This window comes from Chlorocebus sabaeus, chromosome 5 (genome assembly GCF_047675955.1).
Source record: "Chlorocebus sabaeus isolate Y175 chromosome 5, mChlSab1.0.hap1, whole genome shotgun sequence".
Taxonomy (NCBI): domain Eukaryota; kingdom Metazoa; phylum Chordata; class Mammalia; order Primates; family Cercopithecidae; genus Chlorocebus; species Chlorocebus sabaeus.
In genome coordinates, this window is record NC_132908.1 from 77598217 (window position 1) to 77727710 (window position 129494).

Below are 129494 nucleotides of genomic sequence, written 5' to 3' on the forward strand. Positions count from 1 at the left end.
ATTTGCCCTCTGTTCCTGTTTTACAGATCAAAAAACTAAACAGGGAAGAGGTCAAGTGGCATGAAAAATCCATACACACAGTGGGAGACAGAGCAAAGGCCTGGACTCGGGACACTTCTGGGTCTCACAGCCCTTTCTTAGGAAGAGAAGTCAAGCCTCTGGCCAGCTTAGGCGCCCTTCTAACCTTCTCAGGAAGTTTCTAGCACTGACCAATGCTGTCCAATATAATGGCCACTAGCCACATGTGACCTTTACATTAATTAAGTTAAATTAGACATTTAGTCCCTCATTTGCACAAACCACATTTTAAGAGCCCAACTCTCATGCACGGCATAGGTAGGACCACAACATTGCACAGTTATAGATCTATAGCACAGATCTATAAACATTACCATCACTGTAGGAAGTGCTACCAGACAGTGCTTGACAGGACACCTGGAAAACCCAGCAGACTTCTCCCCAGACTTATAAACTCCATGTCTCTTTCTTCATAATATATACCAACATCTAGTACACTGACCAGGATGCCTAGGGAATCCAGTAAAAGATATATGAAGGCACCAGGGACTGTATACGGCTTTCCTGCATGCCCCGAAGGTCACTGCAATATGGGCCAAGGACCATAGCCAGTGAAGTTTCCTTGGCTGAGCCCAGGAGCAGCAGAGGGAGGCTGAGAACAAGATAAAGGAGACTAACACTCTTCTTAGACCCTCACTAGACCCAACTCATGACTCAGGAGAGTCCAAGGAGCTCCCAAAGCCACCTACCATTCACAACACCCATCAGAGGCCACTCCTGGGCTGTTCTGATGGGACGTCCTCTTGGGATCCCAAAAGAAGTCTGACACACTCTATTACACACTCTAGAAAATATCAGTTAATATTTGTATGGCCTTTTATACTTCAAAAGCAATACTATGGTCTCCTTTGATGCATATAACAACTTGGTGAGGCAAAGATCTTCACTTTACAGATGACAAAATGGAGGTTTAAAGAGGTGAGGTGAGGTGAGTTACCAAAGGTATGTGAGGAAGCCAAGATCCAATGAAAAATTCCAACTCTAAAATTTACTTTTATATACATTTTTCTCAAGTGCATACGGAACATTATCCAGATAGATCACATGTTAGGCCACAAAACAAGTCTTAATCAAAGAAGACTGAAATTATATCAAGTATCTTCTCTGATCACAATGAGATGAAACTAAAAATCAGTAACAGGAAAAATCATAGAAAATTAACAAATATATGAAAGCTAAATAATATGTTCCTGCATGACTACTGGGTCCAATTAAAGAAGAAAATATAAAAATATACTGAGACAAAGGAAAATGTAAACACAACATATTCAAACTTATGAGATGCAGCAAAAGCAGTACTAAGATTTTATACCTATAAATACCTATATCAAAAAAAAGGAAAGATCTGAAATAAACAACCTAATGTTATACCTTATGGCACTAGAAAAATAAGAACTAAGCTCAATGTTACCAAAAAAAAAAAAAAAAAAGGAAATAATAAAGATCAGAGCAGAAATAAATAAAATAGAAACCAGAAAAACAATCGAAAAGATCAACAAAACTGAGTCGGTTTTTTGAAAGACAAACACAACTGAGAAAGCCTTAGCTAGACTAAAAAAAAAAGAGAGAAGATGCCGACTAGACAGAGTCAGGTAGAACAGCTGTCACTAAGGGACCAAGATGACTGGTGCACTCCTAACAGACCTTTAAGGGGAAGGCACCAAGAGTGGACAGAGGAAGGCTGGGCTGAGGGGGAAGGAAACTGGAAACTCTGCACAGGACTACTGTGCACCAGGACTGGTTCCTGGCCCCCAGTGACCACACACCAACAGCCAATAAAATTTTGACAAAGGCAGGCCAGGCGCGGTGGCTCAAACCTGTAATCCCAGCACTTTGGGAGGCCGAGACAGGCGAATCACAAGGTCAGGAGATCGAGACCATCCGAGCTAACCCGGTGAAACCCCATCTCTACTAAAAAATAAAAAATAAAAAATAAAAAATAGCCAGGCGAAGGTGGCGGGCGCCTGTAGTCCCAGCTACTCGAGAGGCTGAGGCAGGAGAATGGCGTAAACCAGGAAGGCGGAGCTTGCAGTGAGCTGAGATCTGGCCACTGCACTCCAGCCTGGGCGACAGAGCGAGACTCCGTCTCAAAAAAAAAAAAAAAAAAAAAAAAAAAAAAAAAAAAATTTGACAAAGGCATCAGGAATACACAATGAGGAAAAGACAGTCTTGTCAATAAATAGTGTTGGGAAAATTGCATATCCACATACAGAAGAATGAAAATGAATCCATATCTCACCCCTTACACAAGAATCAACTGAAAATGGATTAAATACTTGAACATAAGACCTGAAACTGTAAAACTACCAGGAGAAAACAAGGAGAGAGTTCCATGACATCGATCTAGGCAGAGATTTCTTGGATACGACCTTAAAAACACAAGCAATAAAACCAAACATAGACAAATGAGACTGCATCAAACTAAAAAACTTCTGCACAGCAAAGAGAACAATAGAATGAAGAGGCAACCTATAGACTGGGAGAAAACACTTGCAAATCCTACACTGAATCAGAAACTAGTATCCAAAATGTATAAGGAATCCAAACTACTCAATAACAACAAAACAAATAACTCTCTTAAAAAATAGGCAGACTGGGCACAGTGGTGCACATCTGTAGTTCCAGCTACTCAGGAGACTGAGGCAAGAGGATCACTTGAGGCTGGAAGTTCAAGGCTGTAGTGTGCTATAATCATGCCTGTGAATAGCCATTGTGCTCAATCCTGGGCAACATAGCAAGACCCATCTCTAAAAAAAAAAAAGTAAAATGAAAAATTTTAAATGGGCTAAGGACTTGAACAGACATTTCTCAAAAGAAGACATACAAATGTTCAACAGATACATTTTTAAAATGCTAAACATTTCTGATCATCAGAGAAATGTGAATTAAAACCACAATGAGAAATCACCTTACAACTGTTAGAATGCCTGCTATCAAAAAGATGAACAATACCAAGCGTTGGTGAGAATGTGGAGAAAGGGGAATCCTTATACACTCTTGGTGGTATTGGAAATTTGTACAACCATTTTGGAAAACAGTATGGAGGTTCCTCAAAAATTAAAAATAGAATTACCATACCATACAGCAATCCCACTATTGGTACATATCCAAGAAATCAAAATCAGTATGTCAAAGAGATGTCTGAACTCTCATGTTCACTGCAGCATCATTCACAACAGCCAAGATACGGAAACAATCTAAATGCCTACCAATGGATATATTAAGTGTGGTAAATACAAACAACGGAATACTACTCAGCCTTAAAAAAAAAAACAGATAATTCTGTCTTTTGTGAAATATCAGTGATCCTACAGGGCATTATGTTAAGTGAAATAAGTCAGGCCCAGAGAGACAAATACCATATTATCTCACTTACACGTAAAATCTAAAAAAGTTGAACTCACAGAAGTAGAGAGTAGAACAGTGGTTACCAGAGGCTGAGGATGGGAGTAAGTAGAAAGTGAAAAGGACAATGTTGGGCAAATGGATACAAAGTTAGTTACATAGATGGAATACCTTTTGATGTTCTACTGCACAGCAAAGGGAACTACAGTTAATAATGGATATTTCAAAATAGCTAAAAAAGAGGATTTTAAATGTTCTCACCCAGGGCCAGGTGCAGTGGCTCATGTCTGTAATCCCAGCACTTTGGGAGGCAAAGGCAGGCAGATCACTTGAGTTCAGGAGTTCAAAACCAGCCTGGGCAAGATAGTGAAACCCTGTCTCTACAAAAAAAACACAAAAACTAACCAAGTGTGGTGGCATGTGCCCGTAATCCCAGCTACTTGGGAGGCTGAGGCAGACGATTGCTTGAGCCTGGTAGGCAGAAGTTGCAATGAGCCAAGATCGTGCCACTGTACTCTAACCTGCGCAATAGAGCCAAACTCTGTCTCCAAAAAAGTAAAATAAAATAAAAAAATAAAAAATAAATGTTATCGTCACAAAGATATGGTAAATATTTCAGGTGACATAGGCTAATTACCTTGATGTGATCATTCCATAATTTATACATGTGTCAAAACATTATATACCCCATATATATAACTGTCAATTAAAAATAAAATTTAAAGAAATTAAAAAGTAAAATTTGCCTTTTACACCACCACTGGTTCTTCCGTCTTCCCTTAAGATATACAGACATGCCCCAAGTCTTCTTGCAGGTATAGCTGGGGCTTGCTCATCTTTGTAGTCAGGTGGCATCTAGTGATGCCTGTCTCAACCAGTCCATAGCCAGGTTTTCAAATCTCACACTCATTTCTTGGGAGAGGCGAAGAAGATCAATAGAGTCCAAAGAGAAATGAGACAAATATTTGGAATTGCCCTTCTGGGTTCTTAACTCCAGAAGTATAGGAATTTTGTGCAAATTTACTTCACTGATTCCTTATATTGAAACACAAGGCTGTGTTCTCTCTATTGAGAAAGGGCTGTAAAGGCAGACGAAAGGCATTTGTGTCCACATACCCACGTGCTTTAGTTTCTAGTTTTCTCATACACACACACCAGCTAGGACTCCATAGATACTCATGGTATTCCAAACACATAACTTAAACCACACCGTATGTCAAAAGGGATAATTTAATCCTCATTTCAACTCTATGAAGTAAATACCATCACGATTCCCATTTCACAGTTGAAGAAACTGAGGTTTGAGGAGTTTAAGTAAATTTGCCCTCCATCACAACTCATAGGTGACAAGAGTTGGAATTTGAATATAGGTCTGATTTCAAACGTCTAACCGTGGCAGTATTCTGCTTCTCAAGAAAGATTAAAATAGTTTAGATTCACAGAAATTTGTCATAGAAAATGCAGCCCTGGGGAGAAGCAGCCTTCAAAATAGTCGTAAGTTTCTATGTAGGCCTATATATTTCTTGTTTTGACCAAATTCCTATTCCACTCTTGGCATCTCCATTGCCAACATTTGTCTCTCTTTTGAAAGGCTGCCCTTTATTTAACAGAAAATCCCAGAACTCTTCAAAATCAAAAAGACCAAAATAAATGTTAAGCATTTAAGAAAAAAACAGAAGTTCTGAGTCTTTTTCTCAGAAAAGCACATATTCTGACAAGTTATATTCTAGATGAAATTGCTTCTTGACTCTAAGCATCTAGGACTCTTTTAAAAAAATTATTATAAAAATTTTCAAGCATTCATTAGAGAAATGTAAAAGAAAAAATTATGAATCTATCATCCAGTTTCAACAGTTACTGACACATAGCCAATCTTGTTTCATTAATCCTGCTACACCCACTCTGTTTGCTGGTAATTTAAAGTAAATCCCACACATCCATCATTTTCCCTGTAAATACTTCAACTGGTAAGGACGTTTTTTAAAACATAATCACAACGCCGTTACTATGCTTAACAAAATGACAGCAATTTCTTAACATTGTCTGAAACCCAATCATCCTCAAATTTCTCCAACTGTAACAAAGATGTCTTTTTTCAGTTGGTTTGTTCCCATCAGAATCCAAACAAGATTCACACATTGCATTTGGTTATGTTCTTAAATCTCTTAATCTAAAGCATAAATTGAATCCCTCTCCCTCTTCTTTTTTATGCTACTTATTTGCTAAAGACAATTGAGTCATTTGACCTATAGAATGTCACACACACATTTTGGATTTGTGTGGTAATACGCTTCTCTAGCCTTCAGAAACTGAAAGTTAACTCTAGAAGTTTCATTAGTTTCAAAAATAATACGGTAGTCATTTCATTTAAAAAAATAGGAGGCATGTAATATGTGACAGTCTTTGAATGATTTAATAATTTTAAGATTTACCACTGAGTTCAGGGTTCACTGGTGTGATTCATCCAGTTTTATACCTTTCCATCCACTTTTCTCTTTCACTTAATGGTTTCAAACACCCACTGATCATTTTAAACATCACTTGCCCATTATTATATTAGGAGCTGCAAAATGATGCTTTGTAATTTTTTTTTTTTTTTTTTTTTTTTAGACAGGGTCTCACTCTGTCACCCAGGTTGGAGTGCAGTTGTGCGATCTTGGCTCACTGCAACCTTTGCCTCCCAGGTTCAAGTGATTCTCACACCTCAGCCTACCTAGTAGCTAGGACTACATGTGCTCACCACCATGCTTGGCTAATTTTTGTATTTTTAGTACAGACGGGTTTTCACCATGTTGGCCAGGCTGAGAACTTTATTATTATTCAGCAATAAAAGGGTATAAAGTACTGATCATGTTGCAGTGTGGATGAACCTTGAAAACATTTTGCTTGGTGAAAGAAGCCAATCACAAAAGAGCACATATTTAACTACAGTTTCCATTTATCTAAAGGGTCTGGAAGACAGGCAAATCCACAGAGACAGAAAACATATCAGTATTTGCCTAGGGCTGTGAAGGTGAAAGAGAATGGGGTGTGACTGCTAAGGAGTACAGGGCTTCTTTTGGAGTTAATGAAAATATTTTAAACTTGGGTTGTGGTGATGTTTGGACAATTTTGTGAATATAATAAAAACCATTTATTAAATGATTGAGTTTTATGGTATATGAATTCTATCTCAAGAAATATGTTAAAAAGAACTTTATGGGCTGGGTGTGGTGGCTCATGCCTGTAATCCCAGTGCTTTGGGAGGCCGAGGTGGGTGGATCATTTGAGGTCAGGAGTTCGAGACCAGCTTGGCCAACATGGTGAAAATGGTGTCTCTACTAAAAATACAAAAAAATTACCCAGACAGTAGTGGCACACACCTGTAATCTCAGCTACTTAGGGGGCTGAAGCAGGAGAATCGCTTGAGCTTGGGAAGCAGAGGTTGTGGTGAGCCAAGATCATGCCATGGCACTCTAGTCTGGGCGACAGAGTGAGATCCCATCTTAAAAAAACAAAACAAAACAAACTTTCTCTTAGTCATCCACTTGGTTATGGTTATTTTCAACACAGTTTATACCAGAAAGTTTGGATAAATATGCTGCTTTCCTTTCACAGTAACGACTTGGATACCCTAACAACCTTCAATGATGTTAATGCCTTTCAAAGTGTTTTTATGAACTCATGGATATTTACGCATTCAATGTGTATAAATCTATTGCATTCACTATTCTTTTTGATGTGAGCAGTTTCATCTGTGGCCACTGGGCACTCCTTCAAGGTAGCTCCTGAGTCTTACTAACAGGACCCCAGCAGTCTTTGACGGTTCCCCTGCTTTCTGGGTTCAACATGACATTTACTGCCCAAGAGCTGGAATCAGCCACTTCTCCAAAGAGACCTGGTTTTCTTTTAGTGGGCAACGCTATTAGAAAGTATAATTTGAGTGCTAAGCAAGCTAATTGCTACTGAGATGTCACTGCTTCAAAGACCTTTTCAGTGGACAGAATTAGGAAATACTTTTTAGAAAAAAATAATGAATTCAAAGTACTGTTTCCAATTCAAATTTAATACTGCAGTGTTTTGAGTTGAATTAAATTTACTCTTGTATCTTGTTTTGGTCTTAGGTTGAAAATCTTGGTTTCTACTGACACTAACATTATATATATGATATTTTATAATACCAATCACAAAACAGTATTATTTTTATTATGAACAAATAGTTTTACATTTTTTTTGCAGTTCTCTTTATCTTCAGGATGTATCACCTTCTGGAAATGTAAAGTCAAAATACTGTATTTGAACAACACTTATAATCATTTCCTTTCTGTGGTTATACAACCAACTTGACATGTACTTGAGTTACTTGTTTCAGTTTGTTTTCAAGTTTTAGGAATTTCTCTTTTTTTCTTTATACAGATAATCACCATATAGTCATACATACACACACATACACACATAAAATCTTCATTCCTTTGTATAGATTCATGGTATACCTTTCTGTAAATGCATCATTGTTTATTTAACTAGTGTCCTATTGGTAGGCATATAGAGCCCTTCTCATTTTAATTATATCCAACAACATACCTATCAAGTGATCTACAGAACAAGAAAATGTAAATGTTAATGTCCTTCGGACTACTTCAACACTTTATTCTTTATTCACTAAAAATTCATTCATTCAGTCAAAAAGTATTTATTGAATACCAATTATGTGTTAGCCACTGTCCTAAGAGCTGCAGATACAGGAATAATGTGGGGTCTGCCCAGAGAGCTTTCAGTCTACACATAACCTGAATTCCATGTATCATGAACTTGCTGATAAATTATCTGCTAGCTGAACTAAAATTTTAGCAGATAAAGCCATCACAACAACTTGAACTATCTCTAGAGAATTTTCCTTTATTTTAATTGTATCTGCTTTGAAAAGATATTCTCGTATTTTTTAATATTTGTAGTAAGTCCAATCAGTAGCTCAACAATCCAATCACAGGATTTTAGGAAATATGGATGCTCTGTAAGCAAATACTCCAGTGAAGAATAGCCAGGTCTAAATTTCTCTATACAAACTACAGAATGCTTTACTTTCTTAGCCCTCTACTCGCCAGAGTTGAAAAAACAGTAAATGCCCTGAGAATTTCCTAACAGCTTTGCCCTTAAGATTTTGCTGTCATATTCAATGACAACATACCATATTAATGCTTCCTAAATTTTTTTTTTCAAATCGCATCCTCAACATAATATAGCATCAATAAGAACTTTTCTCAAAAACTTCAGTACAAAAGTTATTTGAGGAAAGTGTTTAAAAATTAACTGGAGAAAAAAGAGTAAGCTAGAAGTGATGACAAGAGTGGATGAAGGTCATTAACCCCAAAGAAGTAGGCATTTTAAGGAAGGTAGTTACATCAGAGTCTAAGTCAGTGCTTCTCAAATTTTTATATGCATGCAAATCATCTGGGGATTTTGTTAAAATGCAGATTCTCAGTTAGTAGGTCAGGGTGGGGCCTAAGACTCTCTCTTTTTTTTTCTTTTTGTACAGACAGGGTCTTACTATGTTGCCCAAGCTGGTCTTGAACTCCCTGGCCTCAAGCAATTCTCCCACCTCGGCCTTCCAAAGTACTGGGATTACAGGTGCAAGCCACCATACACGGCTAAGATTCTGCACTGCTAACAAGCTTTCTCAGGTTATGCTAAAGCTGCTGGCCCATGGACCACAGTCTAATGGCCCAAATGCAGATGAAGGTCTCTGAACAGAAGATGCTCTTACAACTCTCTCTTTGCCATGCTCTCCCCTCCTTCCATCCTCCCCTCATCTTCTAGGAATGAGTTAGTTCTCTAACTGTTGAAAATACAATCATTCCTACTGGGCAGTCTTTCCAAGGTAAAATTTTATGTACAGGGTATCTGTTTCTGGTAAAATGGCTCATTAGGTAATCTCAAAACCCTCCAGCTAAAAAGCTATCTACAAGTACTACATAGCATATATCAAATATGGTTTTTAGAGGTGTAGTTGAGCTCACAAGAAAGGAAAGAAAATCCTTGGGGGTTGAAATCAGAGAGAACTGTAAACCAGAAAGTAAGTGCATCAGCACATGCTACGCAGCCTAGACCAGTTCCAGGGACCAGGAAGTGAGGTTTTCATACACACAATGGAAAAAGATGGAAGATACTGAGTCTCTACAAGGAATGATGTGAGAAATAATATCACATAAAGCCAGAAGGTAATCCTCTAAGAAAACGTTAACTAGAAAACATCCACTTGCCAGCATAGGGAGGTAAGAGTAAGGCCTGTGTGACTCACCTTGGGCTCTGAGCAGAAAAAATATGTTTCCCATTGGTAAGTTAAGTGTGCATGTCAGAAAGTTACTGGTGGGAAACTCCGGAAAGATATTTGTGACTGTGGAAGCAAAGGTTTTAGATCTTTCCAAATCCCCACATAAAAAAGGGCAGGAGACACAGTATTTACAACAAAATTAGGTTAAAATGTAACCCCCATATCCCAAAATACAAATGAGTGAGGTGAGGACAGAGCATCAACAGCCAGAGTCCTGGGAGGTCTCAGCATCAATGTGGAAAGTAGCACAGGGAGGCACGAGGTACCTGAACCAACTAAGGACTGAAGAACACAAAACAATCAACAGATATTCACTGCAAAGCCCAGAGGGCCAATTTGAGAACAGCAATTGATACTGGCAACGTTCTTGCCCACTTCAATACTGGGTAAGTAAATGGGGCCCACAGGAAGGTCTGAAGGGGCTGGAGCAATTTATTAATGAACTCTCAAAACTGACCCCCTAGGGTTCCCTTCCAGGACAAGACTCCACAGTGAGGAAAAACTGCAGGGAGCAGAATCAAAATTGAACAGGACAGGGACAACAGAAGTGAAGAAAAGGGTCAGGCGCAGTGGCTCAGGCCTGTAATCCCAGCACTTCGGGAGGCTGCGGCAGGTGGATCACTCGAGGTCAGGAGTTCAAGACGAGCCTGATCAATATAGTGAAACCCCATCTCTACTAAAAGTACAAAAAAAGTAGCCGGGCGTGGTGGTGCACGCCTGTAGTCCCAGCTACTTGGAAGGCTGAGGCACAAGAATCACTTGAACCCAGGCGGCAGAAGTTGCAGTGAGCCAAGATCACACCACTGCACTCCGGCCTGGGTGGCACAGCGAGACTCCGTCTCAATAAGAAAAGAAAAAAACCACAGAATATTGTTCCCATGAGAACTTCCTTAGGAATCTGCTGGAAAATGAGGCTCAGACAACCAAAATGACTAGGGCGATATTAACACAAGACTAACAGTGAGCATTAAATATGTCCTTATTGTTTATATAATGAAGATTAAAAGGACAGTGTAGTAAGCAATGACAGACAGGTATTTAAATAACTTACCTGATCATTGGGAGGGATGAAGAAATTTCAGAGCCACATTGCAATTAAGAAGCTGCCTAGCAAAAAAGAGAAAACTGTAGCTACAGTTGCAGGCTCTAAAACCCCACCATTTCTGCTCTGATCCATACCAGAAAATGGATGCTTCATAGACCGTCTCTCTCTCTCAATGTAAGTCAATTCCAAATCCAGATCTCACTGATTAATGGACATTGATTCCTATCTGGAATCCTAACAGTAAAGGAATTGGAGAAAATGCAGTATTTAACTTTTGAGTTTCACAAGTATGGGAAGGCACACTAGAAGGAGGTGGAGTCGAGGTTGAGCAAGTCTATCTACAATTACCAAAAGGAACTTCCTTAAGGAGGCACAGACATCTTCCAAAAACCTACTGCAAATTTGCTACTTATCAGTGAAATATAAGGATTTAACATCAGTAACAAGAGAAGTCCGATGTATCTATTAAACATTATACTGAATGTTCTAAGTACAATAAAAGGAAGTATAAACATTGGAAAAAAACAAATGATTTAATATGGTTACTATTCAAAAGTGATGTGAGTGTCTACATAGAAAAATCTAAAATAATCTATAGGTCCCAGAATTATTAAGTGCGGCAAGCATTCTGAATGTAAGATAAATATACAGAAATCAATTATACTCCAATATATCAGTAATAGGAAATTAGAATAAATTGGATGAGGGACTCATGCCTATAATCCCAGCTTTATAAAAAATTTTTAAAGAGATATTAGAATAAGTAATTTTAAAAATACCCCTTAGAAACGAAACTAGCAAAAGATGTATAGGATCACAATTTTAAAAATCATAAAATCTTCCAGCCTGGACATGGTGAAACCCTGTCTCTACTAAAAAATACAAAAATTAGCAGGGATGGTGGCACACACCTGTAGTCCCAGCTACTCAGAAGGCTGAGGAACGAGAATTGCTTGAAGCCAGGAGGTAGAAGTTGCAGTGAGCCGAGATCACACCACTGCACTCCAGCCTGGGTGACGGGGTGAGACACTGTCTCAAAAAAAAAAAAAAAAGAAAACAAAATCATAAAATCTTAAAATCATTTGGGGTGTAATTTAGCAACTTCTAGTAAGTCTGAAAATGCATACCTTACAGTCCAATAATTAAAATCCTAGGTTTATACCTTAAAATACTCTCCGAGATTGCACAAGAAGGTATGTAAGAACTTTCATCGAAGTTTATAATAGCAAAGACTGGATATCTAAGTGACCATCTACGGGGAAACACATAAACCTTGGTATAGTCCTACAATGAAATGCTATATAGCAGGCAAAACAAATAAACAAGAGCCTCATTTATCAATATAATATATTTTTTTTAAAAAAAGGTAAGCTACCAAAGACTACACACATCATGACGTCTCCTAAGTAACATGTCTAAACATGCAAAATAAAATATGGCTATGGATACTGACATATATATGTGTATATACATATATGAACTCATACATGGGAATGAAATATATTAAAGTATAGTAGGGTAGCAGTAGTAGTTACCACCAATAAATAAGTGGAACAGGCTTGGGGTGACAAACACAGGAGGCTTTACCCAGTTTTGTATTATTATTTTTTTAAACCTGTATTTTTTAAAAATACGATGAAATATCAATAGACTTAGCACCTATGTGCGTGTTCATATTACTCTGCATAGTTTTCTGTAAACTTGAAACATTTTGTCACAAAAAAGAATGGCATTAATAGCACAAAAAAGCTCCTTTACGAGATTTGGGCAATCTTCCCTTTCCCTCATTTCAGACGTGGTATCCACTCAGCCAGTTTCTTTTCTCCAAGTGAGAGAAACTCAGCCACCTGTCTCTGCTCTCCCCTCCCTACTGTCAACCTTGTCCTCCATCTCCTGTCCTCCCATGTGACCAGCTGCTGGTGAGATCAGACTAGAGCTTAGAGGACAGAAATGGCCCCACAGGCCTCTAGCTCAGGCCACCTGCTTCATCTGACATCAGAGGCAGGAGACCGGTAACAATAAAGCATACCTTTGCTTTCCCTCTACCACTTTCTGCTATGTACTTATCTCCTTCAGTGACCTCTCTAGGGGAGGCAGGAATGTCTTGACCTCTCTAGGGGAGGCAGGAATGTCTATGGATTAAGGTAGATTCCAGCATAGCTGATTCCCTGAATATGGTATCATTTAAGGGGTACCAATTTCAATATCAGGGTGTAGTAACAGGAGCAACTCCCTTGGGACAGTGAGGTTTTTGTTTTTTGTTTTTTTTTTCCTAAGAAGAGAATGATTTGTATGTCCACCAGGCAGGTCAATGGCATAATTTGGTTCAGCCTAAGCCCTTTCTATAGAAAACTAATTGTGCCTGGAGCTAAATACTCCATGGAGATTAATCTGATTTTAAACCTCATTTATAAAAGGTCAGAAACAGCTCAACTTTCTATCCTCACTCTTAAGTAAAATTGTGTAGTGCTTCCTAAAATAAACCATTAATTCACTGTCACCAGAGCATCAAGGTTCACAGCATTCTGCAAAACTAGATTTCTCAGGAAAACCTTGGCCTAAGCTCTTCAGCTCCCAAGAGATGGTCTCTTGTGACCCAAAGGTGTACTTATTGTCTGCAAGTCAACAGTAAGTAAATATCTTGCTTCACTTGGCATCCTGCACAGACCCGACAATGCCTTCCTGTTGCCCTTAGTGGGAAAGCCAGACTCCCTAAGAGGACACAGATGGTCCTTCGTGATGTGAACCATCACTAGAACCACATCCATCTTATTCCATGGTATCACCTGCACCCAGCACAATGCCTCATGCTTCATAAAGGCAAGAAGACATGGAACCTCTGCACCTCCCAACCCCATTCTCCCTCCAGCTTCTTGGGTTTCTACTGCATGTGGGAATTTAAAGTATTTGGAAATCCTCAGGAAGAAGTGTTCTTGCTCTAGACAGGAGAAACAGATTTCACTCTGATCTACAGTAGGCTGGGGAAAGTCAACAAGGCTGACGAGATGTAAAGCATGGAATAAGATGCAGCCACCCCTGGGACTGGCTTCCTCTATGGAAAGGCAGGATCTACAGGGAGCCAGAGAATGGGGCCGGCTTGGGATGAGTTCTAGAGGCCTGGCCCTTCCTTCTGCCTCATATTAAGCCCCTCACCCCTCCACCCCCTACCCCATCAGCTGGAGCCCCACTCAAATGGTATCACCCCTAGTGATTTGGTGCATTCGACCAAAGTACAGGGGAAGTGTTTCCAATACTCCCATTTGGGTGCACCTGAGAGAATAACAATATTGAGGGGGCCCTTACTTTGTGCCAGATAATTTATTACATACGTCTCAACCAATCCTCACAAAAACTCTATGTGACAGGTACTGTCACTGGGTTGAACTGGTTTAACCATAACTATTCACTGAATAACCAGAAAGATCTTTATAAAATATAAATAAATGAAATCACAACCAATCCCTAAAACCTTCTAATGGTTTTCCATTACCCTCCAAATAACATGCCAAGTTCCCTGAGGTGGTGTCCAAGGCCCGTGTGTTCTGGCCCTGCCTACCTGTGTCCTCAGCTCATGCTACCCTCTCCCTTGCTCACTGTGCTCCAGCTCACTAGCATTTTATTTCTCAAACTCCCTTCCTAGAGGGAGCTGGAAAGGTAGATCATTGCCATAGCCTTGAGTGTGTACTTTATTCTACAGGGATCAGCAACAGCTGGAATACAGAGTGTAAGATGTAAAAACATTAGGTGGTTTGAATATCCCCAAAAAATGCATTCATATCTTACTAATAAAATTTTTAAAAATTCATTTCCAAAGTTTCATCCGGCTCTTATGGTCAACTACTGACACTGGCCTACAGGGCCTTAGCTGGCATCTGTATGCTGACATCTCCCAATTCTGTTCTAATCCAGGCGACTCTAACGAGCTGCAGACCTAAATACCCAGCAGCAACCCGGAAGCCACCTCCCCCTGGATCTTTCACACACACTTCACCTCCCCAGTACTCCCTCCCACACAGGCACAAATCCAATGCCTGAGACATCCTAGATGCTTCCTTAAACCCTACACCTAGTCAGCCATGCTGACTCCATGCTTGACTCGTCATTCCTCTTGATCCCCAAAGCCACATCTTTCATTCAGGCCCTCATTTCTAACTTAAGTTAGGACAAAAATCTAATTGGTCTCCCTGGGCATAATCTTCCTTCCCCTCCAATTTATCCCCCAAATCATAACCAAAAAAATCTTACTAAAATACAAATTGAAATATATCAGTCTTCTAACTAACTCCTCTCCCCAAATCCCTAATCACCATATTAAAATCTGCAACTGGTCATCAAAGCACTGGAAATAAAATTCCAACAGATTTCAAAGCTGTCTGTGATCTTCCTCCACTCTAAGCTCCCATATTCTAGTCATGCTAAATGACTTAAAGAGCGCCTCAGAATGTATCCCATGTTCACTCATTTGTCAAAGGTCATCTTTGCTAAATAGCCTTCTTGGAATAGCTCCTTCTTCATGAAGATTGAACATGAATGTCCTCTATCTTCTATGACGCCTACCTAATCATGGCACTTTGATGATTATAGGTGACTAAACGTCAACTTATCAGTTTACTACAAGATTCTGAAGGCAAAAACGTCTCATTTCTGTATTTCTACTGCCTGACACTAGGGGGACTGAATAAATATTCATACGCTTTGTCTTGGAAGGTACTTCAGAATTAATTCTGGTTCTTTCCCCATCCTTCCACTGAATGTCTGTTATGCTCTGTAATCAACGTACTGAGTGAAAGTCCAGCCTCTTGAACGCCTCCTGTGATGGGGAAATCACTTATTAAACACCGACACCAACAAGGCCTCATGCTGGACATTATACACAGAACTCCACTAGAAGGAGCCCACAGCTGAGTCTGTTCCCTGACACCTGACAAGAATATCAAGCCCCTGCTGTGGCTGCAGCTGGAAGCTGCTGACTTCCAGGTTGTCACAGGTCTCAGAAACACTTGGCAGAAGGAACACTGGTGAGATGACTGCTAGAATTGGGCACGGGAAGAACAGTCCTATACTCAACAGAGAGGAGACACACTGGCCTAAGGTTAACTGGCACCTCGAGGGGGCACATTCAACCAAATGGGAAAGGAAAGTCTGCTAAGACTCAATTCCTGACCAGATGCAATTTTTCAATGTTACGTGTAAATATTTAATCTTTTAGTCTGGGTACAGTGGCTCACACCTGTAATCCCAACACTCTGGGAGGCTGAAGTGGGTGGATCACCTGAGCTCAGGAATTTGAGATCAGCCTGGTCAACATGGAGAAACTCTGTCTCTACCAAAAATACAAAAATCAGCTAGGCATGGTAGCCTGTGCCTGTAGCCCCAGCTACTAGGGAGGCTGAGGCAGGAGAATCACTTGAACCCGGGAGGTGGAGGTTACAGTGAACTGAGATCGCACCACCGTACTCCAGCCTGGGCGGCAAAGCAAGACTATGTCTCAAAAAAAAAAAATCTTTTTTAATCATTTAGAAAATCACTCTTTAAAAACAATAAAGTTGGAACATTTTCAAATAGTTAACACTGATGGTATTTCCCCAGAACTCTTCAGTGTCATATTGTCAGAAAGAAAAAGCCTAATGGCATCATTTGCCCTAATGCCAGGAGACTCTAAGAGAAAGGAGAAAAAAATTATTTAAATAAATTATTTTATTGAGGGAGATAAGTTACTCAGATATTAACTGGCTGTAGGCAAAGGGAAGAAACATGGTGAAGTCAGGTTTGCTGGTAAAGGGGAGACGGTACTAAACGCCCTGCCCAACAAACACTCAGAATCCAGGGTTTTCATATTTCTCCACAGTTCAATCTCTCACAGGTCACCTTCCATTCAAAGGATTATGGAGACCAAATAAGATAGGATTCCTTCAGGTATCAACCCAGAGTCTTTAGGTCTTCTCTCAGCCAAGGCATCCAGTGAAAATGCAATTTATTTTTCGGATTCCTCTGGAGTATTAAAAAGTTTCTTTCGCATTGCAATGCCATCCTCCCTGCTCTTGATCCTGTTTTGTATGTACTGAAAAATAAAAGGAAGAAGGGGGGAGAAAAGAGACAGCAGATTATGTCACTATTTATAGCAGTATATTATTTAGAAATATTTGCAAAATATAAATGTTCTTTGAGGTTAACAGGGGTTAAATTTTTTAAAACTGTTCTGACAAAATTCTTCTTTTATTGAACTAAATCTGAGATTGGAAATAGTGACCTTAGAGAATATCTCATATCCAGCACAACTTAATTCAATACAGGACGGCATCTACATCCTAATAGGTGCACAATTGTTTGCTCAATTTCCTCCCAAAATATGAATTCAATAAGTACTGAAGACGGGCAAATTCTATCCGTGTTCTCCAGGGGCTCACAGTCTAACAAGTCCTCCAACTTCTGCTGAGTACCTCTAGTGGAGGGGCTCACCTCCTTGAAAGGTAGCCTAACTGCTGGTCAATTCTACTCATTCCAGAGTTTTTCATTTTAAACCAAAAGTGCTTCCCTGTAAACTCCATGAGAGGTAGCTTGTCTAACTGTTGGACAATTCTACTCGTTCCAAAGTTTTTCATTTTAAACCAAAAGTGCTTCCCTGTAAACTACCACCTTTTATTTCTTCTTGTCTGCTGTAATGTTCAAATATTTGATTACAGATAACCCACTTACTACCTTTTGGGCTGAACATTGCTGGTTGCTACAACTGCTGCACAGAACATAGCCTCTGTCTTTTAATATCGAACCTATAAAATGACTTTTATTGACTTTTTATAAAGCACTTTAATATCAATGCCCCTTACCAAAAAAAAAAGAAAAAAAAAAAATCACAACCAAAATCGAATACAGTGCTCCAGTCACAATGACAGACTTGGACTATAGTGGGCCTAGATCTTATGACCAACTCACAGTATATTTCTTTAGACATTTTCAAAAGAGTAACTGGCTCTTAGCAACCTATCCTACTGACTCATATAGAAACACATAGCTCAGCTTCCCAAGGTTTCTTCATCACGAACAGTTAACAAACCTGATACTCCTCAAATCCTATGTTTCGTAATCAGCTACATATAAATGCAGTTTTCACCTCAAGAGGTTTTTGGCCTAGTATTCTGATCTGGCCGGCAGGTTATAAATAACAGCAGACATGAAGCCTGGCACTTAGATTTTCTTAAATAGTTAACCTACGTTTAAAGCAGAGAAACTTAAAAGTGTTTTTATATGTATATATGTACAAGCTTATAATATATATACCAAACCAACACACTTTAAAGGTGAATGACTGTGTTTTCCCCTGGGCAGAAGGGGAAAAGGGTAAAAGTAAATTCCAATAGAAAAAACTGAAAACATGTGAACAGTTACACATCAAAATCTTCTAGGAGCCACAGATCTGGAGAGCAAGGCCACAGAAATTAAAGATTAGTGATACCGAGCTCATCACGGACGAACCCCGCCATCCGAGATAGTGTAATGTGGGGATTCATGACTTTGAGTTACTTCACTCTTCTGGGCCAGTAACTTCAAATATAAGCAGGTGGGCTAGACAATCTTTAAGAAGTTTTCTAGATCAAAAGTTTTGACTGAAGGATTCTAACATATCTTCTGGAATGGTAGTTTTCAAACTTTTTATTCTTTCCTCGTCAAAAGGCTACCTCAGGCCAGGTGTGGTGGCTCACGCCTATAATCCCAACACTTTGGGAGGCCAAAATGGGCAGATGGCCTGAGGTCAGGGGTTCATGACCAGCCTGGCCAACATGATCAAACCCTGTCTCTACTAAAAATATAAAAATTAGCCGGGCGTGGTGGCACGCACCTGTAATCCCAGCTACCCAGGAGGCTGAGGCAGGAAAATCACTTGAACCCAGGAGGAGGAGGTTGCAGTGAGCCGAGATCACACCATTGCACTCTAGCCTGGGCAACAAGACCGAGACTTCGTCTCAAAAAAAAAAAGGCTACTTCAAATTACACATGAAGCACGAGGTCCCTTCAAAGCCATTCATTTTATCTATCATGCATTCAATCCACTCACAAAATTGTTTGGGAAAACATCAAAAAACACTATTCTAAAACAAGGAGGGATACCTGCTGAGAAAAAGCTTTCACATCTACCTTTAATCACATCTACTGGATTGCCCCCAGCAATCAGGTTGAGGAGGGTCTTAAGTGAAAGTCTTCAGAATACTTTGTAGCAGGCCAATAAATAACTTACACAGCAAAGTAAAATACAGTGTACATTAAAATATGTTAAGACATCTCCAAAGGAAGTCAAGATCGTCCCTGAACAAAAGGGGGGGAAAGAATGAATATGAAGTTACTCACAAAACTCCATGAAACAATAGACAGAACAAAAGGCCAATTAACCCCAAACCAAACAATTAAGATGGACAAAAGAGGATGCCACAAAAGTATTATTAGTGTTTTTGTTGTTGTTGTTGTTGTTGTTGTTTTCCAAGAAGAAGAAAAGGCCAGGTGCAGCGGCTCACACCTGTAATCCAAAACTTTGGGAGGCCAAGGTGGAAGAACTGCTTGAGCCCAGGAGTCTGAGACCATCCTGAGCAACACAGCAAAACTCCATCTCCCTAAAAAAAAAAAGAAAAAAAAAAAAAAAGAATAAAAGCAGTGACATAGCAGAGTCCCAACAAGAAATGGTCATATACTTTTTCTACTTAAAAGCTTCATGGAGGCCAGGCGCAGTGGCTCACGCCTGTAATCCCAGCACTTTGGGAAGCTGAGGTGGGCACATCACAAGCTCAGGAGATCGAGACCATTCTAGCTAACACGGTAAAACCCCGTCTCTACTAAAAATACAAAAAATTAGCCGGGCGTGGTGGTGGGCACCTGTAGTCCCAGCTATTCGGGAGGCTGAGGCAGGAGAATGGCGTGAACCTGGGAGGCAGAGCTTGCAGTGGGCCAAGATCCTGTCACTGCACTCCAGCCTGGGCGACAGAGCAAGATTCTGTCTCAAAAAAAAAAACAACAAAAAAATGCTTCATGGAATGAAGTAATCAGATGACACATGAAGCAAAGAGTAGCAGGAAAGCATCTGAAGCAAGCATTAAGAGTAGAGAAGAAATACATGAGTGTAGACTCAGAAATTAGTGATGGGCAAGCAGACAGAAAAACATCTACAAATTAGAGAATAAAATAACATACAACTACACAGAGGACTTAGAAAAGAAATCAAGGAGAAAACATAAAACATATAGGAAAACAAACTCAGACAAAGTAAGAAAAATATCTCCAACAGTCTACTAAAAAGTCACTAACAGATCTCAGGCCAGCTGAGAAGACAGTTTCATATGAAGATCTAATTGACAAAGCAGTGGCAAAATTTCTTAACCACGGGGGAAAACATCTAAAAACACAAAAAAAGCTACGTTATACAGCTGGAAGAATGTAAAAAACAAATAGCCACACCGAATAAAATAATATGAGCTACATTTTTCCATAAGCTATCTATCTATCTACCTATTTATTTATTTAGAGACAGTCTCATTCTGTCACCCAGGCTAGCTAGAATGCATTCATTTATTTATCTGTCTATCTATCTAGAGACAGAGTCTCACTCTGTCACCCAGGCTAGAATGCAGTAACTTGATCTGGGCTCACCGCAACCTCCGCCTCCCGAGCTCAAGTTATTCTCCTGCCTCAGCCTCAGCCTCAGCCTCCTGAGTAACTGGGACTACAGGTGCCCACCACCATGCCTGGTTAATTTTTTTGTATTTTTAGTAGAGTCGGGTTTCACCATGTTTCCTAGGCTGGTCTCGAACTCCTGACCTCAGGTGATCTGCCTGTCTTGGCCCCCTAGAATGCTGGGATTATAGGCATGGGCCACCACTCCTGGGCAATACTATTTTTTAGAGATAGGGTCTCACTCTGTCACCCAGGCTGAAGCACAGTGGTGACCTAGATAGCTCACTGCAGCCATGAACTCCTGGGCTCAGGTGATCCTCCTGCCTCAGCCTTCCAAGTAGCTAGGACCACAGGTATGTGTAACCACACTTGGCTAAATTTTAAGAGATTTCTTACAGACAGGGTCTCACTACGTTGCCCAAGTTAGCCTCAAACTTTTCACCTCAAGGAATCCTCCTGCCTCAGCCTCTCGAATAGCTGGGATTACAGATGCCAGCTCATAAGCTTACTATTAAAACAGAAACATTGCCCTAGGTGTAGTTTTCATGTAAACTGGTTTTTTCATATAAAGGACAAATATTTATAATAAATCATTTAAAAACACTAAAAAGGCTGGGTATGGTGACTCATGCCTATTGTCCCAGCACTTTGGGAGGCCAAGGTAGGAGGACTGCTTGAGGTTAGGAGTTTGAGACCAGCCTGGGCAACACAGCAAGACTCTCATCTCTACAAAAAAATGTGTAAAACCTTAACCAGGCACGGTGATACGCACCTGTAGTCCTAGCTACTCAGGAGGTTGAGGTGGGAGGATCACGTGAGCTTGAGGCTTCAGTGAGCTATGATCACCCTACAGGGTGGCATGTACCTGTGGTCCTAGCTACTCCGAAAGCTGAGGTGGGAGGATCACTTGAGTTTGAGGCTTCCGTGAGTTATGATCACCCTACTGCACTCCAGCTTAGGCGACAGAGAGAGATCCGGTCTCAAAAGAAAAAAAGAAACAAACTATCACTCTTCAGTCAGAACTCCAAACAGTTCTTCAAACAGTAAAGGTGAGTGTCACACTGAAAAGGGAATCCAGGAAGGGAAAATCAGCCTGAGCAGAAAACAAAATCAAAAGAAAGATGCTGGACAACTTCAAATATTATACTTAAACTTTTCAATCTGAGGCAAAAAAAAAAAAAAAAAAAGTTCAAAAATGACAAAAATGATATCTGAGATGCAAAATTTTAGCCATCGTATATTTTAAAAAGTTCTGGACACAAAAAATCTGATGTACAAAACAAATTGAATCAAATTTCTTTTCAAAGGTTTAAAATGCACTCTGCTTATCTGGCAGCGCCTGGAAAAAGACAATGAACTGTGTACGGTGGCTATTTGCCCAAGTCCAAGTCGTGCCCTAAGTTCAGGAGATGAGTGTTCCCAAACAAGTCAAATCAGATCCCTATGGCTTACACAAAGCATAACTACAAAGAAATTCAAAATGTTAAAGCTGAAAAGAGCCTAATTCTAGCCTCCTCAATTTATATACAGAAATTGAGGCCCAGAGAGTTTTAATTACCTGCCTATCAGCTAATAGGTGACTGATATAAGTCTTTCTGCCGGCCAGAGATACAACTTCCTAAACCATTAAATTCATTCAAATGACCTACAGTAATCATTACAAGGAAGCTGTTTTCCTCATTTGTGCTCATGGCCAAAAAGCTATGTTCTAAAACTGTCCCCAGAAAAGCTTTCATTTCTTCCCTTAAACAGACGAAGGTCACATACATGTAAAGTCAATTTTCTCCATTACACAAAAATTTGGGAAAAATTCAATAATGGCAGTAACATACAATATTCAAATATGTTCTATCGTTCAACTATATCCATCCTTTGACACTTTTCTTACCTCATTTCTCAGGCATTTTCTCACGTCCCGATCAAAATCGTTACAATAACCAAAAAATTTCAGAATGTTGTGCTAAAAGGAAGAAAAGGAGTAAAATATTTCATCCCATAATATGCCAAGGTTTAGGGCACATACAATTTAAATACTCCTACAGAAATTAGTTTATAGTGTCACTTTGTTAATAAACAAGTAATAGTTAAATCACAAGTATGAAGCACAGTTGGCCCTTGAACAACATGGATTTGAACTGCGTGAGTCCACTTACACGTGGATTTTTTTCAATAAATATATTGAAAACATTCTTGAACATTTGTAACAATTTAAAAAAACTCGCAGATGAACCACCATAGCCTAGAAATACCAAAAAAAGAAATAACAAAAAGTACAGCATAAATGCGTAAAACATGTAAATACCGGCGGGGCACGGTGGCTCATGACTGTAATCCCAGCACGTTGGGAGGCCAAGACAGGTGGGTAGATCACGAGATCAGGCGTCAAGATCAGCCTGGCCAAGATGGTGAAACCCTGTCTCTACTAAAAGTACACAAAAAATTAGCTGGGCGTGTTGGTGGGCGCCTGTGATCCCAGCTATTCGGGGAAGCTGAGGCAGAGAACTGCTTAAACCCGGGAGGCGGAGGATGCAGTGAGCCGAGATTGCGCCACTGCACTCCACCCTGAGCGACAGAGTGAAACTCCGTCTTAGGAAAAAAAAAAAAACAAAACGTAAATACTATTTTGTCATTTACTACCATAAAACATATATAAATTTTAAAACGTTAAAATTTATCAAAACTAACACACACACAGAACATATATAGCGCCATTCAAAGTTGAGAGAAATGTAAGCAAATGTAAAGATGTATCAAATCACAACTACATAAAATTAACTGCAATATATATACTGTACTACCGTAATAATTTTGAAGTCACCTCCTATTGCTATTACAGTGGGCTCAAGCAATACAATTATGCACTTAAAACACCCTGTGATACCAATAACATACACAGGAAGCAAGTCATGTTTACTGCAATAACCATAAACCTTGAATAACACCGTGGGACCCATATGAAGCGCCACTAGTAATGCTGGAAGTGCTCCTAAGAAGCAGAGAAAAGTAATGACATTACAGGAAAAAGCTGAACTACTTGAAATGTACTGTAGATTGAGGTCTGCAGCTGGGGTTGCCTACCATTTCAGACTGACATACATCATCTTGTAAACAGATGATGTAAACTTACATATTAATAAATACAATACCATACTATAAATGTATTTTCTCTTCCTTATGATTTTCTTTTCTCTAACTTACTTTATTGTATGAACACAATAAATTATACATATAACATACAAAACATGTGTTAATCAACTATTTATGCTGTCAGTAAGGCTTCCAGACAACAGGAAACTCTCGGTCAAGTTTTTGGGTAGTCAAAAAGTTATATGTGAACTTTCAACTGCATGGTGGTTAGTGCCCCGAACTTCCAAGCTGTTCAAGGATCAACTGTACACAAATGAACAAATTATCCTGGTTTTTCTTACAAAGAAGGAATAAACATTCTGCAAGTAGAAACAAAGATTTAAAGACTTTTTCTTGATGAAAGGGAAGCCTACTTACTAACTCACCAAAAACCTCACAAAGACAGTGTAAATGTTTTATCATAACCTAACACCCTTTTCTTAAGGGAAATGTTAAAATCAGCACAATCCATTCTCTATTACAGGGAGTGGTGTCAAGCTGCAGTGTGGCCACACTGCCATGGGCAGAGTAACTTCACTACTGAACACTGTCCTGTAAGAGTTATCTTATTATTAAATGCTTAGTGCCAGAGCCCTTTTCTCATTAGCCCCCATTCAAAATGTCACCAAAATACATCAAATACATAACACAGCCATAAACGGTGGCTCACACCTATAATCTCAGCACTTTGGGAGGCCAAGGCAGGCAGATCACCTCAGGTCGGGAGTTTGAGACCAGCCTGACCAACATGGAGAAACCCCATCTCTACTAAAAATACAAAATTAGCCAGGCATGGTGGCACATGCCTGTAATCCCAACTACTCCGGAGCTGAGGCAGGAGAATTGCTTGAAACTGGGAGGTGGAGGTTGTGGTGAGCAGAGATCGTGCCATTGCATTCCAGCCTGGGCAACAAGAGTGAAACTCCGTATTGGGGAAAAAAAAAAAAAAATACATAACACTATCATTAGATGCCCTACAAAGGTCATATAGACAAGCCACTAATTTACAATACAAGGAAATCTGCCTGAAGTTCAGTTTGATTTAAAAAATAAAATCTCCTAGCTGTTTCTAGTCCTGTGAGTATCATCGTGGCAGAAAGTATGAGTGCTCTCTGAAGCAGGTTAAGCTGAAGCCTGAAGTTAAGAACCTGAATTTCAGTAGGAACATAATTAGTGTGTTTGCACTTCACGATTTTCAAGGGTGGGTCAGATAGCACGGTGATCTGTTTTATAATGACAGGTCATATATGCTGAACTTGGTAGTTGTAATAATAAGCACATCTTTTCCTTTTCGTTCTAATTAAGACTTTCATGGAAACCAGATAACACATAATTAATAAGCTATGCCTCATGCTATTTCTTTTTTTCCTGCTTCACCACCATTTTAAATGTACGTTTCAAGTCCACACTGAATAAGTGGTCAGTTTTTCCAAGAAGCATTTAAGATAGACTAAAGTCTCCTGTTTGTTACCTAATGACCTTTCCAGAATAAATTTTTTCATTTAAAAAACTTTCTGTACTTAATTTTTATTTTACTTTTTTCTTTCCTCTATCATTCCCAAAGAATAAGTATTTCCTGTGTATTTTTCCTATACTACTTCCTTGACAATAAACATGACAATGCATTTTCACCCCTTCTAGTCAAGCACAGTTTTCTAATGTAAGACAATATTTCATAGTTGACATTTATTCATATCATTCCATACATGTACATCTTAATTCAAAAATCCATGGCAAAAACTAATTTATATGCTTCCTTTTACCTAAGGTAAAATGAGAATTATACTCTTGTGATGTTAACATGAAAAATATCAGACCCAAATGCCTCAGAGAAATTGGTAGAAGAAATTCCCGCAGGCTACAAGTTTCTCAAACTTATATAGAGTAAGTCTCTAGTGCCTGGTGTCAATTTCTTGAGAACCAAACCAACCGAGCAATTGATTGAATAAGTGAATCAATAGATATCTGCAAACCTTTTACATAAAGAACAATGTCCCAGGCACCAGGGATGCAGATGTGAGCAAGGTGGATCTGGGCCCTACTCTCACAGTACATAGTCAGAGGGAAAAAGACAAATAAGAAGTGATTGCCATAAAGCAGTGGTTCTCAAAGTGTAGTCCAGAGACACCCAGGGGTTCCTGAGACCTTTGCAGGGAATGTACAAGGTCAAAACTACCTTCTCAATAACACAAAAACATTTGTTGTCTTCATTTTCATCCTCTCACAAGGGTATAGTGGAGTTTTCCCGAGGCTACATGAAGTCTAACATTACAACAGATTGAATGTAGAGGCAGACATGAGAATTCAGGTATATTTTATTAATTCAGACATTTAAAAAATGAAAAGCGATGGCATTCTTTTTGCTTTGTTCTGGTTTGAAAAATAAGATTTTTGTGAAAAATAACTATGCTAATATGTCATCTGACCATGTAAAATTATAATTTATCATTGTAACTTTAAAATATTTTTTTTAATTTCTCAGTTTTCATTTCTAATCCAATAAATAATGTACGTATCACCCACATAAACAATAGCTCCCAAGAGTCCTCAATAATGTTAAAAAAGTGTAAAGGAATCCTGAGACCAAAAAGTGTGAGAACTGCCACGAAGCAGAAAGGCATTGTGTATGATGCTACTCAAACAGAGTGACTGCACCAGGAGAATCTAGGCCAGGAAAGGGAAAAGGAAATGACCAACTAAGCTGAAGAAAACCTGATGGATGATAAAACCTGGTTTAGAAAACAGTAAGTGGAGCCAGAAGGAATGCACTAAGTTCAGCAAAGGAAAAAGCAAGTACAAAAATCAAGGCTTGGAAGACAGAAATACCATTCTCCCATGTACCTGCAAAAAAAAAAAAACTACCACAGCAATGAGAGGGAAGGAGCTGTGGGAGAGTGGTGAAGACTAACAGCTACTTAAGGATGAGTTTCATTAAGAACTTGAAACACAAGGCAAGACATTTATAATGCATTCTATAGTCAAAAGGATCTATTTAAAAGGTGACAATGAGCCAGGCACAGTGGCTCATGCCTGTAATCCCAGCACTTTGGGCGGATCACCTGAGGTTAGGAGTTTGAGGCCAGCTTAGGCCAACATGGTGAAACCCCGTCTCTACTAAAAATACAAAAATTAGCTGGGCGTAATGGCGGGCACCTGTAATCCCAGCTACTTGGGAGGCTGAGGCAGGAGAATCGCTTGAACCTGGAAGACAGAGGTTGTACGTGAGCCGAGATCGCGCCACTACACTCCAGCCTGGGTGACAGAGTGAAACCCTGCATCGAAAATAAAATAAATAAATAAAATGCAGATTCCTAACAGCTGCAGTGAGCTGAGATCCCACCACTGTACTCCAGCCTGGGCGACAGAGTAAGACTCCACCGCGGGGAAAAAAAAAAAAAAAAGGTAACAATGATTAAACTTATTTTTGAAACATCACTCTACATCCAGGGTGGAAAACTGATTTAGACAAAAAAGAAAACAAAACCACCAGAAGACCAGATAGAAGTCCTTTACAGGTGGCCCCAATAAAAGTGTTGGCACAGACTATGGCAGTGGCCCTGGCAAAGAAGAACAATGGTTCAAGAGAGATTCGGCAGAGAACAGCACCTGGTAAAGACTCACAGGAAGAGGTGAGGCAGATGGAGGAATTAAAGATGACACTGGCTTTCAGCTAAGAATGACAGTAGAGGTTTTAAAAAGAGATAAGATAAATTTGTATCTGGACATGTTGAGTTTACTGGTGGAACACTTAAGTCCACTGTCTAGCTGAGATAAACAGACCTGGAACTCAGAGGAAATCTGAGCCAGAGATACAGATTTGAGAGTTACTGAAACCAGGAAAATGAATGATTTTTTGCAGGAAGGTGTGGCCTGGAGTAGCCTGAAGAGTGGCCAAAGAAACTTAAGGAAAACCAGGGAAGAGAAAGTTATGGTAGAAGCCTGTGGAAGAGTGTTTTGAGAGGGAATCAAATGCTGTTGGGAGAAGAATGAGTAACTACTGAAAACATTCACCAAATTTGGCAGCAGGGCAGTCATTAGTGATCTTGGTAGTTCTGTGACCCTAGTGAGGGTAGAACCCAAACTGAAAGAAGAAAGCAGTATTCTTTCAAGAGTCAGCTCTGAAACAGACGCTACCACAAGATACCAGAAGGCTGGGATTATGGGAAGGAATCTTATGTATTTTCTCATGATGGAAAAAACGTGGGCATTTCAAAATGCTAAGAAGAAGAAGAGAAAAAGGCAAAATACAAAAATTTTAAAATGGTGAAAAAATCCAGTTCTTAATGAGTTTATCTCTGGATGGTTGAACAAAAGGTTAATTTTTGTTTGCTTTACACTTTCTTACCTCTTTTATACTATCTAAAATGATATGTATTATTGACATATTACTTTTATAAATCAGAAAAAATACATAAGGAATTCCAAGTAGCTTTGAGGAAATCAGCTGTTCTAAATTCTGTATTTTACCTTCAGATGGAAATAATATCTAAGTCTTGCTGACAAATGTAGGCAAAATAGGCCAGTAGATCAGAAGTCACCCACAGACACCTGAGAGCTGTGGAAATAACATTTGTCTGCAAAGATCACAGCAGAACTAAAAAAGCATGGAAAGAATGATAAAAGCACAGCAAGGTAGGCTATTTGGAGATAAAACACTCAGGCACTTCAAGCAGACTGGAGAGCACTGCAGCATTCCAGCACAGACAGGGACATTCAGAAAGACGGACTAATCAACAAAAAAAGACTAAAACAGAATTACACAAACTCAGGACTAAAAGACATCTTAGGTAATATAATTCACTCAATTTATTAATTAAATAACTGGGATCAGGGCAGGCACAGTGGCTCATGCCTGTAATCCCAGCACTTTGGGAGGCCAAAGTAGGAGGACAACTTGAGGCCAGGAGTTTGAGACCAGCCTGGGCAACACAGGAGAGCCTGTCTCTAAGAGGGAAAAAAAAAAAAAATTGAATTATTCAAGCATAATGGCACACACCTATAGTCCCATCTACTCAGGAGGATGAGGCAGAAGGATCACTTGAGCCCAGGAGTTCAACGCTGCTGTGAATTTTGATAGTGCCACTGCACTCCAGCCTGGGTGACAGAGCGAGACATCCTCCCCATAAACTTTTTTGAGACGGAGTCTTGCTTTGTCGCCCATCCTCCCCATAAACTTTTAATTAACTTTTTTCCCCCCAGATCTGGACCTGCAGAATTATAGTTGTTTTAAGTCACTAGGTGGTGGTGTTGCTGTTGAGAGACACGGTCTGGCTCCATTGCCCAGGCTGAAGTGTCGGAGTGACATCATTGCTCACTATACCCTCAAACTCGTGGGCTCAATTTAACACTTAAAAAGTGCAAGTCTTCAGAAAGATCACTTAGGTAAAACTTGATGACCGGAGATGTCTTTAAAAACAACTGTCAATTTCAAACTTGAAGAAAAGTTGCAAGAACAGTGCAAAGCATTTCCAAATAGTAACATTTCACATTTGCTTTATTCTTCTAGCTCTTACATACACACAGGAGCTTTTCTTCTGAAACCATTAAGTTGCAGATACAATGCACATTTCCTAAAAAAACAAGGACTTAAATTTAAGTCCCCATAGGATTACCAAAATTAGAAAATTAACATTAATACTAGTATCTAATTTATAGACCTTATTCAAATTTCACCAATTGGCCTAATAATATCATTCATGCAAAAGGCAAAAAAAAGTTGGGGTTTTTTTTTTCCCTGGTCCAGGATTGCTATTGCATTTAGTTGTCATGTCTCTTTTGTCTTTTTTTTTTTCCAGCTCTTACAGTATTTTTCTTATCTTTAATCTTTTACTTGAAACAGCTTGTCTCTTTTTTCTTTCATTACCTTGACATTTTAAAGAGTACAGGTCAATTATTTTGCAAAATGCTCCCCCATTTGGGTTGGTCTGGTGTTTCTTCACAACTTGATTCAGGTCATGACTTTTTGGCAGGAATATCCTAGAAGTGATGTTATGTCTTCAGTGTATCACATCAAGAGGTACATGGCAATTTGTCACATTATTGATGTTAACTTCTATTACCTAGGTAAGGAGCTACCTGCCAAGTTTCTACACTGTAAAGTTATTCCTTTTTCCTCTGTAATTATTATGGGTACACACTTTGAGACCATTTAACTATCCAATTATTTCCTCAAACTTTTCACCCACTAGTATGAGGATCTATTAATGATTACTGACTAAATCAATTACTATTACAACGGTTAACAAACAGTGATTTTCTAATTCTAGCACTCCTCTTATATTTTAGTTGGCATTCTACTGTAATGGAAACTTTCCCTTTTCATCCATTTATATATTTGTATGAGTTTGGACTCATGGATCCTTATTCAATTGATTATACTATTTTCATAACTTTGATGTTCTGTCCCATTTTTGGCCAGTGGGAATCCCTTCAAGCTGGCCCCTGTCCTTTTAACCGCCCCCATCATTCTTTGATAAATGTCTTACTTTCTGGTACAAGATGTTGCAGGTTCTTCTTGTTCTTTCCCAGCCCTAGCCCTACAATCAGTAATTTCTCCAAGGATCCCTGTTACTGAAGAGTGATATTCAAAAACAAAATCTGGGCGTTACGTATGCTCATTGCTACAGGGAAACATATATTGAATACATGTATGAAACAAACATAGACACACATATCTATCTATTCTACATCTTACATATACTGAAAACCATGAGTTCACACTGATACCTCTAATTCCAATCCAACATTACAGCATACATCCTAGCCTTTCCTCTTCCATATTTATGACAGTAAGAAACCTGTCTCTTATTATCTACAGTATGTTTACTTATTTGCTCAGTCTTGGAATACACAGAATACACAGAAGCCAGTTTCAGAACTGCCAATCCATGCCACTGCAAAATCCAAACTACTAACAACAGCTCTACTTTGTCTTTAGCCTGTGTTCAAATTACTTGGGTTAGTTCATTTTATCCTTTAGTGTAATTAGATGACTCATTTGAAGTAAGTTTGTCTGGTTTTGCCTGTATTCCATTTTTGAGTTTTCTTCCCAACCCTGCTCATCCCTTTTTTATCCTTTTGAGTAGATGAAACGTTAACAAAGTTCAAACAACACGAATTATATAAAATATGTAATTTTTTTTGTTTTTTGAGACACAGTCTCACTCTGCCACCCAGGCTAGAGGGCAGTGACAATCTCGGCTCACTGCAACCTCCCTCTCCCAGGTTCAAGTGATTCTTCTGCCTCAGCCTCCTGAGTAGCTGGGATTACAGAGGCCCACCACCACGCCCAGCTAATTTTTTATTTTTGGTAGAGATGAGGTTTTGTGATGTTGGCCAAGCTGGTCTCAAACTCCAGGACTCAAGTGATCCACCCACCTTGGCCTCCCAAAGTGCTGGGATTACAGGCACGAACCACTGCCCCCAGCCAAAAGATTTTGTAAAAGTGTCACTCCTCCACTCTGCTCCTACCCACCACTCAGAAGGTAATAAGTCTCATTAGCTTCCAGTTATCTTGTTTCTTTTTCCACAAATGAGGAGATACAAATATGTTTTGCTTATCTTCTTCTTTATACAAATGCTAGGATACTATAAATACTGTTTTGTCCTTTGATTTCTTCAAGAAATGTATCCTGGAAGTCATTACACCTCAGTTCAAACAAATTTTTTTTCTTCTTCTTTTCAGAGGCAGGGTCTTACTCTGTTACCCAGGCTGGAGTGTAGTGCACAATCACGACTTACTGCAACCTCGACCTCCCAGGCTCAAGTGATCCTCCCACTGTGTCCGGAATTGGTGGGTTCTTGGTCTTGCTGACTTCAAGAATGAAGCCGCGGACCCTCGGTGAGTTTCACAGCTTTTAAAGGCGGCGCAGCTGGAGTTGTTCGTTCTTCCCGCTTTGTTCCTTCAGATGTGTCCACACTTTCTTCCTTCTGGTGGGTTCGTGATCTCGCTGGCTTCAGAAGTGAAGTTGCAGACCTTTGCGGTGAGTGTTACAGCTCATAAAGGCGGCCTGGACCCAAAGAGTGGGCAGCAGCAAGATTTATTGGAAAGAGTAAAACAACAAAACTGCCACACTACTGTAGGGGACCCTACCGCGTTGTGGCTAGCTGGCTCAGGCAGTCTGCTTTTATTCCCTTTTCTGGCCCCACTCACATCCTGCTGATTGGCCCATTTTACAGAGAACTGATTGGTCCATTTTACAGAGCGCTGATTGGTCTGTTTTACAGAGCGCTGATTCGAACGTTTTGACAGGGTGCTGACTAACACATTTGTAATCCCTGAGCTAGACACAGAGTGCTGACTGGTACATTTACAATACTCTAGCTAGACATAAAAGTTCTCCAAGTTCCCACTAGACTCAGGAACCCAGCTGGCTTTACCTCGTGGATCCCGCGCAGGGCTGCAGACGCAGCTGCCCACCAGTCCCAGGCCGCGCCTGCACTCCTCAGCCATTGGGAGGTCAATGGGACCAGGTACCATGGAGCAGGGGGTGGTGCCCGTCAGGAAGACTCATGGAGCAGGGGGCGGTGCCCATCAGGGAGGCTCCGGCTGCGCGGGAGCCCACCGCGGGGGGGGTGGCGGGGGGCGTGGACATGGCAGGCTGCAGGTCAAGAGCCCTGCCCAGCGGGGAGGCAGCCGAGGCCCTGTGCGGGGCCGCTGAGCCCGCCCACCCAGAACTTGCGCTGGCCCGCGAGAGACCCGCGCAGCCTCGGTTCCCACCCGCGCCTCTCCCTCCACACCTCCCCACAAGCAGAAGGAGCCGGCTCCAGCCTCAGGCAGCCCAGAGAGGGGCTCCCACAGTGCAGTGGTGGGCTGAAGGGCTCCTCAAGCGCCATCAGAGTGGACGCCGAGGCCAAGGAGGCGCCGAGAGCGAGGGCTGGTAGCAGGCTGTCACCTCTCACCACATCAACCTCAGCCTCCTAAGGAGCTGGGACTACAGGCATGTCTCATCTAGTGACACAATTTTTTAAAATTTTTTGTAGAAACAGGGGGTCTCACTATGTTGCCCATGTAGGTCCTGAACTCCTGGGCTCAAGCAGTTCTCCCACCTCAGACTCCCAAAGTGCTGGGATTACAGAACTGAGCCAGCAAGCCTGGCCTTTTTTTTTTTTTTCTTTAACAGCTGCACTGTTTTTTTAAAAAGCCAACTGAAAGACTCTCAGGGGCCAAAGCTGGAACAATTTGAAAAACAAAACAAAGTATACTGGATTATAACCTAATGTATAAAGTAAATATACATGAGTCCATACTGACATAAATAAATAAATGGGGGAGAACAAATAATTCTCTAGAGCAGAATTCCAGAAGATTACTATGTAGACACTCTACCACCTTGGAGGAACAGGGTAACTTCCCAGTCCTTACCTGTAGGTTGCACACAGTGGCTTCCTTCCAAAGAGTTATGAAAAGGGAAGAAAAGAGTAACTTCAAAGTGGAAAAACCTAGCCACGCGCAGTGGCTCACGTCTGTAATACCAGCACTTTGGGAGGCTAAGACAGACAGATTGCTTGAGCTCAGGAGTTCAAGACCAGCCTGGGCAACATGGCAAAAACCTGTCTCTACAAATATACAAATACAAAAAATTATTCGAGCATGGTGACATGCCCTGTAGTCCCAGCTACTCGGGAGGTTGAGATGAGAGGATCACCTAGGCCCAGGAGTCTGAAGCTGCAGTGAGCCAAAATGACACCACTGCACTACAGCATGGAAGACACAATGGATCCTGTCTCCTAAAAAAAAAAATCGTAGAGAAACCTAACAACCTAACACATACCTCAGCCAGGTGATGAAAGTCAACATCAACAGTGATAAAGTATGTTGTAGTATGTAGCCTTGATGAAAATATACTTTACCTATGTGGTCTTCTTCCAAAAACACATGATCCCAGTCCAACCATGAGGAAAACAAGACAAATTCAAACAGAGGAGCATTCTACCAAATACCTGACCATTATGCCTCAAACCGTTTCGGGTCATCAAAAACAAAGAAAATGTCACAGATAACAGGAGCCTAAAGAGTCACAAGAACTAAGTGTAATATGCATCCTGGATGGAATCCTGTAACAGAGAAAAGACATTAGGTAAACACTAACCTGTAGCAATCTGAGTAAGCACGGACTTTAAATAACGATTGTATCGATTGTATCGATATTGGTTATTAACTGTAACAAACACCTTATCACCGGGCTCGGTGGCTCACACCTGTAATCCCAGCACTTTGGGAGGCCGAGGCAGGCGGATCACAAGGTCAGGAGATCGAGACCATGGTGAAACCCCGTCTCTACTAAACATACAAAAAATTAGCCAGGCGCTGTGGCGGGCGCCTGTAGTCCCAGCGAGTCCGGACGCTGAGGCAGGAGAATGGTGTGAACCCGGGAGGCGAAACTTGCAGTGAGCCCAGATGGCGCCACTGCACTCCAGCCTGGGGGACAGAGCGAGACTCCATCTCAAAAAAAACAAAACAAAACAAAACAAAAAAACACCTTATCAATGTAACATGTGTTAATAATCAGGGACACTAGATGTGAGGTATATGGGAACTCCCTGTACTGCATTCTCAGTTTGTCTGTAAATCTAAAACTGTTCTAAAAAAATGAAGTCTATTTAAAAATAAAAATTACAAAACAGCTGTATAGTGTTCCATTGTGTGGATGTACCATGGGTCATTCAACTACTTTGTTGGGAAAGGGTGTTCCGAACATTTTGCAACTGCAAACAACATTGCAGTAAGTAACTTTGTGCATACATTTTTTCATACTGTTAGAGTTATACTTTTAAGATAAATTCCTAGAAGTGGGACTGATGGATTAAAAATCAAATATACTACAGTTCTGCTACACGGCAGCAAATTCCTCTCTCTAAAGATTATAACAATTTGCAGTCCCAACAGAAATGTATGCGGGTATACAGCCTTGTCAACAGAATTCCCTGTCACATTGTTTAATTTTGCCTCCCTGCAGATAAGGAATAGTATGTTCAGTATATTTAATTTGCATTTCTCTAATTATTGAGGTTGAACATCTTTTCATGTTTAAAGGCCATCTTTTCTCTTTTTGTAAATTATCTCTCATGCTTTTGCTCATTTTTCTGATTTTTGGCCTCTTACTCTTTTTTTTTTTTTGTAAAGACAGGGTCTCACTCTGTCATACAGGCTAATGTATTGTACTGCAGCCTCAAACAACTGAGTAAGTGATCCTACTGCCTCAACCTTCCAAGTAGCTAGGACTACAGGCATGTGCCATGCCCAGGCAATTTTATTTTTATTTTTTGTAGAGGCAGGGTCTTGCTATGTTGCCCAAGCTGGTCTGGAACTCCAGGCCTCAAATGATCCTTTATCAATATTTGATTTTATTGCCTCTGGAATTCAGGGTCCTTACTTTCCCCACACCTAGGTTACGTAAGAATTTATCCAGGTTTTCTTAGTATTTGTATGGTTTCATTTTTGACATTTAGATGTCTGCCCTATTAGAAGATGATGAAGTTGATTCATATGTATGGTATTTTAACTTTTTCCAAACAGCTATATAATTGTCCCCATGCTATTTACTTAAAAATCTATCTTCCAGACTTCTGCTTCTAGCCATGAAAGAATAAACTGAATATACAAAACAACTACTTTCAGATATCGGGACAACAGACTACAGGAGTGTGACACCTGAAAGAAAGAAACAAAACCAAGTGAACCCTACGTTCACCTAGTTTTCTACCTACAGACAACTTCCAAACCATGTAGCAGAGAAGAGAACTCAAGACGACAATGGTGGTTTCACCGAGCGGAGGAGCAAACATCAGAGTACGGGCAGGTTGGGGCAGCTGGAATTTGTGAGGTAGAGATAAGCAGCAAAAGAACTCCAGATATCTACATGGAGCTGCCTTGACTCACTGACTGAGCATTCACTACATATGTGTTGGGTGAACTTTCACAATGCCACAACCACTACGAAGAACAATTACAGCAGCTACAAGCTGAAAAACGCAGAGCTCACACAGGGCTGGGAGTCAATGGAGTCCTTATAAGCCAAAGTAGAGATCTCATTGAACACTCAAGTCAATCAGCAAAGAATCCTACTTTAGTAATTAGGCTAAACTAACTCTAGAGTAAAGGCTATGCCAGCCATGCCCTAAAAATACGTAAAAACACGAACTGCCTGCTGATACAAAAGATAAAATCCAAGTCATTAACAATGTTCAGCCTCAAACAAAAACTAGTAAATATGTTGTTTGTAGACATTGACAAGCTGATTCTAAAATTAATATGGAAATGAAAGTACTTAGAATAGCCAAAACAACTTTGAAAAAGCACAAAATTGGAGGATTTATACTATATGACTGAGACTTACTACAAGGCAACAGTAATTAAGACAGCATGGTACTGGTGTTAAGAATAGACATATAAATCAGTGAAACAGACTAGAGAGCCCAGAAATAGACCCACTCACATATGGTCAATTGATTTTTGACAAAGGGACCATGGTAAAACAGCAGGGATAGAACAGTCTCTTCAACATACGGTGTTGAGACAACTGGCTACCCACAGGCAAAGAAAATCAACTTCAACTCACACCTCATACTATACGCAAAAATTAACTTGAAATATCAGATAAGAATACACAAATATCAAAGAAAAAAATGAAATTAACTTTAAATGAATCATAGACGTAAATGTAAAGCTAATACTATAGAACTAAAAGAAAACACAAGAGTATCTTTGTGACCACAGAATACACAAAGACACAAAAAGCACAAACCATGAAAGAAAAAAAAAAGACTTCATCAAATGTACAAGATACTCTTTGAAACACATCCTAAAGGAAATTAAAAAAAAAAGCCACAGAGAAAATATTCACAATATACTTATCAAAGTACTTGTATGCCAAATGATAAAGAGAATGCTTATAACTCAGTCATATTTTAAAATATAGGCAAAAAATTTTATATGAATGGCCAAACAAGCACACGAAAAGCACATTAAAATCATTAGTATTCAGGGAAATACAATTTAAAACCAAAAGGAGATACTACTACATATCCACACAATGGCTAAAGTTAAAAAGTTTATAATATTAAGTGCTGGTGATGGACAGTGGCAGGAATGTAAAGTAGCATAAAATGGAAAACAGTTTGGTGGCCTTTTATGAAGGTAAATATACACTTACCACATGATCTAGTCATTCCATTCCTAGGTATTTACCCAAGAGAAATAAAAAGATGTCCACACAAAGCCTTGCACATGATGGCTGGGCATGGTGGCTCATGCCTATAATCCCAGCACTTTGGGGGGCCATGGCAGGTGGATCACCTGAGATCAGGAGTTTGAGACTAGCATGACCACCATAATGAAACTCCATCTCTACTAAATACACAAAAATGAGCCAGGCATGGTGACACACGCCTGTAATCCCAGCTCCTCAGGAGGCTGAGGCAGGAGAACTGCTTGAACCCAGGAGGCAGAGGTTGTAGTGAGCCAAGATTGTGCCCCTGCATTCCAGCCTGGGCGACAGAGCAAGGCTCTGTCTCAAAAATAAACAACTTGTGCATGAATGTTCATAGCAGCTTTATCCAAAACAGCACAGCTGCAAACTGTTTATTTGCCTAAATGTCCATCAATAGGTAAATAAACTGTGGCATATCCATACAATGAAATACTACTCAGAAATAAAAATAAATGAACTAATGACATGTGCAACAGCATGTATGAACCTCAAAAACATATCATGGTTCAAAATGTAGGAATATACAATATAGGCCAGGTGCAGTGGCTCAAGCCTATAATCCCAGCACTTTGGGAGGCCAAGGCGGGAGGATCATCTGAGGTCAGAAGTTCGAGACCAGACTGCCCAACATGGTGAAACCTGTCTCTACGAAAGATGTAAAAAAAATTAGCCAGGTGTGGTGGCGCACACCTGTAATTCCAGCTACTAGGCAAGTTGCGGCAGGAGAAACACTTGGACCCGAGAGGCGGAGGTTGCAGTGACCCAAGATTGTACCACTACACTCCAGCTTGGGTGACAGAGTGAAGTTCCATCTCAAAAAATAAAAAAGAATATACAATGCAGTGTACATTTCTAACAAATTCTAGAACTGCAAAATTCATCTGTATCAACAAAAAGTAGATCAGTGGTTACCTGGGCAAGAGGTAAGGGTTGGGGACTCACTGCAAAGGGGCACAGGAAACTCTGATAGAAATGTTTTAGATCTTGACTGTGATGGTGGTTGCATGGGTGTCTATATTTGACAAAACTCATCAAACTGTACACTTAAAATAGATGCATTTCCTTACATGTAAATTACACCTCAATAAAGTTAATTTTTTTAAATCCATCTTTAGTTCCAGTGATTCGAGAAGAAATCCATTTGAAAGAAAAAAAAAAACAATGTTTAAATAGATTTCAATTTAAAATAGTCATGGATCAAAAAGCAACATACAAACATAAACATAAAACAAAGATTACTTAAAAGCAAGGATTGAAAAACTCTGGCCCTTAACTTGATTAACCTAGGAAATAAATATGAAGAGATAATATCCTTATTTATGTCTACTATTACAAAAAGCACAACATACATCTAAAGGGCTATACTGGCAAAATTCTCAATAACAAGACTGAAATGTTATTCCACAGAGTCGCTTTCTCTCCACTATGCCTCTCTGTTGCCAGATCCCCTCTCCTTTTCTGTCTCTGACTGTAACTGACCATAAACAAATTGAAACATTCTACTTTAACACAAATGATTAGTTCTTATTCTTTTTTTTTTTTTTTTTTTTTTTTTGAGACAGTCTCGCTCTGTCACCCAGGCTGGAGTGCAGTGGCCGGATCTCAGCTCACTGCAAGCTCCGCCTCCCGGGTTCACACCATTCTCCTGCCTCAGCCTCCCGAGTAGCTGGGACTACAGGCGCCCACCACCTCGCCCGGCTAGTTTTTTGTATTTTTTAGTAGAGACGGAGTTTCACCGTGTTAGCCAGGATGGTCTCGATCTCCTGACCTCATGATCCGTCCGTCTCGGCCTCCCAAAGTGCTGGGATTACAGGCTTGAGCCACCGCGCCCGGCCTTAGTTCTTATTCTTTAAACAGTGAACATTTTATATAGTTTTTACTTTAAAAATTGAAACTTTATGTTTTACTTATGTAGTCTGGCTCATTTTGATCTATATGTATAGTGAAAATAGCCCAAAAAATATTGTCATCGACAACATTCTTTGAACCAGTAAAATATCTGACTTCACATTTTATAAGTACTACTTACCACCTTACTTTTGGTCTATAAATTTTACTCATTTAAGTGATACTTACTATTATTATAATTTGATATATCTACAGTTTATGGATATCATGAGAAAAACTATGCATCATGCAAGGCTAACGAAAAAACAAATGCTTCTTGTAATAACGGTGTCATATATCAAACATATAAGGAAAAGCTAAATATTCAACAGCTATAAAAATATCAGCTTGATTTAATACATTCCAAATATGGATGGGCTCCTTTTCTATTTTGGTTTTAACCATGTAATTTTACTTCCACTCCACTAACAACTAAACACATCAGATTAAGCCAATCATAAATCTAGTTAATGTCTAATTATGTAACACATTTCTATTACCATTAAACAGAATGGTAGCCATCAAAGAGCAGATACTCTTAGAACAATTCCATTATAATCAGAAGAGTCAGCACTGAATACAATTGCTCTAGTGCCCTATAATTAGGAAAGAGAAAGCATTTTATTGTAAGAACATGGATTCCAACTGTTACATACCAGTTCAGACGTTACCTAACAAACTACCATGTTTGATTTTTACTAATCATAAAAGGAGGTAGTTTGTGTAACAAAAAAAAAAAAAAAATTCACACATATCAACTGCTTATCTTGACTAAACTCAGACTCCTTACTGAGACATTATCATTTCCTTCTATTAACAGAGATAACATTTTACATCAGTGTGTTATACCTAAGTTTCATTTTGGCTGTACAGTCGTTTTTCTGAACTCTTACATTTTTGTGACATTCCTTAAGCAAGTTAATCAAGACGTTGCATTCTTCAGTATGCAAGTGTGGAGATAAGTCAGCATGCATCTTTAGGAGATGATGATGGATCACAGCAGTGCAACCTGTGGATACAAGAGTGTGTTGAATATGCATAAATACATTTGTTATGCCACCTAAAAGTATCTTCAGTAAGAACCTTCAGTGACCTTTATCAGAAAAGTATGTTAACCATGAACCAGCTGTGTGACCTCAGGCAAATTATTAAACTTCAGCCAAAGCTTTCTAAATTCAATGATTTAACATATTCAGCAAGTTATCAGTAGTGTTTAGAGAACCTGCAGGTTCAGAAGAAAACCAGGAAGCCTCAAGAGACGCAATCCCAGAAATAAGTGCTAAAGCAGAAATAGCTTGCTTATATTAATAAGCGTGACTTCAAATATTTTTGCCCATTCCCGAAATTAACAATTCATTTTGTTCAGATTTGTTAAGAGAATTGGCTTATTATTTTAAAATGTATATTATTCTGAGGGTTAAGGGGTCATTAGTCTCATATTAGTGTGAATATAGATTGCTTTTTTCTTAATAGCTGGCTGAAAAAAAACTAAACAATGAAATGACACCAGAAGTTGTAAAAAAAACATTTCAAATTTAACAGATACAGCCATAAAACTAATTATTACACTGAAAACATGAAGCTGAAATCTCTGAACTTAAGCTTAACTGGTTCATTCACAAAGTGGAAAATTAGCAGCCAAGGTCAAAGGAAAAACATTATGGGCAGCTGTTCTTTTTTTTTTTTTTTGGTAGTCAGAGGTCTTGCTGTGTTGCCCAGGCTGCTTCCAAACTCCTGTCCTCAAGTGATCCTCAGCCTCCCAAAGTGTTGGGATAGACATGAGCTACCGTGCCCCACCTGGGCTTAACCTATTCTTTCTAACTCAGAAATGATTACCAAAAGAAAGAACCTACAAGTTGCTTTCATTTTTTAAAAGCTCCAAATAGAAAACAGGAACCAACTCACATCCATTAGGATGGCTAATGCTGAAAAAACCCAGAAAGTAACAAATGCTAAAGAAGATGTGGAGAAACTGATGTGGAGAAACTGAAATTCTTGTGCACTGTTGGCGGGCATGTAAACTGGGATAATCACTGTGGAAACCAGTATAGCAGTTCCTCAAAAAATTAAAAATGAAGTTACCATATGATCCAACAATTCCACTTCTGGCTATATGCTCAAAAGAATTAAATGCAGGATTTTGAAGAGATATGTGAACACCCATGTTCACAGCATATTACTCATAATAATTAAAACATGGAAGCAACCCAAGAGCCCAACAGACGAAGGGATCAGCACAATGTGGTATATACATACAATGGAATACTATTCAGCCTTAAAACGGAAGGAAATTCTGACATATGCTACAACATGGATGAACCGTGAGGACATTCTGAGTGAAATAAGCCAGTCAAAAAACATATATATAGGGTTCAACATACGCAAAATAAATGTGATTCACCACACAAACAGAATTAAACACAAAAATCACGCGATTATCTCAATAGAGAAAAGCCTTTGATAAAATCCAACATCCCTTCATGATAAAAACCCTCAACAAACTAGGCACTGAAGAGTAAACCTCAAAATAATAAGAGCCATCTATGATAAACTCACAGCCAAAATCATATGGAACAGGCAAAAGATGAAAACATTTTCCTTGAGGACCGGAACAAGGGAACAGGATGCCCACTCTCACCACTCCTATTCAACACAGTACTGAAGTCCTAGCCAAGGCAATCAGCCAAGAGAAATAAAAGGCATCCAAATAAGAAAAGAAGTCAAACTGTCTCTCTTCACTGATGATATGAGTCTATACCCAGAAAACCCTAAAGACTCTGCCAAATGACTTTAGTAGTTTCAGGATACAAGATCAACACAGAAAAATCAGTAGCATGTCTATACACTAAAAACTTTCAACCTTAGAGCCAAATCAAGAAAGCAATCCCATTTTCAACTGCCACCAAAAAAATAAAATACCTAGGAATACATCTAACCAAGGAGGTTAAAGATTTCTACAGGAAGAACTACAAAACACTGCTGAAAGAAATCACAGATGACACAAACAAATGGAAAAACATTCCGTGCTCATGGATTGTCAGTATCATTAAAATGGCCATATTGCCCAAAGCAATCTACAGATTCAACACTATTCCTATCAAACTACCAATGGCATTTTTTCACAGAATCAGAAAAAGCTATCCTAAAATTCATATGGAACCAAAAAGGGGCTCAAATAGCCAAAAGAATCCTAGGCAAAAAGAACAAAAACCAAAGGTATCACATTACCCTACTTCAGACTATAAGGCTACAATAACCAAATCAGCATGCTTCTCCTACAAAAACACACACATGGACCAATGGAACAGAACAGCCCAGAAATAAAGCCATACACCTTCTGATCTTTGACAAAGTCAACAAAAAGAAGCAATGGCAAAAGGACTTCTCATTCAATAAATGGTGCTGGGATAGTTGGCAAGCTATATGCAGAAGAATAAAAGTGCACCCCTACCTTTCATCGTATATAAAAATTAACTCTAGATAGATTAAAGATTTACATAGAATGCCTCAAACTACAAGAATCCTAGAAGAAAACCCAGGAAACACCATTCTGGACATTCGCCTTAGGAAAGAAGTAGGACTAAGTACTCAAAAGCAGTTACAAGAAAAACTGAAACTTAATTAAAGATCTCAAAACAGCAAAAGAAACTATGAATAGAATAAACAGATAACCTACAGAATGGGAGAAAATATTCACAAACTATGCATCCAACAAAGGTCTAATATCCAGAATCTATAAGGAAATTAATTCAACAAGCAAAAAATAAATAATCCCATTAAAAAGAGGGCAAAAGGCTGGGCGCGGTGGCTCACATCTGTAATCCCAGCACTTTGGGAGGCCGAGGCAGGCAGATCACAAGGTCAGGAGTTCGAGACCAGCCTGGCCAATATGGTGAAACCCCATCTCTACTAAAGATACAAAAATTAGCGGGGCATGGTGGCAGGCACCTGTAGTCCCAGCTACTTGGGAGGCTGAGGCAGGAGAATGGCTTGAACCCGGGAGGCAGAGGTTGCAGTGAGCCAAGATGGTACCACTGCACTCCAGCCTAGGGGACAGAGTGAGACTCCATCTCAAAAAACAGAACAAATATTAAAAAAAAGTGGGCAAAAGACACGAACAGCCTCTTCTCAAAAAGACATACAAGTGGCCAAAAAACATGAAAAAATGCTCAACATCACTAATCATCAGAGAAATGCAAATCAAAACCATAATGAGATACCACCTCACATCAGTCAGAATGGCTATTACTAAAAGTCAAAAAAAACACAGATGCTAGGGGAGGTTGTGAGAAAAGAGAATGCTTATACACTGTTGTGGGAATGTCATTTAGTTCACCCACTGTGGAAAGCAGTCTGGAGATTTCTCAAAGAATTTAAAACAGCTACCACTTGATCCAGCAATCCCATTACTGGGTATATAGCCAAAAGAAAATAACCATTCTACAAAAAGAGAAACATGCACTCATGTGTTCTTTATAGCTCTATTCACAATAGCAAAGACATGGAACTAACCTAAGTGTCTATCAGCAGTGGACTGGATAAAGAAAATGTGATACATATACACCGTGGAATACTAAACAGCCACAAAAAAGAATGAAATCATGTCCTTTGCAGCAACATGGATGCAGTTGGAGGCCATTATCATAAGTGAATTAATGCAGCAACGGAAAGCCAAATATGGCATATTCTCACTTATAAGTGGGAGCTAAACACCGGATACTCACAAACATAAAGATGGCAACAAAAGACACTGGCAACTAATAGAGGGTGGAAGGAGGGTAAGGGCTGAAAAACTGTTAGGTACTATGCTCACTTACCTGCATGACGGGATCAACTGTACCCCAAACCTCAGCATCACCCAATGCACCCATGTAATAAACCTGCACATTACTTACCCCCAAAATCTGAAATAAAAGTTTGAAGCTATACATTTTTTAAAAGGCAAGTATTTTAACCTTCCACTTATATGAGGCACCTAAAGTAGTCAAAATCAAAGAGACAGAAAGTGGAATGGTGGTTACCAGAGGGAGGTGGAAGGGCAGGAGGAGAAGAATGGGGAGTTAATGTTTAATGGGCAGAAAGTTTTACAAGATAAAAAATATTATGGAGATGGACAGTGGTGATGGTTGCACAACATTATTAGTGTATTTGATACCATTGAACTGTGCATTTAAATGGTTAAGATGGTAAATTTTATGTTATGTGTATTTCACCATACAAATTTTATGGTAGGTAAATTACACCTCAAGCTGTTAAAAAAAAAATTGTGAGAAATTCAAACTGTCCATCCACCTCTCACTCAACAAAAACAAAAAATTGGCAGAACAAATAATTCCAAAGGATTACAGCATAGCTACTATTTCAATTGCAACTTATAAAAATGCAGTAGGTCCCTGTTCTATTCAGTAACTACTAAACACACACACACAGCTGAAGACCACAAATAAAGCCATTGCACCCAGCTAAGTATTTATTTGCAACGAAAAAAAATGCAGCCAAGTTCAAATTGTTTGCCTGCCACTGACCCCAAGATCCTTCCAATGACATCTATTTTTTGCCTTAGAAAAATTAAGTTTCATACAGTTCAGCAATTTAAGTCATCTAATATCATACCAATGTTATGCACCTACATTTATGTGATGTGCTAGTTATCTGGTTTCTGCCTTATTTTTTCCTAAAGAAAACATACACTGGTATAGGCCAGGGGCGGTGGCTCACACCTGTCATCTCAGCACTTTGGGAGGCTGAGGCAGGTGGATCACCTGAGGTCAGGACTTCAAGACCAACCGGGTCAACATGCCAAAACCCCATCTCTACTAAAAATTAAAAAAATTAGCCCGGCATGGTGGCGGGCGCCTGTCATCCCAGCTACTTGGGAGACTGAGGCAGGAGAATCGCTTGAACCTGGGAGGCAAGGTTGCCGTGAGCCAAGATGGCACCACTGAACTCCAGCCTGGGTAACAGAGCAAGACTCCATCTCAAAAACAACGACGACAGAAAACAAACACTGGTTTAATCACTAGAAAATGTCTCTAACATTTTCTAAATGTATTTGACAAAATATTTTTGCACTTTTCTATCAACTGGCACTCAAATGTGTGCCTTTACAATTCAGAAACAAGCTTATGATGTACCAAAATGACTTCTTTAATTGACAAATACTTGAGAAGACACTGACTAATATTAATAGATGCAAAGATGTATATAAGCCTAAGTACCTAAAATGGTATATATTTTCCTCCCTCTATAACAAGTTTACCTCAAATATGTATGCTATTGTTGATCTCGGTGGTGTACCAGTAAAACGTCTTCCCTTCTAATTCTCATTATTTAGTTTTACTTTTAATTGACAAATAATAATTGTATATATTTACGAGGCTCTTCTGCTTTCTTAGCTTAGATGACTATGTCAAAGAATAAAATGATTTAATTTCATTTCCTTTTCCTATTCTTGGTAAGAAAGTACTACTTAACCTAAAGCTCTAAACACTCACCTTGTCCCTTATCCAACAGATTCCTTGCTTTCCCCGTCACTCCTTTCTTTCTTCTACCATATATTTTTAGCTGGATAGGCTCTTCCTCCCCCTGCCTTCTATATACCCGTCACCTATGCTCCCTTCCATCCACTTTGTGTCACTTGGCTTTACCTAAATGTTGGTGCATACACAGATGTACTGCTGTATTCTGGGGTGTAATACACAAGGTACAACTGTAAAACAATGGCAATGTTCTCTCAGAACACAAGGAATTAAGTGCTGATGTCTTCCAGCACTCACCTTTAAAAAACTATTCTAGTAACACAATTTAACTCAAAATACATTTTACAAACTAAAGAAAAGCTAAATATGTATTCCATACTCTTATTCTTAAAATTTCTTCAAACTCATAAGGTATCATTATTAGTTTAGAAAATAATTTGTTGAACACTTGCCACGTGCTAAGCACAAGTCTTATAATGCAACAACCCTATGAAATAGGTAGCCTTTTAAATTCAGATGAACCATGAGAAACTGTCTTTTTACAGGTCAAAATATGCACTGCCCACATTTTCATAGAGAAACTAAGCCCCAGGTCACATAGCAGTTAGCTACAAAGTTACATACAACCCAACATAATCTCTAACCATGACAGATTTTTTAATCCATGTTCAAAACAGGAAAGACATGCCTTCACAGCAGTTTGTGAATGAAATAAATTCAAATGGAAAAAACTATTCCCAAAGAGCTTCTAACTGACTACAACTTCAACAGGTAGTCATTCTAGGCCCAAGTTCCACAGCAGTCAACATAATATTATTCTGTAAGTGTGGAAATAGTGAGTCTGTCAAGACACACACAAAAAGAGAAGAGTATTCTATTTGTCATTAGTCAGCTACTCACAAGTTATGTCATTTTGGTTACTAATCTGAGACCTGAGTCTCTCTTCCATAAAATGGAATTTGCTCTTGACCTATATCTCAGTGATGGCATGGGTTTAAAATAACTTATGTGAAGCTGGAAGCAGTGGCTCACGCCTGTAATCTCAGAACTTTGGGAGGCCACATCACTTGAGGTCAGGAGTTCGAGACCAGCCTGGCCAACATGGTGAAATCCAGTCTCCACTAAAAATACAAAAATTTGCTGGGTGTGGTGGTGGGGGCCTGTAATCCCAGCTACTTGAGAGGCTGAGGCAGGTGAATCGCTTGAGCCCTGACGCCAGAGGTTGCAGTGAGCTGAGATGGCACCACCTTCACTCCAGCCTGGGTGACAGAGTGAGACTCCATCTCAAAAAATAATTACGAACATCGGCATGATGGAAACGAGAGTGAAAGGAACCTAAGACCTCGTTCTTGGATGTTTCCAGTGAAATAGAGAGGGAGGGATAAATTCCATTCAAACTGTTATTATTTGAATAGAGTAATAATATTTAATTCCAGTGCAGACCCCATGCCAGGCTGCTCCTGGGAGCGACCCCAGGGGCTGCCTGGGGAGAAAGGCTTAACTACTCTGACTTCCACCAAAGAGTTTGTTAGTCTCATCTTTACACTGGCATTTGAGAAAACATCAAAAGGGTAAATTTGTCACGATTTCACCACCTCCCTCCTCAATCCAGCCCCATCCACTGTGTGTATGCACACAATACCAAACAGTCCACTGAAATCCCTTAAAATTTTCAGCTGTCAAATGTAGTTTGATAGCTAGCTAAGGGGCCCGTAAGGGCAATTTTAACTTTTCCTGGGAAGTAAGCTGAGAGGATAGAAGCGGTAGGGTACTCTTAGTGAAGATATAAAGAACTATAGCTTTATTTCACTCCTTCAACCTTAGTCTACAGACTCTGAGGTCCAATTTTCCTCAAGAGCTGTCTAAGACAGATTTCAACCACCAGGTGGCACAATTTTAGAAAATAAATCAAGAGCGCTGTATTAACTCTAAAGAAAACGGGTAAGCATTCTAGTAACTCACTGCAGCAAATCAATAATCACAAGGAAGAGCCCTGTATTTTAATGCCAGTTGGCTTTTCTTTAGAAAGATTTTCCTACTGTGCGGCTGCACAGGAAATTTACACTACAGTTGTAATTTCTAATGTTACTGCAAAACATGCAAAAAACAAGGCCAGAAAAGTCTGTTGTTCAGGGTCTGAAGAATCTGTTCTCCAGAAAAAAACTGTAAACACTCCGCTTTCTAAAAATACATTTTTTTAAGGCTGGGCGCGGTGGCTCACGCCTGTAATCCCAGCACTTTGGGAGGCCGAGGTGGGCAGATCACTTGAGGTCAGGACCAGCCTGGCCAACATGGTGAATCCCTGTCTCCACTAAAAATACAAAAATTAGCCGGGCGTGGCCTGTAACCCTTGCTACTCGGGAGGCTGAGGCACGAGAATCACTTGAACCTGGGAGGTGGGGGTTGCAGTGAGCCGAGATCGCGCCATTGCACTCCAGCCTGGGCGACAGAGCAAGACGCCGTCTCAAAATAAAATTAAAACAATAAAAATATATAAAAATAAATAACGTTAAACATTTTTAAAGCCTACATTTCGGCCCTGGTATTAGTTAAATAATTATTTTTCAACTTTTCAAACTATGAGCCATACTGCAGGAGAGGTAGCAGACACAGTCAGGGACTGCCTCCCCTGCCCGCTTCCACTTATCACAGCGACTTCTCACAGGACCAGTTCTGAACCGATACCACCAAGAACGTAACTGGTGCTAGTACTGTAGACCCCATGCCAGGCTGCTTCTGAGACGGACCCCTGGGGCTGCCTGGGGGAGAAGGGCTTAACTACTCTGACTTCCACCAAAGAGTTTCTCAGTGAATGCGACCTCGCAGCTTTCCCTGAATAAACATTACCAGGACTTACAAGGTGCCGAGCACTCTGCCAAAATCATGTGAATTTCAGAGGAAAATACTCGTTCATACATCTCAAGGAACGCACAGGCTCGTGGAGGAGCATTCTTGCAAATGCACGTGGTAAATGCCCAATCCATGTTCGCTAAATGTCAGAAATTGACAACTAGTTCAGGCCTCAACGCAGCAGGAAAAGGATGAAAAAGAAACTCATTTTAAATCAACTAAACAAGTGCAAAAGGCACGCATATACAGGAGGAGATACGAATGGCATCACAACACAATTCCTTTGCCATCGAAAACTTACATGCCTTTAAGGTTTTCAGTGAAGACTTCCAAAACTGATTTATTTAAGACTCTACACAAAACGCCTGATCTTTAAACCCAGGAAAAGAAAGGTGAGTGTACCACTTTCCTGGGGGGGAAAAAAAAAGGTACTAAAGGGGAAAAAAAGAGTAAAGTGTACTGACCGGCACAGGGCACTGCAGCTGAGACGTGCTTGAACGGCGCCCGTTTTCTACCTGCAAATTCTCAATTGCTAGATAAACAACAACAACACTTTATTGGGCGCTCATCGTGTCAAACCCAGTGTTGAGGGCTCCATTCCTCAAGGCCCATTTTACAGGCGAGGAAGCCCCGGCTCCGGGAGGGAAGGAGCGCGCCCAAGGTCACCAGCCAGTGAGTGGCGGGCGGATTCTAACCCTGAGCGACGCCCAAGGCCGCTCCTAGCCACCAGCATGTTCCAGCTAGCGCCCAGCCATCTCACTCGCGGCCTCCCCAGCGCAGCAGCCCGGCTACGGGCCTGCGGCAGTCGGGTCTTCCGGGTCCCCATCTCCTGGGGCCGACCGGCGGCAGGAAGGGGCTCAGCGGGACGCGTTGTCAGGGGACCTAAGGAGGGACAACGGACAGCGCTCGGAACGGCCCGGACTCCCAAGACTCACTGGACTCGCGGCCACACCGGGAGAACTGAAGCGGCAGTCACCGACGGAGACGCCCGACCCGAAGGCCGGCTGCAGGGGAACCGAGAACTGAACCGCCTGCCAGACACCGAAGGCTAGTGACGCCCTCCACCGCTCCACGGCGGTCCGGGCTCCCCGCCCCCGCTGCCCGCGGGCCCCGAGGCGCATGCACCGCCTGGCCTGGACGGGCCCATTTCAGTCCGTCGTGGGGGGAGGCACAGTGAGTCCACTGAGGCACGACAGCGTCTAAGTCACAAGCCGAGCACACAAGCCAGACGCTAACGGAGCCTATGTGTAAATCCACTAGTGGTGCAAGGCTGTACACTTGTAAGAACAGCGGCGCAGGGGTTCGGCGACCTTCGCTTCAGTCGCTCCCCCGTGCAATCCCCTGTACCCAAGACTGTTGCTTGCGCTCCGCTGGGCGGGGCTTGGAAGCGGCGGGAACTGCAATTGGTGGCTTTGAAGGCGCGGCGGGCGGGAACAGCTGCCGAAGAGGGAGACTGAAGGAGATGTGGGCCGGTAAGAGAGCCCCGGGCGGCATTGGATCGGGCCCGGGAGGGTGTGGGGCCTTGAGGAAGCCAGATCCCAGGCCTCGGGGAGCGGCTTTTTCCTAATTGTCGCACGTTATGAGGCTTAAGATTGGCGCTGGGTCTCGGGCTCGGGGCGGGGAACTACGGTTCGGGCCGAGGTGAGGGGGCGGTGACGCTGTGCCGGACGTGACGTCACCTCGCTCGCGGTGGGGCGGGTCGAACCGTACGTAGGCACGCGACTGCGTCAAAGGCGGGCCGTGTGGTCATGTGACCAGGGGCTCCGCTCTCCGATCCTGGGTTGCTTCCTGGCCCAGAATTGGGGTTTTGCTTTTCTGTCACCTCGGCTTCCGTCGTTTTTCGGCCGTGTAGCCTCTTGCGTTCCTCCTCGCGCTGCCTGTTGGAGCTCTGCAGAGGTGTGTGGCTACGGGAACGTTACTTAAAATGGATCTTTTTGATCATGCGTTCCGCAGACCTTGAGTATCTACTGTATGCCAGGCACTAAAGCGCTAGGAAGTACAAAGAAAGTTTAAAAATGGGACCGGGCGCGGTAGTTTACGCCTGTAATCCCAGTACTTTGGGAGGCGGAGGCGGGTGGATCACGAGGTCAGGAGTTCGAGACCAACCTGGCCAACATGGTGAAACCCCGTCTCTACTAGAAATAGAAAAATTAGCCGGACGTGGTATCAGGTGCCTGCAATCCCAGCTATTTGGGAGGCTGAGGCAGGAGAAGCGCGTGAACCCGGGAGGCGGAGGTTGCAGTGAGCTGAGATAGCGCCACTGCACTCCAGCCTGGGCGACAAAGCGAGACTCTGTCTCAAAAACAACAAAAAAAGGAAAGTTTAAAAATGGTCACAGGGGCAAACTTTTACTAAAGGGATTTCCATCTTAATTGGTGAGATTGAGTGCGCTCTACCAAATTTCTTTAGACTGGCGTTCTGCAAACTTTACCCGGAATTAATCATCTGATCTACTCTTTAAAAGATGCTAAATCTCAAGCCTTCCGTGCGCCCTCCCCACAGTTTAATTTGATAGGGCCCAGGAATCAATTTTAACAGCCTCGCCTCGCCTGTGTGTGTGTGTGTGTGTGTGTGTGTGTGTGTGTGTTTTGTTTTTTTTTGAGTCTTACTCTGTCGCCCATGCTGGAGGGCAGTGGCACATTCTTGGTTCACTGCAACCTCCTCCCGGATTCAAGCGGTTCTCCTGCCTCAGCCTCCCAAGTAGCTGGCACTACAGGTGTGCGTCATGACATCCAGCTACTTTTTGTACTTCTAGTAGAGACGGAGTTTCACCATGTTGGCCTGGGTGGTCTCGAACGCCTGACCTTGTCAAGTGATGCACGGTGCTGGGCTCGCTCCTGGCCCCTCGCCCCTGTTCTTAATGGGAGAGGTGTTGATTTGATGTTTCACTGACTGTTGAATCCCAGTTCGCCCAGGTTGTCTCCTCAGGCATTCATTCCACAAGTATTTATCAAGGACGCAGTAGACTGTTCTTGGCTATAGTGACGCCTTTCCGGTCGAGGAGTATAACTGTGAATAAAAACATCGTCCTGCCCTGGAGCTCAATTTTAGAAACAAGAAAATTTAAAAAGATAATTTCAGACAGTTCCATAAAGACAATTAGCAGTGCATGGCCTGGCACAGTGGCTCACACCTGTACTCCCAGCACCTTGGGAGGCCGAGGCGGGAGGATCACTTGAGATTGGGAGTTCAAGACCAGCCTGACCAACATGGTGAAACCCCCATCTTTACTAAAATAGAAAAATTAGTTCGGTGTCATGGTGCACACCTGTAATCCCAGATACTCAGGAGGCTGAGGCAGGAGAATCATTTGAACCTGTGAGGCAGAGGCTGCAGTGAGCAGAAATCACGCCACTGCACTCCAGTGTGGGCGACCAAGCAAGACTGCATCTAAAAAAAAGGAAAAAAAAAAAAAATTAGCAGTGGAGAGTGGGGGAAGTAACTTTTGGTTGGGTGGTCAGGATAAGTCTGAGGAGAAACCATCTAAGCTAACACCTGAATGACAAGAAGTCACTGGAGAGAACATGTGCAGGAAGACCCTTCTAGGCAGTCGTAACTGCAGGCACAATGGTCCTTCTCCAAAGAGATTATTTAACTAAGAGACTAGTGTAGCTGGAGCTCAGAAAATCAAGGAGAGGGAAGCGGGGGCCACGCAACACAGGGCCTTGTAGACCATGGTGAAGGCTTTAGATGGTCCAGTAACTACACAAAGAAACAAATCCGACTCCTGTTTCATGATCCTGATTCTGTTCCTACAGCCTTAATTCAGTTATTTTTCTCTTTCTAAACGACTCCTAATCCTTCCTCTTTATCTTTGTTTTACTATCATTTTCAGTATATTTTTAAATACAGTTAACTATTTCTTTTCAGAAGTAGACAAGGATAATTTTTCAGTTTTCAACAAATAAGTCATAGCCAGGACTCTTGTAGGAAGATACTTCTTTGTCCCTGGAATTCCCAAAGTTGTAAAGGAAACAGGTAAGACTACAGGCTTGTGTCTTAAACACAGACACCCAAGGTCTGTGTGTGCCTTCCTAGAAGATACACTGTTAAGGGACATTAAAGTATGCAGGTTGTACCCTGCATTGTTTAAAAATCATGTTTGCAGACCGCACGTTGGCTCACACCTGTAATCCTAGCACTTTGGGAGGCCGAGGCGGGCAGATCACTTGAGGTCAGGAGTTTGAGACCAGCCTGGGCAACATGGTGAAACCCTGTCTCTACTAAAGACACAAAAATTAGCCAGGTGTGGTGGTGCATGCCTGTAGTCCCAGCTACTTGGGAGGCTGAAGCAGGAGAATCACTTGAACCAGGCTGGGGAGGTTGCAGTGAGCTGAGGTCGCACCACTGCACTCCAGCCTGGGTGACACAGTGAGACTCTATCTCGAATGAAAAAAATAAATAAATATCAATGTTTGTTTGCTTTTTTGTTCTGTATTTGAAGAGAGAGAGAGATGCTCACTGGTGTCCCCAAATAAAGTAGCAGAGGAGAGATCAGCTGTCAACATTGGCTCACAACTTCTGCCCAGAGGAAAATAATAAAAGAGCTCAGAATCTTCCTTCCTTATTCCTTCAGCCGCTAGGTCATTCCTCTGGAGATTATATCCCTTGCCTATTGATGAGGGAGCCACACTGGATTTGGGGCTCGGGACCTTTTAGACAGTTGAGGAATCTCACCTTCAGGCATGGGCAGGAGAAGTGAGGGAGGAAAGAGCTCTTTGTTCACAGGCAGTGCATAAAAGGACCGAGAGACAGCAATCCACTGCACCGCTAGCTCTTAGCATGTCCTGTGGACTCACAGATCCAACTGCTTATTCAGTATCTCCTTTGGACTCTCACCTTTATCTTAATATTAACAGATTGAGAATAGATTTCCAGAATTCCTGAGCTTTCTTCTTTCCCTGTCGCAGTCTTGACCATCTCAGCTAATAGTAACTTTGTCTTTTAGTTCCCTGGTAAAAACCTTGGTTTCATCTTTGGTTCTTTTCTTGATCTAACACCCCACAAGTAATCCATCTAGAAACCCCATGAGTTCCCTCTTAAAAGTGTATCCAGAATCTGACCTCTTCCCCTGCCTCACTAACCTCCAATCTCTGTCCTCGCCTCCTTACACTGTGTTCTCAGTACAGTAGCCAGATTGATCCTGGCAGAAAAGCTAAACAAGAGCATGTCCTGCCTGTGCTCAGCACCTTGCAGAATGAAAAAAGCAGTGATCCCTGCAGTGGCTTTCAGGGCCCTCCATGATCACTGACCTCACCTCCTTCTCTATGCCTCCTTCCTGTCTCTGCTGTGCCCTCACTGGAGACCACCCTTCCCTGTTCCTTGAAGGCCCCAAGCAGGCTCTTGCCTCGGGACTTTTGCACATGCTGTTCCTTCTGCCTGGAAAGCTCTTCCACCACATGACTCCTTCTCCTGCAAGGATTGCCCCAAAGTCATAGTCTCTATGAGGCCTACTCTCTCCAGCACTCCCACCCTCAACTCAGCCTGCCAAAATTATTCCATTTTCTCCAGCACTCCTCACTTTTAACATAGTTTGTGATTCCTCTGTTGTTTCTCTCTCCCCACTAGAATGGATGCACCATACTGGAACAGATGTTTGACTTTTTGGCTAAAGACATATCTATCCCCAGTGCCTAGAAAAGTGCCTGGCATGCACAGGTCCTCAGTAAGGGGTTACATGAATCAGTGAATGAATGAATGATTTATGTATCATCGCCATCAAAACATCAAAATAGCCAGAAAAGGAGGGAGCGCACTAATTTTTAAACTCTAAAACATTTAAATATACATTAAGGAGAAAATAATTAAATGCTTATGCTAAAACACTGCAGAATAGCTGAAAAAGTGTAAACATTTAGGTGTTTGACCTACAAATCAAAATCCCAGCTAAATATGCTGATGGCCAGGCGCGGTGGCTCATGCCTATAATCTCAGCACTTTGGCAGGTTGAGGCGGGTGGATTGCCTAAGCCTAAGAGTTCAAGACCAACCTGGGCAATGTAGTGAGACCCTGTCTCTATTTTTCATACGTGTGTGTGTATGTGTAAATAAAAACAGACAAGTATTGTATTTGGTTAATACTTTGTTGTGCTGTTTTTGTTTTGTAAAAGCGCCAAAGAGATGGATGAGACTGTTGCTGAGTTCATCAAGAGGACCATCTTGAAAATCCCCATGAATGAACTGACAACAATCCTGAAGGCCTGGGATTTTTTGTCTGAAAATCAACTGCAGACTGTAAATTTCCGGCAGAGAAAGGAATCTGTAGTTCAGCACTTGATCCATCTGTGTGAGGTAACAGTGTTAAAAATGATGAGTCTTGAACAGAGTGATACCCCTTTGGGTTTTTCTTTCTTCTATTCCTTACCCCAAAAGAGATGTAAGGTAGCTGCTAAACTATTAGTGAAGTGATGAGGTCTATATACAGCTGCAGTGGAAAAAAACCTAATTTTTAATTGACCTTTTCATCTTAAAAGAATGCTTACAAATCAATAAGATGGAAAAAGTAAATATCATAGGAGAAGAAAAAACGGTACAAATTAAAATAACAAGCAGTGTTTTTTGCAGTATTTTTTTAAACCTATCAAATTATCAAGGATGAAAAGACAACAACACCCAAATGTATTGGCAGAGTTGTAAGGAAAGAGACTCTGTCTTTCATGTGTGTTTATCGACTTAATTGCTTATTGTTTTAAAATGTTTTAGTTGCAAATATAGTTCAAATAATTTTCTTATTCCAATATACCCATCCCTCCTTCACTTCTATTTATTTATTTGTTTGTTTATTTTTGAGACAGTCTTACTCTATCATCCAGGCCAGAGTGCAATGGCACAATCTCAGCTTACTGGAACCTCTGCCTCCCAGGTTCTAGCGATTCTAGTGCCTCAGCCTCCTGAGTAGCTGGGACTACAGGCACGCACCACCACACTGGCTAATTTTTGTATTTTCAGTAGAGACGAAGTTTTACCATCTTGGTCAGGTTGGTGTCGAACTCCTGACCTCAGGTGATCCGCTCACCTTGGCCTTCCAAAGTGCTGGGATTACAGGTGTGAGCCACCATGCCTTGCCTCCTTCGCTTTTAAATAAATATACTTTTTGACCTAGCAATTCTATTTACAGAAATTTATGATGAGAAAATAATAAAAAATGAGGTATGTATAAATATTATAATTGATAAATATTTAGTTATATAAATCAAGATGCATTGTAGCATTGTTTTAAAAAGAAAACACATTCACATAAAGATGTGTGTACTAATGTTCACAGCAACATTATTCATAAAAGCTACAAACTGGAAACAACCCAAATGTCCATCAGCAGGTAAACAGATGAACAGATTGTGATGTATCCATATAGTGGATATACTCAGCAATAAAAAGGAATGAAGTATTCATAGATGCTAACATATGGATGGATATGAAAATAATTGTGCTGAGTAAAAGCCAGACCAAAAAATGAGTACATACTTATGTTAACATTCATATAAAGCTCTAGAAAATGTAAACAAATCTGTAATGACAGAAAGCAGATCAGCGTTTGCCTCAGGACTAAGGCTTGGGAGGTACAGACATGGGAACCAAGAAGAGTGGAAGGAAGTGGGCGGTGATAAGAAAGGGACACAAGATTGGACTCAGTGGCTCCTGCCTGGAATCCCGGCACTTTGGAAGGCCAAGGCAGGCAGATCATTTGGGGTTAGGAGACCAGCTGGCCAACATGGAGAAACCCCTTCTCTACTAAAGATACAAAAATTAGCTGGGCATGGTGGCACACGCCTGTAATCCCAACTCCTCAGGAGGCTGAGGCAGGAGCATCACTTGAACCTGGGAGACAAAGGTTGCAGTGAGCTAAGAGTGCACCTTTGTACTCCTGCCTGGGCAGTAGAGCAAGACTCTGTCTCAAAAAAAAAAAAAAAGAGACACGAGAAAATTTGGGAGGCAGTGCTGGTGGATATTGTCACTGTCTTGATTGTGGTAATGGTTTTGTGTGTATATTCCTTAGTCAAAATGTATCAAATTGTATTCTTTAAATATATTTAAAATATATATTTAAACAGTTTAATGGATGATAATTATACTTCAATAAAGTTAATTTTGTAAAAATCAAGAAGTTAACAGTGATGAATGAGGAATAAATTGTGAGAGAAGGTTGTGAATGCCTGGACTAAGACATGAATCAGTCAGAATGTCCATTGGTTAACAGGAGAACAGATTGGAGACAGTTTGTCAGTAAAGTACTGAGAACGTACAAATAGTCTGTTCTAACCAATCCTAAAATGTGTTTTAAATGGGATAGAACCAAATCTATCACCACGGTTACTAAATAATTTGTTTTCTCTTTTAGGAAAAGCGTGCAAGTCTCAATGACGCTGCCCTGTTAGACATCATTTGTAAGTTTTAGTGATTGGTGTTTACACTTAACTGATCAGTTTCATCAGAGGCAATTTTGTCGCCCAGGCTGGAGTGCTTTAACGTCATCTCAGCTCACCGCGACCTCTGCCTCCTGGATTCAAGTAATCCTCCAACCTCAGCCTCCCAAGTAGCTGGGGCTATAGGAGTGCACCACTATGTATGGCTAATTTTTTGTACTTTTTGCCACGAGGTTTTGCCATGTTGCCCAGGCTGGTCTCCAGCTCCTGGGCTCAAGTGTTCCTCCTTCCTCAGCCTCCCAAAGTGCTGGGATTATAGGGGTGAACCGCTGTACTTGTCCCAGAAGCAATTTTGTATATAAGGCCTCAGATTCTAGAGTCGAGGAGACCTTGTTTCAAATCCCAGTATGTCACTCAGCCATATGTTGTTTGACAAGTTGCATCACCTTTCTGAGCCTCAGACTTCAAGCAGAGATAATAGTACAGTATCTACTTCACAAGATTCTTGTTAGGATTAAATGAGGTAGAGCCTGAGAAGCTGTTAGCATGGTAACTAGCATAAAGTAAATGTTAGGCTTTGTATTACTCAGGTTGCCAACCTACAACAGCTCAACTTAAAATTTTTCAACTAGTATGAAAGCAGCAGACATTCAACAGAAACCATACTTTGAGTTCCCATATGACCATTCTTTTCTCACTTTCATACAGTATTTAGTAAATTACATGAAGTATGCAACAGTTTATGATAGAAGACTCTTGGATGATTTTGCTCAACTGTAGGCTATAAGTGCTCTGAGCACACATAAAGTAGGCTAGGCTAAGCTAAGCTATATGAAGGTTAGGTGAATTATTTTCACCTCAAGGTGGATTTATCAGGCATAGCCCCATCATAAGTCAAGAAGCATCTGTACTATTACTATAGGATTTGAAAATAACTTTCTGAAAATTTGTTCCTATTACAGTGTAGCTTCTCACCTCTCCTCCCTTCCATTTCATTGATTTTTGTCTAGCTTGCCTGTCTGTACTTTTTCAAGATGTCTGTTTTTTTAATCAGAAGGCAGCATAATGTAGGGGCTGAGAACACAGGCCCTGGGGCCAGATTTCTTGGGTTCATTTCATGGCTCCATTACTGCCTCCCTGTGAGCCCTGTAGGAAGGTCGTTAACATCTCTGTGGCATACCAGCATCTCTGGTATTATCATTTGACCCATCTGTATAATAGTGATAGTATCACATAAGGTTATGGTGAGAATTAAATAAGAGTACAAGTTAAATACTTAGAGCCTGGTATTAACTAACTGCAATCATTATGTATTAGCTGTTTTCTGTAAGTGTAATTATCTTTAGTAATACTTTGCTCCAACTCATGGCATGCTCCAATTCATGCTATTGCTGAATTTAGAGCATCTGCCTCTGATTTAGTTTATCTCATTTTCAGTGGTTGGATTCTCTCAGGCATAAAAGGTGGATCCACACCATTCCCATTTCTCATACATTCATTCAAAAATTCATTAAAGCACCTGGCTGGACACAGTGGCTCACACCAGCACGTTAGGAGACCAAGGCAGGTGGATCACCTGAGGTCAGAAGTTGGAGACCAGCCTGGCCACTATGGTGAAACCACATCTCTACTAAAAATAAAAAATTAGCCAGGTGTGGTGGCAGGTACCTGTAATCTGCTACTCGGGAGGCTGAGGCAGGAGAATCGCTTGAACCCAGGAGACAAGAGGTTGCAGTGAGCCAAGATCGCACCACTGCACTCCAGCCTGGCGACACCAGGAGACTCTGTCTCAAAAAAAAAAAAAAAGAAGAGAAAAGAAAACCTGGTCTGAGGTCCAGAGACATAGACAGATCAGTGCAGAGAGAGTTTTAAGCCAGAAGGATGAAGGGATATGGTTGAACTTGCTAACTTCCTAGATCCATTTCTACTCCAAGATACTCCAAGTTTGTAACTCCTGAAAGGTGTTTTCTGTCATATACTTAGTCATTCATTCGTTCATCAAACATATACTGAAGCCTGTTGTGGTGGTATGGGACACCTGGGAGGCTGAGGCAGGAGGATCACTTGAGCCACGAATTCAAGTCTAGCCCAGTTAACATAGTGAGACCCTGTCTCTTAGAAAAACAAAACAAATACTGAGTGCTTGCTTTATGCCACACAATTTAGACCCGGGACTACAACAGTGAACAGGTCCCTCATTTCCATCAGAGTCTAATTGGCAAGACAGGCAGTGTACAAATGAACATCTAAATAAATAATGTGGCCGGGCGCAGTGGCTCATGCCTGTAATCCCAGCACTTTGGGAGGCCGAGGCGGGTGGATCACCTGAGGTCAGGAGTTTGAGACCAGCCTGGCCAACATGGTGAAACCCCATCTGTACTAAAAATACAAAAAATTAGCCGGGTGTTGTGGCAGGCGTGTGTCATCCCAGCTACTCGGGAAGCTGAAGCAGGAGAATCACTTGAAGCTGGGAGGCGGAGATTGCAGTGAGCTGAGATGGCACCATTGCACTCCAGCCTGGGCAACAAAGAGTGAAACTCTGTCTCAAAAAATAATAATAATAATACATACATACATAATGTGACGTCAGGTAGTGATGAGTCCTCCAACAGGAACTGGGAGCTAACGCAGAGCATTTGGGGTAGGGTGATCACGGTGGGGACTACCCTGAGTAGAGAACAGAATGAGGTAGGGAGTGGGCTGTGTAAGGAGCTAGGAAAAGAGGCTCCAGGCAGAGGAACAGCTGGCTCAAATGTGGGTCCTGTGGGGCACAGCATTCCCTGTCATGCCAGATTAATGTGATATTCTGTGGGGCAGGCTTATGTGGAAATAGAATAAATGGGCTAACAGAATAAAAACCAAAACTCAACTGTAGTTATCATCTAAGTCGGTTGAATTGAGTAATTATGATTTGCTTTATTTATATGAAGTAAATTTAATCCATATAAAGTTTATATTTTGAACACAAATCTGTATAATCCAATTTATGAATTATTGTTTTCCCCAGTTTTATAGTATAGAAATATCTATAAGCATATTAGTTCAAAGTTCTATGATATGCTAATAGTAAACCTTTCTTCCCTCTCTCAGATACGCAATTTCATCAGCACCAGAAAGTTTGGGATGTTTTTCAGATGAGTAAAGGACCAGGTAATATTTTCTGTTTCCAATTGCACTTTTGTATTTGATAGTTTGGCTTGGACTCAGGAGGCAGAGGTTACAGCGAGCTGAGACTCCACTCGCACCACTGCACTCCAGCCTGGGTGACAGAGCGAGACTCCATATCAGAAAAAAAAAAGAATAGCAGTATGTTCCTCATTTCTTTAAAAATGAGGCGATTATTTATTACTTACTTATGGAAAATGAGAAACATATTTCTTGGTGCCATGTCAGAAGTACTAGCAGCATTTGTTTGATTTGATCATGATTACTCTGGAATTACACAAAATGCTTAGTTTCATGGTACTTTGCAAATGTATTTACTGAAAACATTGTAGCTCTCTTGATTTTTCTTTATTTTTTTTCACTTTGGCAGGTGAAGATGTTGACCTTTTTGATATGAAACAATTCAAAAATTCATTTAAGAAAATTCTTCAGAGAGCATTAAAAAATGTAAGAATAAAATTCATTTTTTACATAAAATTCAATGTCATAACATCTGTGCACTTCAAATTTGCTACTATCCTAGGTTTTTTTTTTTATTTGTAAGAAATTCAGTTAGTAATAGTTCATACTGTTCTACTCCATATCAAAAACACACTGTAAATATTATAAAAACTTCCCTTTCCTCTCTCCTGTCCATTCAGGGCCTGAGGCTGCTTTTTCTGGAGGAGCTCAGTCCAGCAGAGCTCTCTGCAGTGATGGAAATGCTCTGTATTGGCATTGTTCAGTTCAGCCACATGTAGCTGCTGAGCACTTGAGGCTAATGTGACTGAGCAGCTGAAATTTTAATCTTTTTGTTGTTGTTGTTGTTGTTGAGACAGAGACTCTGTTGCCCAGGCTGAAGTACAGTGGCGAGATCTTGGCTCACTGCAACTGCCTCCTGGGTTCAAGCAATTATTCTGCCTCAGCCTCTCCAGTAGCTGGGACTACAGGTGTGCACCACTATACCCAGCTAATTTTTGTATTTTTAGTAGTCATTGGAGTTTCTCCATGTTGGCCAGGCTGGTCTTGAACTCCTAACCTCAGGTGATCTCCCTGCCTCGGCCTCCCAAAGTGCTGGAATTACAGGCGTGAGCCACCGCACCCAGCCTGAATTTTTAATCTTATTTAACTTTAATGATTTTACATTAAATAGCCACATGTAACTAGTAGTTCCAGTAATGGTCAGTGCAGACCTGAAGCACCCTTGATTTTACAGATGTTTTTGCTTTTGTAATGTGAAACGAAGAAGCTGTTCAGAATAAGACGATCTTCCATTCAAGCCAGTAGAGGCCCACTGAGCACGTGATTGGGGCCAAGCTCTGTGCTGCTCACTCAGGAAAGTCAGACAGCTCTACGCCACCATACCCTGGACTGGGGAAACTTTCTTGTCTCCTGCACTGAGGGAATTTGGAAAAGCTGGTAAAGAATGGGCAGAATTTGCTAGTGCCACCGTAACCACCCACTTTTCCTAGAACAAGATCTCAGAGGGAGGAAACAGAGACTTTGGCAAGCCAAGTGCATCTCACTCAAGTCCCTACTTTCTAGGCTCAAAGCTTTAAAGGGAAGCTGAACCAGAGGGGAGCTGATAATCCAGGAGCAGGCTATTAAATTCCAGACCAATTGGCAACCATATTTAAAAGTTTGGAAAGGCCTGTATGTTATTCATGAAATGGATACAAGGTAGTACTTCCTTTGGTCTTGCCATATAACATTCCTTTAGAGGAGTTTTTAGCTTCTGAGCTAAATGCATAAGAGCATTAGGAACAGTATATTTTCAAGCCCATTATGACACAGAAATCTCCTTTTTTCTTCTTCTTTTTTTTTTTTTTTTTTTTTTTAAAGACATGGTCTCACTCTGTTGCCCAGGCTAGAATGCACTGACATGATCTCGGCTCACTATAGCCTAGACCTCCCAGGCTCAAGCCATCCTCCCACCTCAGCCTCTTGAGTAGCTGGGACTATAGGCACATGCCACTGTGCCTGCCTTTTCTTTTTTTTGGTAGATATTGAGTTTCACTGTGTTGCCCAGGTTGGTCTCAAACTCCTGGGCTCAAGCGATCCTCGTACCTCAGCCTCCCAAAGTGCTATGATTATGGCTTGAGCCACAACACCCAGCCTACTTACATAGAAATCTTACTGTTAAACTTTATAGTGTGTGCTAGGTCTGGGTTAGATGCTAAGAAGGCTTCATTATAAAACAAGTATCTCATTTGTAAGGCTGCCTTACCTTATAAACTCTTAGAGATGGAAGAACAGTTTTCAGGACAAGTCCAAGAAATTACTGAAAAAACAATCACCTCTACAAAAAAACTTAAAAAAAATTAGCCAGGCATGATGGCACATGCCTGTGGTCTCAGCTACTAGGGAGGCAAGATGGGATCGCTTGAGCCCAGGAAGTCGAGGCTGCAGTGAGCAAGCTATGATCATGCCACAGCACTCCAGCCTGAGCAACAGAGCAAGACCTAGTCTCAGAAGAAAAAAGAAGAAATGAAAAGGATGTTTTTAAAAAATCACAAAATGTTTTCCCAAAGATTCCCAAAATACTTATGAAAAGCAGAAAAGACTGCCAGGCCTCAGCCTGCATACACGAGTATAGGGACATCATTGTTCACCCCTAAGAAGACTGCCAGGCCTCAGCCTGCATACACGAGCATAGGGACATCATTGTTCACCCCTAAAAAGACTGCCACATCTCAGCCTGCATACACGAGTGTACGGACATCATTGTTCACGCCTAAAAAGACTGCCAGGTCTCAACCCACATACACAAGCATAGGGACATCATTGTTCACCCCTAAAAAGCACCTGGAGTTGATGCCACAATGAAATTTTAATTAGGAAATTATGCCTTTTTTTTTTTTTTTTTAAATAAGGTGACAGTCAGCTTCAGAGAAACTGAGGAGAATGCAGTCTGGATTCGAATCGCCTGGGGAACTCAGTACACAAAGCCAAACCAGTACAAACCTACCTATGTGGTGTACTACTCCCAGACTCCGTATGCCTTCAAGTCCTCCTCCACGCTGAGGCGCAATACACCGCTTCTGGGTCAGGTATGGAACAAATTATTACAAGCTATAATATTTTATTATCCTATCTCAAAGATCTATATAGATTTTAACTGCTCAATAAGTATTTGATAGAGAATGCCAGGCCAGGTGCAGTGGCATGTACCTGTGGTCCCAGCTACTTGGGAGGCTGAAGTGGGAGGATTGCTCGTGCCCACGAGTCCGAGGCTGCCATGAGCTGTGATCACAAGACGAAGCAACACCCCACCTCTAAAAAAAAAAAAAAAGATACAGAAAACCACATGTAATTCTTGTTCTCGTAAAATAAGAAACAGAGGGTGTTATTATCTGCAGATGGGAACATGGCATAAGATTAGATTGGAACTGTACTTTATTGTTTTTTGATCTAGAAATAATGCATACTTAATATAAAAAATGCAACCGATACAGAAGTCTCTAAAGATAAGACATCTTCAAAGCTTCATACCCCTTTTCCCTATTCCATTCGTTCAAAATAACTACTGTCAAAGTTTGCTATTGCCTTTGACAAGATAGTTCTTATAAAAGCCAGGGTAGGCCAGGCATGGTGCTCACGTCTGTAATCCCAGCACTTTGGGAAGCCAAGGCCGGTGGATCACCTGAGGTCAGGAGTTTGAGACCAGCCTGGCCAACATGGCGAAACCCCGTCTCTACTAAAAATACAAAAAAAGTAGCCAGGCGTGGTGGCAGGCGTCTGTAATCCCAGTTACTTGGGAGGCTGAGGCAAGAGAATTGCTTGAACCTGGGAGGCGGAGGTTACAGTGAGCCCAGATCGCGCCATTGCACTCCAGCCTGGGCAACGAGAAAGAAACTCCATCTCAAAAAAAAAAAAAAGTAACATAACATTTCCACATGGTTACAAATGAATATACTACATTACTTTTTCATAATTATATAATTTGCTTATTAATAAACATTATTTTCCTTTGTAACCATTTCTCCCACATTCCATACACAAGGAGACTGCTTCCACATAAGATGTAGCCTCTGTTCAGAGCCTGCTTCTCTTTATGATTCTGCCTTTACTATCACAGGCTTCCTAGCATCTTTCCCCAAATTAATTCTCCCTAAATTGGCCTGGCACTTGCTGCTGCCACTATTAGCATTCACAACCACAGTGGCACCTTCAATTGGTTCCAGAGCTGCCACGTCAGCTGGTTGTAGGGGGGCAGTTCTGCCATCCTGGCTGCATCATGTCCTGTCACTCCACAGCAGAGTTGGGTGGAGGTGCGGTGTGGAGTACCAAGGACTCCACTGTTGTGACCAGGCGAGCCCTAGGGTCCCTGTGACTACTTGCTTGTCATTTAAGTTTTTTGGTGGTTTACTGAAATGGCAAAGACTGCTACTCACTTCTATTTCCTTAAAATACTTATTTACATTTGGGGTCTCCTCCTCCATGATACAGAGTGGTCTTTCATCCACTTACAGCCAGGTGAGTACACCTTGCCACAGGTAGCTTAAACCTGACCCCAAACACTAATGTTCTTTTTTTTTTTTTTTTGTCTGAGATGGAGTCTCACTCTGTCCCCCAGGCTTGGGTGTAGTGGGGCAATCTTGGCTCACTGCACCTTCCTCCCCCCAGATTCAAGCGATTCTCCTGCCTCAGCCTCCCAAGTAGCTGGGACTACAGGCACTCACCACTATGCCTGGCTAATTTACTTTTCTATTTTTAGTGGAGACTGGGTTTCACCATGTTGCCCAGGCTGGTCTCAAACTTCTGACCTCAAGTGATCCATCTGCCTCGGCCTGCCAAAGTGCTGGGATTACAGGCATGAGCCACCAGGTGGACTAATATTCATTTCTATTATGTATCTTAAGGCATACTTGTCTCTATTCTCTAGATCTGGGTAAACATCTTATCCTATCATAGTAATTCTGTTTCAGTCGTCTTTTCCCCTAATGACAGGAAACTCTTACAAGCTGTATTCAGTATACACTTTTTTCTTCAGTATTTGTCCTAAAGCATACATATCTGCATTTTTGTATGGCAATATCATTACAGTATTAGATGACTGGTATTCAAAAACAGTAACATTTTGAGTATTTATTGTTTATTCCTAAATCTGAACTTGATTTATTAGTAACTTCTAACTTTCAACAGGATCACTTTTCTAAAAAAATGACACAAAAGACTGCATTTATCAGAATCTTAATGCTATTAACCACTTTGTTTTTGAAGCTCAGTAACAGGCTATCAGATCTTTTTCTAGACTTCTTTTTACATTTACGGGGAAACTATTCACTAATTGCTGCTCTTACATTTTACTTCAACAAATATTACAAACACAGAGACAGTAATCCTAATAATGGTCTTACAAATTTTCATTTCAAGGCACTGACAATTGCTAGCAAACACCATCAGATTGTGAAAATGGACCTGAGAAGTCGGTATCTGGACTCTCTTAAGGCTATTGTTTTTAAACAGTATAATCAGGTGAGCCAATCAGTGACTCTCTTTAAAGGTAAATCTTTATTTTCTCTTTCACACAGGAGTTAGAAGCTACTGGGAAAAGTAGCTACTGGGAAAATCCACCTCCGACAAGAGGAGATCACTTTAGATATTACTGAAATGAAGAAAGCTTACAATTAGTGAACATGAAAGGAAAATAAAAATTCCTCACAGCCATCTTTTTATAATTGTATTGTGTTTTACACCAGTCATTAGTCATAGGAGTCTATGTTGTAGATCTCAGCTTCCAAATCAGCTAATCACACTAGAATTTGTTTTCTCTTTAGAGTAACTTCACATTGTCTTTTGAAGCTAAATATATAATTCTGTCAAACAACAGAAAAGAAGAATTAACTTTTTGTCCCATCAGTCAAGTAGGTTATACAGGCACTGGAATTAAAGGGAAAAGCAGTGGTTTTTTAAGTCCCAAAGTTCATGTGTTAAAATTATTTGAATGTTAATGTTCCCCTCTAATGACAAATACAGATCTGTCCTTACAGATGCAGGGGTGTTTTTTCAAATTATGCATGGCAAATGTCTGCATATGTGTTGACACTCCTGTGAGTGGATTGTTAATGCTCTGTGTATATCTTTGAGCCACTAGAGATGTTCTACTTCTGTATGTTCATCTGTTCTAAGCAGAAAGAAGTGATGGCTCTGTGCAAGCAGTCCCTCCTTAAGGAAGAACTAGCATTAAGAACTTACATCATGAGGCCAGCCACAGTGGTTCACGCCTATAATCCCAGCACTTTAGGAGGCCAAGGTGGGAGGAATGCTTGAGCCCAGGAGTTCGAGACGAGCCTGGGCAACATAGGGAGACCCCATCTCTACAGAATAAAAGATAAATAATATATATATTTTTTCAAGTTAGATCATGATTTTCTTCTCTAGCCGTCCTCTCCTACCTACTACCCTCTCACCAAATTGATATAAACTGTTTTGCTATAATATGACAGTAGTGGCCAGGCACAGTGGCTCATGCCTGTAACCCTAGTTCTTTGGGAGGCTAAGAAGGGCAAATCCCTTGAGCCCAGGAGTTCAAGACCAACTTGGGCAATATGGCGAAACCCGTCTCTACAAAAAATACAATAGCCAGGCATGCCAGGCACAGTGGCTCACGCCTGTAATCCCAGCACTCTGGGAGGCCGAGGTGGGCAGATCACGAGGTCAGGAGATTAAGACCATCCTCGATAATACGGCGAAACCCCGTCTCTACTAAAAATACAAAAAAATTAGCCGGGTGTGGTGGTAGGCGCCTGTAGTCCCACCTACTTGGGAGGCTGAGGCAGGAGTATAACGTGAACCCGGGAGGCAGAGCTTGCAGTGAGCGGAGATCGCGCCACTGCCCTCCAGCCTGGGCGACAGAGCGAGACTCCATCTCAAAAAAAAAAAAAAAATAGCCAGGCGTGGTGCCACGTGCCTTTAGTCCCAGCTACCTGGGAGGCTGAGTTAGGAGGATCTCCAAAGCCCAGGGAGATTGAGGCTGCAGCGAACCATGATCATGCCACTTACTCCAGCCTGAGCAACAGGCTGAGATATTGTTTCCAAAAAAAAAAGAAGGACAGTGGCATTCTTAGGAAAATCCACGTTGTCAAGCACTAAACTATAAAAACAATGGATTCAGTGGGTGAAGGTAGGAAAAGGGGTTCAAGAGATTCAGACTTAGAGAAGGAAAGTTATTTTTCCAAAAGCAATCTCAGTAAGTTTTTTAGGGTTATGAAGATTCAGCACTGACGACGCTGAAATACCACAGTACAAATGCTTCCATAGATTCCCTGGGCTTTGCACTCACCAGATCCATTTCTATGATAAAGCACAGAGCTCATCAAACAGAACGGTCTAGTTGCAGGCTCAGCAGCCTCCTTGTCAGTGTACTGCTCAATTCAGCCAGGATATGGCCTTGGACCTTTCTGGTGGAAAAAAATATGCTAAAAAAAATAAATGTGTGTACTTCAAGATGTCAAAATTAGTAAAATATTCACTTTTTTTTTCCCTAGACCTTTGAAACTCACAACTCTACAACACCTCTACAGGAAAGAAGCCTTGGACTGGATATAAATAGTATGTGTGTGTGAATATAAAACTGAATTTTGGAAATGCATCATTCCCTTACAGATTTCTTTCACTTGGTAAAATGTGTATACTAGGATCCTAATTCACAACTTTCATTGTTTTCAGAAAAATTGAAAATGAAATATCTGTTGAAGGAGGAAAGCTAATCTACCATAGGTCTCCTTTAGGATTTACTAGGATAACAATAAACAACAAAACAATAATGACAAAAACAAAAATTAGCTAATAGTTGAGCATTTCTTGTGTGCCAGGCACACTAAGATGTTTATATGTAGTCTTTCCTTAATCCTCACAAGAAGTCCCATGAATAAGCACTATTCATCAGGAAACTGGGTTTCAGGGAGGTATGGCAACTCTCTAGGCAAAGTCACACAGCTAAGGAGTGGCAAAACCAGGAGTGAAATCCGGGTATGTCTGGATCTTGAGCCCATGCTCTTAATGCACTGGATAAACTTCTAGAACAATCAGAATCATGACTATTGCTACTCACAGATGTCTGAAGTCTCTCACTAGAAAACCCAAGAGAACAGAGTACACAACTACTAAATTTACAAAAGTGGTGGGGTAAAATATAAATTCATAAAAAAATGAAAACTTTCCTATCTCTTAGTGGAGATTTGGCAATGAAATGTGCCACTGTTATAAACTAAACACTTCTATGATTTTCCAGTGTCATAGGAACTGCTGTTGATCTCATTTTAGGTAAAAAAAAAAAGCAGGATATAAAATTGTGTGCCTCTTACAATTCCAGTTTTAAAAATACATAGGTGAGGCTAGGAACAATGGTATGCATCTGTGGTCCTGGCTACTTGGGAGGCTAAGGTGGGAAGATCGCTGGAGCCCAAGAGATCCAGTCCAGATGGGGCAACATAGTGAGACCCTGTCTCTTTTTGATTGTTTTTTGTTTGTTTGTTTGTTTGTTTGTTTTTAAGATAGTCTCACTCTGTTGCCTAAGCTGAAATGCAGTGGCGTGATCTTGGCTCACTGCAACCTCTGCTTCCCAGGTTCAAGTGAGTCTCCTGCCTCAGCCTCCCAACTAGCTAGGATTATAGGTGCCTGCCACCACACCCGGCTAATTTTTGTATTTTTAGTAAAGATGAGATTTCACCATGTTGGCCAGGCTGGTCTCGAACTCCTGACCTCAAGTGATCCTCCCGCCTTGGCCTCCCAAAGTGTTGGGATTACAGGCATAAGCCACCGTGCCCGGCAGAGACCCCATCTCTTAAAAAAAAATACATATACAGGCTGGGTGCCGTGGATATATAGGTAGATATATGTATATCTACTAGATATGTATATATATATACACACACACACAAATTATTACAGCCAAGAGAAGAAACAGTAAATATTATTTTTAAATTATACAAACAATTTGAAGGGTTAGGAATGAAAGAATAATTTAAGGATGAAATATATTCCTAATGACTGTTTTATTTGAAATCTTCCACCTATAGTGGATTCAAGGATCACACATGAAAACATAGTAGAAAAACAGAGAGTCCAACGAATAACTCAAGAAACATTTGGAGATTATCCTCAACCACAACTAGAATTTGCACAATATAAGGTAAGACATCGTAATAAATATTAACTACAAGATATCAACATTTTTTAAAAAGAACAAAAACCTTAAGTGGAAGACAAATCTAAGAAACTGTTCCTTTTTCATTTGTCACTTAAATTTCATGTAATAAATTTATGAATTAAATAAACCTCTTTATTTTATTTATAAGTTCCTGTGTTAGCAAAGGAGACTTTTAGAAATTATGAATTTGGGCCAGGCGCAGTGGCTCACACTTGTAATCCCAGCACTTTGGGAGGCCAAGGCAGGCAGATCACCTGAAGTCAGGAGTTTGAGACCAGCCTGGCCAATATGGTAAAACCCTGTCTCTACTAAAAATACACAAAATATCTGGATGTGGTGGCACACACCTGTAATCCCAGGTACTCAGGAGGCTGAGGCAGGAGAATCACTTGAACCCAGGAGGCGGAGGTTGCAGTGAGCCAAGATCACGCCATTGCACTCCAGCCTGGGCGACAGAGCGAGACTCCATCTCAAAAAAGAAAAAAAGAAAGAAATTATGAATTTGCCTTTTCGTTTCATCTTACATATTAATGCAGTTATAACTGGGAGTAATCTGTATATTTGAGGGGGAAAAAATGTAGATTATACCATTCTAGCCCATCCACAACCTAGGACAGTATTTGGCACATAATAGGCACTCAAATACTTGCTGAATAAAGGAAAGAATAGGTAAGTCATTACATATTCCAGCCGGCATCACATGGAGAAAAGCCAGTAACCTAGGCAGTACCACAAATGTGGCTTGTTCCAGAAGTGTGCCTTCCAGACATGTGCTGCTGCCCACCGGGAAGGCCAGGGCAGGGGCTACAGGTATTTAATGCAAACCCACTGCCACCACTAGGAGAACTTGAGGCTTATATTGTGATCACTCTAATTTCAGTCCATGCTCATACTCAAAACACCTTACTGCCTGCAAGCCTTCCAATAAGTTTTTTTCTCTTTAGCCTTTCTGTAGCTACAGGCCACACTTTAAATCTGCCATTGATCTGCTCACTGAGGCCTAAAGCCTGTTTGATACGATTTAGTTTTAGTGGGAAAAATGGATTGACACCTTTCAAGTTGGGTCCCTTAATGGCAGGCTTTACACCAGTTCCTTTAAATAGGCGATAAACTACAACAGTGGTTCTCGAAGCGTAGTCCCTGGATTAGTAGTATCAGCATCACTTGGGAAGGGGGAGGAAATGCCAATTCTTGACCCCACCCTAGTCCTACTGGACTAGGGGAGGTGGGAGCCTGCATTCTGTTTTCACGAGCCCTCCAGCTGAGTCTGCACACGCAAGCATGAGAGCCACGGGTCTAGCATGCAGAAAATGTGCTTTCTAAACTTCCCTTTATATACATCTCAGAATGGCACTATTCTGTATGTCAAGGTACACATTTATTCGTAGCTTCTACTAATTTTTTCCTACCTTTTCTATTTTGAAAAATGTCAGCTGGGCGCGGTGGCTCAAGCCTGTAATCCCAGCACTTTGGGAGGCCGAGACGGGCGGATCACAGGTCAGCAGATCGAGACCATCCTGGCTAACACGGTGAAACCCCGTCTCTACTAAAAAATACAAAAAACTAGCCCGGCGAGGTGGCGGGTGACTGTAATCCCAGCTACTGGGGAGGCTGAGGCAGGAGAATGGCGTAAACCCGGGAGGCGGAGCTTGCAGTGAGCTGAGATCCGGCCACTGCACTCCAGCCTGGGCGACAGAGCAAGACTCCGTCTCGAAAAAAGAAAAAAGAAAAATGTCAAATCTGGCCAGGCACGATGGCTCATGCCTGTAATATCAGCACTTTGGGAGGCTGAGGCGGGCAGATCACCTGAGGCCAGGAGTTCAAGACCAGTCTGGCCAATATGGTGAAACCCCATCTCTACTAAAAATACAAAAATTAGCCAGGCATGGTGGCACACACCTGTAGTCCCAGCTACTCAGGAGGCAGAGGCAAGAGAATAGCTTGAACCCAGGAGGCGGAGGTTGCAGTAAGCCGAGATAATACCACTGTACTCCAGCCTGGACAACAGAGCAAGACTCCATCTCAACAAAAAGGGTCAAATCTTCAGAAAACTTGCAATAATATTCCAATGAACATCCATTTTTCTTCGCTTCAGTTCACCAGTTGTTAACAGTTTGGTGCATTTACTTGAACCATTTGAGTTATTCGCAGACATTACTCATCCACCACATAGTTTACTATATTGCCTCTGAAATGTAATGATCACTTTAAAAAAAAACTGAAATTTAGAATTTCATGGATATTTGATGATATCAGATGGTATGGTAATGGTATTGGGGTTCACTTCTTTTTTTTTTTTTTGGAGACGGAGTCTCGCTCTGTCACCCAGGCTGGAGTGCGGTGGCACGATCTTGGCTCACTGCAACCTCTTCCTCCCAGGTTCAAGCAATTCTCCTGCCTCAGCCTCCCGAGTAGCTGGGATTACAGGTGCCTGCCACCACACCTGGCTAATTTTTTGTGTGTATTTTTAGTAGAGACGGGGTTTCACCATGTTGGCCAGGCTGGTCTCGAACTCCTAGCCTCAGGTGATCTGCCTGCCTCGGCCTCCCAGGGTGCTGGGATTACAGGATTGAGCCACCACGCTCAGCCACAAGTTGATAATTATTTTACCTGGGTGATGTGCACATGGGGCTCATACCATGCTCCTTACTTTTGTATGTGTTTAAAATATCCCATAATTAGAAGTTAAAAAGAAATCTCAGCTGGGCACAGTGGCTCACACCTATAATCCCAGTACTTTGGGAGGCGGAGGCAGGCGGATCCCTTGAACCCAGGAGATCAAAACCAGCCTGGGCAACATAGCGAAACCCTGTCTCTACAAAAATTCAAAAATACAAGGCGTGGTGGCATGTGGATATACTCCCAGCTACTTATGCTGAGGCGGGAGAATGGCTTGATCCAGGTAGGTCGAGGCTGCAGTAAGACATGTTCATACCGCTCCAACTTGGGCAACAAAATGAGACTCTCAAAAAAGAAAGAAAGAAAGAAATCTCAGTGTGTCTCAAAAAAAATGTGGTATTTTTACATTGAAGTTACAGATTGCAAAAGAGAGCATTAATTTTCCATTAAGAATGCAAACTGTAAACGGCACCTGAGGGTGGAACTGACAGTCAACATCTCCCATGTGGCAGGCACTGTGCATGCTGGCATTTTGCCTTGAATGTTGTTTGATATACCAGTTGCCCTCTATGTTTTGTTTTGTTTTGTTTTTTCTGAGATGGAGTTTCACTCTGTCACCCAGGCTGGAGTGCAGTGGCACCATCTATGGCTCACTGCAGCCTCCGACTCCTAGGTTCAAGCAATTCTCATGCCTCAGCCTCCGAGTAGCTGGAATTACAGTCGCCCACCACCAGGCCTGGCTAATTTTTGTATTTTTAGTAGAGACGGGGTTTCACCATGTTGGCCAGGTTGGTATCAAACTCCTGACCTCAGGTGATCCACCCGCCTCGGCCTCCCAAAGTGCTGAGATTACAAGCATGAGCCACCATGCCTGACCTGCCCTCTGTGTTTGCAGTTAGCAGATTAAATGGTTCCTACCCCTGTTAAATCCTTTATTTCTTCATGACAAGAATTAATGGAATGTTATCATTCTCATTTCATTATATTTTAGCATTCGTATTTGTACAATACATTTAATAGTCATTTATAAATATATTCGTTGACAGCTTGAAACAAAATTCAAAAGTGATTTAAATGGGAGCATCTTGGCTGAGAGGGAAGAACCCCTCCGATGCCTAATAAAGTTCTCTAGCCCACATCTTCTGGAAGCATTGAAATCCTTAGCACCAGCTGGTGAGTGGTCAGCTTACTCTATAAGCTAGAAAAATTAACAACATGCCTCCATTCCGTCCTTATAATCTGCTAATTACTTCAGAGCTCTCCCATCATCCCAGTCTGCTAGCCCCTCATGCTCTCTCTTATATTCTGCTTCTGTACTTAATGGGGAGGAGGGGCATCTATGATCCACCCTCTAATCTCAGCCATTTTCAAACTGACTCAAATCTATCCTCCTATGATGACTTTTAATTTTATTTTTTCCTTTTTTGTTGTTAATTTCAGGTATTGCAGATGCACCACTTTCTCCACTGCTCACTTGCATACCCAATAAGAGAAAGAATTATTTTAAAATTAGAGATAAATAAGATGTGCGTGGTTTCATAAGCACAGCTCCTCCTCCTTGATACTGCACATGCACTTCAGTTCATGGCTAGCTGTATAGCTTCTATCTGTAAACTTGTATTTTCAAGAATCCTTGGTATTGAATTTTTAGAAATGCTCACATAATTGTTGGGAGTGATTCATTCCTCCACGATATGCCTCCTCTCTCCGATATCCTGCTAACTGTAGCCGCTGTAGCATTTGAGATGACAGGACATATATATATATGGCCCCACACTTGACCTTGAGTGTCTGAATGCTCTGAAATCAAGCATATGGCACAGCGCTTGAGACTTTTGGGTTTGTGTCCTTTCTTCTATGGCTGTCTCTTCTTAATTCTGGAGAGGTCTGGTTCCACTGGCTGGTTTGCAGGGATTGATTCTTAAGCACCGGATCACAGAAAGAAGCAACAAGAAACTATACTGAACTCAAAAGTTTTTAGGAGAATCATGAAATTGGTCCATTCAAAGGATAGAGTTGAGTCCATTGTGTTACTGTTGCAAGAGGTTGCATATTTGGTGAGTCTGTTATATAAAATAATGTTCTTATTATAAATATGATACTTTTCATAATCTATTTTACCATGTATGTAACATTCAAACTGACAAATATTATACTGACTTATGAATAAAGGTGTCAAAAAACTGGCACATCAGTTACTTTTGATGAAAGTCCTTCAGTGATCGTCACTAAATACCCTATCTTTTTAAAAATTTTTTCCTATTTATTTATTTAGACAGGGTCTCACTCTGTCACCCAAGCTGGAGTGCATTGGCATGATCACAGCTCACTGCAGCCTTGACCTTCCAGGCTCAAGTGATCCTCCCACCTCAGCCTCCCGAATAGCTGGGATTACAGACATGCTCCATCATGCCCAGCTAATTTTTTTGTTGTTGTTTTTTGTTTTTTGAGACAGAGTCCCCTTCTATTGCCCAGGCTGGAGTGCAATGGCACAATCTTGGCTTTCTGCAACCTCTGCCTCCTGGGTTCAAGCGATTCTCCTGCCTCAGCCTCCGAGTAGCTGAGACCACAGGCATGTACCACCATGCCCAGATAATTTTTGTATTTTTAGTAGAGATGGTTTCTCCATGTTGCCCAGGCTGGTCTTGAACTCCTGGGCCCAAGCAGTCTGCCCATTTTCGCCTCCCAAAATGCTGGGATTATAGGAGTGTATTAGTCTGTTCTCATGCTGCTAATAAAGATACCTAAGACTGGGTAATTGACAAAGGAAAGAGACTTAACTGATTCACATTCCCACAAGGCCGGGGAGTCCTCACAATCATGGTAGAAGGCAAATGAGAAGCAAAGCCATGTCTTACATGACGGCAGGCAAGAGAGCTTGTGCAGGGAAACTCCCATTTATAAAACCATCAGAGCTCATGAAACTTATTCACTACCATGAGAATAGTACGGGGGAAATCGCTCCATGACTCCAGTATCCCCACCTGGCCCTGCCCTTAACACATGGCAGTTATTACAATTCAAAGTGAGACTTGCGTGGAGACACAGCCAAACCATGTCACAGGCATGAGCCACCATGCCCGTAAACATTTTAAAATCTATTCTTTATCTTGTCTCAGAGAGGATTTGGAGTTACAAAAACACATTAGACTGGGCATGGTGGCTCACATTTGTAATCCCAGCACTTCCCAAGGTTTCTCCTAGTGTACTCTCACACTTCTGATACCAGATATGGCAGTGGGGGGGCAGTTCCCCCACACATTAAGCTAGTGTGAAACATGATATACAAAATGACATCACTCTGGGTCAGGTGTAGTTGCTCATGCCTATAATCCTAGCACTTTGGGAAGCCGAGGTGGGCAGATCACCCAAGGTCAGGAGTTCAAGACCAGCCTGACCAACATGGTGAAGGTGAACCCCGACTCTACTAAAAGTACAAAAATTAGCCGGGCGTGTTGGTGTGCGCCTGAATTCCAGCTACTCAGGAGGCTGAGGCAGGCCAATTGCTTGAACCCGGGAGGCAGAGGTTGCAGTGAGCCAAGATTGCACCACTGCACTCCAGCCTAGGCGACAGTGAGACTCCATCTCAAAAAAAAATAATTAATTAAATAAAATAAAATAAATGACATCACTCTGGTTCAGAGCTCTAAAATGTAGGGAGGAAGCCATTCTAAGAAGGACTCCCTACATGACCTGCAACTTGAAAAAAATAAGCTGGGCGTGGTGGCTCAAGCCTGTAATCCCAGCACTTTGGGAGGCCGAGACGGGTGGATCACGAGGTCAGGAGATCGAGACCATCCTGGCTAACATGGTGAAACCCCGTCTCTACTAAAAAATACAAAAAAACTAGCCAGGTGAGGTGGCGGGCGCCTGTAGTCCCAGCTACTCGGGAGGCTGAGGCAGGAGAGTGGCGTAAACCCGGGAGGCAGAGCTTGCAGTGAGCCGAGATCCAGCCACTGCACTCCAGCCTGGGTGATAGAGCGAGACTCCGTCTCAAAAAAAAAAGAAAAAAATAAAAGCTCAAAAAAAACAATACAGGAACTTACCTTGAACCTTTGAACTGGTCCAAATTGCAATGACCACTGCATCCTGGAAAGTTGAATTTCACCAGCACTACAACTCAACAGCACCAACGAATAAACTATGGATTTTTATACTAAGCCAATCACCTCTTTCAAAAGAACTTGTCAACTTCTCTAATCACCCTGAGCTTTTTTTAAAAACCCCCTCCTCTACCCTCTCTCTTCAGAACACAAGTGGCTTCTAGCTGAATCTGTCTCCCAAATTGCAATTTCTAAGACCTCAATAAAAACACCTTGTCTTGCAGCTTTGCATTGTGGTCTTTTGCCCCTTGGATGACATTAAATGGTGTCAGAATTGAGTGGGACAAAGAAGCGACTCTCTTCTTTGTTCTGGGGCGGCCACAGATTCAAACACGGTTCCTGCAGGAGGAACCCCTTGTGTTCTACACGCCTCCCATGGCCACGGACCTGTTGATGAGTTGTCTCATTCCCTAACCCCCTACCTTGGTTGAGGTTCTTTTTTCAATGTCCTTGTTGCCAGCTGTCCGAAAAGGAATTTTCCCTTTTTAGTGAGAACCTACGGGGACTTTTACTTCTAAGTGTATAGGTGCCGAGTCCCCCTTCCAGAACCCCTGCTGGTTTTATGTACAAAAGTGACAGTCTTTCGTCTTACAAATTTCTTTCTTAGTGAACCAATATCAGTAAAAGTAATCTGGAATTACGGTAGCCAACCCAGAGATGCTTTTATCTCACAAAACATGTTTTTCTTCATGTGCAATTAAAAGGGCTAGGCTGGGTGCGATGACTGGCGCCTATAATCCCAGCACTTTGGGAGGCTGAGGCGGGAATATCCCTTGAGCCCAGGAGTTCGAAACCAGCCTGGGCAACATGGTGAAATCCCCATCTCTATTTTTATTTATTTATTCGTTTGTTTGTTTTTGAGATAGACTTTCACTCTTGTTACCCAGGCCGGAGTGCAATAACGCGATCTCGGCTCATTGCAACCTCCACCTGCCAGGTTCAAGCGATTCTCCTGCCTCATCCTCCCAAGTAGCTGGGATTACAGGTATGCACCATCATGCCTGGCTAATTTTTTGTATTTTTAGTAGAGGTGGGGTTTCCCCATGTTGGCCAGGCTGGTCTTGAACTCCTGACCTCAGGTGATTTACCCGACTTGGCCTCCCAAAGTGCTGGGTTACAGGCGTGAACCGCCGTGCCCAGCCCCCCATCTCTAATAAAAAATACAAAAATTAGCCAGGTGTAGTGGCAAGTGCCTATAGTCCCGTCTACTGGGGAGGCTAAGGTGGGAGGATCACTTGAGCCCAGGAGGTCAAGGCTGCAGTGAGCCATGATCGCACCACTGTACTCCAGCCTGAGCAACAGAGTAAGACCCTGTCTCAAAAAAACAATAAAAGGGATAAAAGGAAAGATTAAACAGCTCGACGGGGATGTCTACTGTAATTTGGTATCTTGAGGTATCAAAAAGACTCCAGGAATCTAAATTAGCATCCCTAAGAACAATGCCAACTCAAAAACTCTAATGAAAAACTCAGAACAAATCAAACCTGGCACCAAGCAGATGTCTATCTGATTGTGCTTGTCCTGTGTCACCTTTCCTTTGTAGTCCTACTCCTATCCCAGTGCCACCTCTGCACCCTATTTTTTTGTTTTGTTTTGTTTTTTAAGAAACAGGGTCTTACCATGTTGCCCAGGCTGGATGCAAACTCCTGGGCTCAAGCAATCCTCTAACCTCAGCCTCCCAAGTAGCTGGGACCACAAGTACAAGCCACTGTGCTCAGCATTTTGATTAAATATTTAATTTTAAACCTTTGCTATTTGACAGGCTTACCAAAATCAAAATTCTTTTTTTTTTTTTTTTTTTTTTTTTTGAGATGCAGTCTTGCTCTGTCACCCAGGCTGGAGTGCAGTGGCACGATCTTGGCTCACTGCAACCTCTGCCTCCCAGGTTCAAGCGATTCTCCTGCCTCAGCCTCCCAAGTAGCCAGGACTGCTGGTGCATGCCACTACACTTGGCTAATTATGTTTTTAAGATGGAGTCTTGCTCTCTTGCCCAGGCTGGAGTACAATGGCACGATCTTGGCTCACTGCTCAGCCTGCCTCAGCCTCCTGAGTAGCTGGCATTACAGGCACGTGCCACCATGCCCAGCTAATTTTTGTATTTTTAGTAGAGATGGGGTTTCATCATGTTGGTCAGGCTGGTCTCGAACTCCTGACCTCAAGGGATCCTCCTGCCTCGGCCTCCCAAAGTGCTGGGATTACAGGTGTGAGCCTCCATGCCCAGCCAAAATTCTTTTCTATTTAACTTGATTTTTCTCTTCATGGCCAACTCACTATTTTGTTTGTGAAACTTCTAGGGAAATTTCAGACTAGAGAATACTGAAGCACAGAAAATGATGGTACTTGGGCATGCTGGGTGCTTTTGAATATGGAAAGGCCTGAGAAACAAGCCTGAGAGTCAAGGTCCCTCTAACCTTGTCTTATTCTTGTCTCAACCAAGGGCAGAGAGGAACTCCTTCTGGAATTTCCTTGTCTGACTAAGAAAGCTTCTTACTAAAAGAAACACAGTTGCCTTCTATTCTGTCCTTCAAACCTCGTTATCTATCAAAGAAATGAAGACTGAGAAATACAGCCACACATGGGTAGACCTTTTCATAAGGCCTGCCCCTCAGGCTCATTCAGATTCCAAAAAGAATCATTTACAAGTTAATTTCTGTCTCCCTAGTCCTTTTATTCTCCCTGATAATAATTTACTGCTCCTCAAAAGAATTATACACGTTCCCCATCTCCTTATTCCCCTATGAAAAAGGGTATATAAACATCCATACCCCATTGGGGGTTGGGGGATAATCACTCTGTGATTTCTCCCCTTCCCCCCACCAAGCACATTAATAAAACTTGTATGCCTTTTCTCCTATTAATCCATCTTTCATCAGTTGATTTTCAGTATATTTTTTAGCACTTTTTAGCAGGATCCAAAAGCTGCTCTGCTATTCTGCAAGCCACAGTCAAGGGACCCAGGACCTGAGCAGCTGTATGTCCCATTGTATACAAGATGTTAAAATCATGATGTCACAACATTTAGACATGGTTAATCAAATGTATGCCTCTCCTGATATACAGCTAACTGCTATAGACTAATGCAGGCCTCCTTGTTAAAATAGACCCCTTGTTACTCAAATTTGACCAATCTTGGAAGCTTGGATGTGCACCGACTTGACAACCGCTCTTTGTGGGACATGACACTCTAGACACAGGTGTTTCTAGCTCTAAGGGAAACATAACTAGTCTACGGCCAACCAACCAACAAGCTATGCTGCCTCGGATCTTGATCAAAAGAGGGAAATGTGAAAAGTGATACACAAAATGGCGTAACTTTGGTCCAGAGCTCTAAAATGGACTTGCGAAGGCCATTCTAAGAAGGACTGCCTGCACAACCTGCAACTTGCAAAACACAAAAACGAAAAATATGAACTTGCCTTGAAGCTTTGAACTGGGCCAAAACTGCAGTAACCACTACTTCCTGGAAAACTGAATTTCACCATTGCTACAACTCCTGAACAGCGGCAACCAATCAACTATGGACTCGTGTACTAAGCCAGCCACCTCCACCAATGATAATTCTTTCAAAACAACTTGTTTATTAACCCTCTGCTTTCTTTTAAAAACCTCTACTTCTCTCCTTCTTTTCAGAACCCCATTTGGCTTCTAGGTGAATCTGTGTCTCCCAAATTGTAATTTCTTTTTTTTTTTTTTTTTTTTTTTTTGAGATGGAGCCTCGCTCTGTCACCCAGGCTGGAGTGCAGTGGTGTGATCTTGGCTCACTGCGAGCTCCACTTCCTGGGTTCACGCCATTCTCCTGCCTCAGCCTCCTGAGTAGTTGGGTCTACAGGCGCCCGCCACCAGGCCTGGCTAATTTTTTGTATTTTTAGTAGAGACGGGGTTTCACCATGCTAGCCCGGATGGTCTTGATCTCCTGACCTCGTGATCCGCCCGCCTCGGCCTCCCAAAGTGCTGGGATTACAGGCGTGAGCCACCGTGCCTGGCCCCAAATTGTAATTTCTAAGACCCCAATACAAATGTCTTGTTTGGCCAAATGTGGTAGCTTGTGCCTGTAATCCCAGCACTTTCAGAGGCCGAGGCAGGTGGATCACTTGACCCCGAGCTGGCCAACATGGCGAGACCCTGTCTCTTTTTTTTTTTTTTAAATACCTTGTCTTACTGCTTTGCAGTGTGGTCTTTCACCTCCTTTTTTTTTTTTTTTTTTTTGAGACGGAGTCTTGCTCTGTCACCAGGCTGGAGTACCGTGGCACGATCTTGGCTCACTACAACCTCCATCTCTCGGGTTCAAGCAATTCTCCTACCTCAGCCTCCTGAGTAGCTGGGATTGCAGGTATGCGCACCACACTTGGCTAATTTTTGTATTTTTAGTACAGACAGGGTTTCACCACGTTGGCCAGGATGGTCTCGATCTCTTGACCTTGTGATCCGCCTGCCTCGGCCTCCCAAAGTGCTAGGATTACAGGTGTGAGCCACCGTGCCTGGCCCTTTCACCTCTTCTTGGTTGACATAAGGAATCAGTTCTACAGCAGATACCAGATGGGTATACTCCACTTCAATTCCAACACTAACTACCTGGAGATATCATCAGGCCCCATAGGTTAAGGGCTCAGTCCCACAAAACTACCACCCACTTCTGAGGCCAGTTGCCAGCCCCAGGTTGTTTCACCTGCACTTCTGACTAACCAGCTATAAATTGCATTTCCCACAACCCTTTCTTCATGTTCAATTAATTTGCTAGAGCAGCTCACAGAACTCAGGAAAACACATAGTCTGACTTCGCAAAGGGATGTTACAAAGGATTCAGATGAAAAGATGCATAGGGCAAGGCTTGTGGGAAGGGACATGGAGCTTCCATGCATGCCCTCTTTGAGTGTGCCTCCCTCCAGGAAACTCCATGCGTTCAGCTATCTGGAAGCTCTCTAAACCCAGTTCTTTTGGGATTTTATGGAGCCTTCATTACCTAGAAATGATTGATCAGCTTAAGCTTCAGCCCCTGTCTCCTCCCCAAAGGATGAGGGGGAGGGCTGAAAGTCTCAAGTCTCTAATCCTACCTTGGTCTTTCCAGTGACCAGTCCCATCCTAAAGCTACCTAGGGACTGCAAGTCATCAGTCAACTAATTAGCATAAAAAAGACACTTATCAGTTTGCTGATTCCAAGGATTTTAGGAGTTGCATGCCAGGACAAAGACCAAATATATACTTCACATTATCACAGTTATCTTGCAAGGCAAAGGCACTTGGCAGTTGGAGAAATTATCCTGGATTATTTGAATGGGCCCAATGTCATCACAAGGGGCCTCAAGAATAGAAGAGTAGAGGGATCACTACTGAAGAAATCAGAGTGATGTGATGTGACAAAGACTCAACTCACAGTTACTGATTCTGGAGATGGAGGAAGAGGCCATAAGCCAAGGAATGTAGGCAACCTCTAGAAGCTGGGAAAGGCAAGTGAACAGATTCTCCCCTGGAGCCTCTAGAAGAAATACAGCCCTGTTGACACCTTGATCTTAGGCCAGCAGACTCATTTCTTCTGACCTCCAGAGCTGGAAGATAATAAATTTGTGTTAAGGCAATAAGCATATGGTAATTTGTTAATAGCAAGAGAAAACGAATATAGCTGCTAGTATGTAAAAGCTGGAAGTTTTCACATAAAACTCTAGCCATGCCAAAGATGAGTAGCAGCTGCCCCCTTTTAATAAAGGATGTGTTTCCAATTTCACTGCAGTCCTCACCCCTCCCTTTTGTCTACCCCAGCCTCCTATGTCCATTTACGTGACCTACCCAGTCTAAGTATTTAAGTTTTGGAATCATATACTGAACTACAGTGTCTCCCAAACAGCAATCCTAATTTCAGCAACTAAAATAGAAGGAAGCAAATCCTGCTTCTCTAAAATGATTAACCCCATCAATTAAAACAATCCTTTCATCTGTATAGTGTGGTCTAGGTCAAGTTACTTAATTTATAGAAGCCTAAATGTCATTCTCTGCACACGGTGGGGCAAGTTACAGTACATACCCGCTACAGTCGTTTTGAAGACAAAATGAGACACAGCATGAGAAGTGTATCCACCAGACCTCCCTGGTACCCGGCAAGGCCTAGATAAAAACGGCGGAAATTACTGTACTTCTGCCTCACCTGCCACTAGACATTTGGGTTGTTTCTAATCTTTGGGAAGTAAACGCATTGCTCAACGTATTGATTTTTCTTTTATCTGACTACTGCCTGAAGTCACGTTCCTAGGAAGAATGGATCGATTAGAGGGGCGGGGCAATACCTTTTACCTGCTGGCGGGTGAAATTTCGCCCCCTGGCGGCCTCACCTAAAGTCCTCTCCATCCAAGGCGCGCCCTCCGCAGCCGGCAGGGGGCGCCGCGGCCTCCTGGGCCCGCCGGATGCTAATGAGCCTGGCGGCCCCGCCCCCTGCCGGAAGTGGCTGCGGCGGGGGCGGGGCCTGCGAGCTGGGCCCCGCGGCCGTGCGGGAACCATGGCGGCCTCGGAGGCGGCGGCGGCGGGGTCAGCGGCTCTGGCGGCGGGTGCCCGGGCCGTCCCGGTGGCCACGAGAGGAGCCGCCGCCGCCGCCGCCTCGGGCCCGTGGGTGCCTCCGGGACCCCGACTGAGGGGCAGCCGGCCGCGGCCCGCGGGGGCGACGCAGCAGCCCGCGGCCCCCGCGCCGCCGGCTGGGGAGCTGATCCAGCCGTCGGTGAGTGAGCTGTCCCGGGCCGTGCGGACCAACATCCTGTGCACCGTGCGCGGCTGCGGCAAGATCCTACCCAACAGCCCCGCGCTCAACATGCACCTGGTCAAGAGCCACCGCCTGCAGGTGAGCCCGACGCGGCCGGCGGCCCGGGCGGCTGGGCCTGGCTCCAACAAAGCGCCCGGCGCCGGAGCGCGAACCCGGCCTCGGGGGGACGAGCGCCCTGCGCGCCGCCGCTGCTGCCCCGCCGGCCTCTGGCCGCCCCGACCGGAGGCGGCTGTCGAACCCTCCCAACTGGCCCCGCAGGTGCGGCCTCTGGCGGGGAGGAGGAGCCGGGACCCCCGGGTCTGCCACACGCGCCGGTTCCCTGGTTCCGTGGCCCCGAGTGTTGTGCCGGGCGCCGGCCCAGGCATTTTACACGTTTTTGCCCGTGACTTCTCACGGCAGTTTGGCGACGGACGCGTCGTCTCCATTATATTAATGAGAAACAGATTATGCAACAACCTAGGTGATGCGGGGCTTTAAACCGGGGCCTCTGGTTCTGAAGCCCTGTGCTTGCCACCACACCCACAATTCCGTCCTTAGGTCCTGCCTAGTGGACTGTATGTGCCAAAATAACTAGAAGAGAGGGTTTTAAATGTTCTTACCACCAAGAGACAGTACGTTTGAGGTCAAGGACACGTTAAATACTCAGACTTGATCACTATGCAATGTATATGTGCATCCATGCTGCACACTGCGCCCCATCAGTAGGAATGATTACTGTGTTAATTACTGTGTTTATTAAGAATAAAAAAATGTTTTAAAGGGGCGGTAGGTTTGCCTCTAAACACCATCAGTCAGTTTCACGGTGTTGGTAAGATCAGCTCAGGATTGAGACCTAAGGGAAATTGCCCCTGTGGCTCTTCTCTAAGAGGGGTACACAGTAAATACACCATGACAATAGTCTGAACAACCCTCCATGTTATGCAAAACAGGGCAGTCATTTTCAACCCCGGGACACATCTGTGACAAGCTTATTAAAAATCCAGATGTCCAACCCCACCCCAGACCTATTAAGTCATAATCTCTCAGTCATTACAATGGCAAGTTTCCTTCCACCACTCCAGGCCAGCAGTGACGTAATTCAAAAGCGCAAGTCATTGAAAGCAGTTCTGCGAATATGTAGCTTTTGATGATCAGGAGTAAATTTAGAGTACCCAGAGTATCGCATGTTCTGTCTGCCCATAGTCAGGCTTCTGATAAGAATTTCACAGCAGAAAACTCTGAGGTTGTAGTCTCTAGTAGGACAGATGTGTCGCCAATGAAGGGTGATCTGCTCTTACCACCATCTAAACTGAGGTACAACGACGTTCTCAAATGAAGATCAGGGAGCCAGCCGGTCAGGAAATGTACTTGAGGTATGCTGAGGAAGACCCTGCAGGTAGGGCAGAATTGTTGGACTGAAAAGCTCTAGGTTTCTTTCAGCACACAAGTGTAACTCTGGGAATGGCTTTCAACCTATTGTTTTGTTTTCATACTAAATTTTAACTGAATCCTTTTTTTCCCTATTGTTTTTGTGTTTTTTTTGTTTCTTTTTGAGACAGCGTCTCCATCACCCAAGCTGGAGTGCAGTGGCGCCATCTCAGCTCACTGTAACCTCCACCTCCTGGGTACAAGCAGTTCTCCTGCCTCAGCCTCCCTAGTAGCTGGGATTACAGGCACCTGCCACCACACCCTGCTAATTTTGTTTTGTATTTTTAGTAGAGACGGGTTTTACCACGATGGCCAGCCTGGTATCGAACTCCTGACCCTCGGGTGATCTACCCATTTCGGCCTCTCAAAGTGCTGGGATTCCGGGTGTGAGCCACTGTGCCCAACCTAAATCCTTTATTTAATCACAACTTAGAATGAACTATTTCTTAATAGTTTCTGTTGTTCCTTTCTGTGGACTTGCTGTTAGGAGCTCTAGCTGTTTAAAAACCCTGGTAAACATCTGTTGAACATAAAGATACCATTTACTTTTCAGGACTGGTTAGTATACCGTAGGTTTGTTTCTAATTATGTTGGGTTTTTTGTTTTGTTTTGTTTGAGACAGTCTCACTCTGTCACCCAGGCTGGAGTGCAGTGGCGTGATCTTGGATCACTGCAACCTCCGCCTCCCAGGTTCAAGCGAGTCTCCTGTCTCAGCCGGCCTAGTAGCTGAGATTACAGGTGCATACCACGATGCCCAGCTAATTTTTGTATTTTCAGTAGAGATGGGGTTTCACTATGTTGGCCAGGCTGGTCTTGAACTCCTGACCGCAAATGATCCACCCACGTCAGCCTCCCAAGGGCTGGGATTACAGGTGTGAGCTACTGCACCCAGCCAGGGAAAACTTTTTTTTTTTAGCAGGAATTATACCTCACCAGATCCATCACTTTTTTTCTTGACAAACAAACTGACTTTCCTGTCTTGTCCTGGCTGTCTAACCACAGTGCCCAGTGGCCCCTGAGCAGCTGCTGTCTTGGTGTCTTCCTTTAATGAAGGTGGTCTGTGTGACACAATAGCCATCTATATGATGGTGCCCAGTATGGTGATCCATACCCTCAGTCTGGTTACTACATAGAAGGCTCTTGAGGGTCTTGCTTTGTTACCCAGGTTGCTGTCAGACTCTTGAGCTCAAGTGATCTTCCTGCTTTAGCCTCCCCAGTAGCTGAGACTATAGGCTCTGCCACCATACCCTGCCTCAGACATTGTTCTTTTTTTGTTTGAGACAGCCTCACTCTATCACCCAGACTGGAGTGCAGTGGTATGATCTTGGCTCACTGCAACTTATGCCTCTCGGGTTCAAGCAATTCTCTTGCCTCAGTCTCCTGAGTAGTTGGGATGCTACTCATGGTGGAGGCATGCTCCACCATGCCCGACTAATTTTTGTTTTATTAGTAGAGACAGGGTTTCGCCATGTTGCTCAGGCTGGTCTTGAACTTCTGACCTCAAGTGACCCGCCTGCTTCAGCCTCCCAAAGTACTGGGATTACAGGAGTGAGCCGCTGCGCCACGCCTCAAATATTATTGTTGATACCTGTTTTCAAAGTACTGGAAGGAGGGAGAGGTAAGGACAAAGAACCGGGAGGAAGGCTGGCTCGGAAACTATCTTAGGTTTTAAGAGCTGTGTTGACCAGAGACTCCACCTACATTCTGCCCTGAGTATCTCATTGGCAGGTTTTCTTATAGGCAGTGGAAATTTTCAGTCTTGGTTACAGCTGCTTGCATAATTTCTTTCATTGTTTATATATTTTCTAGATTATATTTTCTTCCTCTCCCCACTAGTTGCTGTATGGTTCTTATTTTATTCTAATCTTTCTTCCCAAAACACCCCACCCGCAACCAAATCTTCCCTTCTTAACATAAATGATGAGCAAGCCCTTCAGAACGAGGATGGGTGAGAATGAGGAATTGGATTGCAAGCTGTAGAGTATGTGCTGCCTTCTGGTTTGATGTGGGTGCCTAAGGTATATGGCCATATTCCATGTCTGTAAGGAAATCCAGAAATCTAGCCCAGCCTTGTGTACGGTGGGATTCATGGAGAAATGAAAGCTATGAGGATTCAGAGGCAGGAAGAATAGAAGTAAATGCACATTTTTTTATTGCTAGAGATTCTTTTGTTCCTTGTGTATGAAAGCAGTGGAGGGGACAGGCGGCCACTTAACCTCTTATCAAGCAACATTTATATTTGTAAAACATGGCTTAGAGGATTTTGTGTTATTTTTAGTCCAGAGGTTTGCTTTTAATGATTTGCCAGAAATTTTTTAAGGAAAGGAAAGGTTCCAAGTTGCTCTATAGAGTATATTGTGCAAAGATTTCTAATTTTAAATTTAAAATAAGATGACAAAGCAAACCGTTTCCTTCTTGGATGCTTTCTCGGAAGGCAGTCAGGTGGTGCTAGAGTAGCTAGAAAGACAGTTTTTCCTCGTTTTTGCTATAGTTCTTACAATCCTTTCTTTTCACCCTCTGCTCTTCAACTGTGTGTTCCTTTTCCTCTTGTGTATTTCCTTTCTGTCTTGTTACTGGATTGTTTCCTCTCATAGGTTCTTTATTCAGTTATGCGCACAAAAGATACAGTACAAAAAGTCTAGTGCATTTTAGTCTTGAAAGTATATAGAACTTCAGAATAAAAACACCACTTTCTCACTGAACTTCCATTTTATCGTGCCGTTGCCATTTCTCATCTCAGCCATCCTACCCTTGAGCTTATTCTCTGAGGACAGAAATGGGAAGAAGGCCCCAAAAGCAGCGGGTGGGGGTGGGAGGAGGCTGCTGTGCTGGTGAGTGGTGGGGTGTTGGCTCTCGGAAAGCAGGAGCATGGACAGTGTCAGCTTGTTGCCATGACAGTGAGGTTATTAACATCCACTTTGACTGTCTTTAGTGGTCTCTTCCCCACGCATGATAGTTTTGGCTTAGACGGCCACCTGAAGAGATTCAGTATAATGCTACCAGTTTTTATTGAACATTTATTCTGTTCAAAACATTCCCAAAGGCAACAGAAGATACAGATAAATCCCTGCCCATGAAAAGGTGTGGGGCATTAGAATGCATTCTCTTAGGTGTCATGAAGTAATGAGAGAAGACAAAGTAGTTTGAAGCTATGGAGTAAGGGACTTCGAGTATCCCAGGCTCAAGAAGTTGGGACTTGAACAGTACAGGGGTGCTGCTGAAAACGTTTGAGGGAGGTAATGACATGATCGAAGCTATACTTGAGAAAGGTGAATCTGATAAAGTATGAGTGAAAAAGAGACTGAAGGTCTAGAAATTAGATTAAGAGGCTAATGACAAAATCCACATAAATAGGAGGACTTGAATGAAGGGGCACTGACAAAGAAGAGGACAGGAGATAGTAAAAGGCATTCAACGATGAGAGCACACGCTACGGGGGAGCATGAGGGAGGTTGGAAGGGATAATGAAAGGATTACCGAGCATCACTGACAATGTCTTCAAAATGAGCAGGAATCTTGTAGTGATCCTAATCCGTGGTTTTATGGAGCATTTCACAGCCTAGGAACATACAAGGGGGATATCTCCCTGGAATGTAAATTGACTAAGAGGAGTTCAGTAACGGTCAAATGAATGCAGGATTTTAGAGTCTTGCTTAGTATTCTTACCACATTTCATTTAATCTACTCATAGTCTTTTTCTCTTACCGCTAACACTAGATGGAAAAACTATAAGTTAATTAAAAGTATTTCACAAAATGTGCTCGTTTTCAGTCATTCTGTTTCCACTCCAGCCTGTTGTATTGGTTTTTTGAAATAATTATTTAAAGTAATTTTCGTTTTGCAGGATGGCATAGTCAATCCAACAATAAGAAAAGATTTGAAAACTGTACCGAAATTCTACTGTTGTCCAATTGAAGGCTGCCCCAGAGGCCCTGACAGACCATTTTCTCAGTTTTCTCTCGTAAAACAGGTACTGTATACTTCTCTGAGGATGAGATGCTATAAACCTATTGTGCATTCTGATTACTTAGCAGACATAACTACAGAATCGAGTAGACAGCTGCTTGTGAGAGGAGGCCTGTGTGTCTCCCAGTTGGTATAAACCTGAGTATGCTGTCACACAAGTGGAAGGAAAAGCGGCTTGGTCTGGAGGGAATATGTCCAGAAGTGAGTTAAAATAGAGAGAGAGAGTAAACCAGTTCAGCAAAGAATGAGAACAGGTTTGCCTGCAGATTTCCTCTGTGAGTCTGCATACCTCCGAGGGCTGAGAGCAAAGGCACAAAGGAACTGTTCTTCCCAGGGGAATAAGAACCTGCAGAATCCAGGAAAAGAATCGTTTTGGAAGCCGCCATCTTAAGAGGAGGGAGGGCCCCAGTGACTGGGACAAGAGGTGATTCAGAACCGGAAGAGACTGGCATCTGAAATGTTCCCCCGAGGGTCTGCTGGTGGGTGTCCGAGAAGAGCATTGGAAAGACATGTTTTTCCTGCCCACAGCACTTACAGATCAGAGTGTAAATTTGGGGGACCATAGTTGTTTCCAGAACAATCTCCTCACTTTTCACAAAGCAAAGCAACAGGAAGAGGCATATATATAATTTTAACTGCAATGTGCCTGCTTTTACATTCTTTTGACTTGGACTGCTGTATTTTATATGTTATTTATATTAACAGTGTAAAATCATTATTAATTTGGGTGGATGATGGTTTCTGAAATGTTTTGACCAATTGCTGTTTTTCATCTTAATCCCTTCTGTGTTCTTCCTAGCACTTTATGAAAATACATGCTGAGAAGAAGCACAAATGTAGTAAGTGCAGCAATTCATATGGTACAGAATGGGACCTGAAAAGACACACAGAGGACTGTGGCAAGACCTTTCGGTGCACATGCGGCTGTCCCTACGCCAGTAGAACGGCATTGCAGTCTCACATCTACCGAACGGGCCACGAGATCCCTGCAGAACACAGGTGAAGGGAAAGGAATGGTGGCACAAAAGTTAGTAGCTATGCGAAGCATTTCAGATGAAACATCCTGGAGAGCCAGTGGTGTGGGAAGAAAAAAGGAATCTTAGAAAATGTGTGACGTTGAAGAAGGAAGCTTTTGAAAATGGAAGCAGGTCTTGCAAATGACCTGTGTCTGGGCCTGAAATCTTGACTCAGTTGTTTCCCCTATTTTTTCTGCTAACCCTCTTTGAGAGTCCATTTGAAAATCTCAGCTTCTAGAATTTTCTATTAGAGGGAACCAAACTGCCAACGAATAAATTTTATCATGAAACTACTTCATTTAAAGGTCAAATTTTCATTTAGTGTGATAGCTTCCTGCCGTAGAAATGAGAAAACTTGCATTATGTAAATCTTTTAGCTTCTTTTGGCTTAAAGATCTGAGTTGAGTTCTAGTACTTAGATCTTAACAACAAAAAAAAAAGGTATGCTTCCTCCTTTTCTGTTTGCATGTTTCTGAAAGTTCACCTGCCATAATAGGACCAACTCCCAGAGTTGCGAAAGAAGGGATTTATCTTGTCTGGGTTGAATATGACCTCTGCTGTAGAGGGAGGAAATGACATTTGTCAGTGAGGATAGAGTGTCATGGTCAAAGAAAGTTGTATTTTAAGGTTTTCTTTTTGCTCTGTCATTGTTTTCAGGGACCCACCTAGTAAGAAAAGGAAAATGGAAAACTGTGTGCAAAACCAGAAGTTATCCAACAAGACGATTGAAACATTGAACAACCAACCAATCCCTAGACCAGACACTCAAGAACTAGAAGCTTCAGAAATAAAACTAGAACCATCTTTTGAAGACTCTTGTGGCTCTAACACTGACAAGCAGACTCTTACAACACCACCGAGATATCCTCAGAAGTTGCTTTTACCAAAGCCCAAAGTGGCTTTGGTTAAACTACCCGTGATGCAGTTTTCTCTCATGCCTGTCTTTGTGCCTACAGCCGACTCCTCAGCCCAGCCTGCGGTGTTAGGTGTTGATCAGGGCTCTGCCACAGGAGCTGTGCACTTACTACCCTTGTCAGTAGGAACCCTGATCCTCGGCCTAGATTCAGAGGCTTGCTCTCTTAAAGAGAGCCTACCTCTTTTCAAAATTGCTAATCCTGTTGCTGTTGAGCCAATAAGTACTGGTGTTCAAGTGAACTTGGGTAAAAGTCCATCTAATCCTTTACAAGAACTGGGGAACACATGTCAAAAGAACAGCATTTCTTCAATCAACGTGCAGACAGATCTGTCTTACGCCTCACAAAACTTTATACCTTCTGCACAGTGGGCCACCGCTGATTCCTCTGTGTCATCTTGTTCTCAAACTGATTTGTCGTTTGATTCTCAAGTGTCTCTTCCCATTAGTGTTCACACTCAGACATTTTTGCCCAGCTCTAAGGTAACTTCATCTATAGCTGCTCAGACTGATGCATTTATGGACACCTGTTTCCAGTCAGGTGGGGTCTCCAGAGAAACTCAAACCAGTGGGATACAAAGTCCAACAGATGACCATGTACAGATGGACCAAGCTAGAATGTGCCAAGACATTTTTGAGAGTGTTCATTCATCATATAATGTTGCTACAGGTAACATTATAAGTAACAGTTTAGTAGCAGAGACAGTAACTCATAGTTTGTTACCTCAGAATGAGCCTAAGACTTTAAATCAAGATATTGAGAAATCTGCACCAATTATAAACTTCAGTGCACAGAATAGTATGCTTCCTTCACAGAACATGACAGATAATCAGACCCAAACCATAGATTTATTAAGTGATTTGGAAAACATCTTGTCAAGTAATCTACCTGCTCAGACATTGGATCATCGTAGTCTTTTGTCTGACACAAATCCTGGACCTGACACCCAGCTCCCATCTGGCCCAGCCCAGAACCCTGGAATCGATTTTGATATTGAAGAGTTCTTTTCGGCCTCAAATATCCAGACTCAAACTGAAGAGAGTGAACTTAGCACCATGAACACGGAGCCAGTTTTGGAGTCACTGGACATAGAGACTCAAACGGACTTCTTACTCGCAGATACCTCTGCTCAGTCCTACGGGTGTAGGGGAAATTCTAACTTCTTAGGCCTTGAGATGTTTGACACACAGACACAGACAGACTTAAACTTTTTCTTAGACAGTAGCCCTCATCTGCCTCTAGGAAGTATTCTGAAACACTCCAGCTTTTCCATGAGTACCGATTCATCTGACACAGAGACCCAAACTGAAGGAATCTCTACTGCTAAAAATATACCTGCTCTAGAAAGCAAAGTTCAGTTGAATAGTACAGAAACACAGACCATGAGTTCTGGGTTTGAAACCCTGGGGAGCTTGTTCTTCACCAGCAATGAAACGCAAACAGCAATGGACGACTTTCTTCTGGCCGATCTGGCCTGGAACACGATGGAGTCTCAGTTCAGCTCTGTAGAAACCCAGACTTCTGCGGAACCACACACAGTCTCCGACTTCTAAAACTAACAGTGGAGTCCGTGTGTGAAACAGCATCTACCATTTCCTCTGGAGTAAAACTATGGACTGGGGACAACAGTATTAATTCGATTGAATGTAGTTGATGATGCAGTTGCTTAGCTTCTTTGCGATTCTTTGCCTTTTGAACTTGTAAACAGAAATTTGTGTATAAATGTGAGTATATTATAAAGTTTGAGATGTTGATCTAAATTGTTTTTGTGTTGCCTACATTTGCCTTTTCACAGCTAGTCTTTTCATGTTAAAAAAAAAAATGTATTTCATACCTTTAAAACCTATAGCCATTTAGCTGAAGCCCAGCTTACCAGGTTCAAGGGTACAAACTTCTCAAATCTTCAAAACATTTTAGTCAAAGTGCAATATACTTAAATTGCACCTAAAATATCTTTGGCGTGCTTGTTAGAAATTCCTGATTCCTGTTACTAATCACTAAAGAAATGGGATGCTGCCACCGTAGGATTTAAGCAGTGGTGCTTCTGTACTCTTAGACTTCTGCTGCCTGCACCTTCGTCAGCTTTGACGCCTCTTTTCTGATTTAAAGACACCAAGAAAAACTACAACTCTCTTTAGCTTTGAAGCAGTTTTCATGTAATCAATGCCACCTCTTCCCTACATGAACTATTGATACCAGCATACAAGTGTATAGCACTTTACACACAAGAGGTTTATTGATGTAAAATTATCAGCTAGGGAAACAGCAGCGGACCAGGCGTGGTGGCTTACCCTTGTAATCCCAGCACTTTGGGAGGCCAAAGCAGAAGGATCATTTGAGCCCAGGAGTTCAACACCAGCTTGGGCAACATAGGGAGACTGTGTCTCTGGAAATTTTTTTTTTTTTTAATTCGCCAGGCATAATGGCATGCGCCTGTGATCCCAGCTACTTGGGAGGCTGAGGTGAGAGGATCACTTGAGGAGGCTGGGGCTGCCATGAGCCATGATCATGGCACTGTACTCCAACCTGGGTAACAGGGCAAGACCCTGTCTCAAAATTTAACAAACAAAACCCAGCAGCAAGCACCTAGTGTAGTGTTCCTGCTAAATAAGGGTAGGTTATCCAAACCATGAGAACAGGGAGTTACGGAAACAGGCCTATGACCTTATCTTGGGGTGTGCCCTGTGAAGATCCTTTCTGCTCTCCACAGTAGGCCAGAGTTGGGGGCTCTGGAGCTGTTTCCCAAAGTGCACCCACAGGCTGGATCTGAGTTTTGTCACTCAAAAGCAAGAAGAAAAGTGGGAAAGGGGCATCCCCCATTAGGTTTCAATACTTTGCACCTCTACTAAGCTTGATAGGACAGGAGTGCAATCTACAATTATTTTAAAGTGAATTTCCTTCCATCCACCATTCTTTATCTTTTTCTTGAATAAGAAAAGATATCTAGCAAGGATATTACTTGTGCCTTGAGGCTAGCAATTACAGGATAGCTTCATCTAAAATACGGCATTCTGCATTTTTTTTTAAGAGAATAATACCAAACAGTCTTCAAAGAAAACAAAGAAGGTGAAGACCTGTTGCTTCAATAATCAAGAATGCTTTCTGTGTTTTGAGGTGGGAGCATGATCATGTATACTTTGGGGATTTTCTGTATTTAGGAGATCTTGGATTCTTAATTGTTGGCTAAGTTCCAGTCAAATAGGAATCAGTGCAGCCTGTAAGTTCACCACATTCACTCACACACACACACATACACACACACAAATGCTCCTTTCTGTGGTACATGCTTGTGTTACTGAAAGCTAAATCCTCAAAACCTAGTAAGGGGACTAATGATTCATTAAAGTAAATTGATGGTTTTGCTACTAATTCCTATCCCATACATTTGATACAAAAGAAGTGTTGGTAATGGATAAATAACATACCCTGGGCAGATGAACTCAACCTAGTAGGTGAGAGTTTGCTTTGGTCACAGTTGCCTATGAGTGTGGGTTTCAAAACAAACATAAAGCCTTAACTTAGAATTTCATTATGTTTTCGAATCATCACTGCCTTAATATTCAAGCTTCTATTTAAGTCCTCCTAATAAAGGAGAAATGCATGTTTATGGCTGTTTTGTAAATATAAATGGAGTGATCTATGGCTTAAAAAATTTTTTGTTTCTGTGACAATGTTTGTAAATCTAGCCAATAGAGTTATTTACAGAAAAAATTGAGCATGTAATAATACAAGAACTGTTTCCCCTCAAAACCTGAACTTGAATTATTTGTAAAAACTGAAATTTAGTGATTAAAGAGAAGCCAGAATTGTACCTTTTTTGTGAATTCTTGAACCTACTCATAAATATGACTTATTTTATTGCCTTAAGTTTTCACAATCATTGTCTTCTGAAAGCCATATGATAAAATGATTTTATTTCATCATACCCAGTTATTTTCATTATTGTTTTTCTTTTGTTCATGAAAATATGCTAACAATTTTCCTAGGAAAGACACTCCAGGTAATACCAGCCAGATGGCTGACTATAGGTCCCTAATGCTTGTTGCATCCACAGAAAAGGACCAAAAGAATGAATAAAATACATTTTGACTACAGTATCTAAAAGAAAATGAGGCCTGGCACGATGGCTCATGCCTGTAATCCCAGCACTTTAGGAGGCTGAGGTGGATGGATCACCTGAGAACAGGAGTTCGAGACCGGCCTGGCCAACATGGTGAAACCCCATCTCTACTAAAAATACAGTAATTAGCCAGGCGTGGTGGTATGCACCTGTAATCCCAGCTACTCGGGAGGCTGAGGGAGGAGAATCACTTGAACCTGGGAGGCAGAGGTTGCAGTGAGCCAAGACTGCACCACTGTACTCCATCCTGGGTGGCAAAGTAAGACTGTCTCACACACACAAAAAAAAAAATGCTGGAGAAGTCCAGGCACGGTGGCTCATGCCCGTAATCCCAACACTTTGGGAGGCCGAGATGGGCCGATCACGAGGTCAGGAGATCGAGACCATCCTGGCTAACACAGTGAAACCCCGTCTCTAGTAAAAATAAAAAAAAATTAGCCAGGCGTGGTGGCGGGCACCTGTAGTCCCAGCTACTCAGGAGGCTGAGGCAGGAGAATGATGTGAACCTGGGAGGTGGAGCTTGCAGTGAGCCGAGATCATGCCACTGGACTCCAGTCTGGGCAACAGAGCGAGACTCCATCAAGAAAAAAAGAAAAGAAAATGCTGGAGTATGTCAGGGGAGTGGTGGAGAATCTGTGGCACACAGAGACTCAGGGTGGCCCCAGAGAGAAGGAAGTGAAACACCCTGCTCTGCCACCCCATCTCCCCAGTCAGGATCAGCTCAGAACCAAGACGGATTTCTGTCTGGGGAAAAGAAAGGCAGGTCGCCAACAGGTCCCATTACCACCACAGACACCTGTAGTCTTTTCTGCTGGGGAATCCTGCAGTTCTCTCAGGCCCTGAGCCCAGTTTAGAAAGCTGCCTCAAATTTCCATGGCCGTGTTACTGCAGAGAAGAAGGCCACATTGTGACCCAAGCTGCTACAGCATGGCATCATTTTCAAACTGTACCCACTGCTCTAGGGGACAGTAACCACTGCATCTCTCCATCCCTGAGGCTCTGCTGTCACTGTACCATCTCACACACAGTAGTGCAGCATACCCCAGCTGAGGTGCTACAGCTCCCTACTCCTTGGGAACAAGCTGCCCAAGAGGTGCTCCATCTTACCCATCCTAGAGGCAGCACAGTCCTGAACTCAACTACTCAGAACCTAGGCCTAGTAGAACAGCCATGACCCTAGCACCCAAGCCCATGCAGTGCCCTGCCTCCAAAGGAACAGGAAGTCTTGCTCAGCGGGGAAGCCAAGCTCAAGCCAGTGGACCAGCCCGGCATCCTTCGGCATGCAAAAAGCCTGATACTCCATCCACAAAGGAGCCATACTCAACCCGGTATGCCAGCCACACAGTCTCCTGCAGCCACTGAAGCACTTGCAGGCATTGCTGACATTGATTACAGCTGAAGAACCTGCATGAAGACCACACTACTACTGTACCCATGCAGAACCAAAGCCAATGTGCCTTACTCAACTGATACTTAGGCCCCATCTGCATGTTAAAGCCTTTCCCTATGAAAGCTACTCTATAGAACTGGAAAAGGCAGCTGATCCATCAGCTGCAAAGGAATCAACATAGGAACACAAGAAGCATGAAAAAGCAAACAAATATGACACCAACAAAGAAACACAATAATTCTCCAATAACCCCAAAGTTAGAGAGAAATGTATGAATTTCTTGAAAAGCAATTCAAAATAATGATCTTGAGGAAGCTCAGCAAGACATAAGAGAATACAGATAAGCAAAATAATTCTTGATCTGAGTGAGAAATTCAAGAGAGATAGATATATTTTAAAAAGAACTAAACAGAAATCTTTGATCTGAAGAATTTAACAAATGAAATAAAAAATACAATTGAGAGCTTCAAGAGCAGCCTAGATCAAGCAGAAAAAAAAGGAATTTCTTTCTTTCTTCTTCTTTTTTTTTTTTTTTTTCTTTTTTTTTGAGACGGAGTCTCCCTCTGTCACCGAGGCTGCAGTGCAGTGGTGCCATCTCAGTGCACTGCAACTTCCACCTCCTAGGTTCAAGCGGTTCTCATGCCTCAGCCTCCTTAATATCTTGGATTATAGGTGTTTACCACCACACCTGGCTAACTTTTGTATTTTTAGTAGAGAGGAGGTTTCATCATGTTGGCTAGTCTGGTCCTGAACTCCTGACCTCTGGTGATCTGCCTGCCTCAACCTCCCAAAGTGCTGGGATTACAGGTGTGAGCCACCGCACCCAGTCAAAAAATAAAAAGAATTTGTTAACTTGAAGACAGCACTTTTGAAATAATGCATTCAAAGGAAATAAAGAGAGAATGAAAAATAGTGAAGAAAGTTGACAGGACTTATGGGGACATCATTAAAAGATACTCACACTATGAGATTTTCAGAGGGAGATAGAGAAAGGCACAGAAAGCTTATTTAATGAAATAATAGCTGAAAACTTCCCAAGTCCTGGAAGAGATATATGGACATCCAGATCCATGGCACTCAAAGAACCCCAAATAGATTCAACCCAAAGAGGTCCTCTCAGAGGCACATTGTAATCAAACTGTAAAAATTCAAAGACACCGAGTTTTAAAAGCAGTAAGAGAAAAGTATCAAATCATATATAAGGGAATCTCCATTACACTATCAACAGATTTCTCAGCAGAAACCTTGAAGCCCAGGAAAGAATGGGATGATATAGTCAATGTTCTGAAAGAAAAAAAAAAAACTGCCACCCAAGAATGCTATACCCTGTCATTTAGAAATGAAAGTGAAATAAAGTATATTGCAGACAAGCGAAAGCTGAAGGAATTCATCACCACTAGACTGGCCTTACAAGAAATGGTATGGAAGTACTTCAACCAAAAGCAAAAGGATGATAATTACTTTCATCATTTTGTGTGTCATAAGAAAACATATGACAGTATAAAACTCACTGGTAGAGGTAAATTCATAATCAAATTCAGAATACACCATTACTCTAATGGTGGCATATGTCTTTTAGATCTCTAGTATGAATAACTACAGCTATAATACACTGTTAAGGAAAACACAATATAAAAAGATGTAAATTAAGAAAAAAATTTAAATTGTGGAGGAAGGGCAAAAATTTTTTGTGTGAGTATCTGTACAGGACCAAAGTTGTTAATCAGCTTTAAAAAGTCTATTATATGTATAAGATTTTTCATGTGAGCACCTTAGTAACCACAGAAAGAAAAATTACCTCAAATACACAAATGAGAAAGAGAAAGGAATCAAAAGTTTAGCACTGCAGAAAACCACCAAAACAACAAAAGAGGAAGAAAAGAACAAAGGATATATAAATCAGAAAATAATTTTTAAAATAGCAGGAGTAAGTCTTTGCCTATCAATAATAACCTTGGGCTAGGTGTGGTGGCTCATACCTGTAATCCCAGCACTTTGGGAGGCCAAGGGGGCATGGATCACAAGGTCAAGAGATCGAGACCATCCTGGCCAACATGGTGAAACCCCGTCTCTACTAAAAATACAAAAATTAGTTGGGCGTGGTAGCACGTGCCTGTAATCCCAGCTACTCAGGAGGCTGAGGCAGGAGACTCGCTAGAGCCCGGAAAGTGGAGGTTGCAGTGGGCTGGGATTGCGCCACTGCACTCCAGCCTGGCAACAGAGCAAGACTCCTTCTCTAATAATAATAATAATAATAATAATAACCTTGAATGTAAATAGATTAAATTCTCCAGTTAAAGATATAGAGAGGCTGAATGGATTTAGAAAATAAAACCTGCAACACCATCCAACTACATGGCGCCTGCAAGAGACTCACTTAACATGCAAGGTCACACAAAAACTAATGTGGAGGGATGGAAAAAGTTATCCCATGCAAATGGAAACCAAAGGAGAACACGAGTAGCTATACTTAGATAACACAGACTTTAAGTCAAAACTGCAAAAAGAAAGTCATTATATAACAATTAATATAACAATTTTAAATATATATGCAACCAACACCAGAACACCCAAATATATAAAGCAAATATTATTAGATCTATAGGGAGAAATAGACTGCAATACAACAATAATAGGGGATTTCAGCACTCCACTTTTGGCAATGGACCAATCATCCAGAAAATCCACAACATTAAACTGCAAAATAGACCAAATGGACCTAACAGACATTGACAGAATCTTCCTCCAAAACACAGCAGAATACACATTTTTCCTCAATAACACATGAAACACACTCCCAATCAGGCTAAAGCCTTGCTATTGTTTCCACACAGCTAAGTGCCCAAGTTCATCCTAATCGAGCTGAACACTAGTCACTGGGTTCCACGGTTCTCTTCCGTGACCCACGGCTTCTAATAGAGCTATAACACTCACCGCATGGCCCAAGATTCCATTCCTTGGAATCCATGAGGCGGAGAACCCCAGGTGAGAGAACTGGAGGTTTGCCACCATGTTGGAAATGGCCCACCACCATTTTGGAAGCTACCGGCCACCATCTTGGGAGCTCTGGAATTAAGGACCCCCAGTATAACAATATCACTTGGCGGGGTTTAGGGAGGCAGCCTTTGAAGTACTATGAAGTTTTATTTTCCTTGTCTCTCACAATATATCCATGTGTGTTGTCCTCTGAAGCGTGTTTAAGTGGCATTAATTAGATTCGACAACTAGGAGGGGACAACATATATGCCTTCATACTCTCAACTTCTAAATGATTTGTTAAATGACATGAATTTTATGTATGTACGTATGTATGCATGCATGTATGTATTTATTTATTTTTGAGATGGAGTCTTGCTCTGTTGCCTGGGCTGGAGTGCAGTGGCACAATCTCAGCTTACTGCAACCTCCACCTCCTGGGTTCAAGCAATTCTCCTGCCTCAGCCTCCCGAGTAGCTGGGACTACAGGCATGTGCCACTATGCCAGCTAAATTTTTGTATTTTTAGTAGAGACAGGGTTTTACCATGTTGGCCAAGCTGGTCTTGAACTCCTGGCCTCAGGTAATCCACCCACATTGGCCTCCCAAAGTGCTGGGATTACAGGTGTAAGCCATCGCGCCTAGCCATGAATTTTAATCTAGTTTCTTCAGCAAAGTGTTAGCCAGTAAAATGTTCTTAAGGCCAAGAAGATAACTACATTGTTTTCAATGTTTAAATCCAAAGGATTCTCTCCGTTGTTGGAACAGTATTTATTAGTAGATACATTGATATTTTAGTTTACATATTCAGAGAAGCAGGCTAAAAAAACAAACAGAGATGGCTCTCAGGTTGTCAGTGTTCTTGACGTTTACAGGGGCACTGCGTTTAAAAATCAGCTTGCTTGAAAGGAGCAAGGCCCAAACTATGTGAATAAGTAAAAGCCGCACTGTCTATGCCATACTTGAGCTGGAACACTATCAATATTCAGGATCTTCAACAAACTCCAGAAAAAACTCTAAATGTTTTATTGCCTTACTAATAAATAACAAAACAAAAACTAATGAATATTAGTAAGATAATGTTATTTATTGCTTTACTAATAAATAACAAAATAAAAACTTTGTTCCAACTCCACGCATTCCAAAATAGTGAAGTTTGATCCATGAGAGACCACAGCCATGGCCCCTCCATTAGCTTTTGATACTTTACTTGGAAGCAAGTTACTATTACAGAACATGAGGCTGCAAAAAAGAAACCACAAAAAATTTAAACAAGTGATACTCTTTTTAGCATCAGTGAAATAGTCCAATATATCTGAAAATGAAAAAAAAATTGTTTTGAAATTATCTCCACGGTGACTTTGTTATTCTCAAAAGTACATATATTATATTACCTCTGCATATAACCTTTTTTTGAGGGGCGGGCTGGGGAGACCTAACAGAGCGAGCTGATGACTATGGCAGGTTTAAATGAGACCTTGCTCCAAGTTTGGCGTCTTCTTACTGCTTCTGCTTGCGGCGTTTGACTCTTTGCTTTCTGGTGATCCACTGCTTTTCCATGTCCTGGGTGAAACATTTGCTTTTGTGATTACATCTCAACCATGTTGCTGCTTAGGACTGAATATGAAACTGACCCCTCTCCTACTTTATCTTCTTTTTCCTGTGCTGTAACGAGAAATTTAGTGACTTCAGAAAATGTAGAGCCCATGATGCAATAAAAATGTGGCAGAAGTCAATGAATCTGAATTACGACAAAACAATAATCAACCATTAAGACTCCCCTCAGTAACTTTTTCCTTGGTAGATGAAACTAGTCTCTAAAAACCAACAAGCAAACAAAAACAAAAACAAAAATAAAAAACTTTTTTCTTTTTAAAAAGTGAGCCCACCAAAATTAAGATTTTAATTTTGGGAAGTCATCACTTTGGCAAACTATGCTTTAGGAATTTTTTACTCTATATTGCCTTATTTCAGCTCATGGAAATTTTAGTTTTGTTATATTTTAGAGTCAATACTATTAAAGAACTGCAAGCTGGTATCAATTTTTTTGCACCTTCTTTTTTGGTAACATGAGATATATAGATCTATATACACGTTGGCCAGGCTGCACTCGAACTCCTGACCTCAAGCAATCCACCCACCTTGGCATCCCAAAGTGCTGGGATTACAGGTGTGAGCCACCGCACCTGGCCACATGTGATATATTTTGTTTTTTTATTTTTTGAGACGGAGTCTCGCTCTGCCACCCAGGCTGAAGTACAGTGGCGTGATCTCAGCTCACAGCGAATTCCACCTCCTGGGTTCAAGCCATTCTTGTGCCTCAGTCACTTGAGTAGCTGGAATTACAAGTATGCACCACCATGCCCAGCTAATTTTTCTATTTTTAGTACAGACGGGGTTTCGCCATGTTGGCCAGGCTGGTCTTGAACTCCTGACCTCAAGTGATCCACCCACCTCAGCCTCCCAAAGTGCTGGGACTATAGGCCTGAGCCATCATGCCCGGCCAACTGTTTCATTTTAAAAGAAACACAGGGGAGGAAGATTTGTAGTTTAAGCTAAACAAGAGAGAAAAGCCACTTTGATATATACATATGAAGCACAGATTGCCAGTGCTTGCTAAGTTGTATCCCACATAGTATTGGCTGCCTCTTCATATTTACACCCGTTCAGCCCAAGCAGTGAGTGTGGAAAAGTGAATTGTTAAACATTAGAGAACTCTGAATAATTGGCATTAAATGTAAATACATTAATTTAACATCTTCGACTTATCTTGAAAACCTTGCCAAACCGATAATGCACATTCTCCTGAAGACAGGAAAAGAGAACGCCCACAACTCTTCCTGTCACTCAGGGTCCTGGCTGAATGGACCCTCCTGTTACTCTGACTCTTCTCAGAGAAAAGCAGAATTGGCAGAGTGTGGTGGCTCACACCTGTAATCCCAGCACTTTGGGAGGCCGAGGTGGGTGGATCGCTAAAGGTCAGGAGTTCAAGACCAGACTAGCCAACCTGGTGAAACCCCGTCTCTACTAAAAATACAAAAATTAGCTGGGCATGGTGGCGGGCACCTGTAATCCCAGCTACTCAGGAGGCTGAGGCAGGAGAATCACTTGATATCACTTGAACCCGGGAAGGGGAGGTTGCAGTGAGTTGAGATCGCGCCACAGCACTCCAGCCTGGGTGACAGAGGGAGACTCTGTCTCAAAAAAAAAAAAAAAAAAAAAAGCAGACTTATGGTTGCTTCTTAGCTTCTTTCTAGAAGGGACCTAGGCATGTACCACCAGGAGACCCTAGAGGACCAGCACAAAATGGAAAGCACATGTGCCTTCTGGGACGCGGCAAGCTGGGCATTCTCCCAGCTCCCTTCACACTTGTACCAAGGCACCTGCTTGATCTGTAAAGTAAAGCTGTCAGAGAAGCTGCAGCAAAGGCGGTGGGTTCCAGATTCCTAATTCCCTAAAGCAGTGGGTCTCAGCTAGGGTATTTTGCCCTGAAGGGGCATGTGGGAAAGTCTGGATACGTTTTTAGTTGTCGTGACTAGGGGTGGTATTGGCATCTAATATGTCAAGGCCAGGGATGCTGCTACACATCCCGCAGTGCACATACAGGCCCCACCACAATGATTCAGCCCCAAATAGGGCCAACGTTGAAAAGCCCTGTCCTAAAGATAGGCCAGGTGATGGGGTGGCTTTCAGCATTGCTGTAAATACAGCACGCACCTTGGCCATTCAGTCCTCCCATTCAGTCCTCTAAGAAGTTACATATATTGTTTAGAATGTATTGGGGCTGGGCGCGGTGGCTCATGCTTGTAATCCCAGCACTTTGGGAGGCCAAGGTGGGTGGATCATTTGAGGTCAGGAGTTCAAGACCAGCCTGGCCTACATGGTGAAACCCTGTCTCTACTAAAAATACGAAAATTAGCCGGGCATGGTGGTGCACACCTGTAATCCCAGCTACTTGGGAGGCTGAGGCAGGAGAATTGCTTGAACGTGGGAGGCAGAGGTTGCAGTGAGTTGAGATCATGCCAGCCTGGGCCACAGAGCAAGACCCTGTCTCAAACAAACAAACACAAACAAACAAAGTATATGTTGGTAGAGAAGGTAAGTCTCCATAGTCTTAGGTTTAAAACAACTAAAATTTCTTTAGGGTTTTTACTATCATCATCTTTTGAAATGTATAAACTGAAATTCATTTATTATTATTTTTTTAATTTTCATATTAGAAAATCCAGGATCCAGAGCAAGACCGATCAAAACCTAAAACAGAAACAACTGTTCACCATGTTGAGTCTCTCTAATAACAACGTTTGCAGGCAACTTAAATGCATTAAAATGACAGAACTATTAAAAATTTCAGACATCACTCCCTCATTTTATAGGCAAAGGCAGAAATGCTCAGTGGCAAAGTTGGGGTATTAAAAAATATACATCCTAATGGTTCTCAGCTCCTAGGAAAAAGGAAGATGGTTCTTATTTTTACTTATTGCAGTGAATACTGGATTTATCCTGAGACTGTGTCCAAGAAAATATACAGATGCTTTTTGATCTAGGAGATTGAACTTGAAAAGTTTTTTTCCTGGAACACCTCCGTATGCACAAATTTAGTACAAGAGTCAAGCCTTAATCTGCACAGTAATGGTGTTTAGACTGGTATAGTGGAAATACAGGCAAAACCGGATGAGGAAAAAGGCAAGGGAATTAAGATGGACTGGACCCAAGCAAGGAGCACCTTAGTTGACAAGTTGCAAAGGTAAGTTCTGAGAACCCATTCAAGAGTAAAGACCCATCATCAAATATCCACATGCCAGCTCGCAGGCCAAAGGACTTTCATACAATTTTGAACATTCATTCATTCATTAGAGGGAAATTATCCAGCTTGTTATATTTGATCCGCTCAGTACATTCAGGGAAAACACAGATCTCTGTTGGAGTTCAACATACATTACCTGGTCATCCGTACCACATCCTGTGTCTGAAAATTGTTCCCATCTTACAGGAAGAAATGACATTCTTGACCCTCCTTCCTGCAAATATCACATGATATTTGCCACCTAGTATTTCAAACGTCCCCCACCTGTGAAATATAGTTTGCGCCTTCAGAAACCCAGGCTACAAACCTTAATGCTGTCCTGAACAAAACCAACCCTCTGTTGAACAATTTCTCCTTGGGTTAGAGGAGGAAAATGATCCCTGATTCCCATGCATACATGCAGGATTTAAAAAGAATGTCTGGGAAGAGGCCTTGGATTCTTATTTATTTTTTTTAGACAGAGTCTTGTTCTGTTGTCCAGGCTGGAGTGCAATGGCATGATTTCGGCTCACTGCAACCTCCGGAAACCTGGTCTCTACTAATAATACAAAAATGAGCTAGGTGTGGTGGTGGGCATCTGTAATACCAGCTACTTGGGAGGCAGGGGCATGAGAATCACTTGAATCCAGGAGGCGGAGGTTACAGTGAGCGAAGATCATGCCACTGCACCCCAGCCTGGGTGACAGAGCAAGACTCTGTCTCAAAAAAACGAAAAAAAAAAAAAAAACCCCTAGGCAAACAGGCAAGACATTACAAAGACCACTACGGAAGTAGATATTTACAAATACAGTCATATATTCTGTCTACTCCATCGTTTAGGAGACGGGAAATCCAGAGCTCAAGTCCAACCTACCTTAAGCAAATTCAAACTATGTCATTACAAAGCAGCTTAATGATTACTCATATCACAGAACGGTTCATCAGGACATGTTGTCTACATAGCAACATCAGTTGGCATTTAAAATATAACTCATTTACGAATGTTATTTAATTTAGATACAACTGTGGGAATATGAGTCGGGGTAAAATGAGGGTAGAGGAAGGACAGAGGGAGAAAGTAACAGCCCCTTTCCAAAAGTGTCTGGGGTTGAGGGTTTCCAAATATTAGATGCAAAGGCCAGAGGAAGCATCTGAGGTGATAATCACAGTGATCTTTTTATTTTTTTCCCAAAAAGTAATTTTTTTTTTTTTCTGAGATGGAGTCTCGCTCTGTCGCCCAGGCTGGAGTGCAGTGGTGCAATTTCGGCTCACTGTAAGCTCTGCCTCCCGGGTTCACACCATTCTCCTGCCTCAGCCTCCCAAGTAACTGGGACTACAGGCGCCCGCCACCACGCCCAGCTAATTTTTTGTATTTTTAGTAGAGATGGGGTTTCACCATGTTAGCCAGGATGGTCTCAATCTCCTGACCTCGTGATCCGCCCACCTCGGCCTCCCAAAGGGCTGGGATTACAGGCATGAGCCACCCCTCCCGGCCCCAAAAAGTAATTATTCTTAACCTGCTTCCCAGGCTGGACTGTGTAGCACTGTGGCTAAAACTTCCAGACACAGAGATTAATATGAGGGTGCAATCTGAGGATATAGCAATCTGAACATGCAGGAAACGACAGACAGTGTATATGCATGGAAACAATCTGAGGGCGTGACACACTGGACACACAGGGTCTCTGATGCCTTGGACATCCTGGACACAAGCTGGAGTTTCCTTTTCCTTTTTTTGAGGCAGAGTTTCGCTCTTATTGCCCAGGCTGGAGTACAATGACACAATCTCGACTCACTGCAACCTCTGCCTCCCGGGTTCAAGCGATTCTCCTGCTTCAGCCTCCTGAGTAGCTGGGATTACAGGCATGCACCACCACGCCCGGCTAATTTTGTATTATTTTAGTAGAGACGGGGTTTCTCCACATTGGTTAGACTGGTCTCGAACTCCCAACCTCAGGTGATCCACCCGCCTTGGCCTCCCAAAGTGCTGGGATTACAGGCGTGAGCCACCGTGCCTGGCCTGGAGCTTTCTATTAAAGCAATTCTTTAGATCTTTGTTGCAAGAGCAAATGAGGCAGCAGATAGCTACCTGCTTCGTTCAAAAGATCAGGAGGCAGTTTGGTCTAAACCAGTCCAGTATACTTAGTTTGAGGCACGGGGGTGGGGCAGAAAGGGCACCTGCCAGACAGCTCTGGGCTGGCCTGGGGCCAGCATGGAGGGAAGGAGGCCCTTTGGATTCCCCACCTTCTGTGTGGCTTCTGCTGGGTGTGGACATGAGGCAGGCAGAGGCCAGGGCTGGCATGATCAATTGGCATTTTGTGAATGGCTAAGTAGCAGAAGCAGGTAACACATGAATATGGTGTTTTAGAGAACAAATCCCAACCCATTCACAGAGGTTCAGTTTTCTTCGGTTGTACTACAAAAAAAAAAAAGGAAGAAAAGAAGAGGAAAAACAGACTGACGGAGAGGAGAGAAAGAAAGAGTCGGGGGTGGGTGAGAAGTGAGAGAGAAGAAAGAGAAAGGATGGCTGCATCTCACGCAGCGCTTATTCCCAGGGGTTCTCCCGTGACCGCTCAGAGGATCCTGTGGGTAGAGACCGGAATGACAACTCTGCTCACTGTGAGGGATGGCAAGAGAGGTCTTGTGAACACTTTGGTCTCCAGCATCTGGGGCCTGTTTTCCTGCTTGGCCTTTTGGGTGATCACAGGAGGTCTTGGGTCCTTGGCTTGCAATTTGGATTTGTAGTTTTGCACTCCCCGTTTCTGCAGAAGCTGCAAGGCAGCAAGATAGCGAACGTTACTGGAGTCTGAAGGGCACGCCAGGTTTTTCTCAGACAGGAGGGGCCAGTGCAGGCAGCACTGCTCCAGATCGGCCAGCAGGGATGTCCGGGCCGCTGGGGAAGGGGAGGATGGCGTGTCGTTGACCACAGTGTGTTTGGCCAGCTCAATGGGTCTCGTTTCACCTTTCCCATCTGCTGTTTTCAAGCCATATGCACAAGCCAGACACCCGTCCTTTTCCACACTCAGCACCTTCTCTTCTGACTGCAAGAAAGAGTTCTTACTCTTCTTACCCAGAACATCCAAGGCATTTGAAAGTGAAGCCTTCAGGGGTGGCAGAACTAGGAGGGCCCTGGAAGTCAGGGGGCCTGAGATGGACAGCCCTCTGTGGGCCCCTCCACTGGGGTTCCGAAGGGCCTTGCCCCTGCTACTGTCCGGGATGGCCCAGTCTTCGGTGCACCAAATAAACTCCTTGATTTGCAGACTTTTTTTCTCTGTTCGAAAGCAGGTGGGAAAGCAGATGTTGCTAATCGCCCTGGAAGCAGTGCTGGGGCCCTGGGGGGCTGCCTGAGTCTGGGAGGGGCTGCTCTGATCCTTCTCTGGGCCCCCCTCCGTAGGAGGCTTGGTCTCGAGGCTCCTGTGGGCCAGGTTAACACACACCAAGCAGTCGCTGCAGGCACCTTCCCCTACCCTTGCCTTTTTTGGTAACTTCCTCGGCCAGATGCAGGCAGCTGGAGAAGTCCTTCCCCACCCTTGGACCTGCAAATAAAGCAGCATGTTACTCCCCCAGCCGAGGGGCCCAAACTGTCCCTGCTCCAGTTTTGGCCACATTCCTATTTTGGCAGTCTTACGTGAAACAATATTCCTATTTTTATTTATTTTTTTACTACCCCTTCCCCCACCAATACCTTTCTTAAAATTCATTCACTTAAAAAAAAAATTCTTCAAAGTTTCAAAGCATGAAAAAAAAGTGTAATATCTACTTTCACCCCTACAAAGTAATAACAGTATTTGTAATAGGATTTGTTAATCCTAAATACTAGCAATGGCATTTGTTAATACGAAAACACTAAGCAATAGTGTTTATAAATGGCCACTTTGAGGTGCTGACTATATTTCTTTTCAAATGTACATTTAAATTCGAAGCTATTAAAATAAAAAGAAAACCGTTCATACTCGGCCCACCAACAAGGATTTCGAGCACCGCCGGTCTCTGCTTCCCATACCTGGGGAACACTGTTGCTTGGAGAGGCTGGAGGGAGACCCGGGAGCAGAGGCAAGTCCTGGAAAGCAGAGGAGCCCTGCATACCCAGGGACACCTACTCCCCATCCACGCCCAGAGTCCTCTGGCTGATCTTGCCACAGAGATCACGGTTAAAATAGGGTTGCGGCCGGGCGCGGTGGCTCAAGCCTGTAATCCCAGCACTTTGGGAGGCCGAGACGGGCGGATCACGAGGTCAGGAGATCAAGACCATCCTGGCTAACAAGGTGAAACCCCGTCTCTACTAAAAATACAAAAAACTAGCCGGGCAAGATGGCGGGCGCCTGTAGTCCCAGCTACTCGGGAGGCTGAGGCAGGAGAATGGCGAACCCGGGAGGCGGAGCTTGCAGTGAGCTGAGATCCGGCCACTGCACTCCCGCCTGGGCGACAGAGCGAGACTCCGTCTCAAAAAAAAAAAAAAAAAAAATAGGGTTGCCAGATAAAAACACAGGATCACATTTTGGACATACTTATACTGATAAATGAGGTGTTATCTGGTAATCCTATGTTTAATCAGTGGATTAGACCAAGTTTTCTTATAGTTTTATGCCTTTTTTTTTTTTTTTTTTTTTAGTTTTCTTAGTTTTAAACATAGGATTCTATTATTGATTCTAAGAATTGTTTAAGAGCCAGCCTGCAGACCAGGTGCAGTGGCTCAGGCCTGTAATCCCTGCACTTTGGGAGGCTCAGGTGGGCAGATCACTTAAGGTCAAGAGTTCAACACTAGCCTGGCCGATATGGTGAAATCCCGTCTCTACTAAAAGTACAAAAATTAGCTGGGCATGGTGGGCACCTAAAATCCCAGCTACTCGGGGGCTGAGGCAGGAGAATCACTTGAACTCAGGAGGCGGAGCTTGCAGTGAGCCAAGATCCCGCCACTGCACTCTACCACAGTGAAACTCCATCTCATTGGGGGGGAAAAAAAGCCTGCTGAGTAGAACCATTAGGATAGAAGCCTCAGTTCTCTCAGGGAGTTCAGCATAGCTGAGGGTTCTAGAGTTCAGGAGAACTAGATTCAAGCCCTGCCTTGGCCACTTACTGGCCGGGTGATCTCAAGCATGTTACTTTGTCTTCCAGGTGACTCAGTATACTTATCCACAAAGCGAGGCTGGGAATAATATTTGCCTCATATGGCTATTGAGAGGTTAGATGAATTAATGTCTCCAAAGCACTTACTACTGTCCTGTCCACATACTAAGTGGTCATAAATATACACAGTAGGTGCTGCTATTATCATCAGTAATATTCTACCTAGATTCCAGGGTTTCTACATGTCATTGATTCTACATTTTTTGGTAATATTAACTGTTTTTGGAAAAAAGAGGCTTGCACCAAAACACTGATGTGCAAGAGATAGAAAAGCTGTGACTCAGAAAGATACTCACTGCCTCTTCCCATCCCGTTCCAATAATAAACCCTTCGGCTTTTTCATCTTGTTCAAGCGTAATGTCACTGATATCGAGAAGACAATAAACATGATTCTTTTCACTTCTTCCATCTGGACAAGTACAGGTTGGTTCTGTTTCTTCTGTGCTTTGAATTTCATTATTTTCACCATTTTCTAAGTCAGTCTCATTTTTCTGACAGAGATCCATTACTGTGATGGTTGCTTAAAGTTTTTAACATCTTCTTGCTGTTTGAAAACATGAATGGAACTTCATTTTTAATATTAATTTTTTTTAAAAAAAGCAATTCAATACTCAGGTGAAATATCTTCAAGACACATTCAGGAATATGGCCAGCCGCGGTGGCTCACACCTGTAATTCCAGGAATTACTTTGGGAAGCCAAAGCAGGCAGATCACTTGAGGTCAGGAGTTTGTGACCAGTCTGGCCAACATGGTGAAACCCCATTTCTACTAAAAATATGGCGGGCGCCTGTAATCCCAGCTACTAGGGAGGCTGAGGCAGGAGAATCACTTAAACCCAGGAGGCAGAGATTGCAGCGAGCTGAGATCGGGCCACCGCACTCCAGCCTGGGTTAGAGAGTGAGATTCTGTTAAAAAAAAAAAAAAAAAAAAAAAAGGAAGGGAGGGAGGGAGGAAAGAAAAGAAAAGAAAAGAAAGGAAAGGAAAGGAAAGGAAAGGAAAGGAAAAGAAAAGGAAGAGGAAGGAAGGAAGGAAGGAAGGAAGGAAGGAAGGAAGGAAGGAAGGAAGGAAGGAAGGAAGGAAAGAAAGAAAGAAAGAAAGAAAGAAAGAAAGAAAGAAAGAAAGAAAGAAAGAAAGAAAGAAAGAAAGAAAGAAAGAAAGAAAGAAAGAAAGAAAGAAAGAAAGTAAGTTGGTTGGTTCAGGAAGAGACTGAGAACAAATATTACGAAACCATCCACTGCCAACCACTGGCACTATGAAAGATAAGGCAGCCAGGAGCAATGGCTCACACTTGTATTCTCAGCACTTTGGAAGGCTGAGGCTGGTGGATCACCTGAGGTCAGGAGTTTGAGGACAGGCTGGCCAACATGGCAAAACCCCATCTCTACTAAAAATACAAAATTAGCTGGGTGTGGTGGTGTGAACCTGTAATCCCAGCTACTCAGGGGGCTGAGGCAGGAGAATCACTTGAATCTGGGAGGCGGAGGTTGCAGTGAGCCGAGATCGTGCTATTGCACTCCAGCCTGGGCAACAGAGCAAGACTCTGTCTCAAAAAGAAGAAGATATGAAGAGACATAGGGAGAAGATGGCCATCTATAAGCCAAAGACAGCAGCCTGGAACAGAGCCTCCTCTCACAGCCCTCAGAAGGAACAAACCCCGCCAACACTTTGATTTTGGACTTTGCGAATCCAGACCTATGAGGTAATACATTTCTGTGGCTTAAGCCACTCAGTCTGTAGTACATTGTCATGATGCCCCTAGCGAAGTAAAATAGTAGGTGATGGTGATAATGATGGTGATAACCCTATCTACCATTAATGGATGTTTTTCTGGAAAATGCACTTGTCATTTAGAATCTAGACAAAGGGTCTGCAAAGTTGTAAACCTGATTAGAGCCAAAGAGCTGAACAGTTCCAGGCCTATTTATTGGCTGTGTCTCTGGAGCAATGACTTACTTTTCTGGGTCTGTTTGCCCATCTATAAAAAGTGCAAAAGTGGCTGGGCGCAGTGGCTCATGCCTGTAATCCCAGCACTTTGGGAGGCTGAGCTGGGCAGATCATTTGAGGTTAGGTGTTTGAGACCAGCCTGACCAACATGTGAAACCCTGTCTCTACTAAAAATACAAAAAAGTTAGCCAGGTGTGGTGGTGCACACCTGTAGCCCTGGCTACTCAGGAGGCTGCGGCAGGAGAAATGCTTGAACTTGGGAAGCAGAGGTTGCAGTGAGCCGAGATTGCGCCACTGCACTCCAGCCTGGGCGACAAAGTAAGAATCTATCTCAAAAAGAAAAAAAAAAAAAAAGGGCAAAAGCATAATACCTTCCCACAGATAGGAGCTCTTCCTGTGGGACCCCACAGGCTGCAGAAATTAACTGGAATACGTGAGCAGTGACCACCAACAGTCTGGTTTGAGTGCTGATAAGCACCCATTGTCTTCTCAAGAAGTTCCTTCCTTGTGCTGAGAGAGAAGCCACAGGGGACACCCACTCCTTGCTTTCTCTCAGCCAAACATGACCCACGCCAGAAAACTAGTTTTTTTCATTTTCTGTTTAGGAAGAGATCAGTACTTCTTATAACAAATCTGTTTAATTACCATTTTGACTTTTTCACATAGGCTTACAGTAGTTTTTTTGGTTTTTTGTTTTGTTTTGTTTTTTTACTTTGAGACAGAGTCTCACTCTGTTTCCCATGCTGGAGTGCAGTGGTGTGATTTTAGCTCACTGACAAAATGTACAGGAGTAAATTTTGTGTAATTTTAAGTTGGAAGTTGTACCTCCGCCTCTCAGGTTCAAGCAATTCTCCTGCCTCAGCCTCCCGAGTAGCTGGAATTACAGGTGTGAGTCACCGTGCCTGGCCAACACTACATTTTTATAAGCACTTTACTTATGTAATGATGGTTCATAAGGAACTATATGGATTCCTTGTGACTCAAAGCTAAGAATCATCCCTGAGTCAATTAACACAGTATTATTAGTCAAAAGGTCAGATTACTGCATACCAGATCACCAGATGCACCTTCAGAACCCTGGTGTACTTCGGGCAGAATCAAGACGCTCCGCTACTAAAAAAGAATGTTGGTGGTCTTTTCCTAATTAAAAAGAAATTCAGTTAGTGGATAGAAAAGTTGTATTTTAAGTTTCCCTTCTCGAAACTTAGTACCAAGTTGTTGTTTGTCTCCCTCTGGTTGCCCAGGCTGGAGTGCAGTGGTGTGATCTCAACTCACTGCAACCTCCGCCTCCCGGGTTCAAGCAATTCTCCTGCCTCAACCTCCCAGGTAGCTAAGACTACAGGCGCCTGCCATCACGCCTGGCTAATTTTTTTGTAACTGTCAAGTTTTATTACCCATTCTTGTCTTCCAGCTCATGTTAGCAGATGACACACAGAAACGTACAAGAATCAATAGAAGATCAAAGAAAAGAGTGGATGTGTGATTCCTTGCAATTTGTATGCAGTTTTACTTTTATGTTGGAATGCAGACATCTATATGCATATAATATTTTCTGGTAGTAAAATTATGCCTGACTTACAGATTTGACGTAAATCAAGAGCTCATGCCATCCCATTTCTTGGCTTTCACTGAACTTTACAACCTGATTCGGTTTGAGAATCACCAGGATAAAGCATACATCAAAGTCTATACTAACGTTTTCCACCACATCAAGAAAACACAAAGATCACAATGAACATGTTGCCATGGAGACGCATTTGCTGATACAACTGTAAAATTGGATTTAGAGTACAAAGCAGGAAAGCTCAAAGATGTAGGCCAGAAGGTATTAAACTCTATTACACAAGCTATTAAAGTGATTAGAACCAACATGTACAAAAGAAATAGTTGACTCAGATCCAAGCCCCCGAAGTGCATGTTTGGATAAACAAGAATAAACCCAAAGAAAAATTGATGAAAGAACTTAAGATATTTGGAAATGAAATAAATGAGAGCCTAAAAAAATATAGCCTATGGAAATTTATCATAATCCAGAAAATATCTTTTCTAGTAGCATTTAAAGACAGACACTAAAAGGAAATGATCAGCCAAAGAACTGTAAAGTAGTTTATTTTCTTTTACCAATAATATGATTTGCTTCAAAATAATGTGAGGTTGAGGTTAGGGAGGGAAAAATGAAACCAAAGTGCCCTTAAGTTCTGTTTGTTGTAGATGGGTATGAGGACATGGAGATTAATCGTACTATTATATTTTTATGTAAGCATGAAATTTCCCATAATAAAACTTTTAAAGCCATGATGTTATCGGAGAGCTTCAAGAAATGAAATGTGGAATAATGATAGAAGCCAGGGTACAATGAATTTTGACCTTAAGCAAACTGAAGTAAATGTGTTTTTTTGTTTGTTTGCTTGTTTTGTTTTGTTTTGTTTTGAAACACTTGCTCTGTTGCCCAGGTTGGAGTGCACTGGTGCAGTCTCAGATCACTGCAACCTCTGCCTCCCGGGTTCAAGCAATTCTCCTGTCTCAGCCTCCCAAGTAGCTGGGACTACAGGCATGCGTCACCATGCAGGGCTAATTACTGTATTTTTAGTAGAAACGGAGTTTCACCATGTTGGCCAGGCTGGTCTTGAACTCCTGACCTCAGGTGATCCACCCACCTCAGCCTCCCAAAGAAATAAATGTATCAATGAACAGATAACATGGTTTGTGTAATTTTAAGTTGGAGTAAAAGACCTTGAACAAGGACTTATTGGAAAAAAAAAACACAGATGTACAAAAAAGATATAACATCAGATAACAGGATTTATAAAAGTGATTCAGAGGAACTCCAGAAATATTTGTCCAATTATTCTTAAGTCACAGTACACAAGGCCTTCTCATTGAATTTATTGAACGGCCAAAGGAACAGGTGTAAATGCAGAAAAGAATAGACATTACTATTTGGATCTGTGACACTATGTTGAGATCATGTAATTTGTTAATGAACTGAGAAGTACACAGACTATCAAATGCTCCTTTGTTATACATCTGGCAAAGTTAATGTAGCTTTAACACCCTAACCGATCTATAATTCAGAGTACTTACTCCTGAAATGAACAAAGACAACCATTAAGCTACCACAGTCAACAGTAGAGGCATACCAGTTGAATACAGCAAAAGGACGTGTTTTCTGTCATGTGTTGTATAAAAGTTAAAGTTGGAAAAGACGGGGAGAAATCAATGTAAACTGAGAACAATGAACATACCTCCTATTTACAAACAAGTAACACTGCCCAAAGAAAAACCTGTGTGGAAAGAGACCACCCGACCAAGAACATAAAGGAATTTCCAAAGGCCTCGTAGCTGAAAAGAAGTGAAGGGATAGCAGAAGAAATGACCATGCCATATAGTACAGAAAGGGCCTTTGTATTTCTTTATATATACTTTTTTGAGATGAGGTCTCACTAAATTGACCAGGCTGGTCTCAAACTCCTGGCCTCAAGCGATCCTCTCATTTTGGCTTCCCAAAGTGCTGGGATTACGGGTGTGAGCCTAGCCTTTCTTTGCTTACATATATATACACACACACACACATATATACACACACACACACACATATATATACTTTTTTTTTTTTTAAGACCAAGTCTCGCTCTGTCGCCCAGGCTGGAGTGCAATGGCATGATTCTGCCTCACTGCAACCTCTGCCTCCTGGGTTCAAGTGATTCTCATGCCTCAGCCTCCCAAGTAGCTGGGATTTCAGGCACATGCCACCATGCCCGGCTAATTTTTTTTTCTCTTTTTGAGACAGAGTCTCGCTCTGTCACTCAGACTGGAGTGCAGTGGTGCAATCTTGGCTCACTGCAAGCTCCGCCTCCCGGGTTCACGCCATTCTCCTGCCTCAGCCTCCCGAGTAGCTGGGACTACAGGTGCCCGTCACCATGCCTGGCTAATTTTTTGTATTTTTAGTAGAGATGGAGTTTCACCACGTTGGCCAGGCTGGTCATGAACTCCTGACCGCAAGTGATCACCCGCCTCGGCCTCCCAAAGTGCTGGGATTATAAACATAAGCCACCATGCCTGGCCCTTCATATTGTTTTGATAAAGAAGGTAATAATGTGGCTACTTTATTATTTTAATGAAAATAAGGTTAGAAATGAATTTATTAAAAAAAACAGAACTCTGATTTTGTGTTTGCTTGTTTTTGATTTATGTCTTTTTTGCCCCAGATAGGACTCAAGCTGCCAGGCTCTTTTTGAAGAAGGCTGCAGTGGGTACACTTTGAGTTAGGAGTACTGTCCATCAGTCTTGACTTCCTAGCATTAGTCAAGACAGGCAAGGATGGACTGCAACAACAAGCAGCCCTATTTCTTTTCCAGTGGTTAAAAATACATAGGCTTCTTTCTAACTCATGCTGTAGATTCATTGTATGATGTCTGGCACTCTGTTCCACATTGTCCTCACTCCTGAATGTGAACTGACGGAGGCTGCACCATCGGAAACCACAGCCCACTGTGATGCAGAGTGTGATGGCAAACATGGCTCTTAGATGTTTCTTCCTGGAAGTCACTCATTTGACTTCAGTTCACATGTCATTAGCCTGGAGTAAATCACGGACATTGCCTAACTTTAAGGAGAAGCGGGGCTAATACTTCCTTCTACATCTCCAGGAGGAGTAAGAAGCCAGATTTTGGTGACTTCACAGAGCTTTGTGACTAGCCTGGTCAACAGACTGTGAGTGGAACTGATGTGTGTCACTTCCTGGATGAGGCAGTGAATAGGTAACATCCTCCTTCAGTTCTCTCTTATCTTCCCATGATGACCTTGGGGGTCACATGTTGAGTTAGCAGCACCACAGAATGGAAAAAGCCTAGATTTTGAGTCACAGCTTTGAGAAATGCCCCCATAAACCCTCATCAGACTGTGCATGGATGAGAAAAAGCTTAATGACTCCAGCCATGAGATTTGAGGAACTGCTTGTTGCTATACCACAGTCTGTCCTATATAGGTAAGTAAAGTTACTGAGATTGTGTCAGAGCTGAGATTACAAGGCCAGGTGGGACTCTGACTGTGAGGGGTTGTTCATGTCATGATTATATCTGATGCAAAAAAAAGAAAAAAGAAAAGCAACTAGCTATAACATACTTTTTATTTACTATTTTTTTTATTTTTATTGAGATGGAGTTTTACTCTTGTTGCCCAGGCTGGAGTGCAAGTGTGCCATCTTGGCTCACTGCAACCTCTGCCTCTGGGTTCAAGTGATTCTCCTGCCTCACCCTCCCAAGCAGCTAGGATTACACACATGTGCCATCATGGCAGGCTAATTTTGTATTTTTAGTAGAGATGGGGTTTCTTCATGTTGGTCAGGCTGGTTTCAAACTCCTGACCTCAGGTGATCTACCCGTCTCAGCCTCCGAAAGTGCTAGGATTACAGGAATGAGCCACCGCGCCCATCCTACTTCTTATTTTTTTATTTTTATGTTTTTGAGACAGAGTCTCACTCTCTTGCCCAGGGTGGAGTGCAATGGCGTGATCTCGGGTCACTGCAACCTCTGACTCCTAGGTTCAAGCAATTCTCATGCCTCAGTCTCCTGAGTAGCTGGGATTACAGGCGGGTGCCACCATGCCTGGCTAATTTTTGTATATTTTTGTAGAAACGGGGTTTTGGCATGTTGGCCAGGTCGATCTCGAACTCCTGACGTCAAGTGATCCGTCCGCCTCAGCCTCCCAAAGTGCCCAGCCAATTATAACATACTTTAAAAAATAACTGAAGAGTTACATACTAAAGGGAACTAGCTAAATAGATTATTTAGTCCTCTAAATTATAGCTACCATATAGGAAGTCACATGATGCTAGCAGAAAAGGACTAGTTTCAGGTAAAAAAGGAAAATATAGTTGCTGTTTCACAATAGGAAAATATAAAACATAAAGTATTTTACCACTATAGAAGGGAACAGATATCTGTAGTTATTACGCTGTGTAAAGCCAGACTGGTATGGACCATAAATTCAGGCTAAAAGGTGACTATTAAAGATTGAAAGTCTCAGGAATACAAGCGCCATGTCTTTGGAAGACTAAAAATACGCTTAATTCAAAGATAAAACTCTGATTAGAGGCAGAATAGTATATAAGGTTAATTTATGATCATGGAGAGAAAAATGGGTAAAAATACCTGTTGCAATAAGCTCTTCTAGAATGTTCCTGAAAGATAATGTGGTAGGCAGAATTCTACAAATTCTCTCCCCTCAAGATTTCCCACCCTAATCCCTGGGTAAACAGGATGAAATACAACATCCACAAATATTTTATATTACATGATAAAAGGGACTTTGCAGATGTAATTATGGTTATTAACCAGTTGACGTGAAGATAGGAGATTATTTTGGATAATCCGGGTAAGCCTAATCAAATAATATAGTCTTCTAAAACAAACTTGTCTTAGCTAGCAGCAGCAGAAGTCAGAGATACAAAGCACAAGAGGAATTCAATGCATTGTTTCTGGCTTTGATGAAGTAGGGGGTCACATCCCAAGGAATGTGGATGGCATTTAGGAGCTGAGAGAAGACCCTGGTTTACAATGAGGAATTAAACGTGGATCTCAGTTGCACAACTTCAAGAAACTGAATTCATCCAACAGTCTGAATGATCTTGGAAGTGGGTTCGTCCAATAAGAGTCCAGACTGGATGACTTAGGAGATCCTAAACAGATAACACAACAACAATAGAAAACTAATACAATAATAATTCAGCTTAAATACTTCTGCTTAAGTACTTTCAATGACTGAGTGCTCATAACTTGACAAGAATTTTTTTCTTTCCATTGGAAGCTCTAAAGATTCGAATGATCTCAAATTAAGTCATCTGCAAATCTGCACATTTTGTTACTCAGTTCTGGGTATTCTTCTCAAATACAAATCTGAAAACATCTGAAGACAGCTATTATTTTGTCAGATATAAATTTTAAGTTCCTCATTATCGTAAGAATGCAAAATTACCTGTCTCTTAAAATGTGGTGCCTGGAACTGAAAGCAATACCTCAAAAGTGGTCTGACTAGAAATGTCTGCTTTGAAATCTGACTCCTTTTGATCTGAAATCTACATCTATTAATTAAACAAAGTTATTATTTTTTTAAAAAGTATAACCCAATCTTTTTTATTTCCTTTTTTTTTTTTTTTTTTTTTTTTTTGACAGAGTCTCGCTCTGTCACCAGGCTGGAATGCAGTGGTGTGATCTCAGCTCCCTGCAACCTCCGCCTCTTGGGTTCATGCAGTTCTCCTGCCTCAGCCTCCTGAGTAGCTGGGACTACAGATGCGCGCCATCACACCCAGCTAATTTTTGTATTTTTAGTAGAGACAGGGCTTCATCATGTTGGCCAGGATGGTCTCGATCTCTTGACCTTGTGATCCGCCCGCCTCAGCCTCCCAAAGTGTTGGGATTATGGGCATAAGCCACTGCGCCCGGCCCTTTTTTTTTTTTTTTTTTTTTTTTTTTTGAGACAGTCTTGGCTCTGTTACCCAGGCTGGAGTGGGGTGACACGATCTCTGCTCACTGCAACCTCCTGGGTTCAAGCAATTCTCCTGCCTCTGCCTCCCAAGTAGCTGCGATTACAGGTGCCCGCTACCATGCCTGGCTAATTTTTGTGTTCTTAGTAGAGACAGGGTTTTGCCATGTTGACCAGGCTGGTCTCAAACTCCTGACCTCAGGTGATCTGCCCGGCTCAGCCTCCCAAAGTGCTGGGATTACAGGCATGAGCCACCACACCCAACCCTATAACCCAATCTTAATTAACACTGAGCTCGAGGTGAACTACAACTTCTAGATTTTTTTTTTCACATGAATGGCTAAAAAGTCCCGTCTTCTTTACTCCGTAACCATGCTGTTGATTTTCTTTTCTTTTTTTCTTTTTCTTTATTCTTTTTGTGTTACATGTAGACTCCAAATGCATCAGATCCTTGTAAAATTTCCCCTTTTGTTTTTGGACCACCATCAAACCTGCTCAGATAGTTCACAACCTAACTCTGACTTCCCACAGTTTGACCATTCCTTCTTGCTTGATGACGCCATTAATTTGACGAGGATACCTTCTGTATCTCCATTTACATCATGGATAAAGACGTTGAGAAGGATGGGTAAAGGATACTCCCCTCTGGATATCCCTTTCACTTGGACATTTGCTAATTATTCAAGTGCTGCAAATTCACCTTCACCTTACTCCCTATGCAATGATCTGGCCTATGTTTCTAAATCTTTTCTACAGGATTCTAGATCCATCCATTTAGATAGTTTTTTTTTTTTTTTTTTTTTTTTTTTTTGAGGAACTTACCAAGAGTTATAGAAGTTGATCTCTCTCTCTCTCTCTTTTTAAAACACCTATTGTCTAGATCAGGGATAAAGAATACATTCTGGCGGAGTGCGGTGGCTCACCCCAGTACTTTGGGAGGCCGAGGCCAGTGGATCACTTGATGTCAGGAGTTCAAGACCAGCATGGCTAATATGATGAAACCCCATCTCTACTGAAAATACAAAAATTAGCCAGGAATGGTGGCTCATCCCTCTAGTCCCAGCTACTCTGGAGGCAGAGGCAGAAGAATCGCTTGAACGTGAGAGGCGGAGGTTGCAGTGAGCCGAGATCGCACCACTACACTCCAGCTTGGCTAACAGGGTGAGACTGTTCCAAAAAAAAAAAAAAAAAATTCTGAATTGTCACCTCCAAACGAGTAGTAGCTACCTAGAGTGTTGTATTGAGAAGGATCTTATGATCTGACTACAGTAGGAAAAATTTCTGAGGTTGATTAATTATGTCTACCAGAAAATAAAGAGTCCCACATGTTTGCCAGTCTGTCTACACAATCAGATTACAAATATCTTACTGTAGATTCCTATACTTGGTTGATAGATTCCTAATTCACTAAGGGCGGGGAAATGTTGATGGACCAGAAGAAACCAAGGCCCAGGGTATTAAGTCAAACAAAACTGTTTATATCAAAAGCAGATAGATGGAAATCTTTCAAAACTCCTTATCACCTTGCCCCAGCTTCTCATTGGCTCTGCACTGTGCCACACACCCTCATCTTCCTAGAAGCTATAGATTTAAAGGAATCTTAAATTCCAACCAGAGAAAGATGAGTTTCTGGCAGCCTCATTTGGAGTTTGAATGAACATTCCTGTGGGTCAGGTCTTTAACGACCTATGTTGAATGAAGGAATAATCATTAGAAATACTGTTAGCCATGGTGGAAGTTAAGTTTCTTAATACAAGACCAATCTTCACTTGTATGAACCAGTTAAATAGGTCCTGAAGACTGACCTGGGCATCCTGATCATGAGCAACATAGTTTCTACAGGAAAATGAGGTGGGAGTCGCATTTAGAAACACACCGGAAGAAACCGAAACTTTGTCTCAAAGTTAAGCACCTGCGCCACCCAATTTGCACAATTTGTTCATATTTTCAAGAGTATAAATTTTATCCTCCTTGTTAATTACATGTGCCTTCTGCTTATTATATGCCTACAGGTCACAGGAACCAAGTATTTCACAGAATGATGCCAAGGAGCGCAGTTTCTACACCATCCCTCCGGATCAGACCACATCTATTCCAATCCCAGTCAAACACTTCCCCTTTTTCAACTCCCATTAATGAATTCACTAAGTACCTAGCACTGAGAATAAAAAATTCAAGCAGCACCCGTCTTCTCTGCTCTCACACAGCTTACAGCCCACAGCAAAGCACAAGTCAGCAAACTCACGCGCTCCACCTGCCACCCTTAAAACCCAGGCGCATCACGCTCGCCTCCACCTCTTCATCTAGCCCCGCCCCTTCTTGCAGGCCCCACCCCTTTCCCTATCAGGCTCCTCCCTTCATTCCATGAGCCTTTTTCCCTCATCCAGCTCTTCCCCTTCCTCCGCCAGTTCCTACCGTGCCACAAAGACGCCGGCCCTTCTTTCAAGCTATCCCATTCAGAAAAGCGTTCTCGATTGTCCTTTCGAACTCCTCCCTGTCCTCCGTCTACCCGCCCTTAAAGGATCCGCCCTTAAGGGGTTCCGCCCCCAACGGCTCCTCCTCAGGCCCCGCCCACCGCCCCAGGTCCCGCCCCCTCCCCAGACCCCGCCCGCTCTGGGGCAGCCCCCGCCCTTAGTGCCTCTGCCTTTCGCTTCCTCGCGTTAGGGGGTCGCTTCCTTTCAAACGAGGCAGGGCCTCTCGCTCTGTCACCTTTGGAGTGGTCCGGGGCCTTGCCCCAGGGGTGGAGAAATGGCCGCTCACACCCACCTGTGGGGCCGAGCGGATGGAAGGCCTCGCGACAGCTAGTCCTGGCCAGTGGGCGAGGGCGACTCAGGTCGCCGCCGTCCGGGCCGTTGCCCTGGGTTACGGCCACGCTGGGGGCGGGACCGCGGCGGAAGTGACGTAGCCCAACAAAGCTAAGCACAGGCGGGGCGGCTCGTGGCACCTCCTACCCGCTCCAGAAGCTGCCGCCGGAAGGGCCAACGTAGGAGGGTCTGGGATGGTGGAGGTGGAGGCCTAGCCGGGGCCTCGGGCCGCTGAGTTCCGTGGGAGCGCCCTTTTGCCTGCTAGGATGTTTAGTAGATGCCAGGCGGCCAGAAACATCCCCACTTTTCTCCCTCGGCTCCCTGAGGAACCGCCGTGCGCGTTTCCCATGGACACAAACTTCACAGGCCCAGAACGTCACTGGAGGACGCGTTGTGAACCTCGAAGAGCCCACTTACGTGACCCACAGCACCGGGCCGACGGACACTCGCTGAACTTCTGGCCCGGAGCGGCAAGCTCTGAAGTCGGTACTGGCATCTTTTATACAAATAAAGGAAAGTGGCCCCACGTCCCTAAAACAACAGCTTGCTGAAGAGAGATCGCAAGGCATCCTTCACTCCAGCTCGGGTCCGACTCCAAAGCCCTCTGCTTTAGAAAGTGTGATTATTTCTGCTGTAGAAAACCGGTATCTAGGCCGGGCGCGGTGGCTCATGCCTGAAATCCCAGCACTTTGGGAGGCCGAGGCGGGTGTATCACCTGAGGTCAGGAGTTCGAGACCAGCCTGGACAACATGGCGAAACCCTGTCTGTATTAAAACTACAAAAATTAGCCGGGTGTGGTGGCGATCACCTGTAATCCCAGCTACTTGGGAGACTGAGGCAGGAGAATGGCTTGAACCCGGGCGGCGGAGGTTGCAGTGAGCTGAGAGCACACCACTGCACTCCAGCCTGGAGAGCAAAACTCAGTCTCAAAAAAAAAAAAAAAAAAAAAAAAATCGGTATTTAAGTTCTCTAGCACTGTGATTGCTCCAGTGAAACGGATTCAGCTATAATTCCATTCCAGTTTTTTTCATACATGTACGCTTAGGTACCTTGGCCACATAAATAGGAAGTTGCAACTAAAAGGGGTTTTATTATAGTAGTATCTCAAGCTAGTATTAACCAAAAATATTTAAATGTTTTATCAGTTGACAATTTGTTTTGGTCTTCCTTCAGAGCTATTGAAAACAGCTGGGCGCACCGGGTCTCACACCTGGAATCCCAGCTGAGGCAGGAGGCTCCCTTGAGCCCAGGAATTGAAGGTTGCAGTAAGCTGTGATTGTGTCACTGCACTCCAGCCTGGGAAACAGTACAAGACCTTGCAAATTAGAAAAAAAGTTTCTGGAAAGTATACCAAAAGTCTTAAGATTTGCCAAATGAATATTAATTCAACAACCTAACAGCAAGTACTTGGGGTAAGTCGGAGGATCTAGAAACTGACTTCCTTCACACCAACGACTCCTGCATTTAGCAGGTAAAAGCCCAATAGCATGATTGAGTGGAAACACGAAGGGACAAGGGTTAGGCTAGTTATGTTTATAAAAAGTCAACAGAGATTGAGTCAAGATACCAGAAACTCTACTGTAGTAAGATCCCAATTTGCAAAAATAGAGAAAGGAAGCATACGGAACTGTACCTTCTGCTCAATTTTGCTGTGAATGTAAACTTCCTCTAACACATAAAATGTATTTTAAAGAAAAAAAGCCAGGAGTGGTGGCTTGCGACTGTAGTGCCAGTTACAGGGGAGGCTAAGGCAGGAAAATCACTTGAGACCAGCCTGGGAAGTGTCACAAGACCCCATATCTATTTTTTTAAATTAAAGGGGGATGGCTGGGTACAGTGGCTCACACCTGTAATCCTAGCACTTTGGGTGGATGAGGTGGGTGGATCACTTGAGGTCAGAAGTTCAAGACCAGCCTGGCCAACATGGCAAAGCCCCATTTCTACTAAAAATAGAAAAATTAGCCAGGCGTGGTAATGGACGCCTGTAATCCCAGCTACTCAGGAGGCTGAGGTAGGAGAATCACCTGAACCTGGGAGGTGGAAGTTGCAGTGAGCCAAGATGGCGCCATTGCACTCCAGCCTGGGTGACAGGAAAGGCCTACTGCAGGGAAGAAAGACAAATTTAATCCTGGTGTAAAGAAAGGCACCTCTCTAAGAATGAGAAGGAAGGTGTGATGTGGTCTGAAAGAATACTGTAAAAAAGACACACTTGTAGTTAGCAAAATTCTTTAAATTGTTTTTTTTTTTTTTAGACGGAGTCTCGCTTTGTCGCCCAGGCTGCAGTGCAGTACCCGGATCTCAGCTCACTGCAAGCTCCACCTCCCGGGTTCACGCCATTCTCCTGCCTCAGCCTCCCAAGTAGCTGCGACTACAGGTGCCCGCCACCTTGCCAGGCTAGTTTTTTGTATTTTTTTAGTAGAGACGGGGTTTCACCGTGTTAGCCAGGATGGTCTCGATCTCCTGACCTCATGATCCGCCCGTCTCGGCCTCTCAAAGTGCTGGGATTACAGGCTTGAGCCACTGCACCCGGCCAAAATTGTTCTCTTTTTAGTAGCCCCAGAAAAACTACAGAAATTGGAAAAATTCAGAAATTCGATTTGCTGAGGAACTGATCTGAACGACCAGCCTCATTTTCGTTTTGTTTTTTGTTTTTTTTTTTTGAGACGGAGTCTTGCTCTGTCGCCCAGGCTGGAGTGCAGTGGTGCGATCTCGGCTCACTGCAAGCTCCGCCCCCGGGTTCACGCCATTCTCCTGCCTCGGCCTCCCAAGTAGCTGGGACTACAGGCGCATTTTCATAGTAGTATGGCCATGCAGAGCTCCCTAGTGGTTTATTAAAACCTAAAGCTGGCCGGGCGCAGTGACTCACACCTGTAATCCCAGCATTTTGGGAGACCGAGGCGAGTGGATCATCTGAGGTCACCAGTTCAAGACCAGCCTGGCCAACATGGAGAAACCCCATCTCTACTAAAAATGCAAAAATTAGCCGGGCATGGTTGTGGTCTGGGTGCCTGTATTCCCAGCTACCCTGGAGGCTGAGGCAGGAGAATTGCCTGAACCTGGCAGGTGGAGGTTGCAACGAGCCAATACGATGTCACTGCACTCTGGCCTGGGCAGAAGAGTGAGACTCTGTCTCAAAAAAAAAACAAAACAAACCAAACCCTAAAGTTAACTAAACCACCTGGGAGGTGATACCAGAAAAAAAATTTAATACTTCCTGGGTAACCTATTCAGTTTCTCATTTTAGTTACTAGAAAGCTTTCTTCAAAACTTTTATTAATCTGCTCTATTAATGCCAAAACCATTCAAAAGGAATATGAGGTCATGAAAATTAAATTCCCTGGATTCAGTCAATTTGGAGGGCCATTCAAAGCCTGTATTTTTGGCAGCACTGTGACATAAATGACAGTGGATTTGGCTGTGTTCTAAATAGTGGAAGAGCAAGTTGCCATATGTTCTACTCTTTGAAAAAAGAGAGGTTGTTACAGAGCAAGTATGTGTGTCTTTGGGAGGAAAAAGGAAAATAAACTGCCCACCTTCTTCAGAGACTATAACCACTGATGGACTTTCATACTCTAGAATGGCCACTTCTGCTTCCCACCTTTATTTAGAACATTCATCTTCCCCCTCTACTTGGAGATTCCCATTAAAAAAAAAAAAATTTTTTTTTTTTTTTTGAGACTGAGTCTAGCTCTGCCGCCCAGGCTGGAGTGCAGTGGCACGATCTCGGCTCACTGCAAGCTCCGCCTCCTGGGCTCATGCCATTCTTCTGCCTCAGCCTTCCGAGTAACTGGGACTATAGGCGACTGCCACCATGCCTGGCTATTTTGAAACCCTGTGAAACTGGGTTAGCCAGGATGGTCTTGATCTCCTGACCTCGTAATCCGCCCGCCTCAGCCTCCCAAAGTGCTGGGATTATAGGCGTGAGCCACCACGCCTGGCCCCATTTAAATATTTTTATAGTAAAATTTCCTAAGGGACTAAGAGTAGACCAGGAAATGTGAAAATCATTACTATGACCACCCAACTATTTAACAAATGTCTTATCCTATCACCTTTCATACCTGTGAAATGATGGTAATAATCGATGTGTCTAGAGAACTTTCAAAAGGGTAAATCTATGTAATTACTCATCCCCAAGTATTTTTTTTTTTTAAGACGAAGTCTCACTCTGTCGCCCAGGCTGGAGTGCAGTGGCGTGATCTCAGCTCACTGCAACCTCCACCTCCTGGGTTCAAGCGATTCTCCTGCCTCAGCCTCCCAAATAGCTGGCACTACAGGTGCATACCACCATGCCTGGCTAATTTTTTGTATTTTTAGTAGAGATAGGGTTTCATTGTGTTAGCCAGGATGGTCTCGATCTCCTGATCTTGTGATCTGCCCGCCTCAGCCCCAAAGTGCTGGGATTACAGGCGTGAGCCACTGCACCCAGCCTATTTTCTTTTTTGTTCTTTTCTTTGAGACGGAGTTTCGCTCTTGTTGCCTCAGCCTCCTGAGCAGCTGGGATTACAGGTCACCACACCCAGCTAATTTTGTATTTTTAGTAGAGACAGGGTTTCTCCATGTTGATCACGGTGGTCTCGAACTCCCAACCTCAAGTGATGCACCTGCCTCGGCTTCCCGAAGTGTTGGGACCGCCCCCAGCCATCCCTATCTATTTTCTAAGCAGACAGATCAATTAACCTGATTGATAATTATACAATATAGATAATCATCCAGGATACCCTGGATACTTTGAGACACGTTCTCACTGTCACCCAGGCTGGAGTACAGTGGTGTGATCACTGCAGCCTTGACCTCCCAGACTGATCCTACCTGCCTCCCAAATAGCTGGGATCACAGGTACATGCCACCATTCCAGGCTAATTTTTGTATTTTTGTAGAGATGCTGTTTCACCATGTTGCCCGGGCTGGTCTCAAACCCCTGGGCTCAAGAGATCCACGGAACTTGGCCTCCCAAAGTGGTAGGATTACAGATGTGAGCCACCACGCCTGGCCAATACTTTCTGGATAAGGGTACAAAGATATAGTTCAGCAGTGATATGGCTACTGGCAGAGTCTTGGAATGAACAGTTTCTTCATCTGAGGAGCAGGAAAGATTTGTATGTTATTTACCTACCGACTTTCGCTAGGTCCTTCTATTTGCTGTTTGTTCACCACCAGAAGGTGGTACTATATAAATACTTCTCTTTTCCTCTAGTAACTGAGAAAATGATACAGGAGTTTATCTCCTCTCTCTCTGTGTGTATGTGTATATATATATGTGCATGTGCATATAGACCCCCCCACCCCAATACTGTCAGCATATTACAGTTGGTTAGAGTATGCTACATATTAACTACTTGGAAATACCTTTTGGCACTCTAAATATGCTTAAGTTGCAAAGAATACTCACTATCAAAGTCCATTATCTGAGCTCATAAAGCTTCAATCTGTGTCCACGTTTATTCCCATGACTTAAGTGGAAACCTGAATGTGGTTTAACTTCTTAAAAATACCATGTGCTATACTGATCAAAACTTCCACCTTTCTTTGTCTTTCCTCTTCTTTCTTCGGACCTCACATGATAGAAAATCAAAGTCGGTGATTTATTTTTTATTGTGTTAAAGGTGATCTTGGCTTAAGAAAAACCACATTCGTGACTAAAGGAAACATTTTCTTGGAGCTTTTCAATGTCTGGCTTAAATTTCCTTTAAAAAAAAAAAAGTAACTTTACCTAAGTTAAAGTTAGCACTTTCACAAATACTAGTAGAGTCACTAAATGAAATATTAACATCAAAACAAACATGATTAACGAAGAAGTATTTTATTATTTTGCTGCAAAGCTGTTGCTTCACTGTATAAAAATAGCACCAGCAAATGCAGTGTATTGCAAAATCAAGATAGTGGTGTGTCATCTGACACTGTACAAGCAACAAAAACTTCTTCACTCCCAGTTATTTCCAATGGAAAGGTCATTAAGTATTTCATCCCAAATCCAGGCAAGTTACAATATTATATAAGGCTTAAGAATAACAACGTTATCTTTGAATTATGTAATTTTTAAAACTAGTTTTTACCATGGATAATTTAATGAATTCTGAACACTAGAGCCTAGTCTAAAATCTATAATCATTACAAAGTTAAAGGGCATTTACCTTCATTAGCAGCGTTAACAGTAGTTTTTTTCTTCCCCATCGGTAATGCTAAAAGTTGCTATTCTAAGTCTTCTATCCACCACTAATTTAAGACAATCTGCTGGGTTGCGGTATTTCATACTAGTTTATTTAGGGGTTCCATTTTCACTCCTCAATAGATTTGATGTATTTCTCATATGCCTCTTCACTCATAAGTTCATCTAGTTCTGAAGGGTTACTCAGTGTCATCTTGATCAGCCAACCTGCAACCAAAAAACAACATTATATTCCACATTAACTTTTTAAAAAGTCAGATTCATCCAAAATGTAAAATAAATTTGAGTGCCTCAATCTCGTATTCTTTACAAAAACTATACATATTTGTTCATGGAACTTTAAATTTTAGCCTTAAGAATTAAAATACTTGTATATAACAAATGAAAATAATTATAGCTAGAATAGATTCCACCATAATAAATTAAGAACTCTTAGGTTATAATAAGTATCAGACAATGACATTTAAATCTTTAGGGGCTGGGCACAGTGGCTCACGCCTGTAATCCCAGTACTTTGGGAAGCCAAGGCAGGCAAATCACTTGAGGCTAGGAGCTCTGGACCAGCCTGGCCAACACAGTGAAACCCCATCTCTACCAAAAACAGAAAAATTAGCCGGGCATGGTGGCGGTTCCCTGCAATCCCAGCTACTGGGAAGCTGAGGCAGAAGAAGTGCTTGAACCTGGGAAGGGGAGGTTTCAGTGCGCCGAGATCATGCCACTGCACTCCAGCCTAGGCGACAGAGGGAGACTGTCTCAAAAACATAAGTCCTTAAATATATGATCCAAATATAAAAGGCCAGGTATATCTTTAACAAATCGAACACTAACTACTGAGGTTAATGGGATTAGAAAGCAGTAGTAATTAGAAGGACTAGGTGACAGGCAAAAGAGAACTACAATCTAATCCTAACTTTGCCATTTATCAGCCATGTGACCCTGACAGATAAATCCTTTGGAGCCTCTATTCATCTACAAAATAGAGAAAATTGCTGTTAGCTTACCTCATTAGATTGTAAGGATGAAAATGTGAGAAAACCAAAAATTAATGTAGAATATATTATTATTTTGTTATCTCCCGTGTCCGTGTCACACAATATGAGTGGCTGCTTTATGTCTGAAAAAGTACTTTGCAGGTGTTTACACCAAACCAAAGAATCTACAACTGATATCAAGAACCCTGCAAAATAAGGTAATGCTTTTATCACCAGAGATCTTTTTTTTTTTTTTTTTTGAGATGGTCTCGCTCTGTCATTCAGGCTGGAGTGGAGTGGTGCGATCTTGGCTCACTACAAACTGCAGCCTTGACCTCCCAGGCTCAAGCAATTCTCCCACTTTGGCCTCCCTAGCAACTGAGACTACAGGCACATTCCACCACAACCAGCTAATTTTTGTCTTTCTATAGAGACAGAGTCTCACCATGGTGCCCAGCTGGTCTCCAACTCCTGGACTAAAGCAATCCACCCACCTTGGCCTCCCAAAGTGCTGGGAGCACGGGTGTGAGCCACTGCGCCTAGCCAGAAATCTTAAACATAACTTTATTCAACTAACCTCTGTTTTCCTTTTAAAGCAGAACATCTCTATTTAGTACCAAGAAGTAGAAAAAGATGAAGTCACAGTCAGCTAAGCTTGCTTTAAATTCTAGATAAAATATTAACTGTGAGAAATTTCTAGCAAAAGCTTACCATCTTCATAACAAGATTTGTTTACAAGTCCTGGATTTTCTGCAAGAGCTTCATTAATTTCAGTTACTTCTCCTGATAAAGGAGAATAGAGTTCACTAGCAGCTTTCACACTTTCCAAAGCACCAAACTCATCTAAATGGAAAAAAAAAAAATAAAGAAAACATGAAATGTTAAAAGTCAGTGACCTGAAAACATAATATATGAAAAAGTAGATTCCTGTCATATAGCTATGATTTTAAAATTCCAAATTTCTTTTTTTTTTTCTTTTTTGAGACGGAGTCTCATTCTGTCGCCAGGCTACAGTGCAATGGCGCAATCTCGGCTCACTGCCACCTCCACCTCCCAGGTTCAAGCGATTCTCCTGCCTCAGCCTCTCGAGTAGCTGGGATTACAGGCCCACACCACCACGCCCAGCTAATTTTTATATTTTTAGTAGACAGGGTTTCACTGTCTACTAAAGGTGTTGGCCAGGCTGGTCTTGAACTCCTGACCTTGTGATCTACCCGCCTCAGCCTCCCAAAGTGCTGGGATTACAACCGTGAGCCAATACGCCTGGCCTAAATTTCTTTAATTAAAAATAAAACCATACGTTTTGTCAGGCTGTAATAACCCACGAGAAGGGTATGTATTGTCTCAACAAAGTGGACCTATCTGTGTGTCCCGGACACAGTGAATAACAAATGGTGATATGCCTGAATGCCAGATGTGTGTAGGTTCAGTAAAACTCAATGTTCTTGCAACTTAGCTGTGGCTCAGAAAAAAACAAAATGAAAACTTTAGAATGTTCCAGTGACAGTGAAGTACCTGGTATCAGACCACCTTCCTGCAGATAACAATTATAAGCTCTGGGCTGGGCGTGGTGCAGATAACAATTTTAAGCTCTGGGCCGGGCATGGTGGCTCATGCCTGAAATTCCAGCACTTTGGGAGCCCTAGGCAGGCAGATCACCTTAGGTCAGTAGTTTGAAACCAGCCTAGCCAACATGGTCTCTACTAAAATACAAAAAAATCAGCTGGACATGGTGGTGGACGCCTGTAATCCCAGCTACTTGGGAGACTGAGGCAGGAGAGTCGCTTGAACCCAGAAGGCGGAGGTGGCAGTGAGCAGAGACCATGCCATTGCACTCCAGCCTGGGTGACAGCATGAGACTCCATCTCAAAAACAAAAAAACACTATTATAAATGTTAAAAGTCAGTGACTTGAAAACATAAAATATAAACATATATGAAAACATAAAATATGATTACAGTTAGTAATCCCAGCACTTTGGGAAGCCAAGGCAGGTAGATCGCTTGAGGTCAGGAGTTCAATACCAGCCTGGACAACACGGTGAAACCCCGTCTCTATCAAAAACTCAAAAAAAAAAAAAAAAAAAAAAAAAGTAGCCTGGTGTGGTGGTATGTGCCTGTAGTCCGGCTACTAGGGAGGCTGAAAAAGGAGAATTGCTTGAACCTGGGAGGCAGAGGTTGCAGTGAGCCAGTATTGCACCACTGCATTCCAGCCTGGGCAACAGAGCAAGTCTCCATCTCAAAAAAAGAAGAAGAAGGAAAAAAAGAACAGTTTAAAAAAAGGCTGAAAAGTTAACAGTCTTAGGGACCT

The 129494-nt window shown here is 42.3% G+C and overlaps 5 protein-coding genes and 3 long non-coding RNA genes across 17 annotated transcripts in view; 2 read left to right on the forward strand and 6 right to left on the reverse strand.

Annotated features, from left to right (window-relative positions):
• Positions 1 to 16457: 16457 nt before the first annotated feature.
• CMC2 (C-X9-C motif containing 2) lies at positions 16458 to 49109 on the reverse strand. 3 transcript variants are annotated; one of them, XM_073015595.1, is made up of 5 exons: positions 48924 to 49102; positions 48453 to 48520; positions 39553 to 39668; positions 22324 to 22395; positions 16458 to 16839 (listed from the first exon to the last, which is right to left on the reverse strand). In XM_073015595.1, the coding sequence occupies exons 3-5, from the start codon at positions 39631 to 39633 to the stop codon at positions 16753 to 16755; spliced, it is 240 nt and encodes a 79-aa protein (XP_072871696.1). In that variant the 5' UTR covers positions 39634 to 39668; positions 48453 to 48520; positions 48924 to 49102; the 3' UTR covers positions 16458 to 16752. The 3 variants fall into 3 exon arrangements, with proteins under 3 accessions (XP_072871696.1, XP_007992364.1, XP_007992362.1); XM_007994173.3 differs by lacking the exon at positions 48453 to 48520; XM_007994171.3 differs by lacking the exons at positions 39553 to 39668; positions 48453 to 48520 and having other exon boundaries at positions 48924 to 49109.
• Positions 29335 to 39499, reverse strand: LOC140711704 (uncharacterized). Its single transcript, XR_012092989.1, has 2 exons — positions 31941 to 39499; positions 29335 to 31570 (listed from the first exon to the last, which is right to left on the reverse strand). It is a non-coding gene; the product is annotated as an uncharacterized lncRNA (long non-coding RNA).
• Positions 49110 to 49339: 230 nt separating the features above from the next.
• Positions 49340 to 73465, forward strand: CENPN (centromere protein N). 2 transcript variants are annotated; one of them, XM_007994167.3, is made up of 11 exons: positions 49354 to 49460; positions 54098 to 54278; positions 56326 to 56371; positions 59441 to 59500; positions 59886 to 59962; positions 62368 to 62544; positions 64871 to 64972; positions 66985 to 67048; positions 68518 to 68630; positions 72314 to 72440; positions 72708 to 73465. In XM_007994167.3, exons 2-11 carry the CDS (start codon positions 54108 to 54110, stop codon positions 72788 to 72790), a joined length of 1020 nt encoding a protein of 339 aa, XP_007992358.1. In that variant the 5' UTR covers positions 49354 to 49460; positions 54098 to 54107; the 3' UTR covers positions 72791 to 73465. The 2 variants fall into 2 exon arrangements, with proteins under 2 accessions (XP_007992360.1, XP_007992358.1); XM_007994169.3 differs by lacking the exon at positions 64871 to 64972 and having other exon boundaries at positions 49340 to 49460.
• LOC140711702 (uncharacterized) lies at positions 62559 to 66863 on the reverse strand. Its single transcript, XR_012092987.1, has 3 exons — positions 66780 to 66863; positions 65693 to 65814; positions 62559 to 62769 (listed from the first exon to the last, which is right to left on the reverse strand). It is a non-coding gene; the product is annotated as an uncharacterized lncRNA (long non-coding RNA).
• Positions 68805 to 81717, reverse strand: LOC140711703 (uncharacterized). The gene is made up of 3 exons (XR_012092988.1): positions 81387 to 81717; positions 80742 to 80913; positions 68805 to 69117 (listed from the first exon to the last, which is right to left on the reverse strand). It is a non-coding gene; the product is annotated as an uncharacterized lncRNA (long non-coding RNA).
• A 107-nt stretch (positions 81718 to 81824) lies between these two features.
• Positions 81825 to 93226, forward strand: ATMIN (ATM interactor). The gene is made up of 4 exons (XM_007994166.3): positions 81825 to 82190; positions 87364 to 87489; positions 88285 to 88484; positions 89159 to 93226. Exons 1-4 carry the CDS (start codon positions 81855 to 81857, stop codon positions 90966 to 90968), a joined length of 2472 nt encoding a protein of 823 aa, XP_007992357.3. The 5' UTR covers positions 81825 to 81854; the 3' UTR covers positions 90969 to 93226.
• Positions 93227 to 98968: 5742 nt separating this feature from the next.
• Positions 98969 to 120984, reverse strand: C5H16orf46 (chromosome 5 C16orf46 homolog). 7 transcript variants are annotated; one of them, XR_012092994.1, is made up of 6 exons: positions 120007 to 120984; positions 110809 to 110898; positions 108110 to 108357; positions 105305 to 106222; positions 101840 to 101947; positions 98969 to 99565 (listed from the first exon to the last, which is right to left on the reverse strand). XR_012092994.1 is itself a non-coding variant. In XM_007994164.3 (5 exons), the coding sequence occupies exons 3-5, from the start codon at positions 108317 to 108319 to the stop codon at positions 99542 to 99544; spliced, it is 1152 nt and encodes a 383-aa protein (XP_007992355.1). In that variant the 5' UTR covers positions 108320 to 108357; positions 110809 to 110898; positions 120007 to 120984; the 3' UTR covers positions 98969 to 99541. The 7 variants fall into 7 exon arrangements, 2 of the variants coding, with proteins under 2 accessions (XP_007992355.1, XP_007992356.1); XR_012092990.1 differs by having other exon boundaries at positions 101840 to 106222; XR_012092991.1 differs by lacking the exon at positions 120007 to 120984 and adding an exon at positions 119656 to 119785 and having other exon boundaries at positions 101840 to 106222.
• Positions 120985 to 125831: 4847 nt separating this feature from the next.
• The window catches only part of GCSH (glycine cleavage system protein H), a 12254-nt gene continuing 8591 nt past the window's right edge, over positions 125832 to 129494 (reverse strand). Inside the window, exons 4-5 of the mRNA XM_007994177.3 lie at positions 127896 to 128027; positions 125832 to 126420 (exon numbers count right to left, since the gene is read on the reverse strand). Coding sequence (XP_007992368.1) covers positions 126323 to 126420; positions 127896 to 128027 — 230 coding nt within the window. The 3' untranslated portion in view covers positions 125832 to 126322. The remainder of the gene's footprint in view (positions 126421 to 127895; positions 128028 to 129494) is intronic.

Bases quoted from the DNA above. Each gene is read 5' to 3' on its own strand.
- C5H16orf46 (XM_007994165.3), bottom strand. From the start codon at position 108,319: ATGGATCTCTGTCAGAAAAATGAGACTGACTTAGAAAATGGTGAAAAT. The intron at 106,223-108,109 runs GTGAGTATCTTT...CTTTATTTGCAG, and splicing joins GAACGGGATGGGAAGAGGCA to GTCCAAGGGTGGGGAAGGAC. The intron at 99,566-105,304 runs GTGAGCAGAGTT...TTCTCGTTACAG, and splicing joins CTCTCTTGCCATCCCTCACA to CACAGGAAAAAGAAGATAAA.
- CENPN (XM_007994167.3), top strand. From the start codon at position 54,108: ATGGATGAGACTGTTGCTGAGTTCATCAAGAGGACCATCTTGAAAATC. The intron at 62,545-64,870 runs GTATGGAACAAA...TTTCATTTCAAG, and splicing joins ATACACCGCTTCTGGGTCAG to GCACTGACAATTGCTAGCAA. The intron at 64,973-66,984 runs GTGAGCCAATCA...TTTTTTCCCTAG, and splicing joins TTTTTAAACAGTATAATCAG to ACCTTTGAAACTCACAACTC.
- ATMIN (XM_007994166.3), top strand. From the start codon at position 81,855: ATGGCGGCCTCGGAGGCGGCGGCGGCGGGGTCAGCGGCTCTGGCGGCG. The intron at 87,490-88,284 runs GTACTGTATACT...TGTTCTTCCTAG, and splicing joins AGTTTTCTCTCGTAAAACAG to CACTTTATGAAAATACATGC. The intron at 88,485-89,158 runs GTGAAGGGAAAG...CATTGTTTTCAG, and splicing joins GAGATCCCTGCAGAACACAG to GGACCCACCTAGTAAGAAAA.
- CMC2 (XM_007994171.3), bottom strand. From the start codon at position 49,109: ATGCGCCTCGGGGCCCGCGGGCAGCGGGGGCGGGGAGCCCGGACCGCC. The intron at 22,396-48,923 runs GTGAGTCTTGGG...TCTTCCTTTTAG, and splicing joins CCGGTGTGGCCGCGAGTCCA to CACAACATTCTGAAATTTTT. The intron at 16,840-22,323 runs GTAAGAAAAGTG...TTTATTTTTCAG, and splicing joins GAAAATGCCTGAGAAATGAG to TACATACAAAACAGGATCAA.